The following is a 144179-nucleotide window of genomic DNA, read 5'->3' on the forward strand; positions in this document are numbered from 1 at the left end:
AAATTCTGTAGTCTTATTTTCTGATCCCTACTACTCTCTAATCTTATCAAATATACATTCACATATTCTGAGACAGCCTGATAAAGTAGCCTGATACAAACAAGTTGAATTAGATTTTGTAAAGTACATTTTCCTAGTAAATCTGATTTCACAATTTTGTTCTGGTGACATATTAGCCATTTCTGAGTATATAAAAAGGTATTAGAATATTTTAACTGTAGAAGACAGAACTGTGCTCTACAGCAAAATGTAGTATAATGTAACCACACAGAATATTATCTGTCGCCAGAAAACATTCATTCTTTCATGTTACGGTGTGCACCTGGTCCACTCTCTCAGGGCCCAGGTAACTAGTCTTCACCAGCAAACAACTTACTTACTACTACCTGTCCTCATGCTGCTTATCCTCTCTGTTTCTGATATCATTGTTTGTATCTGAATAGAAGTGCCTCAAGATTCATAAATCTGTATGCAGTTGTATGGTTCTCAAACAGCAATTCATTTTAATTATGTGTGACATAAAAAGACCACCTACAGATGAGACAATACAGCTGTAAGATTCTCAAGGTTACTATAGGGAATACTTCATAACTGAAGTATGTTTTCCCAAAGGAGTTATACTACCATTTGATTTAATTTTTAATTTTTACATTTTAATCAAAATAGATCAAATGGTGGTGGTATCTCCTGGGAAACATATCTCAGATATGAAGCAGTCCATGTTCCCTTTAAATATGTAAAGCTGCCATTTATGTATAACTCATGAATGACACCCTGTGTTGCAAGCAAATATCATGCAGTGATTTCTATATTGTTTTAGTAACAACACCATAATCACACACACATATCAAGACATGGCAATAATAGTATCAACACCAGAAGCTTATTCAATATATTGTTGGTCCAAAAAAGGGTCAATCATTTATATTGGCAGGCCCCATCGCCCACATTGTCCCCAAACATCAAACAAGTCTTTACCTGGGGCTTCTAGAAGGCAACAGCTATAACTTGAAACCTCAAAATTAGAAAGACTTTTTAATTAAGAAGAGGAAAGCACACAGCAACATTTTCAAACTTGGATGCCTAAATTTAGGCATCTTAATCCATATATAGGCACTGAATTATGATCTACCGACTTTAAATCCAGCTGCCACAGGCTCCCTCTCTCCCTCTCTGTTCTGTTCTATTCAGCTTCTTATATTGTGTTCATCACTATAGGATCTGAGCACCTTCCAGTAATACATTAACTAACATGACAAACATCTGCCATGCATTTGTTCTCTCTTCCTCTCCTGAAGGGGGAGAAGTGAATGCAGGCGAGTGTTTTTATTTATTTATTTATTTATTATAAATAACGCTAATACACATACTCTTATGTTAGAGGCCAGGTCAAAGAAATGCTCCTTGCACTTAAAGCAGAAGGTGGTGGTGACCATCCAGCTGCCTGCTTCAGCTCTGCCCAAGGAGACCTTTGAAAGAGATTTGAACTCAGGCAAATGTCTCTTTCCCCATTGGAAAAAAGCTTACAAATTCACTGTCATTTATCTGTGCACTGAGTCAGGACTGGACTAGATGATCTATCGAGGTCCCTTCCGTACTACATTTCTATGATTAACTTACACTGATGTCAGCATTTTACATCCCTATTATACAGGTGTAAATGGCTATACAAGATCAAAATCAGGCCCTATATCTCTATCTTGGTGCCAAATATTAACATTAAGTAAGCTTATTTGTTTTTCAAGAATGTGAGTTTTCAGGACTTTGTTCTGCATTTGTACAGCACCTAGCACCGTGGGATCCGGATCTAGGAATAGGGCTCATAGTTGCTTCAGTGATGCAAATAAATAATCTGATATACTTTAAAATGGTAAAAATCAGATAAGTGTAATTCATTGAATGTTCCCTTTCTTAGGGCTCTGTAGCAAAGAGGCCTGACCTCCCTTGGAGATTGACAGTGAGGGGGGGGCCAGACTCCCCCCAGTGAGCAGAACTAGGAAAGCCAGGCCTGCTATGCTGGAAGCAGAGGCCGGGGTGAGGGATCAAGACAGGAAGTACAAAAGGCGGGCCCTGCAGCTCAGTTAGAAAAAAAACTGCCAAGGAGGACAGAGGGATCCTATTGGCTCTGAGAGCCAGAGGAGCTGCTGGGGCTGGCACCTGAGGTCTGGCCTGGGCCACTAACCAACCGAGAGCCAGAGGAACTTCTGGGACTGCTACTTTCAGTGTACACCGGAGAGACAGAGGACAATCCTGAGCTGCAGGTACACTACTAAGGGAGTGTAGGAAGTAGCCCAGGAGTAGCCGACCACAGTCCAGCTGTGTTTGTGTCTGAGCACTGGTCGGTGCATTTTGGCTGGGGCCCCGCTGACCCACTCCACCACTGATAGGGCCTTGGGCTGGGCTGCAGTGGACTGAGGAGGACGCTTGTCCTTCTACCCCCTTGCCACCACACCCCTGGGTTGGTAGCCTCGCTCCGGCCTGTGAAGCCTGCTGCCACTCACCCTATCTGAGAGCTCTGAGAGCATCCCTATCTGTTTGCCTGTCCCCTGCCCCGCCCTGCCCGAGGACCAGAGGTGTTTGCCTGTCCTGCTTGAGGGTTGGGCTATAGATTGCTTATGTGCCTCGCCCCGCTTGAGGCCATAGACTGTAGAGAGCTAATCCCTTGCCTAAAACTTACCCACACAGGTGCAGCCATGAGGGGCCTTGGCTTCTCTCTAAGACTGACAGGGAGGAACAGTCCCCGACCTCTACATGGTCCTTTTAAAAGAAATCCGCACCAGAACTGGCATGAGTGCAAGCCAATACATCAGTTTTTTAACATTTTCTCATTTCTCAGACATGAATTACAGTTCAATTTATAAGTCTGCCAAGGAGGGGTTCAAAGTCTAGCTGCCGCCTGTGTTTGGATGGAAATGAGGCATAGGGCATTCTGGGATTGGTTATTCCCCAAGGTCTTTAGGCCTTGTAGCAATGCATGATGGGGAAAGAGGCAGGGCTGCGTAGTGAGAGACCAGGAGCGAGCAGGAGATTTGTGGTCTTTCCTCTGAGCATACTGGAAGAAAATGGCATTTGGCGGTTATCTCCAGTAAGGAGAAGACCTGATGTAGGTCTCTAGGCACTACAGAACATCCTGAGGAATCAAGCTTGAGATGAAGACTAAAAGACTGGTCAGTCTAGAAAGAGTCCTGAAAGAAACCAAGAGTAAGGAGGTTAGGATGGGAGCAGGGCTGGATTTATACCTTGCACCCCTCCTGTCTACAGCTGACCTTCATCTTTTCCTTGCAGGGGGGAGAGGGGCTGGGATGAGTGACTCGGCCAGCTCCGGGCAGGGGAATATGCTCACCCTGGGCTTTGGCTTCTGACCTGGCCGGGGGTCGGGGCCTCAAGGGAAGAGGAGGAGCAGGGCCCGGGAGAGAGAAGGAGAAGGAGGAGCAGGGGGCGGGGCCAGTATTCCGGTGCTTGTTCAGAGCCCCCAAATTGTCTGAGGCCCCTGGGCACGGGCCCTGTTGGCCTGTGAGGTAATCTGTCATTGTTTAGGTGTCTCCAGAATGCCAGCACCCGTAGGCATGTGCCTATTGTGCCTAATTGGAAATGTGGCCCTGGATGGGAGGTTTCTTGTATATTTGCTGGAGATAGTTTCTTTTGCCATTGACCCAGACTGTAGGAGGATTGATGCTGTTTGGGACTTCATTAAACTAGACCCTGGGTGAAGTGAGTTTGTTTTGAAATGTTAGTAGTTTCATATGTGATTACACCAGACCTGGGAAGGATTGAACTGTCTGGCATGGGATGGGGAAATGGCACCTAGCTCTACAACAGTGTACACAATAGCGTACATTTATCTATACACGTTAACCATCTGAAGAGTGTAACTTGATTATGAATGGAAATGTGAAGGAAAAAGTCACTTTCACACTTGTAAGCCAACGTGGTGTTTAATGTTATTGCTTTTGTGAACAGCAATTTACAAAATACAAAGTTAAAAAGGTCAGATAAAAATATTAGATTGTATCAGCTATATCTGGATTAAAACCAGGAAACAAGTCTGTATCACTGTATACATTGAAATGTACTACTCATAGGTTATTTTGTGTACAAAAGCATAAACATTAGGAAATATAAGCCTATATAACATTATAAATAAAGTCAAAATACCACAGTGATATGGTGAGGGAAAACTCTCAAAACAATAATTTTGTGGTTCTAGTGCAGATCTAACACGTCTGCTCTGAAGAATGCTTACCATTCCAAATCTGTATTGTATTTGTGTGTATCCATTACAACAGTTTTATCATTCAGACTGATGGCAAGCCTAGAACTGGATGTCAAATACAATATATTTTTAAAATATTATTGTTATAAGTCTTCAATATATTAAAATATCTCATTATCAAAAGGTTTTCATACTGGCCTGTTTAGACACACATTCCATTAGGGGAAAAAAAATTCAAAACCATCTTAGCATGTAAACACACCATAAAGCAGCCCACAGTTTCCCTAAAGCTTCAGATATGGAAATGAGAAGTCACCCGCTCAATTTCTGCAATGGAATTTTACATATTTTCTAATTCAGTGGCTCTCAACCTTTACAGGCTACTATACCACTTTCAGGAGTCTGATTTGTCTTGTGTATCCCTCAAGTTTCACCTCACTTAAAAATTACTTGCTTACAAAAATCAGACAAAAAAATATAAAGTGTCACAGCACACTATTTCTGAAAAATTGCTCACTTTCTCATTTTTACCATAATATAAATCAATTGGAATATAAATATTGTACTTGCATTTTCAGTGCATAGTATATACAGCTGTATAAATAAGTCATTGTCTGTATGAAATTTTAGTTTGTACTGACTTCACTAGTGCTTTTTATGTAGCCTGTTGTAAAACTAGGCAAATATCTAGATGAATTGATGTATCCCCTGGAAGACCTCTGTGTACCCGCAGGGTACATGTAACCCTGGTTGAGAACCACTGTTCTAGTTCATGAAAATCAAGGGAAATTACATTATTTCCAGTGAGAAGCAGCCAAAGTTGGTATCTGATACTTAATAACAATGACTGTCCTGTGACAAGGCCAAAGGAAGAACATCAGGGACACCGAGGGGGCCATGTCATAGTCCCAATGAAACAATTGGGAATTTCTATTAAATTCAATGGGAATAGGATAGTGCCCCAGAAAGTAATGCCTAATTATACAAAGTGTTTCACAAATGGATATGGACACATATATAAAGTTGGCTTTGCATCTACACAGAAATAATTATTAAACAGCATCTAGTAACATCCCCCAAAACACCAATAGGCTGGCTAAATTAACTTTAGAGCTTCTGGCCATGTGCAACACAATAACTTTCCGAACAATGATTGGTAAGATGGCACTCCTAGGTTGCTGTGATTTTAAAAAATATGCTGCACACTTTTCTTCTATAATTTTACATTCCAAAAGCTTTTCATTATATTATTGTAAACTACATTAAGAAAAAAGTATTAAAAGGGTTGTTGTTAGATGCCTTTACAAAGTTCGGAAGAATGTCCTTTCACAATGTTAATTAATTTGAGAAGGAATTTTGATAATACTTTGAGCAGAGAGGGATCTACTTCATGTAAAGACACCAGTGTTAATCAAAAATGGCAAGGCTGTAGATTAGAATCATAGGAATGGTTGACAAATTTTTTCTGTTTGTTTTGCAGACTATGAAAAAAAAGTGGAAATATCAGTTAAAAGGTGACTAAAAATGCAGATCTGAAATGACCTATAATTTCAGTGCAAATTGTGATCTTAGGTTTCAAGATTTCATTTAAAAGAAGCAAGAGAATTGGGTGATATCCAGAACTAAAGCACAGTAATAATGTATGGTATTTAAAGGACTACAGAAAATTGGCTTGAAAAGCAAGAGGATGGGTATGCAAAAGTTAAAATGTTCTTCTTCATCCATGAAAAAGCAGCAGTGTGTGAGCAGAAATTCTCTTAATGGCTCTTTCTCTGAAGAACATAAAAAACACTATGGGCAGGTCTACACTGCCGGCAAAATTTGACAGCAGTCAATGGAAGTTACGCACGCTACACTGAGTACCTTGTGTAACTCCCGTCGACTTCATTACTTCCCTTTAGCGTGCTGGCTCCACTGAGCTGTGCCGACGGGAAATGTGGTCCCGTCAATGCAGCGCTACACTTTTTTTGGAGGTGGTTTTAATAGGTCAACTTCTGGATCGATTGAGCATGTCTTCACTGCTGCTCTATTGATCTGGAAAAATCGATCTGATGGTAGCGAATTTGCCACCGTCACTGTGTACATAGCCTATATTCTGCTTTATACAACTCTTGTGTATTTTACAACAACCACATGTATTATGTGAACTGGTAGAGGCAATAACTAGTTTACACAACACTATCTGCAAACTCACAGTGGTAGGTCAGGGTTGAAAGAGGCTGAAAAGAGTTCATGCTCTAATTTGTTAAAGCAGCCACCTGCCTCCAATAACTTTGATCTAATCTACTTTGAGAATAAACGGTTATTAATTGTCATCACTTAGCTAAGTGAGCTAAGATTTTTCTTCAACAGTTTTAATAGTATTGTTCCAAAATATAAGTCTCATAGTATACAGTGCAAAAGATAACTGTAAATTAACTATTTTTGTAATAACCTATTCTGAAATTGGTGTATAGGTTATTGGTATTGGTGTATAGGTGTATGATTTTATCCAACTTTCTGAACTGTAGGGTTTATCAGATGCTCAGTACACATAAGTCTATTCAGATGAATAACACTATCACTGAAACGTTAAAGGATGCGACAATGCAAAGAGATATAAAATGCTACCAGTTTCTGATTTGTTAGCATATTATACTTTCTTTGCATGGGTGTAAGTGACTACACAAGATACAGGGCAATGGTGAAACAGGCCCATGCTCGTATAACAAGAAAGAGTGGTAAGAACAGTCTAAAATTCTCATGTTGTTGGGCTCAACAGGTACAGTACACTCCAAGGATGAAGTCTTGGGAATCGTTGCGGAGATCATAATGAAACACCTGCCCACTGTGCAGGAGCAGTGATGAGACTGATTAAAAAAAACTCCATTATAATCAAACACTACTATAACTTAATCAACTCTCTGTAATACAGCCAAGGACTGGGACCAATCCTTGTGATTTATGAAAGATAAGATATTACAAAAACCAAGTATTTTATAGCCTGAAGGGAGAAGAGTTAGCGGGAACATGATATAAAAATTATGAAGTGCACATTGGTGAACACGACTTGGACCCTCTTTGTTTTTGCCACATCTCATAACAGAATTAATTAAAGAGCAGCACGTTTAGACCAAACAAGAAGAAATGTGCATGGACATTACCAGTATAATTCACTGAAAGAATTCACATCTTTGTTAACAAATTTGCATCTTTCCAAATTGCTAATACATAAAGACATATCTTCCCATGTTTTAAAACTGGTGACACACTATTGCTATAATACATACTGGCGCAAACTTATTCCTTCCTGAGCAGAGTCAAGTCTGCTTTTGCCCCATCTCTTCTTTGGTTACATGTTGTTTTTAGTCCTATCTTTTCTTTGGCTATACATTGTTATACTCATAATCACATTTAGGGCGTATATACACTATAGGTGCCGTAGCGGCAAAGCTACAGTGCGTCAGCTGTGCTGCTGTAGCGCAGAAGTGTAGACACCTGCTACAGTGACATAATGGGTTTTTCAATAGCTGTAGAGAGGTGGCCCCTTGAGATGCAGCAGCCAGGTTGATGGAAGAATTCTTTCATCGACCTAGTGGTGTCTATACTGGGGCATAAACTGGCTTAACTACATCTCTCAGGAGTGTGAATTTTTCACACCCCTGCAGTGATGGAGCTAGATTGACATCAGTTTTAGATGTAGACCAGGCCTTACTTAATAAAACACAAGAGGGTTTGAGTTATTGTGCAATAACTGAACTTTCAGATGCCTTGGGCTTTGTACCATCTACTTGTACTATTATTGCAGAAAAACTCATGCCCAGTCATGTTTATTGCCTGTCTGCCCTTGCTATTTAGATGGTGTCCATCAATGTGGTATCAATTTTATTTAAAAGATGAACATCAACTGCCTCCAAACAATGCAAGGGGCATTTGGGGAGGATGAGGGGGGGAGGAGGAGGGAGCGTGGCTTGAATATCTTGTGCCCTGTTAATCCCTAGCTCTATACTAGCCCCTAAAGGGCTATTAACAGCCTGGTGTATTTGCAGCTTCAGGGCTGCAGTTGTAAGTTGCTCTGGGAGGTGAACTGGTCCCTGGATATTCCCATAACTGTGGAGGCAGAATACTGTTCTAATGCCAACTCTGCCCTGCTGCCTTTTTGGGACCTGTGCTGATCATGGGTTAACTAGAACTAAGGATCTGGCCTATAAACTTTGTTTATTTGTTTGACTGGCTGCTTAAAGGAAGTCCTCCCCTGAGCAGCAGCTGGGCCCAGAGATTGCTTTCTTTGTGTACCTTCTGGGGTATGATGCAGCAAAAGAGAGGTGAAAGAGTTAGGGCCATGCCCATCAGCCTCTCATGCAGGAGCCCCATATAGCTGGCCAGACCTCCTGTGCACCAGAACCTCCAAGAGACATTATACCAGTGAGTTCCTCCCAGAGCTACTCCTGGGACAGTGCACCTGCTCCTCATCCTCACTCTAATGGCATTATTGAGCCCTGTGTTAGATAGCCTGAAAACGTTAATAAAATGTGTATGACAAAAATGAAATGTAAATAATTAATACTACCAAGAAATGAAGATTAAATTAATGTTCAAACAATTTCAGCAGTGAGAAGACATTTTATGGTATTTTAAAATAGGTTAATACTAATAAGGCAGTGCCAAGCCAACAACTGGAGAACAAGCGAGTCTTCCCTATAGGAGTCAAGCAGTGGCAAACTGGTTATGTCCTTGGCAACTTTAAGAAGAGAACTGCATGGCACAGATGCTACCATTCAGTTTCACATGCTGGAGTGTTGTGAAAACAATACTGCTTCTCCTATTAAACATTTGTCTTTCATAGCTACCTGTGTGTAAAAGGGTGTTTGTTTACAAACAAACGGAAAATTTTTAAAATGGGACACTGGGTGGGGGATATGGTTTCTGGTGAGTAATGAACAAGTGCAAGCTTAGGACCATATTGTTACTGGCCTCTGAGCAGGTGTACCAGGGCTGCGTGTGTAAAAAGAACCTCTGCTTTATGTCACTCTGTACAGGGCTGGGCCACAAATGCAGTGAGCACAAGGATGGTCACTACCAGTATCCCAAAAGGTATCCAAAAAGAACAGATGGTAGAACAAAAGGACTAAGGGTTTGCAGGACTGGGCCAACATTGGGCTAACTAAACTCTTATAAGCAAATCAGACCTATTTTCATGACTTTCTACTAACAACATACGTCTGAATGAAACACTAGACAGTGTGATGAGTCTTGGGGAGGAGATAGGGGAGGAAAAATCAAGATGGAAGTTACTCTGAAGTAATAACTTCTTAAACTATAAAACCAAAGGAATATGGACTTTTGTACTAAAAACACAACATAACGCACACCATCTGAAAATAATGTATAACAAACCTAGATCCACACTGTTAATCGAATGGGTGTATACAGAAATCCAGCTGTACGGCATTTACACATGAACATTCTTAGGTTTTAAAAACAGAAATTGAACACTGCTGCTTTGCAGTCTCTCTTCTTCTAGAAGCCCATAATATGGTTAAAGTGTCCCTGAAATGAAAAAGTTTCACACATCACTAAAAAAAGCAAAACAAAACAAAAAACAACTAATTTAAAACTGGTGTAGCATCTTTGTCATTGTGCACTGGTTTCACTGAAAGTATCATACTTTGATAATACAAATGACATAGTGGACAATGAATCAATCCGAATAATCAGGACATTTTTCAATGTGATTTTAAGGGGAACATGGATAACATATGTTTTGGATAAGTGTTCCGCATGTCAAGTTAAAATGCTATGCATGCAAAAAGTAAACAACGGAATTGCATACAATGTACTGACAATTTTAACATCACACTGGTAACTGTTAGAAGTCTTATTATTTTGATTAAATATAAAATATATTAGCATAGTCAGAGTGGGATGAGGCTTTATTTTCTTGTTGGGGAGTTCTTTTAAATTATCTTGTTCATTTTTACATATACATTTTACATGACAAACTATTTATGGGTACATATGTTACACAGAGATCAAACAAAAATGACCCTCACACACTGTGCAACTGAAAATAAAGGATTAAAAAAAAAGTAGTTCAAACAAGATTGGAAATTTTTCCAAACTCATTTTTCACTGGTGCATTTCCCCCCCGCTTCCTTCCCTCACAACCAAAAGCTGGCCCAGCGAATGCTTAAAAATTGTAACGGTTGAAATAAAAGCTTCTCCCTGCCCCTCTCCACCCCTGGTTTCATACAGCTGCATTTTTCACAGCACAATATTTAAATATAGTTTTTGCCCTGCCCCCTTCTTATATTAGTGAACTGGTTTAAGCTCAAACTCTAGCCTGACTACACTGGGCTTTTAAGTGCAGACCTAAAAGTGGAAGTGACCAGGAATTGCTGATGTCCATCAAGTTCTTTACATTCCTCACAAACTGCATAAAATTAGGATTTCGCAGTGCAAAACACAATGCTGATAAAAGACCCACCACAAACCACCACCACCAAAGGGTTGTCTCAGCCCATCAGGCTTTGTGTCTAGCTGCCATGTTTTACTTTAATTCACTTGAACTCCTCTGTAAACTGTAGAACGTGCAGCTTCTTATCGTGACTTTAACATTCTTATGCTATTCCTTGTAGAAGCAATGGAGAAATGCTTTATCTCTTCCCACATCTGGGCTCCTCTTCTTTGTTACAGCCAGGTACTGGAATGTTAGTTCCATGGTAATTATGTCTATAGGTGTCCAAATTGGATCTCAGTGAATGACAGTCCTTTAAATCTTTTAAGGTGAAATTTGAACTCTGCAGAAAGTTACTAGTTAGCTGAGCCAGTTACACCTTTGTGAGACATTACACTGTAGTGTGATAGAGCGCTAACAATTTTTAAAAATTATTTTGTGAATGAAAATAATGTACCAGTTTGGTTCCTGCTGAAATGATCAAAATATGTGTATTTTCTTCTCTTATGATATGGGCCAGAAGTAGCTGATTAGTCAAAGAGAACACAATGATTGAGTCTATATATACTGATCTTTAGTAATCCATGTCAACCCCATTACATTTTAATCCTTGACCTCTGCTTCCACTGACACTATGATCTCCTATATCAAGCATGGACAAATGCCTTTGTTCCTAATCGCCTCAAGGCACATTGTGGACATTAGAATTTCACTTGATCCAGACGTTTTAAAATTGCTCTGCTTTAACTAGGAAAAGTATTTATCCATTTCAAGACTACAAGCGGGGAGGCTGTGGGGTGGGAACCTATCTAGAAAAGTATAAAAGTGAAACCCCGTAAAGCTATAATTTGAAATTCTTATGTTTTGCAAGCAGAGGTATACGGTGGGGAATAAATCTTCAATTTTGGAATTGTGGTATTCCTATATAGGAAAATTTTTTTTGGCTCATCAATTTATTCTTACATTTACTGATGTAAAATTTAATGAAGAGAGGCACAAGACTATTGCATTTCTAATACCATTGCCAAAATAGAAATTGTGTTATTTGACATCAAGAGGTATACATGAATATTACCTAAAGCTGAGTATAATGTATTCCAGGACCAATTTGCAACTGTGTAATTCATCAAAAATTAGTTTCACACTAGTCATTAAAACTGAAGAACCTTATTAATGGTAATGCTGGCACTTGTAATTCTGAAAACCATTTAAAAAAGTTAGAGGTCGAAGACTGACTTCTCCAAAACGGGCAGAAAACTAACATCCCAAAACAATTTGGGTTTTGATCCAAAGATACACTTTAAAGTTTGCATGTGGAGAAAGAACAGGCAGCAAAAACTCACAAAACTTGATAATTCAAGTTTATTAATAGAACAGATTCTTCAACTTTCAGTAACTTCAGTGGGAGAGGAAGATAGTCAAGGCCAGATTTTTAAATGTATTTAGATGCCTACAGATATGCAGAGGTGCCTAGTGGGATTCTCAAAGGTGCCTATGTGCCTAACTTCCACTGAAATCAACAGAAGTTAGACGTCTGTGTGCTTTTGAAAATCCCAGTAGGAATTTGATGCAGCTTTAGGTGCTTACATACCTTTAAAAATCTGGCACGCAGTGCTTTACAGGAGAAGCTTGTTCCTCATGGTACTTTTTAAAAAAAAAATGGTTAAAACTCAATGCAATGTTGACAACTAATATCTTCTCAGTTACAACTTTTGATGCTAGGCATGGAATCCTTGTCCTCTTGAAGTCAACAGGAGTTTTGCCACCTATTTCACTGGGTCCAGGATTTCACCCAAGAACAGTGATACTCAGATCTCAATGGTTCAGGAGTCAAATTAGCAATCTACATTATCCAAAAGACCCACAGTAGTGTGAATTCATTGTTTCATTTACTATCTAACTATATATTCATATTTAAACAGTATGACAGGGAAATATTTGGTTATATATATAATTCTCACAGCAAAATGACTGACCAAATATTATCGTCTTATCAACTACAATTGGCTAATATAGTAAAAGTATCCTGATTGGTTAATAATTAAATCACACAGTGTTTTAATATCACATGCTTCAAAGAGCCACAGGAGATGCATTACAGAGCCATGCGTGAGCCTCAGTCTGAATATCACTGCCCTAGATATTCAGCCTTCTCCTCAAGACTTCCTAACTGAAACACCATTCATATACCTGTCCTGCTCTCCTACTGGGGCTGCTCTTGTGGAACCCTGCTTGGGTGGGTTGAACAACTGAGGAAACAAAATTTAACACTAACTCTCTGAGTAATAATTTTTTTGGAGGCTTCACTGTAAGGTTGGTATATGGACAATGCATGGTAAATCTCCTATGGGATCTGGGAGGAAATACATGGTAGAAATAGCCCTTCCTCTTTTGCTGGCCTTGGGGAGGGAATCCCCTTGAAGTTTTATCCTCTCCACCTCCAGAGGCAAAGTGAATGATTTGTACTAAAGATTCACATTTTTTGTTACTAAGAATATCTTACCTAGTGGGCTTTCTAGTGCCCATCTATGACCCTAAGACACCCCAATGCTAGATGGCAAGGGCTCCTCTTGTATGTAACAGTAAATCTCTCACACTGTTGTTGTGATATTTATGTAAAAGGTGTCTTGTAATATCACTTGAAAACTATTAACATGCTGGTCATATTATCACTGTGAAATGCATGTTATAATGCTGTATGTAAAATTATGATTACTCTCTGATATGTTTCGGAATCTCTAAACAGACAAATAAGGCAAATCAATCAAATAAGGCAAATCAATCAAAGATAAAGAAGAAAGGCAAACACCTCTTTGGCTCAACTGCAAATCAAGCCAGGTGTGACCAGGGACAGTGGGCTGTTCATTTGCATTGCAGATTGCAGGAAGATAATTTACATTGTAAATCACAGGGGACTGCAAAATTAAGAGGGCACAGACTCCCTGGTGGACACAGAAAGCTGAGTCCCTAGGAGGGCTTCCTGACCTTGAAGACAAAGTTAAACTTTGGTGATATAAGGAACTGCTGAAAGACTTTGGGGTGACCATCAGCTGAGAGAACAAAGAAGGCAGCGCTTTGTATTTATGAAAGATGGGTCCTGATAAACAGGCTGGAGAATACTGACAACTTGGGGTGAGTAAAAAAAACTGTTAGACAAAGCTATATGTTGCTAGAATTAAGTTTTAGACACTAGAAAGCATGTTGTTTTTGCTTGTAACCCTTTCATATCTCTTTCACTCTTGCTTGAAATCACTTAAACCTATATTCTTTTTTAAGAAACTTACTCTTGTCTTAGTTTTACTACAAAGCATCTGTGTTGGGTGTTATGGAGGAACGTATAACTCCAGATAGCCTTACAAGCTGTTGTGTGTGCTGGTTCTTTGGAGGCAGCGAACTTGGTGTTACCTCTGTGAATATCCAGTAAGAGGGACTTGACATTGCAGGGGAAATGGTTTTGGGGAGACTTGACAATGCAAGGGTTATTGGAGTCACTGTGCAAAGAGTAACTGGGCTGGTGGAAGCCAGGGGAGACCATGATGCTGTGAGCATGTTGCGGGTTTCAGGGCTCTGAGCCAAAGCTGCACAATACAAAGGGACCTAAGGTTACAGGGCAGGCAACTTACTGGCCTGGGTGAACTGTAAAACTCAGCATAATAGCTAAAAAATAGCAAGCAAGTACCTACTAAAAATCTGAATAAAATGTTCAGGAACTCTACTTGTCTTAATTATTTTAATGAAAAATACCAATGGAAAAAAAGAGATTATGTAGTATTATTTTTATTTAAAAAAGAATTCAGTAAACTCTGATTTTTAGAGTGAATTTGAAAAATGTGTTTGCAATCTCTATTTTCAGCCTGATGCTGGAAACATATTAGTTTGTACTCTGCTACAATACCTAGGAAAAGCTAAATCAATCTGCCTTTTTTATTTACATGCTTTATTCCTGAGAAATGTAATTGCGATTTTTATTAACTTTATGTTTTATGGGTCTAATATTTAAGAACAAGTCTATCTTTTATGTCACAGTAAGAAGGTTAATATACTTACAGATTCTCCTGCAGTACATCTTGGGCAAGGCTGGGCAGTACCTTTGCTTCCATGATTTTGAAAAATCTAATTAACAAAAAACATACACAAAACTCTCAAAAAAAGCAATTATTTGCAATTATATTATATAATGTATTTTAAACATGTTCTACTAATAAATAGTTATTGTTGATGATGTAAACATACCATTGAATTTTGCTTTTCCTTTGTAGTCTGAGGAATACATTGTTCTGTGGAGTCTTTCTGTTTAGAATCCAGCTCCATAGTCCAGTAATCCATTGCACATTCATTTAACTGGTGGCGAAAATCACTCTCATTTGGAACTGTCTCTAAATTCTTGCATACTCGTTTCTAAAAGAATAAAAAACAACACTTAGCTATCCTCATAATGCACAGTCCACTGCACTTATATATATCCTGAAAACATGTAACAGATAAAAATCTTGAGTTCAGTTCTTAGGTGTGCAAAAGGTCCAAAGCCCAATCATATTGAGAGGCTTTACAGAATAACATGAGGATGGGAAAAGCTCTAAGTCCCATTTTCAGAAGAGACCTATGCATTCTAGAGCCTAAGTCCCACTGACTTTCAATGAGACTTAAGCTCCAGAATCTCAACTCACCTTTGAAAATAGGACTTAGGTTTGAAAATTTTCCTTGATATCCTTTTGAACCAACTTTGTTTTTAGAAATAGTAACATTTTAATATGTGGTATCATGCTATAATATTCTATATTTTCCTCTTCGTACCCCAATGTTAATCAGTGTTACATATTGGCCACTAACATAGATTGTTTTGCAGAGCCCAATACTGTCCACTAACAGAGTCAATCTTCACAATGAATGTCAAGTGAAATATTCTCTCTCCCAGTAGCATTAGAGTTTCATAGGCAGGAGATGACTTGCCAGCAAACTAAGCAGGTTCCTGAAGCATGGAAACTAAATTTAAGATTTGAATATGTATAAAAAAATCCTGTTATGTAAAAACAAAATGGATCAATACACCAGGAACCTCAGTGGAGAACAGTTGAAACAAGAACACTACTGAGGAATAAAGCATATTTGTAAGGGAGGTAAATCAAAAAGCAAAATATGTATTGTACTAAGAAAGTGAATAATATAATAACAAAGTCTGAGAAGGTCCTCTCAAGACAGGCTGTCCTCCACTGGGAAAACATCCTCTTCCCTTTGTTGTTGTAGAATTTGTCCTTTATTAAAAGCTATGGCATACCACTACAGCAGCAGAACTAGCAAGATGTATGAGATGAAGGATAAAAGGAAAAAGTGATTTACTGCTATGCATCATAAGAAATTTGGCTTATCCAAAATAAATTCAAGGTATTGTTTTTGGGGTTTAAGATACTTAATATCAGTGAGAGAAATTTAGCATACAGAGTAGTTGGCTGACAAAATCTTATCACACTGATGCTAAGAGAACTTGAAGTTTCCACAGAGGTTAGCTGCAGAGAAGGCTAAATTATCCTGAAATGCTATGAAGCAGAGTATCATATCATGGAAGAGAAACAACAAACCAATACATCAATCCTGACTATGGACTGAACCCAGTTAATGAAGAATCTAGCAAGTTTGCCATTAATAAGGCCAACAGGATAGCTGTTCAAAAAGCCTAGTTTCCGCTAGGCAAGATTACATCAGAATGACACATCATTTACCAGGAACATGAGGTCATTCTAATGATCACTGTATCCAGTGTGGATCTAGGGCTCAAGATAAGAAACACAAGGTCACATTCTATCCTAGGCAAAGCAGAAAAAAACAGATCATTCTATAGAGAAGATACATACCAACCTATGCTTTTAGGAGCAAAGTATGTGAGAGTGTTTGGAGGGAAGATGGAAGGTTTCCAGATAAATCTCTCTTCCCCTTGAGTAATGGGGAAGTTGCCACAAGTTTATTTCCTGGCTTTGTACAACAAATGGATCATAAAAGGGTCATACAGGTGGTGCAAGAACTAATATGAAGAATTAACTGATCTAAATGCAATAGCAGATGCTTTTGAGAGGCTTTCTTATAATTTTAAATATACACCCATAAACACACACACACATACACAGAAAGATTTGTCATCTTTTTAGAAGCTTCAATATCAAGTGCTTAATCCTATTGTCTTTTGTTCTATATTTGCCAACTTTTTTCTCCTGTATATACTAAAAACCACACTGGCAGCTGCTTTGTTTTATCTTTTGTTTATAGTATATCTCAACCTGTGTCCCAGCTGGATGACAGCAAGTATGTACAAAACAGGATCCCAACGTATAGTCTTACAGAATGCTGAGCCCTTTGCTAGTCTTCAAGTCAAAGAACCTGGAAATTAATATAAAGTTAATAAGGAACTTCTCAAAAATTAGAGTGCTATCTTAAGACAAGCTCCTATAACATATAGGAAGAACTACCCAAATATGGAAAAAGGAACCATACAGACACATAATGTGCAAAAAGGTTTGAGGGAGGCTAATGAGAGACAAGAGAAAGAAGAGAGGACACAAGGAATCTTTCCCCTGCACAGGAATCTACCAACTAGCTTTTTGTACTCAAAGTACAAAGAATGAGGAAGGCTAGCACCCAAAGTGGTGCTAGCCTTTCCAGAGATGACAGGACTATTGCACCTTTACCCCTCTGCAGCAATTAGCACAGCTGAATGCCCACCATGTCCTCCGAAAGGATGTCAGTGTCCGAGTTTCTTCTGGGCACTGTGACTGCCGGAAGAATGATGCCTCCAGAAGGTCCTCCTAGAGCTATGTACCTCCACACTACACCCTTCGTTGGCAACAATTTAATAGCCAGTCAGGCCCAAAGATTCCATGTTAGAAAGAACTTAAAAGGGAAGGGTTTTGCTGTTTAAAAACTAAGTGTAGAGTTTTGGACAATGCTATGCAAATTATAAAATAAGACCAGTTTCCCAGCATTAATACTAGGGGCAATCTTAAGGCTTCTACTATTAGTTTAAGTCTAAAACAGAAACCAATTTCCACTTTTGTGGCTCCTAAAACACGTGGGCTACAATCATGAGCTGCTATTAATTTGTTCTTTTAGAGGAAAATTCTCCTTTCGGATCTGCATAATGGATTGTGATTAGTAATCTGCTCTCTGGATACAAATATCTCTCACAAGAAAGAAAGAGCAGAATATGCACGTTGGGATCTGGTATGTGGATCTGAGAGAATAATTTTATTCCATCTCTGTAAAGTGGTCTCACTAACTTATTTATTACTGTACATGGACAATGCCTGAGCCAGGACAAGGTCGTAATCTGGCTGTGTAACCTCAAAAAGGAACAAAGAAGTTCTTTCTTTTCTATGCATACTACTCTCTTGTAATCGGACAGGGCTTGAAAGCAAGAGTTCACCAACAGACTTTTTTTTTTTTCTTACCTGTAAATGGTAAGAACAAGGTTAGCCTCTAACTAGATGGATTTTTGCTCATGTCACACTCCAAATAGGCATGATCAACCAATGGAGTAAGAGTATATGAGCACCAACACAAGTTGTCTTGAGGCTCCTGTTAATTTCCCCAAAGTGAACGCCCTGGCACTCACTATAAAGAAAACTGCTTACAAGCTGGGAGGTGAGAGACACCTTCTTGGAATGAATTTGGTTAAAGAAATGAACTCATTCAAGATTAAAACTTTTATCCTGAGAATGCAATTAAGAGTCTAACAGACTCTTCTCATTAGACACATTTCAGTGAATACTGTTAGTACTGCCAACTGGTAATAAAGTAGTATACCAACTAAAGCGGGGGTATTTGCTTATGGGGTACCATTTAGAGAAGTAAAACTGTCTACAGGCTCACCTTCCCCACTCTGGGAATAAGTATACGAATACAACATTCTCTTTTAAAACAGATGGGATGTCACAAGATGCAAAGCTAGGACAAATACTGAGGAAATCTGTGTCAGCAGAAACGTATGTCTGCCATGTATGGTCTAATAATAGCATATATGTAGGACCACTTAATAGCACTGCATATCAGCTCCATGCTGACCATGGGCAACATGGCTGCTAGAAGTTTATCATCCTATGGACATTTTCAGAGAGCACATATCTAATGGGCTATGTGCCTGTTCAGTGTATATTCTAGTGACTGGAAGGTTTCATACATCCAAATATGTTAGTAATGTGGAAGCAGCTGTGTTAATGTACATCATAGTCATGTGTAGGTGCATACACTATGAATCTTTGCTTATGACATACATTAATCTGGGACTAGGAGCTGTGCAGCCAGACCACATCATGTCATTGGTTTCCCTCTCTGGGTTTAATGACTGCTTCTGTAGCACATATGAGATGGTTTGTGGGTGCAGCTCTGAATAAAGGTTGAGTCGTGGCCAATGAATTAATTGAATGAAGTCTGGCCAATACTTGTATCAATTGTTCTTCCCAGGGTCTTGATTTGTAAAGACAGCAAGACCTAACATGGTATATGCATTTATGTGGGGATGTGTATTAGTGAAGTAGCAGTTCTACAGCAGTGATACTCAGACTGAGGCTCTTGAGCCACAAGTGGCTCTTTGCAACACATGATATTAAAACACTATGATTTAATTAGTAACCTATCTAAGTTATTATCTATCAGGATGTTTTTACTGTGTTGTTAACCAACTGTAGTTGATAAAATAGTAATATTTGGTAATACTAAGGCAGGTGCTAAGGGCCACTATTTTGATTCAATTGGTACAGTTTTCCCCACTCAAGGCCCATGTCTTGGGTGGTGTACAATCAGTGTAAGTGGTGCAATGTGGTCTTGGCTCAGTCAGTATTGCAGAGGGAGGGATGGCCAGTTCTTAACCAACACCTAGGTATAGTGATTTACTGATAGCTTCTTTTTTTTGGCTTCACCACAGGATTATTAGCAATGTTCATGTACATGCATATCCCTTAGCAAAGTTGTGCGATACTGACTGCTGTGTGTGACTGCACACAGTGGGTGACTGTGCAGAGCTTCGGAACTCCTTCAATCAGCAAATATTAGTTTCTGTTAATCTGATTTCCTTAATGATGATTTTCTCACAGTTTGAGCCTATTATGTTGCTGTTGCATTTGGAGTCATAATGCCTTATATAATTTTTACCTCCAGCTTAATTTCATGTTTGCTTTTGCACTGAATAGGTTCCACTAACTTGAAGTGGTAGATGGGTACCCTATGTGTAATGGGAGAGGAATAGGGCAGAGGTCATGACCCATCTGATCAGTTTTCTTATTGAAAAGGCCAGCAAGATCTTACATCTGCAGAGGAAAACATACTTTCTAACTATGAAGATAGTTAAGCACTGGAACAGGCTTCCAAGGGAGTTTGTGGAATCCTCATCATTAGGTGTTTGTCCAACCAAAGCATCAACTTCTAACAATGACAGGGCTGCACTTGTGAAAGTAAACATACAATTCTATTTCAATTTTAACAACTTTAATTTTGCTCACAATAAATAAATAAATCCTTCAATTAGGGCTAAATCCTGCAAACACTTTTACAAGTATGTGAAAGCATTGGTATGGAAGGTTTTGCAGGGCTGGGCCTTTAGAGAGTTCAGCAATGTTTCTGTACTGACGCTAGGGGGCTAAAAGCCAAAACTCCAGCCAAATGATAAACTCACATTCCAGTAGTTAGCGACATACAGTTCAGAAAGTTCACAACGCATTATCCCTTTAACCTAAGACCCTACATATTGTTAGAAACTTCTTAGCCTAATCCAAAACCCATTAATTTGAGGCTTTCCTCCACATTTAACTTTAATGGACTTTGGATCACTCTCAAACCATATAGTACTTTTACTTAAACAATGAAACACAATTTACTATGAAATGAGACTTTCCCATTGTTCTTCCTGCAAATGTCTTAAGGGTAAAATGGCCATGACACTTTAATCTTTCTCATGTCAATATCTACTTAAAGTTAAGCAACGATTAGAACAGGACTATATTATAACACAAATATTCTTATTTAATTTCTAAAGAACACACCCATCACTGTAGAACAAAAACTTTTTATGTCATGCTTCTCTTGAGTTAAGGACTCAATCCTGCAGTTTTTATACAGACCAATCACCTCTTACTGATTTGGGCTGTAATCCTGGAAACATGCAGGTATAGAACCTTACTCACATGGCTTCATATGAAGTAAAATTACAAGCACCAGTATCTGTAGGACAAGAGCTGTAACTATGAAATTTGCTTCATTAAAGATTGCAAGGATGGGCCCAACATATAGTTAATATTGGATAAAGCAATTTATATTCACTGCAGCATCTTTAATAGGGTAAGACCTCTCCGGCTGGCAAGGGCTTGATGTGCGACAAAGAGCCAACACAAGGGATACAAAATTTACAGGAAACTTAGAAGTGCATGGTGGATTAAGCCCTTTAATGTAAGTAACTAATTTCCATAGCTAAAAGAGGGCAAGATCATTAGCCACATCGTACAGCCGGGGAAACTGAGTCACAGTATCGTGGGAAGTGATTTGCCCAAGATGAGGCCCAAGGCTTTCTGCCTGATGTCAATACCTTCCATCAATCAACGTGAGGGGCCTTTAAAACGGGGTGGACGCTGAGCGAGCTCCCTGGAAGGAGAGGCACTGCACAGCTAGGAGTTGTGTGAACGCAAGGGGGGAATGTGAGGTAACTGGACGCGGCGGCCGCCGCCGCCCGGGGAGGTGCAGAGGGCTCCTAGAGCGGGGGGAGGGGCGGGTCCTGGCATTGTGCCCAGGGAGCCTGCAGCGCTCCACACGCGCCGGGGCACTGAGCACCCGGGCCCGCCGGCCGGAAGACGCGGCGGAGCCCGCAGAGCGGAAGCGGCAACTACGTAAACGGCCCCGGCCCTCTCCCTCCGCGGGCGGGACTTACGCGCTCCGGTTCCCCCGGCTCCTGCGCGTGCAACGCCCCCCGCCGCCGCCGCGGGTGCAGCGCCAGAAACTCCATGATGCGGCCCAGCGCCGGCCGCGGTCTCTACCCCGGCGGTTCCTCCCGGCCGGGCACTCCGCCCGCCGCCCCGCGCAGCCAGTCACTGCCGAGAGAACCCAGCGGCGGGCGGCAGCGCGCGCGATCTGGGCCCGGCCCCGGCCCTGTAGCGAGCTCCCCTGCCTGTCCGGGGCGGGCGGCTAGGCGGAGACAGGGCGGGCCGGTGAGTTCGGCCCCGCCTCTCGGGCCGGGAGAAGGGCACCCTTACCGCGGGTGCTGTGAGGCGTGCAAGGCAGCCAACATACACAAACAGAGACGCAGCCCAGGATGGGACAGCTGTGCACGGACACACCAACAGAGCAGCTGCCCCTCCAGATAGCATAGGCCCTTGTTTCCGGGGCAGGCTGTGCACACAGGCAAAACCACTGTAAGTTTTTCTTTCAGCCCCTCTCCAAAACATTTTCTTCCCGAAGTGCATTGCCAGGGAACGAAGGTGCGTGTGCACCTGTGCCCCATTCCATGTCTAGCTCACACCCACCCGCATCACCTACATAAAAGATCCTATTAAAATAACCTGACAAATACTTCCCTGTTTTGGTTTTTCTGCACAGGTACCAAGCCACAAAAAAGGAGCTTGGAGGTTGAGTGACTGGTTTGTGAAGAGGTACTAAGCTATTAGCTCACAGTAGCAAGCATGAACTTCCTCATCCTTCACAGCAAATGTTGCCTTTGGTGGTGGTCATTTGATAGAGCTTGTGTATAATCATAGTTAGGCCTGAAATGTAGAACCAAAGTAAAGAAGATAAAGCAGGAGTGAACAGTAAGTAGGCAAATAACTGGGTTTTTTTTTTTGGTTTGCTGCAGCTCTGAAAAATGAATGAAAAATCAGTTCAAACTGAAAAATGTTTAAAATTTTTGGTGACAATACAGTTGACAAAAATTTTATTTTGAATTGAACAAAATGTTTGACACAATGTTTTGTTTCCAAGTGTTTTTTACTTAATCTTTTAAGAACAAAAGTCATGGAAATGAAGGGCTAGATTCACAGATGAGGAGGAGGTGGTGGGAATAGCTTTGGTTGACCTGAAACTGCATTTTTCAGAAAATAAACTAGTATTTATCTGAAAAATTTTGCTGAACTCTAGGGAAGAGTGCAGAATAGAGATGATTAGACAATCAATCTTTTTCTTTTAAGTGTTGTTTTGTTTAAACTGTTTATTTTTCATCTTCGCATCTGTTTGCATTCAAACAAAACACTTAGGCTTTGCCTACACTAGCCTTTCCTCTCTAAAATTTCCTATCATTGCTGCCCCTAGTATAGCTCCAGTTAGCAACAGATGTTGTGCCAGCAGCTACCAGCATTTTAACCATGTTGTTGCTTGGACATGGTTGGTCTACACTAGTGCCGCTGCTGCTGCTGCTATGGCTGGTGGAACTACAACATGATTGGGGACTCGCATTGTAATATTTTTTCTAGTTATTGCTCTATTTTCCCTCTCCAGTCTTAACCCACAACATGGAACCTCCCATTCCCTTCCCGCCTGCCATGTGCTTCTGACTATTCCCTCTGTGCAGGAAAGATACAAACAACATGAGGAGGTCCCTCCACACTTTGATGGATCAAGATGTATGATCTGGCCTATTAAAATTAATTTCCTCCTCCCTGAGATTTCTTAAAGAGGAATATTTAGGAATTTGCACTATGTAGTTAAGGCACAGCGTAAAACTTGTTGAACGACAGAAATAAAATGATAAACCTTGGAACTTGAGACAGAGAATGAAAGACTTTCTAGTTAGAAATCACTGCAAAAGCAACCTATACTATCTCCTAGGACTTTAACCTTCAGCTTATACCTTGTATTTTATAACACACAAAATTGTTACAGCAGGGTGTAACCGCTAAGCTAAGCTTATGTTACTGTGAAAGCAACTTCTTATTTTATCCTTAAAGGATTGAGATCTGCAGGTTTACTTTGCCAGGAGTTAAACTGCATACGTTTGACCAAAAATCATAGTTCTGATCTGGTGATGTTTCATCTCCTACTGTATGTTTGTTTGTTTTTCTTCCTGAAAGGAATTGATAGAGTGTTGTTTTGAATTTAAGCACTTCAGATTGAGCTGCTGAACACTGAAGTCTAATGGGAGTCTTGCCATTGACTTAAATGGAAGATGCATCAGGCCCATTGTTCTTTTACTTTCAAGGTCATTGGTGTTCCTATAACTCAAAATGCTTTTGTTTAAGTGAGCATTTTTTACTGTTGATGTAAGCCTGGCCTTTTAGACATTATTAAAATATAGACTGAGTAGAAGATACTACATTTTAAAAATAATATTTTAATGCACATATCGGTATTAATACACCTCTGTGCTCTCCAGCCCATATGATACAAAACAAGTTACCATGGCAAAATTCTAGGCAACATGTTCTTACATATAATTATGTATTTGCTTATAGTAATGAATACAATAGACCCAAATCTGCAATAATGATCTACTTTGTCACATCATATACATGAGGTTCAATATGCACCCATTGAAGTCAAAAGTTTTGACATCGTCTTCAAAGAGAGCAGGTTTGGGCACTGTCACAGGATGGCTGGCCCCTGTAATTGAAGCAGATCCAGCCTTCTGTGCCAGAACAGCTGGTCCCAGTTAGGCCAATTAGGGAGCAGGGCTGCACATAAGGCTATAAAAGGTCAGAGAGAGGAGACTGGTTGAGAGAGAATGAAAACTGCAGGCAATAGCAGGATTGCCAGAGTCCCCTGAGCAGGCAGAAGTGGGAGCCTAAAACGTAAAGGTTGAGCTGAGGAACTGGTTTGTTTCAGTTTAGACAATAAGCCTGCCTAAAAGAGACTGGGTATGGCAGCAAGTCCTTAAGAAGCTGGGGAGAAACTGCCTTGTGACTCATTTACCCTCCCAGGGGGCTCCAGCAGTCCTGCACTCCTGCTTTCAGCAGCTTACTACCTTGCTCTCTCTTTCAGCCAATTCCCTCTCATTGGCGCTATGTCTATGCTAGCAATGTTACAGTGGCGTAGCTGTAGCATAGACATTTACTACAATGATGGTAGGGGTTCTTCTGTTGCTGTAGTAAATCTACCTCTCCAAATGGTGGCAGCTAGAATTCTTCTGTCAACCTAGCACCGCCTACCCTGGGGCTTAGGTCAGCTTAACTGTGTGACATAGCCAAGTTTCAGGTATAGACCAGTTCTGGGTCTCTCTCTGACCCTTTATAGCCCCAGGTGAAGCCCTGCCCCCTTAACTAGATCAACTGGGAGCACTTGTTCTGGCACAGGGGGTTGGGCCGACTTCAGTTTCAGGGGCCAGCCACCTGTGGCAGGCCTACTGTGATCAGTTTTTATTTGTAACAAAAAGAGCTATGAGTATATGTGTGGTTTAGTTTAGTCAAACTTTAAGAACCTTCCTTAACCCAGTACAAGTAAGGGAATTAAAGGCTGAACCTGAAATTTCATTGCAGGATCTTCAAATACTGCGTGATCTTATATACTACACCATAAATTTTGCAGTAGCTTGGAACAATATGTTGAATTAAGGATGGAGTTTCAGGCTTCCCTTTGAATTCCTTGCTTTTGAAGGTGTTAAGTCAAACTGGAAATGTTATTTGAAAAGGTTTTGTGCGTGTGGTTTAATGTAAACTGTAGTCTAATTTCTGTGCCTTCAAGCTCTGGTAATGCTATAACATCAAAGAACAAAATCCATGTGGATGTATGGCTGATGCTGCATTAGTTTGTGAGTTGAAAATAAAAAGGATTATAAATGATACATTAGATGTAGAAAATAAGGTAAGAAGACTTATTAGGGAAAAAGTAAAAAGGTATGTTCTGCTTATGTGCCACCTAAAGAAGGCATCATAAAAGATATATTACCATCCACCTTGTTTTTATTTGTAAGGTGTATTTTATTCATTATTTTTACCACCAGCAGTAAATGTTTAGTCATCTAGGTACAATGAGACCAAGGTTGTTTCAATCATTAAACAGAACTAAGTCTATAATCACCTGTTTTCTAAAGCTGGGAGTAAACTCCAACTTCCACATAATGTTAACTGAAATATTATTGTAAAATTATGCATGTTAATAGTGATATAAAACAGCAAAGCAAGGGAGTCAAGTCCAGTTTTCTATTGTGCTTATGTATAGGTACTACAGAACACATCACTGAATAGGAAGGAAAATGTTTAATCTGCCTCCTGTTTTTTAGAATGTTTGTCCCTTTCCAGTAGGGACATATTTAAATGGTATGTGAGGATATCCCTGTCCTGACACACTGAAGGAGTCTGTTTTGTGGATTTTCCAGGTACAGAATTGGGCACTAAAAGAAATGGCTACAATTTTCAAACCTGGGGGCCTAAAGCCAGGCATCTAAATCCATATTTAGGCATCCAAATAAACAGTTTGGTGTTTAGAGATTTTAACAGTTTCCAGCAACATCACATCCCTTTGTTGTTGCATATTAACTTAAGTATGTGCTATCCCCCTCTTAGTAATAGAGGGCCCTCATCTTGATATGAGGTGCTACTTAGCTGCCCCAAAATTGTATCTGTAGCTTTAGGTTCTGATCAATAGGATTGTGTGGCTAAAGTCCTCATGTGGTTTTCAGCATGAGGGTTTCATTGACAACCTGAGGGCATGCTGCAGTAGTTATTCCTTTAACTGGTTTTTGAGCATTTTTGTGCATTTCAGCTCTTCCATCCTTTTTGATGCACAAGGGGCACATATGACCCACAGGCAGCTATATAATTTTTATTAAAAAATAAAAAGTCATCCAACTGTGCAACCAGTTTTAGATTTCTTTTTTAAATGCATCTGTGTGTGGAAACACCCAAGATCTCTCCTTAAAAGTCCCTGAATTTTGGTAACCTTCTCCTTATTCTGAAATGTTATGGTTGTGACCACTTTCAAAGGACATCAGTGTTAACGCTGGCCAAAGCAGATTGCTCAAATATAGTGTGAAACATCAGTTTCTCCAGTAAGTGAGTGTTGTTCCTTAGCAATGCTCCAAGATCCTGGCAGCTTTGAGAATAAAAGAAATAATAACAAATCTCAACGCATATAACTCTTACATAGCAGCACAATAGACTGCCAGGGCAGTTTATCTATAATAATGATTAGTAATTTATATAGTACTTTACAAACTTTGTTAATTATCAAAACAGTCCTATGAGTAGGTAAGCAACAATTATTATTCCCAATTTTAAGATGGGGGGGGAAAATGGGAAAAAGAAGTTAAGTTCAAGACCTAGAAGAAGCCATTATTGGAGCCAGGACTTTCTGACTCCCAGTCCTGTGTCTAAACTAGCAGGTCATATGTATCTAATCTTGGTAGAAAGATGTAATGCTCTTATGATTAAGGCACTGGACTGGGACTCGAGATCAGAGTTTGTTTTTACAATCTGTGATTTTCAGCAAGTCTTTTAATCTCTCTGTGCCTCAGTTTCCTCATCTGTAAAATGGGGATAATATTTCAATGGATTTGTGAGATTAAGCTCGTACACATTCTCATATTATGGAACAGAAAAGTCTTTAAATGAAATCTCAGATGAACAATTTCAAACTTGGGTACCTAAAATAGGCTCCTAAATAAGTGTTCTGATGTTCAAAGGTGCTGAACATTCACAACTCTAAGGAAGGCTATGGGAACTCGCCACCTATGAAAAAATGAGCCCAGTTATTTAGGTACCTATCTTTAGGCAATCACTTTAGAAAGTGTTGGTCTAATTTCCCATTAATGAGGGCTCATAATCTTATGGGACAAAATACCGACTTTACTCAGACAAAACTGGTGTTAGTCAATGGGAGTTTTGGCTGCGTAAAAAAGTTAAGTCAAAAATTCAAAGTGTGATCTCTGTTGCTGTAAAGTCAACAGCTATTAAATAATGACTAAAAATGTGGTTGCTGAAAGTATAAATTTTAAAATAATATTGTCTCCTTCAAGTATTGACAGTATACAGATCCCTACTCTGGGGCACGCCAAAGGTCTTAGCACTTATATTAGAACCTTCTGGAAATCATGGACTGAACATTTGGTTTGAAATTCTATGAGGAGACATGCCTGCCCCCCAGTTCTTCTCAGACTCCAGGCTCTTTCTTTTTTTTTCTTGCAGCCACTTCTGTTGTTCAGTGAGGCAGCCACCACATCCCTTTAGATCAGCGGTTCTCAACCTTTTTTTCCCCAAGTACCACTCGGGCCAGGTACAGTCAGGTCAAGTACTGTCAAGTACCACTTGACCTGACTGTACCCATCCCGAGTACCACTCAGGGAAAAAAAGGGAGGGGACGTGCGGCAGCGGCGGGGTTTCGCGGTGGCGGCGGGAGGGATTTGCGGCGGCGTTTCGCGGCGGTGGGGAGAGACATGGGGGAAACAATACCCGCCGCCGAAACCCTTCCGCCGTTTGCCCATTGCAAAATTTCGCAAGGGTGGGTGGGAGGGCACTTCCGGCGGCAGATTCAGCGGCGCGGTATGGCTCGCGTACCACCCAGCCTTCTCGTAAGTACCACCGGTGGTCCGCGTACCACCGGTTGAGAACCGCTGCTTTAGATGATGTCTTTCATGGCCGGATTGGCTCACCTGGGCTCCTCCCCCGCAGTAAGTCATGTGAAGTGAGCTTTCCTCTGAAAGCCACGAAGAGAATGTTTTCATACTTCTGAAGCCATCTGCTGCCTCAGTCAGGATATCATCCCCTCTGGTCCATTTATACACAACAGAATTGTCTGCTGGGGATGCAGATTATCCAGTGGATGGAGAACAACAATAGCTAGAATTTCATCCATCATCATTTTCTTCTACTCATGCTAATAGGAGCTCTTCTGTGACCTCTCCACTCAAAGACTTCAGAAGCTTTCAAGACCTTCTAAGAAGGGTGGTGGAAAATCTGAATAGTCAATTTTTGGTAGTTCAGGAAAAGACCCATTGATTGATAGCCTATTGACCATTGAAACAATTTACCAAGGGTCATGATGAATTCTTCATCACTGGCCATTTTCAAATCAAGATTGGATGTTCCTTATGGCTTTAGAATTTGACTCTATATCCTAGAGCTACATATGTAAGGCAGTAAGTCAGTGGTTCCCAACCTTTTTGGCTTGAGGGCCACAAATATCATTTTTTCAACCCTGAAAGGCCACCAGTCTGTCAATTCATAAAAAATGTAATGATGTATACACCATTAACGACTACAAAGCATTACATATTTAAAGTAAACAGTTTGATGCTATTGTGTTCATTTTTACGTTCACTATTTTACACCTACAAATTACTCGCAGTATGTCACAGACAAAACACTAGTGTAGATGAGTGACTGTCACTATACATTGAAGCCCATGGCCTGGCAGCTAAGTCACGGTGGGTGACTTGCTAATTGCAGGCCAAACCGGAAGGCACTGATTTTTTAGTGTCTTGCCCCGCCTCAAGCATGGTGGGCCCTGGCTGCTCCACCAGCAGCGCTCTCCCCTTCCTCCCCCCCCCCCTCCCCCCCCGCAGTGCAGTCAGACAGAAGGAGTTCAGCAAGGAGCCTGCCTCCACACTGATCTCCTGTCCCCTTGGTGCAGCAGGGAAACCACATGCATCCAATAGCTCCGTTCACACCACCTGGGTCCCTAGGTAGTGGGTCCCTTCTGCAGCTAGGGGGACGGGAGATCAGTGCTCCCCTCCTGGCTCCAGGAGGGACCCCAACACCTGTGGACCCAGGCAGAGCACTTTGCTGTACTCCCTGCTACAGCCAGGGGGAGCCAGCACTGATCTCCTGTCCCCTTGGCTGCAGGAAGGAGCCTGCACCTGTCTTGTAGTCCTTTTCCCAGGAATCCAGAGGGTCTGTATTAACAGCTTCTTAAGAAACATCCTTTCTCCAAACAGAATAGGAATTATGGAAAAGTCAAAGCCCTCATCTTCAGTTTTATCCAGAGCATCTTCTAATGAGCAGTAAATTTGATGTGATATCAGTGAGCCTACCTGTAAATCTACAGGAAGTCCACTTCTTCCCTTCATCGTATGGAAATAGTCTCTCTCTCCTCATGACATGGAATGGAGCAACTTGTTGACAAGTAAGACCTAGAAATTATTCAGACAGGATATGTTCTTCAATTCCATTCCTTGATGCCATTTCCCTTCTCCTTCTCAGGGATTCCTCTCATGAGGAATTGCTAATGGATGAAGTAGTTTCTTTCTTCTACTTACACACTGTCACCCTCCATAAGTCCCTCAGCAACACAAAGGCTTTATTTTTCTTATCTGTCATTCCAAAGAAATAAGCCAGACTTCATTCCACAATAGAGTTAAGAAAACAGAAGTGGTACATCAAAAGATTCAAGTTCTATATGGTAATTTTGGTTTGTTCTATCCCGTCCCTAAATCCACAAGATTGGTTTGGTGGTCTCAGTTTAAAGAGTGTTTATTTCCACATTTCTTTCAAACCAAGCCATTGAAAACTACTGAAGAAATCAATCCCGATTCTCAGCTGAGATCTGGACTCTTTGAACTACTTAGGCAGTGCAAAATGGTCTGATTCTGGCTCAAGTGGTGTAAAACTCCTCACTGCCTTAAAGCTGGCAGAGGTGGTTCCTGCATTAACTACCCCTATCCTCACCATATGGAGTGTGTTGGGAAGGAAAGGGACATTATAGGGACAGAAAGGGGGAGTGGCAGATTAGAGCTCAGCTATCATCTGCTGACTCCATTAGTGACTCTCTGTGTAAGTTAGAGCAGCCCATTGGCTTTTTTTCCCCTCTTGCTGGGACCAATACACACTGACTCTCTGAATCAGGGAGCTGTAATTAGCTCCCTGTCTCCTCTGCTCCGCTCAGTGAAACTCTGTTAGGAGAAAATTTGGCCTGTTGAGTTATCCATGTGTACCCTACTTTGGCAATTACCTTTTAAGAGCTTACTCTCCACAAGTGATCTAGTTGGGTCTATAGACAGTCTATGTTCTATTCTGTTCTTTGACCTGAGGATAAACCACAAAAATATTCAAGGACTTTGTTTTTTTTAATTTTCATTTGACATGCATTACAGGAAAATAATCCCAAATCTGGGCAATTCAGTTTGCAGAACATCTGAACATAGTTACTTTCAGGGTATGAATCAAACCCAAATGCATTCAGCTCAATTCAGACTTATTTATTTATTTTGAAACCACTCTCCAGTACTGCCCTCAGAACCTCACTTACATTTCCCCTATTTATATTTAGATGTTTATAACAATAGGAGATGCAATGAGAATCATATATTTGTGATACATCCTACCCGTCTAAATGTCTCAACACGTAGCAAAGGATCCCTTTTTAGAGGGTGCAAGATTTGGTTAATGTCATGTGCATTAAAAAGGAGTTACATTAGAAAAAGCCTGGTCTGGCTTACAAATTATAAAGATAGGTTTATACAATAACTATTGGAAAGTATTCAATCAATAGTAATTTCTTTTCATGCGTGGATATTATACTAGACAAAAAGAATGTTTGTTTATTTTGCAAAGGGATTGTGATAAGAATTGTATCTTTTTGAAGCACAACAGAAAGTTTCAGTCACTACCTGCAGTTTTTATGCATCAACCACAGAGGATATCAGTTCTGTAAAATGAGTAACACAACATTAATTGCCTATTATTGAGAGGATTGTTTGCCTTAAGTATAAATGGAAACACTACAGTTGTAAGATTTTAAAGTGTTCAGTACCAAACATAGAGGCTATATAACTTATAACAATTTAAATATTGATAGATGTGAACATGGTACAGTACATCATAGGAACAAAGAAGTTAGAGATGGAAGAGATACATTAAATCATTAAGTCCAGATCCCTGCAAGTATAGTATACTGTCCTTTCAAGAGAGGACATGTTGGGTATTAACCAAAACAAGTACCCTCCCACCAATCAGGCGTTAAAGCTTATGCTGCACAATGACAGAAATAACAAGAACACGTGATGATGGGTATTAGCCAGCCACACGTGCCATTAGGGAATAATGCACCAGTAAAGCTCAGTTACAATATCCATGTATAATAGTTTTATTTTAGTGACCTTGCTAGTATGGATGACAGTTTCATATTTGTGCTATAGACTTCTTCTATTTTTTTTTATATTAAACAGATGTTAATTTCCTTTGGTAGGAAAAAAAAAAAAAAGAACAAGGCAGATATTTTGGTCAGTCTCAGGCAGGCACTAATTCTAAATTTTGCTTCTCCGGGAGATCTAATAATGCAGTATTCCAGCAAAGGGATATGGATTTACTTGTCTTCAGAGGCTGATGATGCCACCTACAGACTATCAGCTATTTCTACACTTCTGAACTCTTATAAAGACCTTTTTTCTGAGGACTAGTTTGACACTGACTCAGGACTGTGCTCTTTTTGCCATTTAAAAAAAATTATGCTGTATCCAAAAAGCATTTTCTTTTCTCAGATTGGGATATGTTGTGCCCTTCTGAGGAACTGAAGGATTTACAACATTTTGGATTTAAAGAAATGGCCTGATGAATTTGTCACGAGGTATGTTTTAATGCAAGTTTAACCTCTGTCTTCACTAATCACTGCTCCGTCTCTCATTTTTGCATCACCATGTTCCCTGTCTCTGGCAACACACATCATTTTCTTCATTATTGCACACTTGTTTCCTGGTCCACATCCCTCCACCTAACCCTTCCAGGATCACCAATCCATCAATATCCATGCCTTCCCCAATCTATTCTCCCTCAACTCCATTGGTTCAGTCATTGAACTCCTGTTCTTTGATCTCTCCACTACCCTTAACTCCTTCCACCACAAAATCTGTTGCAATAACTCACAACATCTGCTTCCTCTAATGCATGGCGGAGTGCTTGTGGAGAAACTCCTATGATCATGTGGACTTCCTCGATTTACAAATTTGTTCTCTCTTCTTTTAGAGCCTGATCCAAAGCCCATTGACAGCAGTGGGCTTTTGATCAGGACCTTAGTTCTGTCAATTTCTTGGTCAAGCAGCACTTTTGAAAACCTCATGAACTTTATACTCACAATCTCAGGACCTATTTGCCACCTTCGACTTCCCCCTCTTATGTTTCATAGAACCATATAAATGTAGGGCTGGAAGGGACTTTGAGAGGTCATCTACTCCATCCCTCTGTGCTGAGGCAGGAGTCAAAACACCCAGACCAGTGGTTCTCAATCAGGAGTACACGTACAGGGAGGCGATGCTGGGAAGAAGGGCCTTGCCACCTATAGCCTGGGCACGTGTGGCCACTGCCAGAGCAAATGTCCGGCCCACGGCATCCCTGCTGCGCAGCCAGGCCTGGGTAGGAGGCCTGCGATGTGAGAAACAGACTGTGAGCGTCCCTTATATCCTAGAGATGCTGTGTGTGATGTCCCTGGGCCAAGGGTCAATGTTAGGTGATTTCCTTTAACATTTCATATCTTTTTCCTTACAATTTATTAAACAGTAATCAATAAAAAAAATTTTGCTGTGAACTATATGCATCGATCAGTGGGTCAGAGAAGTGTCCAGTGTGGAGAGAGTATCCCAGAGTGGGGACACCCTAGCCCCTCTTTTAAGTGACCATGACAAGATTGGGGGTTGAGCCCCCTAGGGATCCTGGGCCCAGCCTTGTTGTGGTACGGGGACTCCACCACACAGGAGATTGGAAGGGGAGTCCTCGAGGTCAGGCAGGCTTCTGGGTAAAGGGAGTGGGTGCAAAGACTCAGATCCTTTCACTAGCCAATTCCACCAGGGTAGTCTATAAGCTAGGAAAGTTCCCTTCAATAGCAGGACCATTCCCCTGCTTACATTAGTAGATATTGTGAGGCAGATGACCCGGTGGAGGAGCATGGAGCTAATGAGATATTCTAGGTTCCAAACACAGAGTCGGGACTGGAGTGAGCAAACAGAAGGAGTCTCTGTGGGTCTCTGGAGAGAAAAACAAAAAGGTAGATGCTGCTTAGGAGAAGGGCTTGAGTGCCTTATCTGATATTTCTGCAAAAGAGGGCTGCCTGTGCACAGTTTGTTCCTAATGCTGCTCAAGGAAACAGGACTGCTGTACATTTGTAAATAAATTGCACTAAGAAAATACCTTGAGTACATCTCATTGTTATCTCATACCATCCTGCAAAGCTTTGCATTTTGGCTACCTCTCACCTGCTCTTCTCTGATCTGTCAGCCTGTCTCAGTTATTCTATTGCCTGTTGTCTCATGATCTCCCTTGCACCTACTCTCTCTCTCCTTCAACTTTTCCTTAACCTTTCCCTCTCTCCTGGCTCTTTGCCCTCACAATACAAGCATGCTCTGTTCTCTCCCAACCTCAAAAAAACCACCTATGACCCATCTTGCCTTTTCAGCCACCTCAGTTCTTTACTTCCCTCACCCCTAAACTCATGAAATGCCTCATCTACAACTGTTTCTTTGAGTTTTTTTTCCATTCACATTTCTGATCCCCTCCAATCTGGCTTCAACTCTCTCCATTTCACTCAAACTGCTGTCATCAAGATTGCTAACACTCACACCATGGCGAAACTTCAGAGTCTCTATTCTAATCTCATCCTTTTTGATTTCTCCACTGCTTTTTGACACTGTCAGTCATATTTTCCTCCTTTGTGCGTTCCCTTTCTTGTTCTTGTCTTTGACTCTGTCCTTTCTTATTGTTTCTCATACTTCTCTGATCATTCCTTCAGCAACTTCTTCGGTGGGTTCTCCTACTCTGCTCTCCCAGTTTCCCTGGTGGTCTCATAGGGATCCATCCTTAGCCCACTCCACTTATTTCTCTCCACATCCTTTCCCACTTATCCACTCATCCACTTAATCCACCCATGATTTTAGTTGCCAGTTTTATGCCATTGACTCACCAAACTACCTCTCTGCTTCTGATTTATCTCCTTCCACCCAATCCTGCATCTTCACTCATCTCTCTGACATCTCATCCTGTACGTTTTGTCAGGAACTGCAACTTAATGGGTGAAATCCTGACCTCAGTGAAGTCAGTGGGAACAGACTCCCCATTCCCATTAACATTAATGGGGTCAGGATTTCACCCAGCATGTCTAAAGCTGAAATCCTGCCTTCCCTTCCAGAATCTTCTCACTCTTCTCTTTTTCTGTCACTGTGCACAGCAATATCTTGCCAGTCACTGAGGTCCATGTTCCCCCCCACAACCAAATATCCTCTTTGACATCTCCCTTTTTCTGACCTTGCACATCCAGGCCGGGTCTAGATATGGCCACCTTCCTCCATGGCATCTGTCAACAAAGATTTCTTCACTCTGCTGTCATCTCCATTTTGACTGTTGCCACTGTCTTCTCCCTGGCCCCTCTGACATCCACATAGACCCTACCCCAGTCCATTTATAATGTGCTTCCTGTGATTACCGTCCATCATCCCCATAGTGTCACGAACCTCTCCCACAAGCACCACCTCTCCTTTTCTTCCTTATCAAGTTCATTACCCAGCACACGGGGAATGCCCCCTGCTACCAACCCCTTTTATGTAGCTTGTGTGCCATTCTGTGTACTGTTCCTGATCCTTGAGTCACTGTGGAGAGGGCGCAGGATCATGGTCTCACCCCTTTCCCACCTGTCCCTGCCCCTTTTGGGGTGCCAGGTATCATTTGGGAAGTAATGAGGGAGCATCCTCCTGACTCCCCTGACAACAATTCCGTCTGGAGGACCTTATAAGAGGGGAAGGCTTCTTACATGCTCACCACTCACTCACTGTGTATCATGTAAGATCAAGACCCTAAGTAAAGGAAATAAAGTTCCTAATATGATAAAAGTCAGCATTGTTTTAAAAGAAGTGCTCATTTGTCTTTGAAAGTTTTTATAAGCATGATCCAGGTTTGTACAGTTAGGTAGTCTTCTAGTTCAGAAAGTCAAGATGTCGTTTGTGTGTGTGCATGCGTACGCGCACACAAACATTAACAATAATAGTGTTAATAGGTTTGTCTGAGCTTAATAAACAGTGTTTTGGAGTAAGACCGTGAATATTTTCCTAATAGTGCTTCATATAATTTACCAGAATTAGAAAAGGAAATAACACGATAGTTTTAAAAAAAAGAAAAGTGGGGGAAGGGGTTACTTAGGAGCACTTCTTACATCTATATAATTAAATTTTGTATATTTTATCATACAAGTACTGACAAATATTTCTGTGTACAATATAACATTGTATTTGTTTTGAGTTATTGTTAACCATAACATCATTAATTTCTCCCATGATTTTCATTTCTTCTCTGTGAACTGGAATTACATGTGCTTCTGTCCATTGTGATGTTTTTGTTTGAGATTGTGTCAGAGAAATAGTTTCAAGACTTAATAGCCAAAAGAAATACATCCTATTTGCCTGCCACACACACAAATGATTCCTAGGGGTGTATAAAACTAGGATTCTGTCTAATTATGCTCATTTTAATGGGGAATTCTTAGCCTGAATATAATAAAATAAAGCCTGTGTTTTAGGAATATGTTTCAGTACTTCAAAGGACGCTATAATATTATTATTAGTAAACGTCTGCAATATACAGTTCTTGTAGACTGACTGAGTTATTCATGCTCCAGAAAAAATCAGTAACACAGTTCAGAGCGATTACTCATTTTAAGATATTTTGCATCTTTAAATTTTTTTATCTCGAGTTTGATACTGATTCTGTAATTGGGTTCTGTGTGACTTGAGGGGAGTAGTAGATCAGCTGGGAACTATGGGAGGTTTGCCAGATTAATTTGGCCTGCTGCCTGTTGTTCAATCTGGAGCCATTGAAGTCCTGGGTTTCTCTGGGATCATGCTGCCAAACACTCCATATGGGATGCCCAGAAATATAGCCTAAGTTAGGGAGATTTAGTTCTCCCATGTCTCAATGGGCCTATACATTTTTAACAGCAATTCTTGTTTTTTGCCTACCAAATGAACCTTGAAAAGGTCTTGTGAAGCTTATTAAAGAATGAGGTTTTAAATTCTCTGAAACAGTTGTGGTTGACATAGGAGATTAGGGAGGATATTTATTTTGAGAAGCAACAGCCTTCCTATAACTGTTATGAGGAGATTCATTCCTAAAATGTAATAGCATGGGATTAATGTTCAGTTTTTGAATTAGTCTTAAGAGCACTTTAGGCTCAAATATTTATTCCATTTTGGGGGTTTTAAATTGGGCCACTATCTCAGATTGAAATCTTCCACAACTTTGTTTAAATTCAGTCTGTAAACTGAATAGTGGCCAAATGATAGTTGGATTGGGGAATGATGGACTTGTTTGTATAGTCCAATGAACTCTTGATGTATACTATAATGCCATTTTATAATCTCACTGCTAACTCATTCATTTCCAGTAATTTGAAACATGTCATAATTTCCACAAATGGTCCGATTGCTAGATAAAATAGGAGTGAGGACAGAGAGTATCTTTTTCAGATTCCATTAGACTGAAAGGGAAAGATATATTTTACTATTAATAAGCAGATGTGTTTGTTTGGACAATGTATTTTGATTTTATAAAGGCCTTGATTGTATACCAAGCCACTCTACACAGTCAAATGCCTTTTTCCCCCTTAAAAAAATCCATAAAACAGCTGAAGATGAAGGTTTTGTACATTTGGCACTGTGAATGAGATTAAATAAACTGTGTAGGTTTTCACGTGACTAAACTAAAATTAAATCTGCCTCATCTGAATGGATAATCATTAGAAGGAATGTATCTAGCAGAGAGGATAGGATTTTATCCAAGATATCTGCATTATTATTAATTATTATTTAATTGTATTACCATAATGCCTATGAGCCCTTGTCATGGATCATTGTTATAATTTAAATAAATTATTTTATGTGAAGCAAACTTTTGTTGGGTTTTCCTTTGCTTTGGAGGACAATTAGCCTGATTCCTCTTTGTGACTGGAAAAGGGATTTCATCTGAAAAGCTTCATAGTAAACTAATTTTAAAGATTTATTCGGTTTAATAATAAATCATAAAAAAAATTAGTGTATCCTGGAGATTTCCTCTTCCCACAACTGATTTCCTGCTAGGTTATTCCCTAAGATCTCAGAACTATGGGGTGTGCTTTGGATAACTTGCATAACTGGGGCCTCTAGAGACATGACTGACTAATGGGTATACAGACACACAATTTCCCCCCCACATCCTTCTTATTTGAGAGCCAAGGCTCCTGTCTGGATCTTTAATGGTTTATCTAGGAACCGAGGATATCTTATTCCTTATCATATTTACAAGCAGTCTATTTGAATTGTTGTTGTTTTAGCAACTAAAGATCCAAATACAGAATTGGGGCCTCACTGTGCTAGAGACTGTATACACATAATGAAAAGTTGATTCCTGCCCCAAAAAGGTTACAGTATAAAGCCCTGATCCTGTAACGACTTATGCACATTCTTAATTTTAAGTATAGGAGTAATCTCACTGAATCCCATGTAGCTCAATGGAATCACTCAGACGTCTAAAGTTAAGCATGTCAGTAATGCGTTGCAGGAACAGAGTTTAAATAAATTACAATTTTACAACTGTTCATTACAATTTTCATAAAATCTTAACCTTAAATGTAGTCATTGGAGATTTAACAGTTAGAATGAACGTAAGAGCAGATCTCTGGCTCTCACTAAAGCCTGGTCTATGCTACAAAGTTAGGTCACTGTAAGTTAAAATATGTCAACATCAAAATTTGTCTCCTCCCAACATAAACACCGCATTACAGTGACGCAATAACATTACCTCCCCAAGTGATGCAGAGCCCAAGATGACCTACTTGGGTCAAGGCAGTGTAAGTATAGACATTGCATTAGTTGTGTTGACCTAACAGTTCTCTTGTAGCTGTCCCAGAATGCCCATGTGTCCATGACAGTGACTGCTTCCAGGCCCACCATTGGGGGGTGGGGTACAAAGAGGGCAATTGCCCAGGGACCTGGCAATTTAAAAGGACCTGGGCCTCTTCTGCCCATGGTCCTGCCCATACTCCACACCCAGCCCTGCCTGGCCCCACCGCTTGCTGCATTGCTCCTTCCCTCCTCCCCCACCCCCGCTCGACCTCCCTGCTGTTGCTTGGCACTTGTGTCCCTCCTCTTCTCCCCACTCACCACCTCCCTCCCTGCCACTGAGAACACTGAATTTTCATTGCTTTGCAGGTCTAATTCTATAAACAAAATGTTAGGGAATAAATTAGAAAAGAGCAGTATGGCAGTCCAGTTACACAATCCACATCAGACCAGTGTCCTGTGCTTGGGTAGAGGTAGAACAAATAGCGGTAGAGTCAGAATCTGCTATTCATTCACTTGGCTTGGCAGGGGCATGTGGAATACCTTGTTTACCTGAAGAGAGAGGTACCTTTTATCTTTTTGAGATTTCTCGATGAAACTTTCATGGGAGTATACTGCAATCCTCTCCTGAAGATTTCTAGGGATGGCAGCCTTGTTTCTTCCACTGCAATAGCAGATTTTCCCATGCTACTCTTTGATGAGTTCAGCTGGCACCATGTCAGTAAACAGGTTAGCAGTATATGGGCATAGGTGGCTTTGGGATGCCAGTAGCAGCTGGGTCTTCTGTGACTTTATCATCCCCAGGAGTGAGATATCATCCAAAATCACTATTGTCTATGAAAATAGCACCAGTATTCATTTCACTTTTTCTATACCCATACTCAGAGGGGGCACCCAATGTTTATAGCTTTCATGCAACAGAACAACCCCATTCCTTCCAACTAAGCTGTACTCACCATGGTTTGAGCTGCAGAGTGGTGCTGTAGTGAGGCGTTTAAAAGCTAAAGTGTCAATAAGCATTTCCTATTAAAGGTATTTATGGGAATTATTTATGGGCGTTTTGAGATTTAATTTTTCCCTGATCATTGTGACTGTTAATCTAATGGTGCATCTGTCTATTTTAATCAGCAGCTTCTGGTGTGATGGCCTTGTGGAGTGCTCTCTCTGTTGCTGCTGAATGTCTGACCCTGGTCAGGAAGAGAAATAATAGGATCAGGGAGGATATGTTCTGCAAGATCCTCCAATCCTTTACTGCTTCAGACTGAACTTGACCATGAAGGACCAAGAATGGAGAGAGTGGTTGCTGCAGGAGAGGCAAAAGGACCGAAACACATCAAGAAATACACCAGTACATAATGGGTTTGTTTAGGCAAGAATTTGAAATGTTTCAGAATATTATTGACCTATGTGCCCAAAGATCTCAAATTCAGCAAACTTTGCAGTCCTTGGAGAACTCCATGGTTGCAGCTCCCTATATTCTCCAACATATCACATAGCACCATGGCATACCTCCTTATCCTACCACTCCATACCGGACAACGAGGAGAACAATAGTTATACATACACCTAGCTGAAAAAAACACAAGTTGGTGTATATACAATCTACTATATTGTAATAGGTTTTATGTACATGGATATAAATGTTCCTTCTTTTTTTCCATTTTCAGATAGGATTTTAAAGTATGGTTCACCCTGTTATAGTGTTGGTAAATTTTTTTAACCTTATATATGTTTGTTTGCATTTTAATTTTGTTTCCTCTCTCTTTGCACACAATAAACTGCTATTTTGGATACTCTAAGCATTTTTATTTGTTTGCAACAAGCATTACAGAATTCATAGCTGGAAGCAAAGATCCATGCATACTTAATAGATAATAGTACTGTGACTGACTGTTAAAATGGTCATTTAAGGCCTATCTCAGCAGCAAAGTTCCACAGCCCTTGTGTATGGCTGCTAAATAGCCCTTGCGTGTAGCTGTTCAAATTCATCAGACAGCCGGTCCACCACACCCCACTGTCCTGACAGCAGCTTTTCCTCTCTGCTTCATGTATAGAATGCAGTACACAACAAGCAGCTATAACCATTGGGATGTTTTTCTCACTGAAATCCAATCTAGTGAATAAACACTGGCAGCATCCCTTCAGTCTACCAAAAGCACATTCAGTAGTCATTCTGCATCTGCTAAGCAAGTTGTTGAATCTTTCCTTGGTGTTGCTGAGGTGACCACCATACAGCTTCATGAGCCAGGGGAACTAGAAGTAGGTTGTATCCCCAAAAAATCACCTGTTTGCATTTCAACATCACCAACGGTAATCTGATGGTTGTGGAAGAACGTTCCTGCTTGCAGCTTTTTGAAAAGTCCTGTGTTCGTAAAGATGCAAGCATCACACACCTTCCCTGACTGGCCCACATTTATATCAGTGAAGAGTTCCAGTGATCAACTAGCACTTGCATAACCTTGGAAAAGTATCCCTTTCTGCTGATGTACGTAATGGCAAGGAGGGCTGGTGCCAGAATAGAGATATGTGTGTCATTTATTGTTCCACTGCAGTCTGGGAACCTCTTGCGGCAAATCTATCTGCTATTTCTTGCATTTTGCCAAGAATCACAGTCCTGCTTAGCAAGAGACGCTTAATGGCCTTACACACTTGGATTATAATGGCCTCTACCTATGGACTTTCCAACTCCAAACTGAGTCCAGTGACTCAATCTGCCATTGCAAGCTTCCAAAGCATGATTGCCATTCACTTCTCCACTGTCCATACAGCTTTCACCATACAATTGGTGTCCCTGCACTGCAGGTCTGCACACAGCTCCAGAAATGTGGCTTTTTCCATCCAAAAATTTTGCAGCCACTGTTTGTCATCCTAAATATGAATTACAATGAAATCCCACCAATCCATGCACATTTCTTGGGGGCAAAAGTGGAGATCCATGCTATGGAGCTACTCAGTGGATGCCAGCAACAACCTGCCATTTTTTTTTTTTTGCTATTCCATCAGCATCCAGTTATTGAGCTCAAACATCTCTGAATCTTCCTCATTGGAATCCCAGTTGGAGAATACTCCTTCAAGCTCTGCAAATGCAGGAGAATCATATTGCTAATGAGAATTGTGCTGAGCTTGATAAGCTCCATGCATTTGTCATACAGATTGCGGGTATTGAAAAGCACAGGACTGTAGGAGTTCTAAAAACAGTGTGAAATTATGGGATATGGAAGTATTAGGGGATAGCGAAAGGAGCATGGTGGGAATTTGATCCCGAGCTCCCAAAAATCCCCAGGGGAATTGCTTGTATCTCAGAAAATATTGTGAAAATGTCCCACTAGGCACCAAGCCAGATGGTGGTACAGGGCATAATGGGATACCAACTCATGGTGTACTGCATTTTCTATTGATGCAAGCTCTCCTGGTGAGTTGAGAGCCTGCTGACACAAGCACCCAATTGTGCGATATACAAACATAACTTTGATGTTGCAGCTTGGGTTGAAGCTCAGCCTTTCAAGCTGGGGAGAGGAGGCTTGACAGCCTGAGCTGCAATGTCAAAGTAACATCTATACAGCAATTTCTAGTGCGCTAGCACAAGACTCACTAGCACAAGTCTGTCCACCTGGGCTCGGAAGCTTGCTCTCAGTTGCAGTATAGACATACCCTAAGTAATCTGGCTGGAGGGCTGAGTTCCAAGAAGAAGCAGACCATTGCAGGATCAGAATGGCTGTTAGCAGTGGGTGCTAAAGGGGGCAGCAACCCTGGATCTTCCTGTAGCCAGAGGAGGCTTCTGGAGGTGGAGGTGGGTCCAATCTCCCTGGTGATGCTGGGAAGGCCCCCGCTGGGGACTCCTAACTGCTAGTCCTGGTGGAGCTGAGGAGGGACAGGACTTGCTTTTTCCTTGCATGGCTGCTCTCGGGGAGATCAGACCCACAGCCCTGGAACTTCCTGCAGCCAGAGGAGGTATCTGGCTGGGAGTCGGACTCAGGGCTTCCGCCCAGGAGCTTGGGGCACCCCAGCCCCAGGATTCCGCCCCCTTGGCTCCTGCTGGGGTTTGGGGCTTCCACCCCCTTGATTCCTGTCAGGGCTTGGGGTGCCTGGGTTCAGAGCTTCCGCCCATGTGGCTCCTGCTAAGGCTCGGGGCACCCATTTTTCTGGTGGGCCCTCAAATTGCCTGGGGCAGCCCGTGCATTAATCTCCCACTGGCCGGGACAAGCAGATAGGAGCCTCCGGGTGGGGCGCTCCCAGCAGCACAGGGGACATCGGATCCACCTCTGGGAGCTTCCACTGGCTGCAGGAAGCTCTGTGGTCACAGATGAGAGAGTGGCAATCCCATAACTCCCTACAACAACTTTGCAACACCCCCCACAACCTCCTTTTGCGTAGGGACCCTCACAGTTACAACACTGAAACTTCAGATATAAACATCTGAAAATGTGAAATTGACTAATTTTCAAATCTTATGGCTGTGAAATTGACCAGAATGGACAATGAATTTAGTAGGGCCCTAGCCATGAGTATTAAGGAACAGGTATATATTTCACTACTCAGATCCCTGTTGGTCAATGACTTTACCTTATTTTCAATTTTACAATAAGGCTTTCCACATTTCAGGTAGCCTTTATAATATGGACCAGGCACTACAAGTCTTTATAACAAACTCATATGATAAAATTAACATATAGCACTCTGGGATCTTTGTATATTAAGTAACACAGCTGTTGCTAATGTTGCATACTGATATGGCACAAACTGCTGAGCTAAGCAAACTTTTGTTAACACCTAACTCAAAACCCCACGTTCATTCTGGGGGAGTTACATCGGTTTAATTACACTGGTATAATTATTCTAGTACGACTAGTAAAACTTTCCCTGTAGCCAAGCCCTCAATTAATATGGGACAAAGTTGCTGACATCTCAGAAAATAACTAAGGTAGAACTAGTTTCTAAATACATCATTACTAATATGTTAATCGGCAACTTTAACTGGGTTTGAACATAGATATAAAAGTTACCCATTGTCTGTGAAACCTGAGCCATTAAAATAATGTCATTATTGGAAATAGCTACACAACTTCATGTAGGGCCACTGGATCAATTCTTTCTTAGTATATACTTGAGAGATCTTATTATCTCAAGCAGGACAAGCTGGAATCATTCCCCAACATCTGGAATCTGGGAGGTGAATATTTCATTAAGTAGAAGGATTCAGTATGCACCCTACATGACAGAGTCTCATTCTTTGGATGAAGTATTGAGATGTATGTTTTGGAGAGAGCTGGACAGGAGATGATTACAATGAGGGGAGGGGGACTGTGCTGGATCATAGAAGTGTAGGACTGGAAGGGACCTCAATAGGTCATCTAGTCCAGTCCCTGGCACTCAAGATAGGACTAAGTAATAACTAGACCATTCCTGACAGGTGTTTGACTAACCTGTTCTTAAAAACCTCCAATGATGGAGATTTCACAACCTTCCTTGGCAATTTGTTCCAATGCTTAACTATCCTGAGAGTTAAATTTTTCCACTGTGCAACCTAAACCTCCCTTGCTGCAATTTAAGCCCATTGCGTCTTGGCCTATCCTCACAGGTTAAGGAGACCCATTTTCACCATCTTTGTAACACTTTTTATGTACTTGAAAACTGTTATCATGATCCCCCCCTCAGTCTTCTCTTCTCCACACTAAACAAACCCAATTTTTTTCTATCCTCACAGATCATGTTTTTTAAACCTTTCATCATTTTGGTTGCCTTCCTCCTGACCTTCTCCAACTTGTCCACATCTTTCCTGAAACCAAGCCCCCAGAACTGGACACCGCACTTCACTCAGGGTGACCAGATGGCCCGATTTTATAGGGACAGTCCTGATATTTGGGGCATTTTCTTATATAGGCTCCTTCTTCTCCCCGGTCCTGATTTGTCACACTTGCTAGGCGGTCACCCTCACGCCAGCTCTCCTAGCCCGCTCTGACCGTGGGCCTGGTGTTTGCAGGCACTGTAGGGGCTGGGCAGGGAACCCCTGCGCGCGCTCGGGGGAAGGTTTTATTTCTCTTTCTTTGTTGCGTACAATTCAACGGCTTCAGCTCCTCAGCCGCAACGCTACTAACCTGCCCCTCCCCCCACAGCCTCCATCTGCTCCGTGCCGCCCCCACCCTTTCCAGCCCCGCTCCCGCCTCCCCCCTCCCGCCTGAGACTGCAGCACCCCGCCCCCCGAACACGTAGGGCAAGCGGCGCGGGGCGGGCTGCTCCCAGAGCCAGAGTCGCAGTGAGCATGCGCGGAGGAGAGGGTTCGCTCGCCACTCGAGTCGGTCGATCGGCGCGCGGGCGGTTCGGCGGTCGGTTTGCTCCCCGGTCGCACGTGCCCCGCTTTCTGGCCGCAGTCTCAGGCTAGCTCCAGCAATGGCGGCCCTGACCGAGGTGGGCTCCGCCGGGCACTTCCGGGAGCTGCTGCAGCAGAAGGGCAAGTACGTGCGGCAAGTGCCTGGCTCCGCTGCGGGCCTGGCCCGGCGAGGGGCAGCGCCGGGCCCCAGGGGCTCGCCCGGCGCTGGGAAGGCAGCGGCTTTATCAGCGGGCCGGGGCGGGTGTCGTGCCCTGGGGGAGGCTCGCTGAGTCTGCAGGTGAGGCCTGCTAGGCTTCCCCAGGGTCACTGACCCCCGCCCCCCCGGGGTAAGGGGGGCGGGGGTTCTCTAACCGCCCCCTTATGCTGCCTTCCCTCTTTCGGCGGGGGCGTCACTAATTCCTTCTCCCCCCCTGTAGTCGTGCCCGGCCTACGTTGGTTGCAAACCCCCCTCCCCTTACCCCATTTCCTCACCCTGCCCCAGTGGGGCGTCCAAGGCAATCTAATGCATTAGCCTGGGCATTGGGTTACTTGGTTTGCCCTTCCTAGCTCTGGCTCTGACTGTCTGTGAAATTAGACAGATCACTGAATCCCATTCTGCTTTTGAGGTCTGTCTAGCTGAGGAATTTACATTTCTCAGGGGTGTGGGAAAAAATACATAGCCCTGAGAGACGTAGCTATACTGTCCTAACCCGTGGTGTGGACACCGCTAGGTCGATGGAATTATTCTGCCGCTGACCTAGCTACTGCCTCTCAGGGAGGCGGATTACCTATGCTGATCTGAGTTTTTTAAGTGTAGACATATCATTAGGCTTGGTCTACACTAAGAAATTAGGTTGGTATAACTGTGTCTGTCAGGGGTATGAAAAATCCACACCCCTGAGTGATGCAGTTAAATTTACCTAACCCTCAACGAAGACCACTCTTGGTGAGCTGGATTACCTGTGCCAGCAGGAGAATCCATCCCAACGGACCCAGAATTGGACACCATACTCCAGCCCGGGTGACCAGATGTCCAGACCTGGCCAGCTCTGACAGTGGCTGGGTGTTTGCACTTTACAGGCTGGGCAGGCAATTCCCGTGCTCGTACAGGTTAAGGTTTTATTTCTGTCTCTTTGTAGCATCTTCACTGAAGTACCACAGTGGCACAGCTGCAGTGGTGTAAGTGTAGACAAGCCCTTAGTTTGCACATCTGTAAAAAGGCCTCATGCTTGCATTCATTTAAAAGGCATTGTTAACTCCAGTCATATTTTAACTTTCTTTCCTTATGTTAATAATACCTTTTGATTACTGACACTAAAATTTAGAAATCCAGTTTACGCTATTTTATTTTATTTTGTAACTTTCTCACATTGGACAAAGGAAATCAGTGAAGTCAGTTTCACTTTTAAGTTCTCAGTGCTAAAGTGTTTGGATTGCAGACATTGCAGGGGGGTGTCCTTATGTTTAAAAACAACTGATTTCATGTTTGTTCTATTTTTAAGTGGAAACAATTCTATCTCTTTGTTTCCATAAAGGTTTTTGTTTTAAAGAATCTAAATTTTGGGGCAAATTTAATTTTCTAGTGCTGTTCTAATCTTTGTACAGTTGTATGAGATTTTTAGATTGAGGGCACAAGAGAAATATGAAAGTACTGTACTTTGTTATGTTAATGGATCTTCAAAATAAATCTTAAAATGGGGATGTACCCACCCACACAGTGAACAGGAGTGGTACAACTGCGTTGGTTTCCCACAGTTCCAAATAACTTTTCTTCATCTCCATGCTGTGTGAAAACTTTAGTGGAAGCCTTTTTAAAACGAACATTTTCATTTTAAATCTGGCAGCATATTTACTTCTATATTAACAGATTTTTTTCAAGAGCCCAAACCTGGACAATGACTTTCATGCATCTTTGTGGAGTAAAAGTCAGCCCATGTGAATAAGCTTGCAGGATTGATGCCCAGCGGTGTTTTTGGAATTGTACAAAATAGAAGAAAACGTGGGACTAGATCCACAAAAGGATTTATGTGTTTAACTGACACATTGTTTCTAAGTCCGTAATTTAGATCCTCAGACTCCTGTGCAGTGTTGCCTAGCCAAGTAGGTGCCTAAATTCCCTAGACATCTACATTTTTGATGGTGTGAACATGCAAATCTGTCTAAATCCTTAAGCCATCTAACTTTTGCCGAAGCCTTGGTATGATTCAAAATAGGTGTTCCCCCATCTGTTTCATCCATGGAACCCAATCTGAGAGGCATGCTCAGAGCATGCTTGATTTGTATACAAGAAAGCCAAGGAGGAAACTGTGCACTCAGATGGGAGATCCAAGTTCAAATGTCTGCTCCGTATTAGGCAGTGTGGGGGAATTCAACTTGAGTTTCCCACATTTTGGTCTGTGTTCTAAGCACTGTGGTATTGGATGTAAAGGGGGTACCAATGCCACTTCCTCCCCTTTTGGCATTAGGCATAGCAACATTGAGCTTAAATCTCCTTTGGGTTTAGCCCATGATGCCCTCTCTATGGAGTTTACAACCTCAATGAATAGACAATTTGCTACAGAAATTTTATAAGGCAGAATTCTGAAAAAACTTAAGGATAGATAGAAATATTTCCCTAAACTAAAAAAATAAAAAAACAAACCAAAAATCAACCAAATACCGGTTCAGTGCTTATAGTGCAAACATAAGAAAATAAATGTGAAATTAACTAGAAACTGACTATAAACAAAAGTGAATAATCTATGATTGGGCAAGGTGAAATATATAAAGAATAAAGAAGGTTTTAAACTGTTTAATTTTTTAATAATCTAAAGTGTTAGGCCTGCAGTCTACATTGAGAACCACTGGTGTACACCCCAGAACCTGGACAGGCCATTGACTAATAAATCTCAATCCAAGATTGGCATTGATCCTTACCCTGCAAAGATTTATATACATATTAACTTTTGCATGTGAGCAATCCTTTTGAGTTCGATGGGACTAAGCATGTGCTTAGTCAATCGTGCTGTGTTGAATCATGGCTGTAATAATTGTATTACACTGTTATTGCCTTACTCAGCCTATTAGTTGCCATGCATATTTAACTGGTGCATTGCAAGACTCAATAAAATAAGATGTTGTTTCATGAATTTATCCTGGTAAGCAAAATGTCTAAATAAAAACCAAATTGCTTGAGTAACTTTTTCCTTTTTTGCAATAAACCATCAAGCAGATAGTTTTAAAAACAGTGGTTTTAAAAAGGTGGCTGGACTCACCCATATCCGTCTTCTGGGAAGTAATGACAAATCTTGATTATTGGTGAGGATGCAATTTGTCTGAGTGTTAGTCTTTGAGATCCATCTTTTTCTTCTTGGAATATTTTCCTCCTGCTATGTTGTTCTGTGTTTAGAGAAGCTTCTGAGAAGAAAAGTATTTGTGTGTGTTGGTAAGAGGGTTTATATGGGAACAAATGTTTACAAGAACAAAGATTTGTTGTTTATTTCCAATAATCTTCACTTTTTCAGAGAAGACAAGGTCAGCACAAAATTATTTGAATTTTTCTTTAAAGGATTTATCTCACTGAATCTCACTCATAGATAAACAGAACTGGCTTTAGTCTCTTCCCCAGTTCACATTTGCTAGCTTCAATTATCTTTTCTGTTGGTCAGATTTTCAACGTTAATTTGAAAATGATGTACATTAAAAAGTAGTTGGCAAATTTTAATCCACCCTCCAGCCTCCAAATATCTCCTATTTCCTTATTTAAGTGAGTCTTTTTATCAAAGGAGTTAAAACTAAAACTCACAGCCTCTTTTGTATCTTTTATTTTCTTCTGAAGGTTAGATAAAACCTCTCTTACTTGTACTGCTGATTCAGTTGCTTTTTGGACAGTTATTGGTTGAACAAAACACATTTTGGGAAATGTTGATTTCACAAAAGGTTGAAAAGATAAATATTCTAATGAAATTGATTAGGTGGTAATTTTATTATACATATTTATATTTACTGGCAAGTTATATTATGGAATAACTACAAAGTTAACGTTTTTGGAAAAGTTTTAATTGTTTTCAGAGTGGCAAAAATTGTGGTGGATTAGTATGATAGCTATAAAGCAGGCATATAAATCTCCATTTTAATTCTAGTTCTGACTAAATTAAAAGTTAAAATGGTGACACCCTACACTGAAAAAAAAATTGTGCAATGTTAGAAAGTGACTTTTAAAAAAATATTTGTAATTTAAAGATAGTTTACATTGTAGCACAGTACAATGACAAATACAAATGTAAATAGCATCATAACGAAGGATGGAACTATCTTCTTTTGAACTGCCTATTTGGAGAACATTGTGTCGTCACTTTCTGTACTGATTCTGGAATCAATGGAACAAAATCCCTATAAGTTCTAAATTATGCAGTTTTTTTTCTCAAGCACATCCCCCTCCTTTACTTAAGAGGGAGCTTGAACTGCACAAGCAGGATTGCAGTATTTGGCCTTAAGTGAATACCTGGAAAGTTTGTAGACAATACATGGTGTATGTATCTACATTTTTTTTTGGAATCAATTAAACTAACAGCTGTGATATCAAATAGACTAACATAACCAAGATCAATATTAAAACAATATTGGAGCTCATCTCCATAAGGTATCCCTTGTTTCAGGCTTTTCATTCAATAGGAAAGAAAAGAAGCTATGAAGGATACGTTATAAAAACGGTTCCCCTGTTATCTCTGGATGACAGTAGAGTCAAAATATGCACTGCCTTGAGTCCACTGTGCACTTTGTATTTAGAGTCTTTGGTGCACTTTCAGCAAATTGAGCCTCTTGATTTCCCCATTGTTTTGATTCCAGAGGGGTAGCCATGTTAGTCTGTATACAGCAAAAATGAGAACCCTGTAGCACCTTAAAGACTAACAGATTTCTGCGGGCAGCCCACGAAAGCTTATGCCCGCAGAAATTTGTTAGTCTTTAAGGTGCTACAGGGCTCTTGTTTTTTCCAATGTTTTGAGTTACTCTACCTTGCCATTCTCTCATGCTGTTCAAAAAGTTCAGTAACTGAAAGGCAGATTAATTTCAACTGTTTAAAACAAAAATCATTCACAGAAAAACAAAATATGAGGGGAGCATTCTGTTTTCGCAATATTTTCATTAAGTCCATATTAAATTAAAACAAATTGCAATATTAATAATATGCATAATAAGGATAATCTTGTCAAATAAGTACTGTTCCATTCAAAGGGGCTGGAATTACTCAGCCATGGGGTTCTTATGCCTGTACTGTTCACAAGATGACACTCATCTGATAAGATGTACCCCTACGATACTGATTAATTTAAATTGTACACATGGGAAATTGTGCTTGACAGCTTGGGAAGGAATCAATTCTCTGCTGTGCTTCACTATTGGGAAAGAAAGTGTATACAATTATTAAATAGAATTTTGGGCTTAATACATTGTTTAGTATCTAGCTATATTGCTTTATGCATCTTTTTCCTTTGATTTGATTTTTTTTACACCCTGAGTTGAAGGACTTCATTTTTCCCTTACAATTTAGCAGATCAAGATCCATTGCATGTGTTTCAGGGATTTCTTATGGTGTCCAAGCAAGCATAGTACTGTTGTTGCAAATACAGACTGGTACAACTGCTTAAGTTAATTTCTAGAAAACAAATTCTAGAAATTTAATGGATCAGAACACTTTGTTCTATATGCTGTTCCATAACTAATTTAGTGGTATCACAGAAACTTGAAGTTAAGCTACTCCTTTTTTTTATATTTGGAAATGCTTCTGCTTTTGGTGTGAAGTCATGAAAGTAGTTACTGTGGCTTTCTCATCTTCTCAGTGTTTGCATACACCGAAGAGTAGCAGTGTTGGAAAGGAAACATACCTTTACTTGACTTTAAGCATTTGTACTTATACTCATTATTTGGACCCTGATCCTGTGCTGAGAACTGCACGAGTTGCATTGACTCCAGTAGGGTCCATTGTGGGCTCAGGGGTCATTCCACATCTTTTTATGTCTTTTTGAGTTTGTACAGCATCTAACTCAGTAAAGTCCTGGTCTATGAATAGGGCTTATAGGTGCTATGATAATATAAATAATAATTGTCAGTAGAGGATTGGGATATAGAACAGCTTGGAGTGTTTTGTCTTTTACAGAATAAAACTGTAAATTGTTGTACAGCTTTCAGTGGTATAATGTTTGGTATGTCTTGTCATATTAAACATTCAGAGTATTGTTAAGAACTTATTGTCATTTATAAGACTCTGACTTTCAGATATATCACAGAAATCTTAATGTTTTTCAGCTTTGATATCCGTAGTGTTTCTCACAAATACATACTATGGGAGAGGTCCTTTATCTTGGGTAGTATTACACAGGCTTCACTAAAGAATTTGGAATTTATATTTATGATTAGTTGTCCTGTCCAGCTATAGTAATCCTCCTGAACTCTTCATTTATGCTGCTGAAAATAGTTTAGGAAAGCTAACAGTAAAGCATAGGAATACTGGAGCAGGTCTCTGACTGATTTGTTCTGGATGCTTTTGAGAAAGGTGTAAAAAAACTGTATTGTGGACAGCTGTTAAATAACTGGCCCACTGAGAAAATTTCTTCCTAGCTCTCATTAGTTAAAATTTAGCTAATGACCAGAAACATGAGGGTTTATGCTCCTATTTTTCTTAACTTCCTGGTTGATGTGACTCTGGATGTTCTCATTATCCATGTAAATGCCCACTTTTTAAAAACTTTCTTGAGCTTGATGTCTGATGGCTTTAAGTCCACAGGGTAACTTTGTGTTGGGGGGGAGGGATTTTTCAGTTTCCTATGTTTCCATTTAATTGTTCTCTTGTACTTCTATTAAGAGGACAAGTAAACATTAAAATAATGAATGATGTAGAGAAAGTGTAAACTCATGTCCCCTGCTATTTGTTGCCCTCTCCCCAGCTTAATTATTTTACCTGGGGTTATTTCACCTGGGGAGAGTTGGAGGGGGGCAGGAAAAAGCTACGCTGGGAAAAGCACAGCCAAGAAAAGATGCATTTGCACTAGGCGCTCTTTACTGGTGTCGTATGCCTATACTGATAAAGGGCTTTCAGAGTACTCCTGGCTCCCCAGACAGAAAAGAGAAATATTAATGAGGGAAGTGGGGTCACACAGAACATTTGGCGTATGGAGAATTGGGGACCCTGGCGTCGGGAAGGGAGCACATAGAGCCCCTTCTGTGGGGGCATTCAGAGACCATAGAATTGGTGAGACACAGCAGGAGAATAGGGGACTCTGGTATCGGAGCATACACAGCTTCTGGTGGGTGGGTGGGGGGGGTTGGGTCAGTTGGGGAGAAATAGGTGTCTCTACAAAGTGCCTGGCATGTGTGGGAGAATGGGGATCTGGTGTGGGGGAGGAGGAAAAGGGGATCTCTGTGGCCCCCAGGCAGGGTGAGAGGGATGAAATGGGGGTACACACAGAGCCCCTGGCATGTGTGGGAAGAATGTGAGACCCTGTTATGGTGGGAGGAGGGAATGGAGAGCACACAGGCGCCCTTGCATGGGGGAAGTTACGGACAGGGAAGGGGGTGCACATAGTCCCTGGAATGATGGAAACCTGGGGGCGGGGGGCATTGCAGTAAGTCCCTGAAATTGAGTGGATTGGGAGGGTGGCACACAGGGAGTTTGTGGAGGAGAATGAAGGGATGCAAGGAACTCCTGGTGTTTGCAATGAACTCAGCCTACAGAAGCAACAAAGTTTGTGTGTGTTTTTTTCCAGATTATTTGTTAAACCCAAATGTTTTGTCACGGCAATCATTAGTGCCTTCAGTGCCTTTTTGCCTGAGCTTGCGAGGCATGACACCCAACTTGATGGCATTTTCTCTCTTTTGGATGTAACTCAATAACTTTTAATTCCATGTATAGACATTCTAATTCTGGAATAAGGATCCATCTATAGACAAGCTCTTACTTCTGCCTAGCCTCCTAATACAGTTTTAAAAATTTGACATCCTGAAAGGAGAATAAGAATGGTAAGGAAGAACGCTGAGATATGGGAGAATGTGAGGGTGCACATAGCCCCTGGCATGGGAAAGTCTTGGGGTGGGGGGAGGTTGCAATGAGTCCCTGAAATAGAGAGGGATCGGCAGGTGGCACATAAAGCTTGTAGGGGGTAATGAAGGGATGCAAGGACCGCCTAGTGTGTGCAATAAGCTCAGCCAACAGAAGCAACAAAGTGTGTGACCCCCTAGTGAGTAATTGAGGTCTTTCTGCCTGCTTCAGTTGTTGCTCATTCTTTGTATGTGATGTTGCATTCTGCTAGAATCAGGTTTGGTAGCAAATGTCAAGCTCCTTGTAACTCTGTTGTGATTTTATTTTTTCTCCCTTTTATGTTGCATACCTTACCAGTGGTGTTTGTTTTCCAGCAAACATTTCTAATCACCAGTCTTCTATAAACATTAATAATTAGGCAAGGCTTTGCAACTTTTCCCTTTTTAATGCTATTTTTTCATTGCCATGGTTTATCTGTTCTTAGTGTGCTTTTTTCCTTGTGAGTTGTAATAACCTTAGAGTGGATAACTTAGTTATTTATTATAAGAGTTCATCTTACCCCAGTTATATTCCTTTTTCCTCTATCCAAAGATTTACTACTTTGTCTTTTTTGTATTCATCAATGTATATTAATTCATATAATAATTCATTGTTCTGTTACAAGTAACCATGCATTTGTAGTTACTGGGATTTATCAGTAATTCTTCATCAAAATACCATTATTTTAAAAAATCATCTATTAACATACTTGTGCATTTTTGTTTTGTCATAGGTCTCTTGTGGTTGTCCATTTTTGGGCACCATGGGCTCCTCAGTGTGTTCAAATGAATGATGTCATGGCTGAGTTAGCTAAGGAACACTCTCAAGTTACATTTGTGAAGGTAAGTCTTCAAGTCCAGATAGAAAAGGCCATTTTAAAGGTAGTAATGCAAACTAAGCTCAAACATTAGGGGACCATTTCTACATAAAATGGAACTTCAGAAACAGGGTTGTGTTTTTTTTTTTTCTCCAATGACTTTTGTGATGTTGAAACCAGAAGTATTCATGCTGATTTGAATCTTTGAATTCAACTTCAGCAAGGGTCAGAAATTTTTTAAGTTGAACTATGGGTAACGTTCATGGTGTAGGTCAGTCTTTCCAAGCTTGATATTGCTGGTTTAAATAACAAGTTTGTTGTATCTTATTGCATTAAAAATGCAGTAGATTGGCACTTCTATATTTTACTTCATCTAGGTTTTTAAGTTTGTCTTGCAATGACTTACCAAGCAAGTACTGTAATTAATTTTGTTATAACAGCCTGATCTTTCTATCCCAGAGATCTGAGAGTGAGATAAACAATACTGTACTTTTAAAATTTGCTAGAGCTTTGATTTGTTTTAGTGATGCTGCTGCAAGTAGGTTTTCCTTTGGATTCATCTAGATACTATAGTTGCTTTCCCAACCTTACTGAGGGTGAACGATAATCTTCATAGAGTTTGCAGAAAGATAAATATAAGTATATGTGATGTTGTTGTTCTGTGTATGGTATGTTGAACAGCAGTAAGCAAATGAGATGCAATATTTTTGTGAGATCATCTGCATATTCCAGGAATAGAATCACTGTGGAAAAAAAATTAATGCACTGGATCTGCATGCCATTCATTTTAAAACAACTTTCTCTTGTTAATGAGACATTTTTGTGATTATGAGGGCAGGGAGTAATGGAACAACCAGCTGTGTGTGTGTTTTAATTTGATTTCTTACAGCCTTTATTTTTTGTGGGTTTTTAATGATTCATCTCACAGTTTGTCATTTCCTTTTGTAAAGCAGAAAGATAGATCTGTTTTTAATTGTATTAATTTACAAAGCTATTTTAATTAGAGTATTCTAAAACCTTCAATTTTCAAAATATTGAATGTTTTTGTTGCTTTTCTAGTGCTGCTGTAGTTTATGGGAGGCCAACATTTTTTGAAGTCTCAGCTGTCACATTATTGTGCACCTTTAATGAATATTTCTTTTAATGGCATGATTCATTGGACAGTACATTTCAAAAATAAGATTACAACACCTGTTTTGTAAATACATCCCAACCACAGTACGTTAGATGAATCTGTTAAGGGAAATAAGCTATAAACAGATATGAATAAATCTATTGACTCAGTAGTTTGGACTCCCAACTGGTACTAATTTAATATTTTGGGTTCATAATTAGAAGCATAGAACTTTGACCCATGTTCTGGAATAGCCAAGCAACCTAACTTCAGATCATTCAGTAACAATTTAGTTAACCTACCAAGCTAGTTTTTAAGTAGCTAATCAGAAATGTGGGTTCATAATTTGTCAGATGATCACTTTTAAAATCCATTGTTTATAACTATTGTAACTTCTTCAAAACTTAATTAACATCTTGAGCAACCTTTTAAAATGTGATTTAACATTATGGCTGCAGCATTTAACACAGGTTTGTTACCTTTTTTTAAGGTGATCACAGAATAAATCTTAATTTTAACCAAGCCAAGAAGTTTAAAATGACTGGTGTTCTCTGTATCTTTAAACAGTCTGAAACTTGGTGGATGGACCAATAGCAAATTCAGTTTTATAAAATAAGTTGTGTGTGAAATAATTTCACTAAAGTGCAACAAAAGCATCAAGGTAACTAGGAAATGAGCCCTCAGAAGAAAAAGGAATAAAAGTTCAGTATCTTGTACCAATGATCGAGTCATTTGCAGGAGATCAGAAAATAGAAATATATTGACAGATTTTATTTCTCAGTTAATTTTTGTGGAGATTTGACTATGTGGCTAGAGTAGGGATAGAGAAGACTCAAAATTAAAGGTTATAGTCTGGTACTGCTTGGCCAAATACATGATAAACCAAGTGAGGGAGATACTGTAAAGATCTGTTGCGTGCATCAAACAATCTTATGATTCAGTCAAAAGCTTCAGGTAGAATCAAAAGGAGCTTATTTAAAAACCCATCTCAAAAATCTCTGTGAGATAGCCTGGCAGAATTCCAGTCATGGCTTATTCTTCAGGCTGTGGTTCATAAAGTTACAGTGTAATACCATTGCCTTAACATATTTTTCCAAAATCTTTAGAAGTATGTTTGAGAGAGGGAAACTTTGAATGTCTACTTGATAATGATGCTTGCATCACTGAGTGCATAATGCTTGTTTCGCGGAAGCATCAAATGACAAAAATTAACTTGAGAGCAAGAGAAATTTATGGAGCCTGAGCCGAAGTCCCCTGAACACTCTCATTGATTTCAGTGGGCTTTGAGAGAGAGAATTCTTCATCCTTCTTTGGAACCTTCATTTCTTTGATTGCTTTACAGGATGTTGAGCACAGGTGTAAAATTATTTCCTTGCATCCAAAATTGTAACAAGATTAAAAGCCTTATGGGTGGAACAAACCAAAACCTACTTTTAGAAACAACACTAACATGTTCAAAGCACTATATAGAGAGAGCTGGAAATAGTGTGAATAGCCCAGGGTGACCTTTTAAAAAAATGTTAATATTCTGACCAAGAAATCAACAACCCTGAATGGTCTTCAGTTGCTGTTGATAAAGCCCCACTGTACAGTTTGCAGAAACAGGTCTTGGAAAGGCTTTGTACCTCTGTAAATGGAATCATAGGTTTCTGTTTACTAGACCTTGAAAGATATTTAAATCCACAATTTTACCACCTTGGTTTTACCTTGATTTTTCCACGTAAGGTCTGCCGAGCAAATAGTAAAGCAACATTTATTACCAAAAAAACCCCCAAAATAACTTTTGTCACTGAAGTCAGTACCTGAGACTGAATACACACAGCAAGTATGGTTGTTAAAAAGGTTTATATTTGTCAGGTAAAACATTTTCTTCTAGAATTTCAAAATATGTATTTTAATGATGACCTGGCATCTATACCAATAGTCTGACAAGCTTTCTACTTAATATCTGGCAGCATCACAAGAGTTAAAAGTAAAATTTAACAGACATCAATAGTTTATTGAAGAAATACTCCTTTTTTGCTTCATAATTTGCAGAAGGCTGCAAATGTCAGTCATGATGTACTGCCTCTTGAAATTAGTCAATAGAGCAAACAGCAAGAATTGCTGTGGGCAGAAAATAAGCACTGTAATCATGACATAACTGGGGTCAATGATTTATGGATTTCAATATAGTAGTAGCTGCATATGATTGAAAATTTACTAGGTCACTAGTGCACCAAAAATTTTATTCACAGCCTCTAGGCATCTTTTGAAATGTGCAACAAAATAAAAACCCCTGAACCTGTTTTGACACTGTGTAAGCTCAGTGGATGACATGCCAGCCCAGTGAGTCTCATTTAAATGCAAATGTGTCTCAAACTTTTGAATCAAACTCTTTTTTAAACATATAAAATGCTGAGAAGAATATTATAGAAAGGATTGACATGCACAATTAAAACTTTAAAGACAATTATGAAAATAAAACCGTTTTCTCTGACTTTAAGCTGGAAGCTGAAGCTGTGCCTGAAGTATCTGAAAAATATGAAATTAGTTCTGTTCCAACATTCTTGTTTTTTAAGGTAAGAAAAAATGGATTGCATATCATGCTCATGAACGTCTATGGCAAGTTCAGGAGTTCAATAATAATAAATGTTCATTCTACTCTTTTCAGTACTAAAAAGAGAACAGAACACCCTTTTCTTAATGCTGACTTAAGTTAGAAGCTGCTAATAGTCCATGTCTCCATACATTTTTTTTTTTTTTTACTGAGGGCACCTGAATACAGGAATGATTATTGAATTCAATTTTAATATTTCAGAATCTCCTTAAAATGTCTTGGGATTCATAGATGGCTTTACAATACCTGAGAAACCTAAGACTCTTCTCTTGTATTGGGTCAGGCATGGTTCTAGTGAGGTTTCATGATTCTTCCACTGTTCTGTTTGAATTATTCAGTGTAATGCTTGTGAAGAATTAACAGGTGATTATCCAGAGGAAATAGCATGTTTCTTCTGTTTGTTTATAAAAAAAAATTCTTTTGTTATAACAATTTTTAACTGGAATTCTGTTTGGTACAGACAATGCTCTAGCCAACAGACTAATTTCAATTTTAGAATTTTGCTGGGATTAAAGTAGTAAAGGTCAATATGCTAATCCATTCTGCCTGTTTATCTGAAACCTGTAATATGCAGTGAAGGAACACATTAAATAATGTCTAATATTCAGTAGTTCAAAAGACCCCTTTTAGTTAATGCTTCTTAACTGAACTATTCTCTTGGTTGATTTAGAATTCTCAGAAAATTGACAGATTAGATGGTGCACATGCCCCAGAGCTGACCAAAAAAGTCCAGCGCCATGCATCTAGCAGTACTATTTTAGCTGGCCCTAATGATAATGCAAAAGAGGACCTTAACGTGCGTCTAAAGAAACTGACCAATGCTGCACCCTGCATGGTGTTTATAAAAGGATCTCCCCAGGAGCCTCGTTGTGGTAAGGACTTCCTAAAATTTTATTTAATGTAACGGGGCTTGTTTATATAGGGACTGGTTAGAAGGTTTACTTATTAGCTTGTTTGTGGCATGTATCATTAAAGTATCTGAGTGCCTCAAAACACTAATTTATTTTCACAGTTCCCTATGAGGTTGGACGGTATTATTATTCTATTGCTACAGATAGAGAACAGAGGGTTAGAAAGACTAAGCAACATTATCTCTTGTATCCAAACTCCACATCTCAAATTGTAAGGCGTTCCCCAATACAAGGGGAAAAATTTGAAGGTTTAAAAAAAAAAAAAAAAAAAAGTGCTGATGTCCTCATTTCTGGGATATCAAAAATGTTGGGTAACAAACTTATTGGGCTACTGACATTTATAGTTGACAAATTGTGGTCAGCTAGGGGACGTAACAGGCTCAAGTAAAGCAACATAGTGCCAGTTTTCAACAAAGGAGTGAGCCTGAAAATTAATGTCCCATATGTCTATCTTTTGTCTGTAGTACAACAATAGAATAAATATTAAGAATGAAACATCAGTAAGCATCTAGAAGATAACTTTTTGAGCAATAGCCTGAATTTATAAAGAATTAATCTTGCTAGACAAATATTTTTGCTCTTTTTTGATAGAATTCCAAAATTAATGAGGGAATGGAGAGGCTGCAAGAGATGAACTTCAATAGGAGATGGGTACCTAAGTCTTGTAGACTTCTTAGTAAATACCAGCCACAATATCTGGATATTAGTAAAACACTTTGATTAGAGGGGATTCATTTAAATCAAATGATTTAAATAATTGATTTCATTTAGAATTTAAATCAGCAAGCAGGAAATTCTGATTGAAATAATTGATTTTAATTTTGACTTGCATTTGTATTTTTTAGTTATTTTCATAAAGCAAGTTTGATTGTCGTTGGTTGGTAACCATTTAAAACGTTGATTTACTTCTAAATATAGCCTTAATGCTAAATTTGTGCTGCTTTTTGCTGATCAGGAGGATACATTAATTTATACATATTTATTTAAACAGTTATATAGCTTAACTTACATTTATTCAGATTCTTAATTTTTACATTTTTAGTATGTTAAAAAATGGTGAATGACGCATTTATTTATTAGAAAATGAAGTTTTTACTTGTGATTTCACTCGCTTTGTTTGGATAGACATTCAGATTCAAACAGCATTTTCAAGTTTTTAGTTAAAAACAATTATTTTGTGTGCTGATACTTAAGATAAAACAATAAGAAAGTTTACCCGAACAAGTTTTGCATTTAAAACTAACCGATTTGTTAAACAAAAGTATCTGTATATTGAACTGATTGTTTCTTATCACTAAGCTTTTCAAGATTTTACAACTATTAGGTTTTGTCCTCTCCGACCTCATTTTTAGCTGTAGATCAGAGGACGAAAACAAGCTTTCCTGCTTTTTGAACTCCCAGTTGATTTCTTAACTTTGAGTGAACTGGTCATTGGACTGAATTAGTCGAATAAACTGAAATGAAGATATTCTCTCTATGCCTGCAGAATAGGCTGCTGCTGGCAAAATCAGGCTTTGCACTTCAACACACTCCGGTTCTAAGTGCTTAGGCAGTGGCTTCCATCAGTTGGGTGGTTTGACTTTCTTCAAAACATGGCAGCAAACATGTTCTGTTAATATTACTCTTTTAATTTAATTAAAATGATTTTAATAGATGATAGTAAATTCAGGCCTTAGTGTAGGTTATCATGAATTTTAAATTTAATTTTAAAGTTTTTTAAAATTTAAACTGTCTCTAAGTTAAATAAAAATAATATATATTTATATATTATGTATTTTAAAATATCAGTTTTTATTCAACCTGACTGATACAATTTCTCAAAATTATAATTTGAAAAATTTAATTGGTTTGGATAAGCATACATGGTTTGAAAACTGGGTCATTGACTATAAACAAAGGGCAATACATAACAAAGCAGTAGGTAATGGGTCAGGGTTTGAGAGAGGTATCTAATGAGGTACCAAAGTGATGACCATATTTATTTGCTATTTTCCTTAGTGATCGGGAGAAGAGCGTATTCATGAAATTCACCAAAGAAGTAAAATTCAGAACAGATGAGTAAATAGTAAAAATAGAGGAGCAAGTAGAAAGGGACCTAGAGAAAATGAAAACATGGCAATAACATAAAAATAAGAATTAAATAGAAACAGTGCAAGCTGCAGTACTACGCTGGGGTAGAAGAGAGGGAGAGGAAGGTGAAAGCTATTCACAACATTCAAGTTCAGTGGGAGGAAGTAGGAGTGCAAATGAAGTAGTGGTACTGATTTGAGATTGCAATATGTATGATTACAAAAAATTAAAAAGATATTTTGGGCTTCAACACAGGCATCATGACCCGGGATAGGGAGGTATTAGGAGATCTCTCTACACTTGTGGTATAATAACTTGAATAGTATTTTGATTTCTAGTCGTCATGGGTGTGATCCAAAGCCTGTGGGAAACTTTCCATTAACTTCAGTGGACTTTGGATCAGGCCTCATGTTGACAGATTGGAGGGAGTTAAGAAAAGAGCAACAAAACTAATTAAGAGCCTTTTTGAAGAAGGATTTTTAAAGAGCTAAATATGTATATCTTTCCTAAGCAATCACTTAGGGATGGGGGAAGAAGAAAATCTGCATATATTCTGAAGATTAACTAGAGTAGTTTAGTGCAGTAAATGGGAGTGATGTGATGGAATTAAAAGAAAATGTAATCTGAATAAGAGGAAGAAATTTCTGTCAGAGAAATGTATTGGGCTGTGAAACAATCTTAAAAGGAAAGTAGTGGTGGAAAGCACCCCTGTTTGGGATTTTAAAAAGACAAGACAAAACATTTAGTACATTTAGATAATGTACTAAAGGAATAATCCAGCATTGGCAGGTTGATACTCTGTGATTTAATAAAGCTGTTCTCAAATTGTGGTCTGTGGATCACTTGATTGTATATGGAGAGCTGGTTGGTTACATGGTATTGGCTCCACCTTGAACTGCCAATTGTATTACAAGGATCTAAAAATACATTCTTACTTTTACATATAAACAACTATAGTGGGTGCTATGGGAATGTTGCAGTATTATGAATGGGAGATGAGGTGGTCTGTAGGATCCTATAAATGGGGGGAGAGATGGTTCACACAATGTGAACATCTGATGTCTTTTTCCTTATTAACTCCTATAATGCTGCTCCATTTTAATTAGATTAATAAGTCCCACAAGATGGTTATGGTAGAAATAGTTTACCAAGTAACACACTAAAACTAAACATTCAAACGCCCCCACATACATTAATTGTAAAACTATATGTACACCGTACAATTCTATTGAAAACAAAACAAGCCCATACATAAATATTTGCACGCATCTTTCACACATTTCATATGCAATAAAGAATTGAAGATTAAGCACCTGTGGTCTGTATCACAAACTTTTTAGTTTTTTATTAATTTGCATATCCTCAATATGACAGTGAAATATCTTAGTGTTCATAATTATAGTGTCAGAGACAGTTACCACTATAATGTAAAAGTAAAAGGTTTCACTTTGCAACCTTTATAAGAACACCTATTGTATCTAAACAGCTTGAAGGTAGGCATGAGATTTTGCAAATCACACCCCGAGCTTGTAAAGACTACAGCTGTACATGTGAGGCTAATTTTAGCAGCATAATGAAGTGTACTGAAGTTGTGTATGGGCTGAGGCAGAGGCTCACTGGACCTCCATGATTTCATAGAGGGGTCTGAACCATGTTTAAAGATAAGACATTAAGAGAGCATTGAGATTTCATGGTTAAGTGTGCAAAAAAGCAGAAAAAGCCTAAACAAGGTTATGCACACAGTTTTGGCTCTTTCTTCTATGCAAATGCACCGATCTCTAATTACATAACCATGCACTATAATATCATACAGTGTTTTTCAAACTTGCACAGATATTGTACTCTACACTACTGTCTCACACTATGAAAAATATACAGTGAGCTCTGTTTACTTATATAGAACAGATTTATATATAAAAACCTAGATCAGCTGTGAAAATTTGCAGTTGTATATAGGGCTGCCTGAGTTTGTAGCTAAGATTGAAGATTACTTAACTTAGTAAAATACCTTATCTGCTGAATTGGACTAAAACAGAATGTAGTGTTGATTAGAGAGAAAAAACTGTAGTTTGCTGGTGTTGGCAGAGTTATTAAAATATGCATGCATTTTAGTCAGAAGAGAGCTTACCATATCAAAGGTAACAGCTCAGTTTTATGACAATGGCATTAGATAAGTAAAAAGAATGTAAAATAATTACAGGATGCTCCATGTGGTTATCTAAGAAGGAATATAGTTGTGAACAAATTCTGTTTTGATACACACACAAATTTGCAATGTTACGTGAGTGAGGGCATTTGGTGTGAAATCCTCTCCTGTGATGGGATATGGATTAATTTTTTTGGGTAGTTATTCATTTCTTCTTTGAGAAAGTCAATTAAGGATAGTGTTAAGTGAAGTCTGTTCCCTTGACCATGGGTTCACTGGCTGTTGTCTCTTGCTGCTACATATGTAATCTTGTTTCAAGAGATTTTTAGGCTGTGACTGTATTTGTTTGCTTCCTTCATTGGTATGACAATTTTATTTAGTCTCATTAGCAGTATAAAGTCTAGAGTTGCATTTGTGGCTGTCTGGATATACACTTACATTGTGTTCACACTTTAATTCTTTGTATTACTTGTATGGCAATTTTTCAAAAATTCAACCTAAATCTTTTGTTATGAAAGTAAAGCTGTATTGGTTATTTATCCCTAAGCATAACATTTTTATTCTGCTACTTTAACCCTTAAAAATAAAACACAACCAATCAATCTTTCTAGTGTGCATGTAATTGCCTACAGCTAAAATAAAGCTTTTTCTCAGCCTTATTCAGTAGAAATGAGTTAATATATTGGCAACAGAATAACCATCAGCAATCACCCTTTAGCTGTTTACTAATGAACTCCCAGATGAATGAGAAATTTTAGAATCCATGTTTTTACTTCAGGCTGTACATGAACTTAACACTTAGATGTCATACATATACATATCAGTACCTCATCTCAGCAAATTACAGATCATGCAAACTGCACAAAACTAGTGCAAAACCATATTTTAAAAATTAATAGATGATCTTGCAAATTGAAATCAAACAATAGTTATGTGGCAGTTTGTGATTATTTTTATTTAAGAATCCCTTTATTAAAGAAATGTTAAATAGTCTAAATAGTGAAAATGTTGAAAATCTACTTTTCAGTTTTAATAATGTAGAATGATGGTGGTTATGACAGAAGATTTAAAAAAAAGATTTTTAGCTTGTCCCATTTTATTGTAAAGAATGGTTTATTCTGCATAAAGAATGTTAAGTTCTATGAACTCTCTTGTAAAAAGTTAATGTATATGAAAAGTGGGATACATTCATTATTGTATATTTTCTTAGAACAAAGAATTAGTTTATGAAAAGATAAATATTTTTTGTAAACCAGACTACATAATAGATTTATAAAAAATGGATTTTACACCCTAATATCCAGTACTTACTATGTAATGAGAAAGTATCAGCAGAAAAATACATGACTTCATAGTACTTATTAAAAAATGTCAAGTACAATAAAATATTTACTCTTGTGAATGTAAATACTTTAAAAAAACGGTGGGGGGGACAGTGTCAAAGCAGTGGAAGTTGAAACTCAGCCAGAAAAAGGCCATTTTTAAATTCAAACTACTGCCACCGCAATAGCCTAGAATAGTAGTTCCCATGCTTTTTAGTCAGTCAATTTCAACTATTTTTTTGGTGTTTGGGAAGACTGGCAGTAGCTGGAGAGAGAAAACAAAAGAGCTTCAGGAGCATAAGGTGGTGAGAAAAGAGGCGGGGAGCAGAAGATGTGGAGGAGGGCAGAGAGTATCTTTCCTTTTATATGGATGTAGGAGGAAGGAGGAGGACTAGACAAGTCACAAACTAGGGAAATAGATTTCTTTGAGGTTTAACTCTATAAAATGTTCCACCAGAACATAGTACCCTAAGGTTACTGAATGCAGTTGTTTATGCAGGCAGGCTTCAGATATACGAACTGTCTAGATACTGCGATTATTAAACCTCAGTAAGTAATAAAACCATTTTTATTCATTGCCTTTTTGTTTCATCATGTTAATACTCCCAAGTAATACAAAGAAATACACCAGGACCTTGTAGTGAGCAGTTATTGTCTGGAAGATCTGTAGTGCACTTTTTAACTGAATACATTATCATAGGGCCATGAGAGCATTTTATTTAAAAATAGATAGATATAATTTAAAATAATCACCTCCTAATTGATGTCCTCTTTATATCCAGGTTTCAGCAGACAAATGGTGGAGATTCTCAACAAACATAACATTCTGTTTAGCAGTTTTGATATTTTTTCTGATGAAGAAGTACGTCAAGGACTAAAAACATACTCTAATTGGCCTACTTATCCACAGTTATATGTAGCTGGAGAGCTTATAGGTGGACTGGATATTGTTAAGGTTAGAAACTGAGAAATCTGCATTTTTCTTATATTTTGCATGTTTTTAAAAGTGTGTCTATATAACCATCTCTTTCTAAATCTGAACACCTGTTTTTCAGGAACTGGAGGCTTCTGGAGAACTGGACACAATTTGTCCCAAGGCACACAAATTAGAGGACAAGTATAATGCATTATATCTTTATTTTAGCAATGTGTTATTGTTTAGAGGCAGCATCCATATTCTGACTCACATGAAATATATCAACACTTAAAAGGGTAAATTACTGTAATGCTGTAGTCTTTCATTTGAAGTAATTGAATCTTTTAATTACCTCTTCAATTGTAAGTGACATGGGTGATCATATATACAAGTAAACATTTGGTATAGTGTTTTGATAGGCTTTACTTAGGGCTTGTCTACTCGCGCGCTTATGCCGGCAAAACTTTTGTAGCTCAAAAGGTGTGAAAAAAACACCCCACTGAGCGACATAAATTTTGCCGGCATAAGCGCTAGCATAGACAAGCCTTTAGACTACAAGTTTATTACATTTAAAATAGCACACATAGATTTCTTCCTGTCCCCATTCTTGAATAATAACAAAAAAGGAAACATGGGTAAATCCTTTTGTAGAAAATGTTGTAACTCTGCAAGTGACTTTAAAAAGTTTGAGTCTGATTAGCTATAGATTTGATTACTATGGTTCAATACAGAATAATTATGTAGGCTCGCTCCCCACTCTTCAGTTCCAACTGCTGTCTCCTTTGTTGACATTATGTGCTTTTTAGTGATGCAGTGTGGGTATTTAATCTCCCAAGGCAGACCTAGTCTGGCCTCTTTAGTCTTCCCATTTGAGCATATGCTCTGTTTAAATTTAGCTGCTCTACTGAGCCAAGCTGGGTAACCAAACAAATCATAAACTCTAAATATGTGAAGCATCTTCCTATTATAAAGCAGGAGGTAGCAAGTAGTGGTAATTTTTTTCTTATCTTGTATGGGTCATGCAATTAAGACAACAAAAGAGGAGGCTGAATTATCAAATTACACCTATTCTCTGAAGGCAAATATTGAAGCATAGATACCTGCTTGTAGTCTGAGACTGGTGACACTGGGAATCTGTAAAGCTCTAAAGTGTCTGGTCCCAACTGCCAAAGAACCACTGGTAAACTACACTTGGGAAATAACATATAATTCAGACTACTATAATAAAGAAACTTTAGGCTGCACAGTTAAATAAAAGTCAGAAAATGCAAAAGTTAAATGAGTGCATACCTTTTAATTTGCTCTTTGCGCTTAATGCTCAGACTGTTCAAATAATATGATGATGCAATAAGTTTTTTTGCGAGTTTTAGTTACTCATTTTGGCCTCTTCTGCAGTTAAATATATCAGAGCTATATTTTGTACTACTGTGTGTATGTAACAAGGGAAAATATTGGTAGGAAAATACACAGTAACATAAACTTCAGTAGACTACAGAAACTATAATAAAATAATATGATAATGAACAGTATTATGTTTTGTCATGCAGAAGGTTAATAAACACTGAAATATTTCAGGGATACAAGGACAAGCCCTTGCTTATAGGTTCTTAAACATCTTCACAGAGCAAAAGACATTTCATTTTTAATCTTTTAAAAACAAAACAAAACAAAAAAAACTCCCAAACGCCTATACAGCAAACTACCTGGAACTCAAACTATCTTGGGGATGAAGGGCTTAACCTGCTTTGTTGAGATTTGAACCATTAGTTCGAAGAAGACTAAATATTTGAAACCTAATGTTTATACTACTGAGTTAGGCATCCCCACTAGCAGAGCTAACTGATTGCGTTGGATAATGAGGTACATCTTTTGAGTCATTTTCTTTTTAAATTGAATTATTTTTGCAAAAGGTGCTTTTGCTGGACTTCTTCCACCCCCATGCCAACTTGCAAGCTTAGAAATTAATTTCTAATTTGTACCATCCAGTTCATGCTTTTTCTGCTTTGCTTAGTCTTCGAAGGAAGAAAAACAAAACAAGTTTCTTTACTCCATTGGGCATAATATGAGATGTCACTTCTACCATCCCTGAAAATAATGCTTATACGGGATCTAAATATGTTTTAATGAAGTCACTTAAGGTTGGTTCGAGTGGATGCCTCACTAAAGAAATAATGAGAGCTGTAAGACAAGGATTTGAAATCTTCACCCATTCTGATGATACTTTAACGTTGGCACAATGTCAATTGTCTATTCATTATACAGGACAATCATAGAACTCCTGTTCATAGAGCTAGGCTAGAACTTCCAGGCCACTCAAATCTGTGTCTGCTTGCATTATGGCACTCACCTTGAAACAGTTGGGCTTGTTGCCCTACTTAATTTTCATCTTTCCACTGCTGTCTTCCAGCTTCCCAGTTTTCTCTTGAAAGCCAAAGCATTTTTTACAGCACTGTAGTTAAACTTGTTTCACATTTTGCTCTCATGACTCTCTGGCCAATTGACTTCTGTGTTCAACCCAGAAGCGAAAGTCACTCAACAGAACAGTGGCAACCTAGTTGTTTGACCATGCTACTCTTTCTCTTTGCTAAATCTGTCTGAAGTTAAATTCTATCCCTTTAGAGGGTCAGGGAGCTGCAGCTGGCTCTGCACAGCCCCTACTGTCCACTCATTCAAACAAAGAATTAAGCCTAATGGGAAATTTAAAAAAAATAAAATGGAGCATATTTTCCAGCAACCTGGCAGCTCTCCTGGAAGTTCATAAAACTTGATGCCCTATTTCATCAGATGTTGTGGGACTTTAATGTTCTGTATATGATCCGTCAAAATTCCTGATGGAGAATTTGGGAAAAGAGGTTGTTATGAACCTGGAAAAGTGTTATGAAACAATAAATACTTAGTAGCAAGCAACCAAAAATATTAAAATACCATCTCAACTGAAATGAGTTTGACTAATGGATGTCAATCAACTTTTCATAGAATACTAATAAAGACTTTATCTAAAGATGTATGAGAAGATCTTGAACCACTAATAGCTTGTTTCTGCATTTGAAATATGTATAGATTACATATCTGTGACTGCAGTGAGTTATATCTTTGGACCAACACGGCTACTATAGAGAGAAGGTGGGGACGGTAATATCTGTTATTGGGCCAACTTCTGTTGATGAGAGAGACAAGCTTTCAAGCTTACACAGAGCTCTTTTTCAGGTCTCTCAAAGAGAGAGCATTATTGTGTAAACTCGAAAGCTTGTGTCTCATCAACAGAAGTTGCCTCACCAACGTTGTCTCTCTATATCTATGATTAGATACAGATATCTGGATATTGTATTAAAACATCTCCCAATTTAGTAAGGAATTTTTCCCTTAAGTTTGGTGCATCTAGGTATTTGCAACTCAATCTGGAAAAATAAATCATTTATTTAAAAGCAATCTCATCATTTACAGTGTCTTAGGGAGAGAATTAAATTGAATGGAATATAAATAAATTTAGTTATTTATAATACTGCTTTAAATGTATGTGCTAAACCTGAGTACTAGCTTCCTATCTTTCTTATATGTTTGTTACTGCAGATGTAGTTCAAAAATACTGATTAATAATTGAACTAAGATGTTTTGTATTATTTTTCCCCATTTTAGACTTAAAGTTCTGACAAACAAAGCTTCTGTGATGCTGTTTATGAAAGGAAACAAACAGGTAAAGATCTCAAAAATGGTTTCAGTGTAATTTATTTTGATACTCATATCTTCAGCAAGGGAGACCGTTAAACCTCTTATCTTTTTGGCTACTGAAATTGTTGTGGTATCAGGAAGTTCTGTTGTACTTGTTACTTTTATAGACCATACAAAGCAATCCATAATTTACCTGACAGTTATCAGTAGTTCAGTGGAGCACAGTGGTGTGATGATGCAATCTTAACACTAAAGCTTTAGTTACATTCATCAGAATAATTCTACTGTTTTGTATTTGATTTGTCTCCCCCTTTTGGTTTAAGTTCAGAAATCCCTGTGCTGATAATCTGGGGTTTAGCAGATAACCCAAGACTCTCTTGCTGTTTATGTAATCATACTCTCACAGTTGAGGCCTGCCCTTCAATTATTACCTGTCATGTTGATCCTAGACATTTTTTTTGGCATTCCCCTTCATGACCAATTGAGTTGGTGTCCTATCCTATCCATTTTAGTTTCTTTGCTTTGGTTATCTAAATTTTCAGCATATCTGAAAAAAGATGCTGGATGACTTTAAGGCTAACCTATTGCACCACATACCATAAACTATCTCTTGTTTCGTTTTTACATGTGTGGGATAGTGTCTCTCTGAACTGCCATTTTTTATCCCACAGACTAAAATAAATGTGATGACTAAAGACAGACAAGTGCTAATAATTAGGATTGAAATGGTAATAAATGACTAAATCAAAAGGTCAGCTTGTTTCTCAGTGTGTCACATACATAAATTGGCCAAGGGATAAATTGTTTTCTGTGTGAACAAGGCAGGTGCAGCAGTATGGGTGAAAATAAATGTAAACTTTCGTTTGGAATGATGGATACTCCCGCCTCTCCCGCTTAGTCATCAGATTTCATGAAATGTTTATACAGTAGCTTTGAGGACATATATGTGCAGCAGGAGTTCTCTCTCAGGTGGGGAGCTAGACTCTTCTATGTATGATTCCCTCTTTCCATTTAATTTCTTCTTTGTTCCCTGAGCTCTATTTCCATATTACTTGTTACAGGGTGCAGGGCACTTCTGCTGATTCATGTTAGCAAATTTTGGATTCTGAATGGGGATGCTAACTCATTGTAGTCTTAAAAACAGCCAATTTTAAAGAGGGTCCATAGCCTAAAGTTTAATTTTGGGGGGGGGCGGGCGCGAAAGGAGAGGGAGGGGGATTGGTATGTGAACTGCCAAAAAGTCAGATCTGCAAGTGGAGGCAGGTAGTCTGGACTAAATACTGTGTGTAGATTCTGGTCAGAGCAGAATAGATACTCCACCTTCTCACACTACCCATATGGTGAAAAGCTAAAATAGATAATTATGGCCACGCTTTCAGAATGAGACTGAGTCTCTGTGCAGATGCAGAATTTACCAGGTCAGCACAGGAAGCTGCTACCTGTCTTGCAAAATGGACAGGTGATGGGTAAAGGGAAAAATTAATGGGAATAATAAGCTTCTTTTTTTATATTTGGTTAGAAATAAGATTTTTTGAAATGAGTGGATTCAGAAATAGTGTGCTTCTTGGGCTACTTCTTAGCTTTGGCTCTCTTTGAATACTCCTAAGAAATAACCTGTATTCTAGCTGTAACCAGTTTTCAAGACCAATATGGATGAATGTGGAAAATCGCTTCTCTATGGAAACCTGTCCTAATACCTGCTCTCAGAACAGAAGAAATGGGGAAGATGATTCTCAGTGTTTTCCATTCACTTCACAAGATAGAGACAAATTGCTCTGCAAAGTTAAACTTAGCAGTGAAAATGTAAAGTAGCTGTTAAAAGATGGATGTCGAAGGAGAACAGCAGAGTGTGTACATCAAGGAGGATTATTTATTAGCAATAAAATATTTATTAATTAATTGTCTTGTGATTATGAAAATCTGGAAGCTGGAATTTTCTTGGGTTAAGAATTTTAAAACTTCACCCAACTAGAAAAAATAGTGTTGTAGTCTAATAAGCCTTTCTCTCATTTTAGATGGCAAAATGTGGATTCAGCAAGCAAATTATAGAAATCCTAAACAGCACTGGGTATGTAGGTTTTATTTAAAACAACAGCTTTGTAATTAATAAAAGTGCAGTGTTTATAAGTAAACTTACAGGGTGGAAAAACACCAGGTAGCGATAGTAAATTGAATCATTCTAATGGGAGACTGGCTTTTTTCCCCTCGCCTAAAAATGTATTTATAAACTTTTACAGGAAACATCTTATTATAGCCCTAAAAATAGAAGGCATTAGTGGAAAGAGAAAAGGGCAGGAGGGAAATGCCTGGTGTGGTGATTGAGTTCACTGCACATTTAGTATAAGATTAACATCTGCCAGGGATGATTGCTGGAACATGGGAGGCAGGTTAAGTACAAAACAACTCAAAGGTCTGTTAAACTGTCTAGTTCACTGTCTAATCATATTAGTGAATTACTCCTGATTATTGCTAGAGATGTAACTCTCTTGTTCTGCGTGAGACACTGTGTAGTGCAAACAACTGCTAGTTAATTCAAATCCGTAATTATTGCTGGCTGTTTAGCTCAATAATCACTGTAGAGGTGGAAAAACAGCCAGCACTTAATAACTATAATAAAATGGATCTTCTGTTCTTACTTATATTTACTTGACTACTAAATGAAATGCAGTAAGTATATGTTATATTATTTTCAAATTAAACAATGAAAAGTAACTACGTAACATGGTGGTAGCTAGGCTAACTAACACCAAGCACTGTGAATACCCTTCTCATCCTCTCCTCTTTTCACTCTGGTTGTTGACTACAAAAATCCTTTCACTGTGATTAGTTATTTCTTCTAGAATTCCCTTTTGCGCACTATAAATATGGCTGCCTCAAATTCTGAGTGTCTTGCCACACTTACTGCCTGATTTCCCATGTACCTCTACAGCTCCTTCTTGTACCTTGAGAATTACATAGCAGCTTCTCCCCTTGAATAATCCCATTTTAAAAAAATTAAATTGTCTTATTTCTCTGGTTAAATGTGTGACTGAGCAGAAGTAATCAAGACAACTATATTTATGGACCTGTAAATCAACTGTGAAAGCAGTAGCCAGTCAGAGAATGGAGATTTGTACAGGTCAGAAACATCTCATAATGATGCAAATCCCTGCCTGTGTCAATACCCTCAGCCAGTCAGAGCACAAGAATTTGCCTACTGTCTGGTGTTTATGAAATAACTCTAATCAGAGTGCAAGAAATTATTAACAAAATAAGTATACCATAATGGATCAGTAACTTTGACTTTCATGTCTATAATACAATTTATTTTGGTGTCTAAAACTTCCTCTGTTCTTAAGCACTGTACTGAGGAACTGAATGATCTTGAATATCACAGTTGTTTTACACACTTAATGCAGATACTCAGTTTTTCTTGTGTAACATGTCACTCTACATGGTCAACGCAAGTAGTCTTTTAATGAAATTGGATATTTTTTGGTCTATACTAACTTATGATTTTGATGTATATGCTAAAAAAGATGTTATCCCTAACGTAAGTAGTGTTTCACTTGGAGTACTTAATGGCTAATTACCAGTTGTCATTTATCTCTTGCTTAAGTAGCTGACTTCCTTCTTGGAGTGTTTGCTCATGTCCATTCCGTGTTAGATGTGCGCGTGCTATGTACGCTATTGCCAGAGAATTTTCCCTTAGTGGTATCTGTTGGGCCGGTTCTAGCACCCTCTTATGTGCCTGTGACGCTTGCTGGAATGACCCTTCTTGCTCTGGCAAGGCTTCTTCTCAGTGGCTTCGGACTCTTTCTTCATTCATAGTGTTAATAACTTGGTGTATATAGGTTTTGCAAGTTGTGTTAGTGTATAGTTCCTATTGTCAAGGGACTTTTCGCCCCATGGCCGGGCATGCCCTGGTTCCCAAGCTGAAAGCCTTGTGCCTCCTGTGGCAAACCTATGCCCATGAGAGACCTGCACACCAGTTGCTTAAAGTGCTTGGGGGAAACTCATATAAAGGACAAGTGCAAAATTTGCAGGGACTTCAGACCCCAAACTGAATAGGATCAGGACATCAGGCTAAAGGTTCTCCTCCTGGAGGCCCCCCTCAGACCTCTGAGTCGAGCTGCTCCGATTTGGTGCTGAGTATTTCAGTGTCAGTGCGAAGCACGCCCCCAGCACTGAGCTTTTCCCAGCACCATTCTCCATCCCCGATGCTCAGGAAGAAGCAGCGCACTGACAGAGGGAGCTTACTGCTACAGAAGAGAGACAAGCGAGGGGAAGGAGTAAGATCCGTGCCGGGCCGCTCTTCTACCCCTGGACCCGCGTCGGCAGTATCGATTCTGCCAAGCGTGTTGAGTTTGGTGAGGGACCCTCTGCCAATAGCTGGAAGCCACCATGATACCAGAGGATGGACTGGTGTCATCAACCCCGGAGGCTTTTCAGGTAGCGAGGGACCTTCTCTGTCTTCTGGTCCCACCAATTTCAATAGGACACATACTAGCTCTGGTGTCTGGAAGCAGCATCAAGTAGGGTACGTCAGGGGACCTAGTGCTGGGAAGGTGCCCTGCACAATCCAGGGGCAAGCCTCATATGATCCTAGTATTTCTGTCCCTGGCACATCACTGGTCCCTGGAACTCTGGTACCATATGGAGGTGGGAGTGGGTATTGCTCTGCGTGGTCACCAAGAGAGGAATCCTTTTTTGGAGTCTGAAGGGGAAGTCTATGTATCACCAAAAGCCCACCATCGGCACCTAGTCTGTGCTCCACCGAACTTCAGTGCCCGTCCTCTGGTGAGGACTTAGCCAGCAAGTCACTGGCTGATGCAGTTGCCCTATTGGAACTCCTGGGGGTTTCCCGCTGTACCTAGTCCTTCTCCCACTCCTACTCGGTGGTCTCCAAGAGATGGGATACCACTCCTTCCTGCTCAGCATCAGACCCCAACTCCTGGTACCGATCCTGGTATCAAAGTCCGGGAGACACCTCCAATGGACAGAGTTGAGGCAGAAGAAGGAGCTTCTCCTCTGGTCCAAGCCACTGCCTCGTCCTCCCCAGATGAGGCCGTTGTGGGTCCCAGCAGCCTACAGGATGATTTCAGTGCCCATCAGGACCTTCTGAAGTGGGTCACTTCAAACCTAGCCCGGGGATTGGGGAGCTCAAAGAGACATTGCACAGCCTTATTGATATCCTGGGTGCAGCAGCTCCATTTAAGGTGGTCCCTGCTCATCAATGAGGCAGTGATGGGACCAGTCAAGGCCCTGTGGTGAAGACGGCAGAGAAGTATTATGTGCTGGCAAGTGGGTTTGATTACCTGTACTTGAAACTCCCCCTCCTTCGGGGTCCCCCCAGGTGGTGTCTGCAGTGAACGAAAGAGACAGGCAGGGCCAGTTGAATGCTACCCTGAAACAAAAAGATGCTAATAAATGACCTTTTTGGAAGAAAGGTTTATTCCAACGGTAGTCTTTAACTGTGTATCTCCAATCAGCAAGCTTTGCTGAGGAGATACAGTTTTAATCTTTGGGACTCCCTGAATAAATTCAAAGATTCCCTGACCCAAGAGTCAAGACAGGAGTTCATGGCTCTCTTAGAAGAGGGTAAGAACGTGGCCAGGACCTCTCTGTCCAGGCAGCTTTGGATGCTGCTGACTCAGCAGCCAGGACAATGGTCTCCCCGGACCCGTGAGGCACTGTTCCTGGCTCCAGCCCTTTGGCCTTTCCCACAAGGTCAACCTCCCATTTGAAGGCTCCTCCCTTTTCTTGGAGCAGATGGATACAAGACTTCATGAGCTCAAGGGCCACTCTGCAATCCTTAAACCTATATGATCTGTCTGCTTCCAGAAAGCACTTGAAGCCCCAGGCGCCTCCAAGACAGAAAACCTACAAAAGAAAAGCCAGAGGTTATAAACAGCATTAACCACTCCTGTCCACCTCAGCCTCCCAGTTGGTGTCTCAGAAATATTCTGATGGGCCCAAGCAGGCCTTTTGAAGATGCACCTGAAAGCACTGCACCAGTCACCATATTCCCCTCTCTTTCATTTCTGGACCATCTGTTGCTCCTCAGCCTAGCTTGGGCATCCATAACATCGGACAGTTGGGTCCTGAGTACAGTGACAGTTGGATATACCCTTCATTTTTTATCCACACCTCCTTCTGACCCCCGTCCCTCTTCAAGGACCCTTCTCACGAGCAATTCCTTGTCCAAGAGGTGCAATCCTTCCTATGTATGGGAGCTGTGGAGAAAGTGCCTCAAGACTTGTGGGGGTAGGGGGAGAGGGGTTTTATTCCTGTTATTTCCTAATCCCAAAGGGGGGGCTCCAGCCCATCTTGGACCTGTGTCGCCTCAACAGATATCTCAAGAAGCTGAAGGTTCCGCATGGTCTCTCTGGCCTCTATCATTCCCTCCCTGGACCCAGGTGACTAGTACGCCACCCTTGACTTAAAAGATGCATACTTTTACATTTCTATCTTCCATGACCACAGAAGATTTCTCAGGTTTATAGTGGCTCATCGCCACTTCCAATTCACTGCCCTCCTCTTCGGCCTATCGGCAGCCCTGCAAGTTTTCATGAAGTATATGGCGGTACCTCCTTGGCCAAGTGGAAACGTTTCCCTTGATGGGCCTCCGAACATGCTCTCTCTCCATCTCTGTATTTTCTCTTCAGTCTATCTTGGACTGTTTGTTCCATCTAAAACAACAGAGTCTGGCATTCTTTTCTGTTAAGGTATATTTGGCAGCCCTCTCTGCCTTTCTAATGGGACACTGTCCACTTAAAAATAATCAAATCAACATGTAATGAGCTGTGTTCTTAACACCCAGCACCTCAAGGAGAAGTGGGTTTTCAAATCAGATCTGACCTCCTTCCGGTTCTCAGCTTGCTTCCTGTTGCTAACTCTTGTGCCAACTGAGAGTCTGTGTTCAGGTTGTGGGACTTGCTGTTTGTGTACAGAGGCCAGATTAGAGGGAAAAAAATCAGCAGTGCTGCTCTCCCAAGCCCCTGCAACTTGGCATCAACACCCCATAGAGCGCATTACACCTAAGTTATGCACCAGGGTCCCCCCATTTATGTAACAGGGTCCTTGGATTTATGCAGCACTGCTTCCCTCTTCAACAACACCCTCCCTTTCTCCCCCTCCCCCCACAGTGAATGGCAGATCAGTGTTCTCCTACAAAATGACAGAACAATTTCTCATGGGGGTTGAAAAGACTCTAGCCTCAGGTTTGCGAACCGACCCCTCTCCTCTCCCCCCCAGGGGACTTAAACCTGATCCTGTCAAAGCTTACGGGCTCCCCCTTCGACATGTTAGCAACAGGATCCCTGCTACTTCTCTCCTGGAAGGTTGCCTTCCTGGTGGTGATCACCTCAGCCAGAAGGGTCTCTGAGATCAAGGACCTTTTATGTTAGAACAGCCTTATATGGTATTCTTCAAAGACAAGGTCCAACTGCGCCCCCATCTGACCTTCCTGCCAAAGGTGGTATCACATTTTCATAACAAGGTCATTTTCCTACCTGTCTTCTTCCCAAAACCTCACAAGAGCTCCGAGGAACGACAGCTTTATATGTTGGACGTTAGGTGAGCCCTCACCTTTTATGGTGAGAGAACAAAGCCCTTCCACAAATCCATGCAACTCTTTATAGCAATAGTGCAAAGGATGAGTGGGCTACCTTTGTCAACTCAAAGAATATCATCCTGGATAAGTGCCTGTATTTGGGCTTGCTAGAAGCAGGCCAACATCTCACCTTCAGCCATCATGACCACTTGTTCCACAAGACCCCAGGGTTTGTCAGTGGCATTTCTTGTGCAGGTAGTCAGTGCATACCTTCGTGTCCCACTACGTCATCACACAACAGGCCTGAGACGATACCAGTTTCAGAAGAGCAGTGTTGCAGTCAGCATGACCATGAACTCTGAGCTCACCTCCTCGGCTACTGCTTGTGAGTCACCTAGCGTGAAATGGACATGAGCAAGCACTCGAAGAAGAAAAAACAGTAACTAACGTTTCATAACTGATGTTCTTTGATGTGTGTTGCTCATGTCCATTCCATGACCCACCTTCCTACCCCTCTGTTGGAGTTACTAGCAAGAAGGATCTGAGAGGGTGTGGGGCCGGTGACTACCCTTATACTGGTGCATAAGCCTGTGACTCCATAGGGGGTTGGAGCTAGCCCAACGGATACCACTAAGGGACAAATCTCCTGCAACAGTGCATGTAGCATGAACACAACTAACATGGAATAGACATGAGTAACACATCTTGAAGAACAACAGTTATGAAAGGTTAATAACTTTTTTCTGCAGTCTCTTGCTTAGAGACTATAAATAAAGAACTTATGTGAACCTCATATATTCTGGCTGGTGGCTAGTTGGTAGTGTGAAAACAAATAAATTAGTTGTTTTTGTGAGTATTATGTTGCAAAAAATGCATAAGTCATTTTGATCTTTCTTTATAGTGTTGATTATGAGACATTTGACATATTAGAGGACGAAGAGGTAAGTCCGAGTCTTATTCTCGTCCCCTCCCCCCATAGATTTCACTGTTCTGTCTACTATGCTACTAAAGCTTCTGTGAAGAGCCTTAAAGTTAAGATTATTTTCCTTAGGTGTGGCAAGGATTAAAAACATATTCAAACTGGCCAACGTACCCTCAGTTATACGTGAAAGGTGAACTTATTGGAGGATTGGATATTGTTAAGGTAAGGCAGGGGAGGACTCCTGTTTAAAATATAAATTGACTGTTCTAGTATGGACTTCTAAAAATATTTTCTAACTGCACAATATATCAGATCCTGTGTAATGGCCTTAGATTTTGAAATGGAATGACTTAGTCACAGTAAAACCAACCATCATTATTTCAACATATGGTTAAAAGGAGCTTTTAAATCTCCAGCATGCGCTCATACTCTAATATAGCAATGAAATGTATTTTCTTGACAGCAGTCAGCTACCTTTACTGTAAAGATCATTTTTACCCTGTGGGTGCATTTTTACAGGTTTCATTTGCTTTTAGTTTTACTTTTCACAGTGCTGTTCTCAAATAAGGTGGTGAGACATTTTTCCTAGCAAACTCTCATTCCTGAAAAAAATGTAAGGTTTATTGTAGTATTTTGAACAGACCCTGAAGCAACAAAAATAGATCTGCATTTGTTACAGTGGTTCTTGATTTTTGTAACAGAGCAGGCACAGTCTTCTAAACCCCTAATGCTCCTGAGTTTATTCTTGTCTGAATGTTTTATAGCTAATTCCATACGCATTGTAGCTCCTGGGAAGATATAATCAATACATCTCATTTAGCTGTTAAAAGAAGCTGATGTTACTTAAATTATATAGATGATTTTTTAAATTTTATTTATTTAACCCAAAATTGTGATACACCTGATAACTCATATATTTATGAATAAGTATATTTTTGGGCATTGAAGAAATGGGATTGTGTTCTACTCTCCAGTAATTTTTGAAAAATAAAAAAAAAAAGTCAGCTGTATTGGACTATACGTTACTGAGAGCTCACATTAGTGATGCATTCTATTGACATTCTATTGACACATGAATACAGTAATTTGAAGACGTTCTAAAATGACTGAATATTCAAGAATATTCTGCTTGTAGATTTTTTTCTGTATACATCCTAAGAAAAACAGAACATTTTACATTTGCTGAACCGAACTTAATGATTTACAATTTGAACTAAATTTAACTAACCAGAGTAGGGAATAAATGTACTCCTAAATTATAATTTATACCAATCTCACTGTCTCACATTTTAACAGATTCTACTGATGGATGCTGATAGTTTTACTTTCTTTTGTGGAGCATGTAGGGTGTCTTGTATCCTCTAAAACTTGGTTTAAACACAGAATTACAAAAATTAATTACTTGTGGTTAAGAAGGACCTCTAGTGGGTTGTCTAGTCCATCTCCTCCTGAGTAGTGGACAGGTTTATTTTCTTGTCTGTAAATCATCCCTATTGAATTGATGTCAGAGATAATTGCAAAATATATATGCACAGAGTTACTATTCTATAATTTCTTTACAGGAACTAAAGGAAAATGGTGAATTGTTACCTATTCTGAAGGGAGAAAATTAATGCAAATGGAGACGAATGCTAAGGCTGGGAACTGAAATACTTCAAGAAATGATTGATTTATTGATTACATTGGAGCAATCAGCCCTGGTGAATAGAGTGGGAGTAATTAAAAGTGTCTGACTTACTCTTTATACTTCAAAGTCATGCTAGATCTATCTATACGTTAAAGTAATGTTTCAACAAAAATACAAAACTCTGTCAACGTATTCAATTAAAATGGAAAGTTAAAAATTTCGTTTTCTTTTCACTCTTTGTAAATAAGTATGTTCATTGTACCTAAATATTTCAGTAAAGTGAATTTCTGAGGGGGCAGTTTACACTAATCTAAGTACTGTAAAGGACTACAATGTATCAGTTGTGGGCATACACCTCTCAGTAGAAGAACATATGCTGTGACAGACAGGATACTTATTTTCAGTGTCTGTAATTGTTTGTTTTTTAATGTCCAGTGAGCAAGAAAAATGTTACTGAAACCTTTATCCAGAGTACCACTATTAAGTCGCCATTAATGAGCTTCAGCTGTACATTAATTATCTCCATTGTCTAAGCAGTTACAATAATTGTTTGCTAACTTCAGGTATTCTTCAGCCTGTTTAAACCTGTTTTTTTTTTTTTCTTTGAACATATTTAAATTAAGATGGAGATTCAAGCCAGAAAATTAGAAGTAAAGACAATTCTGGTGTACTCTCAAAGCTGCTGCCGTTAGAAAGAAATAAAGTAGCTATTTACTTCCTAGGAGTTAATTCTCAACCGTTCATATAGTTCTTCACCCTTAAGTCCTCTCTGTACCTAGAGGACTCTTTTTATTTTTTTGTTTTAGTCCTTCTTTGGAGACCCCTGGTTTCAGTCCTTCCACTCAAGGGCAAAAGGACATACCTTACTCAATCATAATTGAATAGATGGAACAAAAGTCCAGGAAACTAACCGATTGACCTCAGGACAGGTTGACCATTAAACTAGCAGTACTGCATGTAATGCTCACAGATCATGCCAGATAGATAGTCTTGGAAAACGAGGTCCTCTGCCACTGGAAAAAATACAGGAAAGGCAATGCAAGAGTCCTTACATCTGCCTCAATGTGTCTCAGTGCTGACCTGGAAGGATTCCTTCCTCAAGTAAAAAAGTATTCAGTATCCAGGTCAGTTCAATCCTTGAACTCTGCTTAAACTAACAATGTTTGTTGTGGTAATGTGTATTTTGTGATGGCTTCTAGGAATTGAAGTGAGACCAGCAGCAACTCATTTCACATAGGCCACTTAACTCAGGTGGTATCTGGTAGCAACTTTCAGTCACTATCAATCCTGGTGGGATTTGAATTGTCATTTTAGAAGGTGGGGCAAATTTAATCACTTAGCAGCATTTATAGGTTTACATTTTTATTGCAGCATCTAAGTAGTATTTATTTACATTATTAAATCCTTTAAATGATTGCTATTTAATTCTATCCAAATATAAAAGTATGGGAATTATTTTAGCAATTATTTGAAAATAGTGTATTTTTATGATTGAAAAATCAGTTTTAATCTCATTACAGGAAACCATGTCCCTGTCATGAAAGCAAGCTTTAATTAATCTCTCAGGCACTTGTCGCTAGTAATCATTGCCTACCTCATTAAAGAAAATTATATCAAACTGTACTATCCCTGTGGTCAAATTAGGATTTAGAAGCTTTAACTAAACCAAGATTAAATACAAAATTCAATTTATTCTGTAGTGCTTTTAAAAATTAGTGTTTCCTTCAAAATTCAATACAGCAGCGCTTAACTAAACTGTGTACTTTATAATCTGCACAAACTATTGGTGGTCTTTTCCCACTTTCCTGCACAGACTTAACAGATGCATTTAATTTTCATATCAAGATTTCATCATTTTACAAATTAGTTTTACTGGTAGAGGGTGAATTATTATTGAACTAAAACTAAATGATAGTTGACAGAATACATGAACAAAGCACGCTTTGATTCATTCTCTTTGCTTATTGATTGTTGACTCAGTTGCTAATGAACAAAATTCTGTGGGTCTCCCAGACACTAGAGCAAATTAACAAAGCTTTACTGTTTCTGGTATTTATTGCTTAGAAATAAAATGGCTTGCATTGAATTTTGGTAAAGTCCAAAGAGCAGGCTTTTGCAGACAAAATAGATTTTGATGGGTAAACATCTCAAAAATAGTATGAGGCGTAACTCTTCTGAACAGTCTACTTCTAACCACATAATTAGTATATGGCTCAATCCAAATCCTCTTGAAATCAGTGGAATTGGGCTCAGTATAGCTATATGCCTATAGTGTGATTTTTATTTATAGTGAAAGCATTGAAAAGTGTTGATTGGCTATAGGGTGGTTTCCACAGTGAGGATTTTGTAATTGGGAGGATGCAGAATGAAGGACTTCAGGCGTCATCATAGATTTGCACATTTAGTGTTTTGAATAATTAAAATGAAGGTATCGCTATATAAATTATGAAATAAGTATTTTCCCTTTTAGATGTTGATACAACTTTGGGGGATCTAACATACATGGAAAGGTGAAGGATTTTTTTTTAATGGGTATAATCTTCAACAAACATAGTTAACAAGCCTGACTCATCCTTGTGCCTCTTATGGTATCGGGATACCCTGGGATGCAGCCTGAGACTGGATTGCCACTGAGCCTTCGGGCTCCCTCTCGCCCTGTGATGCAGATATCAAGCCACAAACCTGTAGGTACTGTGCTTACACAGACATTTACAGGCAGGGAGTCATACCCAACTAGGTTACAGGAATGCTCTAGCCACTCCCAACCCAACCATGGATCTAGGCTTCAGCCAGTTTGCACCAGCTCTCCAGCTTTACCCTCCAGGAGTATGCTGACTTGCACTGAACAAAGCTCTGTACAGTACAAGCTTATTAATTAGTCCGTTCCTCCCTTGATGTGGGAAAGGCATACACCAGCTTTTATTAACAGAGCTAAGATTCCTCAAACACTTCAACAAAGAAACACTTTTAGGTAAAATTTATAAAACAGATTTATTAAATACAGGAAAAATAGATGTAGGTGATAAGTTATAAGGGTAAAGAGACCAGAAATAATTACCACAGAAATAAAAATAAGGCTGCAGTCTAAATTCAAAGATACTGAACAGGATTTGTATTAGCAGTATCTCACCCTGTCTGATGAGCAGGCTTACAGCTCCTTGTTACATAGGCTACCTCTGCCTTGCAGTCTGGGTCCTCCCCTCCCCCATTCAAAAGTACTTTGTCTTCCAGAGGTGTTTCTTCAGGTGTTGAGCTGTGAGAGAGAAGACTAGTGATGTCACTCCCCTTCTATTATGGTTTCTTCCAGCTTGGGAAAGATTTAGGCATATGATGTGGGGGGGTCATTCCCAATTGGTCAAGCAAGGTTCATTGTGTACGTGCTTTCTCTGTGAAGTCTCCAGAGACGTTTGGGAGAGTGGATTTCCCTTGATAGGCCATTAGCATGTCTGACCATTTAATTGTTGTACCTGAAAATATGGTTTGTGAGTGTTTTCCACCTTACAACGTGTTTTAGTAGCACAGACAACATTATTTTACAACCTCACATGCTATGGTAGCACATGCAATCCAGCAAGATATTATTTAGCTGATCAAAGCTTTTAAAATGATACACAAAGTATACTTTGTACAGAACATATTATATGACTGGTGAATGTGGGGTTCTGAGGTGTTGCTTTCAGAGAGTGTTACAGTATCTGTGCAGTTATGCAGTTTAAGAGTTTTAATTGAATTCTGGTAGCATTTATTGCCCTCTTCCAACTGTTCTTTAGTGTAGTGTTTTGGTGTGGATGGAAAAAGCAAAATTGACAGTACTCACTTTATCTGTGAGTCACTGCTTGAACCATCATGGAGTTTAATGTGTTCTACAGTGTCAGTGGCACCAGAAGATATAGAAGTAGCTGTTTCTTTGGCATCAGATGTATCAGAAAGGATGTGAACTGTGTTGATCAAGTTTGACACTCATTCCCCATAAATGAAATAGTGCCATCTCTGTGTAGTAGAAAACTATGTTGTGCACGTGTAGTTGACCTGTAATCCCATGTGGGTAAAAAGGTGAAATCCACATAGCTGTTTGAAATGTGCAACTTCATCCAAATGGCTAAAATCTCTTCTGGATTCCTTTCAACAGAAGGGTGCGGTGCACACACTGACATTTTAAACTAGAGCCTTTCATGTGGGAATAAAATATTCTGCTGTGGGAATAGTGCTTTTACTGCAAGTTTAGGCTTTACACGGAATGAAAAGGACAAACAATACTTGTGTTTAAAAGTATTTCAACATAGCAGACTGGCTGAGGAGATGAAGTAGCAAGAAATAGGTAGGAAATACTGAAAAAACTGCCATTCGTTTCCCTAGTCAGTCATAGGTTCTTATCTGATATTCTCCAACCATCCCTACATATCTAAATATTTGTAGAAGTCAGCAGCCAACTATATATATTTCCTTCGTCATGTTTTTTTCATAGATGCTTAAATTAGCCTTTCAGTGCAAATGATGGATGAAGTTGTTTTGACTTTCTGCAGGACATTCATTTGCTGGAAAAGACTGGTAGTATCAACTTTGTGCTGTAATCAGATCTGTAAAGCTAATCATTTTGTCAGCACTGAGGTGAGAGACTCTCAGCGTACTTCTACATTAGAATAAAAGACCTGTGGTGGGAGTGGGTCAGCTGACTTTGGCTTGCAGAACTCTGGCCAGGGCTAAAAGTTGCTGTGTAAATGTTTGGGATCCTCCCTCACAGGGTCTCAGAGCTTGGGCTTCAGCCCAAGCCCAAATGTCTACACAGCAATTTTACAGCCTCACAACCCAAGCCCTGTGAGCCTGAGTCTGCTGATCTTGGCCAGCCGTGGATGTTTAATTGCTGTGTAGACATATCTCAGTGCCTCTTTTTCCTTTGTGCAGCACCAAGCTGCTGAAGGTGCAGTCTTGATGAAATGTAAAGTGGGGTCTTGAACATTTTATACCCAGCTAAAGTTGCCGCAGTGTTTTTTTACAAGAAGCAAGGAGTATGACCATGGTATTTGGATAGAATCAAACTTAGGTAATTGTATTCCATTAACCTGGAATTTCTCCATGTTCTCTGAACAGTTCAGTTAGATCCTTCACTTCCTGCACTCAATATTGTAAAGTGATGGTGTACTCTTTTAAACATAACTGTGTAAATCAATCCGAGAGGGCAGTGAAAATGTCTGAACCTTCTCTGCTCTCAGCCTCCACCTTTGCTACCACTGTTGATCCTGCTACAGCAGTGGTGAATTACTGATAGAAAAAGTAATCAGTTATTAGTGCCACAACCGTATAGTGCAGACTCGATAAAGCGTTTGAATTCATTGTTTTATAAATCTCCAATACAAATTTCTGTTGAAGTGCATGTCTGTTAGCAGTTTTCAACTGTTGAGAAATCTGTTGATGCAGTTAGTCTTTTTGGTGTTAACCAACTACATGCAGAACACATTTATTTGCAAGATATTGTCTTCCATTTCAATAGAGAGTCATTTTGCTGACAGAAATAACAATTGGTGAAGGCTGCCCTTCAACCTACCTAGCTCAGTGTCTCATACAGGAGGGCTGGTTTGCACTGAAAAGACACATTGGCATTAACATAATTTTCAGCCTCTATAACAATTTTACTCACAAGGATTTTTAGAGGGAACTAAAAAATGAAAGTGGTTGGTGTTAAACTGTTCAAATGCTATTGTTCCAATGAAAATTGATCCAAATTGTTCAGAAACAAGAATTGGTTAACGTATTGTTATAACCAAGTATGTATGGGCAGTATGCGACTTTATTAAGCTCAGATACCTGCACATGGAGAAAACTAAGATTACAGTAAATTCATGTTACAATTTCCTAAATCCATTTGATTTTAGAAACTTCTATATTTGTTTAATATTAATGCTAAAATGGGCTTTTATAACTAATCATAATAGTATAAGAGCAAATGTTGTAAATGACACCCAGCATAAGAAAACATCAAATAGCATTAAATGTAGAACAGGACACTTACATCTATAAATTCAGTGAAGTGTTGGTATTAATCCTAAACAAATTAGTTATGTTGCATGCTAAAGCCAATAAATGTACAAAGATCATTTGTATTGTTTCAGAATATGTCACCTAACTAGAATTGTTTGTTTAGGGTTCTGAATAACTCGTTAAGTCCAAAAGAATATAAAATCTATGTACTTGACTGATTTTTTTCACATCTTTTTGCACACATTGATGTTAATCTTCTAACTTCCAAATACATTTTTCTTTGTTTAAATTATCTCAATTTGTCACCCAGATTGAATTAGCAAGAGCCCCATTGATAACATTCACTTATTCTGTCTTTGTGTGGGTTCTGGACTATATTTTGCCATCTTTTCACCTTTATCCGGGCAGGAGGGAGATGTGTAGCAAAGGGGACACTTTCTTAATCCAAGAAGCACTTTTGACCGCACGCATGGGGGGGGGTGTAGAAAATATGACATTTCCAATGTGCCCTTTTCTGCAGAATTCTGGCAGAGGTCCATTCTAAGAATTCTCTCATATGAACAGTAGCCATGGACTCCAATATCACAGCTTTGCACAAACTATGATGCACGCTTAAGCTTCTACTATACATACGTAGCTTGGAGTACACTAATGGATTAAAAGAGCAGATATAAAATAAAATAAATGATGAATTCAAAGGAATTTCTTGCTTTTCTTTGCTTGACTCTTCCTTTCCCTCTCTTTTCCTGTGTCTATCTGGCAGGAGCATTTGCAGGCCTGTTCCTATGTTAAGAAATGAGAGCTTCCCTTCTTCATGCCCTGATATGATCAGTATCAGCTGGAGATTGCTTGTTTCAAAAAATAAAATCATGGTTCTCATGATCAGAGTTGGAAGTTTCTTGAGGCAGAGAGTTAAGGAAAACAGACCATTGCAATTATAAGATGGTTTCCAGGTCTATTTGAAAGAGCCTTTCAGTCCTGTCCCGCTTCACTTTTCAAGTTTGAATAAACTTTGCTCACTAGCACCATTAGCAAACACACAACAGTCTAATCACTTCTGTTGAGGTTCGTTCACTGGAACCCCTTGTCTTCATTACCCTGCTAATCAAAATCTCAAATGTACTGCCATTATAGTCAGTAATTCTGGAAACAAAGCTTTGACAGGCAAAGCAGACTCAGTAAAACACCATTAGGGTGGAGAGGGAGGCTGAGATAGGCAAAGCTCTTATCTCTTTCTCCTCCAACATTTTTTTTCTACAAATGTTTTAAATTTGGAGCAATTTCACACACCCCCTTTAAAAAAAAAAAAAAACTCCACTTTTTATTATGCTATCTCTAAGTTTTTTTCTGGATATGCCACATTTTAGAGAGGGAGAAACCTGTTTCACTGAGATCTACAACATGACAATCTAAGTTTTTGATGTCACTAAGGGTGGAATAGGAATTCTCATGCTCTGATCAGTTTATAAGAAAAATAAGATTTAGATTGGCTATTTCTAACAAGCACTTAGAAGGTGCTTGTTGTGGTGCTTGTCACCATGAGAGTATCTTGATGCACTTTGCATGGCTTAGACTAAAGGGGAAAATGCTTCCTCTGTACAATGTATCCAGCGGTGGTGTAGCCATGTCAGTCCCAGGATATTAGAGTGACGAGGTGGGTCAGGTAATGTTTTATTGGACCAATTTCTGTTGGTGAAAGAGAGTCTTTTGAGCTTTAACACAGCTCTTCTTCAGCTCTGGGAAATACATTTCCTAGACCTGAAGAAGAGCTCTGTGTAAATTTGAAAGCTTGTCTTTCACCAACAGAAATTGGTCCAATAAAAGATTACTTCACTCACCTTGTTCAACTGTATAAGGCCAGTTGGTGGTGATGTGTATTTTGTGTCCTGCCTAGCTTGCTGTAGCTAACAGAGCTAGACTATTATGGGATAGATTAGCCAGTTCTGTCTGGTCTTAGAGTAGGAGAATAAACTCAGCCTGTGTTTATTTACATCTCTCTGTTCCTGTCTGTTGGTTTCTCTCTGAGTGCAAGTAACTTCCAAGTATCCAAATATAACAGGTGACTCCTTAATTATACTAGTGAACAGTTCATCATACAAGTAGTCTTACTAACGTCAGTGAGGAAACCCTTATCACTAGACTGAATGCTACAATATAACAGAGCTGCTGCTTAAAGAAAATCCTTGGCAAAGAGGTGCATCTTCTACTGCCTAGTGACTGCAGCTTTATTCTGACAGCGAGTTACCAGCTCTCCACTTACACTGTTAAATGGCTGGGCCCATTACGCATATACCGGTGATGACTGCAGCTAGATTCTGACTCAGATCTATTTCTGATCAGAAGAAATGCCAGAGGTAAGGGATCACTGCCAAAAATGCTGTGCTCCCTTGAGCTTCACCATTTGGAACAGTTAGCCTATGTGTTCTGGATATATACACCAGGCCAGAAAAAGTGGTAGCTGGTTCCTTGACCATTAGGGTCCCTGCACCCAACTTTAATTAGGGAATTCACTAACAGCCACTTCAGGGGCAGAGAACAAGTATAATATACTTTTGTTGGACCATCTTGCTCAGAAGATGGACAGCTGCAGTCTGAACTGGATGAGTCTTCTGACCTTAAACGGTTAGTTGCAGGTAGAGTCTACTTTCAGTAGCTGTTGGCATCAGGCCCAGGTCTTGGAGTTAAATGAGGAAAGGCATTTCTGGACACTGTTATGTAAAAACCCATGAGTGGCAAAGGAGTCTAGTAGGATCTGTGCTTGTGATCCTTGACAGTGGGTAGACAGATGCCCTTGCTTCAGGGAATTATTAAAAAACTTCTCCACTTCCTCAAAATGCTTCTCCAAGTCATTGAACAGCACCTCCATCTTATTTCAGACCTTAAACCAACTGGTTTTTATCTAGGTCCTAATCTCTTCTAGAGATTGGGATTGGATGAAACTGCCTAAATCTTGGCATGTTGAAGAGAAGAGACAGAGCTGAGCATCAGCAACATATCACCTTGGCATCTCCTCCAGAAGCTTCATGTAAACATTAAGCCCACCACTACCATCTGCATAGTACCCTTCCAAGGCCAGAAGGTGACCACTGTTGATCGTCTAGTCTGACCACTGCAAACTTTCCCAAAATAATTCTAAGACCGTATATTTTAGGAAAACACCTATTCTTAATTTAAAAGTGGTTAGTGATGGAGAACCTTCCATCACACAGTTGGTGGATCCTTTTATCCCTTCCTCTGCTAGATTGAAAACCCCATAATTAAATACCTGTTCCCTGTACAGATACTTATAGACTGTAATCAAGTTATCCCTTAACCTTTTCTTTGTTAAATTAAATAGATTGAGCTCTTTGAATCTATCACTATGACATATTTTCTAATCCTTTAATCATTCTCGTGGCTCTTCTTTGAACCCTCTCCAATTTACCAATATCCTTCTTGAATTGTGGGCACAGATCTGGATGTTCCTTCAGGAAGGAACTGAACTATTTAAAACAGAATTTGTCACTCCTGCCATGTATGTTAGTACCTGAGAGCTTGTCTGCACTTAAAAGTGATGCAGCTGCAGCAGTACAGCTGTGTCACTGTAGCGCTTAGTGAAGACATTATCTATATCGATGGGAGAGTTTCCATTGGCTTAGATAGTGGAGGTAGGTATTCCACTTCCCTGAGAGGCAGTAGCTATGTCAACGGGAGAAGCCCTCCTGTCTACGCGGGGTTAGATTGGTATAACTATGTCACTCAGGGGTTGTAGGTTTTTCATACACCTAAGGGATGTAGTTATACTGACGTAAGTTGGTAGTGTAGACCAAGCCTCAGACTTCAGAAAGATCTAACTGCTCTAGAAGAATAAATAGGATATCTGACCTTCCGTCCACTGAAGAGAGACTACCAGGACTAATGCCTTCTCCTTGCATTGCCAGTCTGGAACCTCATTAGTTGGTGTCTAATGAAATAGAGAATATAAAATGTTGGTGGCATTGGCTCACTAATACTTTCACAATGATCTTTTCCAGGAAAAGGGAGACTCGAAAATAGGTAATTTGCAAGGAAACTAGATGGTTTCTTGAGATTATCGTTGTTTCAGCCTCTGCTTTCTCTTTTTAAGAATGTGGCATCTTTCTGAACTATAGCCAGTAGTGGCTTTTCATTATTATTTCTAGTTGAGGATGAACTAAATTTAGTATTTTTAGCAACACTTCAGACTTGACAACAAACCTCATGGTGTTCTTTTTTTCAGTGTTTCATTGCATGGTTCCAAAAAGTAGTTTGACAGGTGTCTAATTGCTGGGAGTCATTACAAATTTATGACAATAGTGTAAATGTAGCGATAATGACCACACAAAGGAAACATTAAATCTTTCAAAGTAACTATTGGTTCCATTATCTGATGGGTGTATGTACTGCTAACTCGTGTGTGTGTGTCTTTTCTAATGTGAGGCTGATTTTTCAAGATTAATATTTAAGACAATGGCGCAATATTGGAAGGTAAAGAACCTGCTTCAGGTTTATCAATGTTTTAATTTCACTGGTCTGAAAGAAACATTAGTTGTGTATATATAAGACATATAAAAGAATATATGTATATATGTAGAAATGTAAGATTATTGGTGTCTATTCTCCCACTGTGCCCATTAAACCTAATGGAAATTGTGCGTGCACATCAAGTGGTAAATAACCTTCTTGGTGGCTTGTAAAACATGAGCATATGAGATAAAGAAAGTTCTAACATCTATTGTTTCCTCTATTTGTAAAGCCAGGATATTTGTTCATCAGTGTACAGTGCTGCAGGATTTCCACAAGAGGGTACTGCATACCACAGTAACGGAGCCAAGCACAGAACTAAACACTTACATGTAAAAATGTTCTTTGACACTAGATGTCAGAACAGGAACATTTATATCTCCAAAAGACTATATTTACAAATACAGTTCTGCACTAAATAAGATAGATAAATGATTTTTCAGCTTGATCACTCGAGTTACTATCAATAGTATTGCTTTGCCAAGGTAACAGCTACAAGAAATACAAGAATATTGCTTATTGTAACTAATGGATGCAAGGGTGTTAATTGAGGAAATATACGTATTTTTTCTTCAGCTGCATTTTACCACTATCTGATTATCTAATACAAAAACTTTTATCTTTTTCTTGTATTTGCAGATAGCCCAGTATTTGCGGGGGGAGCATTTATCTTACTGAGCCACAGATATAAAGCCAGCAGCAATCATTCAGTAGGAAAGCACTTTGGAGACTGTATGTTTTCTTTTTCCAGGCAATTAAATTCCTATTGTATCTGTTACATAGATAAATGCAAGACCAGACAGAGGTAGTCTGGGACCCTAAGCATATTGTGAAATGGTGGTGGCCGGGGCAGCAGAATGGGGCTCCTTTTGACCATCCCAAAAGTGGCAGCAGTGGGCTGTCTCCACTCAAGAGAAGAAGGAATCCCCTCTCCTTCTTCTCATAAAGGCAGGGGTGGCAGCAGAGGGTATCCTCAGTACTAACTCTAGTAGGTGGAAGGTAACAGCTTGTTTGTGTGGATGGGCTACCCCCATTGTATTCCTTTCACAAAGTCCTTTGTGGGGATGGTGTTGGCAGTGGGTCAGGGAGTTAACATCCCCTTTAGATGAATGGAGCTGTTCATACCTTTCAGGCAGTCTCCAGACTCAGGCAGACATCACTGCACTGGTCACATTCAAGGCTGGTTTTCAAGTTTTTCCTTAAAACCGTGATCGCTAGAAATGTAGGGATATCCCCCCCACTCCTTTCTTTTCAAATGCAATCAAGTGACTGCAGTAGCCAGGGCCCTAGAGCGCCTATGCTTTAATTCAGCCTTGGAAAATGAGGAAAAGCTCTTGTAACACTGAAGGACGTTAGATTTCTCCTTAAACTGCCCAAACCAGCCTACCTGAAAGAGATCCTCAGTGTTCCCTCTCCCTTTCTTAATATTTTGGTGATCAGTGAACAACTATTTGTGTTTAAAATTAATTTCCACAGCTGTCTTTATTCTTTTGTCAGCTTTGTGTATGGGAGCTGCAAATGTTTCAGAAACTTTGATAGAGTAGTTCCGCAGGGAAGAAGGTTGGAAGGATAAATAATAAAATGCATAGGAACAGTCAGGTTGTTTAAATATAACTTGAGGGGGCTTTTTTTTTGAGGTAATAACTAGACTTTGCCAAAGCCAGAGGAATTAACTATTCCAGGATGTGGTTATCAGGTTAATGGAGAGCAGCCTCAAATTTATTGTTATGCTAAAAGGAAACAGAATAGCACTATAAGAAAAGGAGCTGTTAGACTGTTTGAAAGGTAAATTAAAAAAACAAAGTTAAAGGCCAAGAAATTAAAATATCGGTGCCTTCAGGCTCTTAAATTAATAGTTAGGCACCGGACATAAAAGGCCTAACCTTCAACAACTCATAGCTATTGTTGACTCCAGAGGGAACTGCTAGGTGCTCAGCATTTTTGAAAAGGAGAGGATTAAAAGAGCAGAGGCTGGTGGAGGATAAACCTGGTTTGGGATGGTATTCCAAGGGATTAAGAGAGGAAAACAGAGGTAGGAGTGAGAGATGAAAATCAGTTGGGCATGTGCAGAGTGAAATAGTATATATATTCCTGTTTTTCTGCTTCTGTTGGAGTCTGAGGAACTGAGGCAGTATATGTGGTGGCAAACATTCCCAGTACAGGAACCTATCAGAATAGAAGGATTACAGAAGCCAATTAGCATGGAGAAATTTACATATCACAATATGGTTTTTTGAGAAATAACCATACAGAGAATAGACACTGTGGCTGGTTAATGTTGACTGTCAGCCAGTCAAAGTACACTGATTTGCATACAGTGGCTGGGATTTTCAAAAGGGCCTAATGTGTTTAAGCCCCCAAATCTCATTGAACTTCAATAGGATTTTTTCACTCCTTGTGAGGTTCTTTTGAACATCTTGCCCCCTATGCTTAGAGAAACAATCATAATGATTATGCAAATTGGACAGCCACAGAGTACAGAATTGAGAAGGAAGTGAGTAGCTGTGTGTAACAGCACCCTGCACTCTGACTGGGAAAGCACAGCTGACAACCTGCAAAGAAAGATGTGTTGGACCTATCCAAAAGAAGCTTAGGGAGTGCAAACCAGAGGCCGTTACAAAATCTTTGGGTGGGTTTTCCAAAACTCCGCACAGCTGGTTTAACTCTCTGCTGTCATTGAAGTCAGTAGTAGAACTGCCGTTGGCTCAAGTAGGAGCAGTGTTAGGTCAATTCTGAGGCCCTCTGAAAAACCCACCTACTATGTGCTGCATGGCAGCTGGTGTACCTCCTGTGCTGTGAACAGACTGGAATTAAATAGGCCACCACAAGGTGCACCTCGGTGAGCCAATAGTTCTTATTTCCAGGGTTTGTAGTACTGTGTCATCGGTCACTCAATAAGGGAACCAATACCCTACTAATCCATTAACTAGTTTTGTTTATTGCTGTTAGAGTGTTTTGTGGTGGTATGTGAATGTGAAATTACCAAGACCTACCAGCTAGTCAAAACATAGCTTTGGACAATCAGGCCAAGATTTTAAAAAATAAGAGCCTTAAATTAGGTTTGTAAATCTATCCTGTTTTAGGCTCCTAAATCACTGGGCTGATTTTTCAGAATTGCTAAGCATCCAAAAGCTCTCAGGGAAGCCAATTGGGACCTTCTACTACTCAGCACTTTGAAAATCAGCCCACTGAGTTAGCCTTTCTTTTGGCACCTGTTTTTGAAAATCTTGGCATCTGGAGTCCAAAAGTATGCTCTAATAGAACTTGTTTTTTATAGCATCTTCCATATTCAAAAAGCCTTATGTAACCCTTCTGCCAGACAGAGTTGGCAGCAGCAAGGGCCGGGTTCTATATCTAGGGGTCCCTGTCAATGATACAACACCAAACCGGCTCGAGCCCCCTCCCAGTCACCTGGCAAATCACACACTATCCCCAGGTGCCCCAAAGGGTGATACTTTCCCTCTCGCAAGCACAGAGTCTGAGAGTAGAAAGTAAACCTTTTAATAACAGGAAGGAAGTAACATAGCACTGGTTTGGGAAACAGTGCAAACAGAATTCATGAATTCAATGAGCCAAATCCACCGCAGAGTACGGGGACCTGTCCTTCACCTCTCCCTTCTTGCTTTCCTCTGTACTGACTGTCATAGTTGCAATGTCCACCTCTTGGTTGGGGCTCAGCCAGTCTTCTTCTGCAGGCTTCTGCGGGATGCAGGTTTGACCAAGCCTCCTCCGCTGCTGTCTACTACCACCTCCAGGCCTTGCCGAGTCCCCACTGCTGGCTCCTGCCGTTTGCAGGTGCCGGCATCTGCTGGCTCCCACTGCCTGCTGGTGCCAACCTCTGCTGGTTCCCGCCGTCTGCAGGCTCCTGCCATCTGCAGGTGCTGACCGTTCCTGGCTCCCGCCATCTGCAGGTGGTGACCGCTGTTGACTCCTGCCGTCTGCAGATGCCGACTGATCCTGCCATCTGCAGGTGCTGCCCACTGCTGACTCCTCTCTGCTGGTTGTCAATCAAGATTTGCCAGTTCCTCTAGTAATTCAGCTCTTAATGAATTTCAGCTTTCAGCTCATGGGAAAACCTTCTGCTGACACAGGAGCCATGTCCCTGCTTTTAACAAACAAAAGACTCCAAGAGGAATAATTAATTCTACCTTTTAACAGTGGGAGGAGATAGTCAATCCATGCCTTTACCAGGGCTCATGCAATCTCAACAGGAGACTTCTCACCCCCTCTCTGCTGCTCTTACAATGCTGGGGCATCCGTCCGCCACCCTTGTTGGCCTCTGTTTAGTTGAGAGTGAATTTTTTATCAGAACAGGCTAAGCACAGTTCTGCTGCCATCTGTTCAGACAATCGAAAGATAACATTTCATCCCCAGCAGTTAACACAAAAGTGGTTTGTAGCCCAAAACCAGCCATACTAACCATTTCCCATCATGCTCAGCACCTAGGTGTGCTTATCCATATACAGTGAAATAATGCTAAGTACTTAATTGTACTCATGCAACTACAAAGCCCCTTCAAATAAAGTGCCCCCCCTTTCAGCTGACTGAGCAGGGGGGAGTGCCACTCAGATATTCAGACCTTGCTTACACTTAAATTGCCTTAGTGTTCAATCGAACCTAATCCTGTAATGCCAAGTATTCATGCAAGTACTACCACCTAAATTAATGGCCCTACATGTTAGTAAGGATTGCAGAATCAGGCACATAATTTAGAAACCACACTGCTTGTGCTTCAGTGACTGTCTATGTAAGTGTGGCATGTAGTATGAGTAGTCACTGAGTGGCAGGCATAGTCTTTTTTTTTTTTTCCTTTTCTTGAAGAAAGAAAATATTGTCCATGGTACTACTTCCCCATCTTCACAGATAGTACTGTGATCTTCAACCTCTATGTAGCCAGACATAAGAGACAGGTCAGTGTGAACCTGTAACGTGTGATCTAAAGAGTTGCATGCTTACCACTCACTACAGTATCAGCACTTGGTACGTGAGCCAAAACCCTGCTGAAGTATCCTCCTCGACTACTTTTCTTACCCAGTTTCAGGAAGTCATAGGAGTCGGTGGTTTTTGCATTATAGAAGGTGATAGCTCCCATTTGGGGGAAAATCCATAATAGTAGCTTTTTTTAATTTAAAAAAAGGTGCAGCACTTTTTTTTTATTATTTGCTTTCATTTCTTTTGATTTTGAACACTGTGTCACCAGGGGTTTGGTTGAAAACTGTCATATGAGAAATTATGGGTAGAAAATCTGATTATTGTACCAGAATTACTTTAAAATATAACTGACGTTTTTAGCAATTATTCTTGTTTATTTGACTATATTGTTTTTTCTTACATAAGTGTATTAGTAACACCAGATGGAGCTTTCTATGCTATGGAAGGATATGAGATTGTTGCTTTGAACTGTTGGAGTGAATATTTTTTTCATTCGATAGCAGAACTGTAGACTTCTTTTTATAATGTTGTCCTTGACATAAGAGATGTCTCTAGTGATAGAAGGATAATGATATAACTGTTTCTTCCACAAACAATTATATAAGGGAAGAAGTATGTTGTAGTACTTCCTATGCATAAGAACTATCTATAATTCTAAATACAAAGATTAAAATTATTATTACTCTTACATTCTCAAATATTATTTTAAGTCCTCAAATACAGCAAAATATTTAAAAAAAAATACTATTTACATAGTACATCTGCACGTAGTATCTTGTCTGTTTTTTGGTAACAGAAATCCAATTTTAGAAAAAGATTGAGTTAGTTTAGAGGTCTTCATGCTAGACAATCATTATGATAGCTGTATTTAGAGCACTGTATAAAATGCTCTAAAATATTCCAAATATTGTCCAAAAGTGGAAATACTTTTAAAACACAGCATGTTTTCTAGTCTTTTTGGAATTTGTGTACTCGCATCTGGAGGTGGGTGGAATTGTTTCTGCCCCACAAATGTTTGTGGTTGGGCCCTAAACCAAGAAACAATGGAAAGGTAGTTTAATATAGCAATTGTAAATATTCTTCTTAGCAAATCTATTCAACATATTTTTTTGCCTGGCACTTCTTTTAATAGGCTATCTGAAGTGTGTAAAGTTTATGAACTGTGTGTCTTCCAAATAGTACAATAACGTGTTTAGCGCATTGAGAACCTTTCTTTAAAAATATTAACATTAAGAATCAGACCTGCTTCAATGTTTCTTGCACATGCATACCTTCTACAAACCATATTCAAAAGCACTAGATTATAACTTCATTATGAAATCAACCATTTCTCTTTAATTATTTTAATGAATTCTAGATTGTATATGAACAATGGATGTATGGTGCTGACAGACTGAATATGGAATACTGACAATGCAAATATAAAATACATCTCAGGCAAACTACATACATTACAAGAAACTGTTCTCTCTTTTTGAGCAAAACTGCACAAAATATAAAGCTTCTGGAGCAAGTGATTGTAAACCCCTGACAAACCTCACCAAGAAACTATCCATGACAAACTAAAGGCCAATCCTGCAAAGACTTATTATGCATGTGCTTATCTTCATGCAATATGAATGGTCCCAATGACTTCAGTGGAATCACTCTTATTACATGAAATTAAGCACATGCAAGTCTTTGTAGGATTGCAGCCTAAGGGATTAATCTCTATTTCTTTTGCTTTCCGACTATAAAGAAAAAAAGCAGCAATCTACATACTAGTATGTGCATGTACACACACACACACACATGAACCATATTACAAGAAAGTTAGCATTGCAAAATCAAGCACTAAAAATGTATGAAATGCCAAAATTAAGATTTTCTGTGCATATATCCATTTTATTAACAAACTATTGCTCATCACCAGGTTCTCATAATATGGGGTCGCAGGGTAATATTATTATGTAGCTTTCAATAAATGCAAAGATCAGCATGATTTCAATATGCTGGTCAGAGCTTGTCAATGAATATTACAACATTTTAACTGGCTCAGTCAATCAATCAATAATTGATAAGAAGGGAGTAAAGCTAAGCTCCCACTCTATCTCATAGTAGGAGTACGTTGGCACAACTCCTATAGAGTGCTATTGCAATACTGTACTATTGTTTTTTGCATTGGTTTTTTTGCTTTTTTTGGAGTGGGGGAGGTAAATCACGAGTAGTGTAATTTCAGAACATTTACTTTACCTTCATATTAAAACCACAATTACCCATGATTCTGTTAGTAATGATCTGAAATGTATTTTCTTTTACTAGTAATGTAAAATATAGCCCTGTACATTGCAATATTAGAAACTCCTACAGGGTAGGTGGTAGTTTTATAAAGAAAATAAGCATAAAGCTAATATCTGAAAATTCTTACTTCTGATTAAACTAAAGCTGATTGTAAGGCATATACAGACTATATATTGTAAGTATCTTAATGCATCTTGATTTATTGTTTCTAGAATCTTGGCTGAAACCCCTCTTTATCTGAGAGTTTGGGTTATCCTTTAGGCTACCCGTTAGTCTGGTCATTTAGTGATTAGAGTGCTAGCCTGGGACTTGGGAGATCTAGGTTCAAGTCTCTCCACCATAGACTTCCTGATTAGGCACGTCACTTAATTTCTTTGTACCTCAGTTTCCCATCTGTCAAATGGGATAATAGCACTTCTTTACTTCACAGGGGTGTTGTGACAATAAATAGATTAAAGATTGTGAAGTGCTCAGATATTACAGTAATGGGGGCTGTATAAGTACCTTATAGACAGATTAGTCACCTTATACAATGATTATTCATTATTTTTATGATATAGTGTATATTACCTAGGGAGGTGATGGAATCTCCATCTTTAGAGGTTTTTAAGATGCGGCTTGACAAAACCCTCGCTGGGATTATTTAGCTGAGGTTAGTCCTGCTTTGAGCAGGGGGTTGGACTAGATGACCTCCTGAGGTCCCTTCCAACTCTATGATTCTATGTATATGAATGTTGCCAGCACATTCTTAGAATATGCTCTTCATGACTAGAACTTCATTTATGGAGGGCTAGCTGAACTCTCACTAGCATTAAACAGATTCTTACCACAAATTATCCCAGTGAGTGTGTACCCATTCAGTTGTACTAACTGTCCTGTTACTCTGTGGAGCTGTTTTCTTTGAATGTTTCAGTCTGACAGTGAGTCAGCTTATCAACTCAATAGGACTCAGTAGGAATAGTGAGAAATCTCTTGTTGAACCACAGTCCTCCTTTTATCATCAGACATTCCTTGAACTTCCTTCATCTCTGCAGAATGCGCTGCCTTTATTTAGCCTTAGTAATATAGCTAAATAGAGGCAAGCGATAAAGGAGAAAGTACTATGAGTGCTAGTTACCAGAAGCAAATGAGGCATGGTGGTGCTTTATGATCTTGAAGCCTGTGGCAGAGAAGAGCATTATGTTAAGTAGACAAGGAGGGTCAACTTTTTAAAAACGTGCAACAAATGAACTGCTCTAAGCATATCACTGTCCTCCTCTGTAACATTCTTGTTTCTGATGTCTTTTTTGAGACGAGGTGACAAAAAACTAAATGGAATTATGAAAGATGAGGATGTAAAATTGCTTTATATTATAGTATTTGTATTTCCCATATTATTCACTCTCTCTCTCCCTTAAGGCGGTCTATTTTGACCATTGCTGAACCTTGAGCAGCAGTATTGCATTAATTGAATTGCCTGCAATCATTCTTAAATATTTTTTCTTATTTGGTTTCAAGAAATTCAGAATCCATCAGTGTTTTCAGGTAGTTTTATATTGTTCCTTCCAACATGTGCTAGCTTGGATTTACCTAAGATGAATTCCTCTGCTAGCATTAGTTTCTTCTGAGTTTCCACACAGCCTTCCCTAGTCTTGATTGACCTAAATAATTTTGTCAGGATGTGTTGCCACCTTACTATTCACCACCTCTTTCAGGTTGTTAATGAATATATTGAAAAACACCAGACCTAAGACTTATCCCTGGGGCACTCCACTATTAACCTTTTTTCATACTGAGAATTGGCCATTTATTTCTACTGTGTTTCCTATCTCTTAACCTGTTTTTAATCCATGACAGGACTTTACCTTTCACCCTGTGGTTACCAAGTTTCCTTAACAGCTTCTAGAGAGAAGCTTTATCAAAAGTCTTTTGAGAGTCTGAATGAATCATAGCCACTGGTTCTTTTTGATCTACTATTTTGTTAACTCTTTGTAAGAATTCTAACACGTTAGAGAGGGCCAGTTTACCATTACTATGGTTCATGGGTGGTATTTGATGCTTTTGTACTGTAGAAGGGCTTGGAAGTTACTACATATTAGGATGCTTTCAAAGGGCTTCTATGAGGTATTTTGCCAAAAAGTTAGCTCCTTGTTCATCCTGAATTTATATATTCTGGAAATCCTTAAATATAATCAAAATTATCCTACATTTTAATTCTTATTTGTATTGTGGTAACAACCAGGAGCTCCAGTCATAGAACAGGATCCCACTGTGCTAGGTGTTGTACAAACATAGAACAAAAAGTCCCCACCCCAAAGAACGACATAAATTATGCTACTTCACTAGACTAACAAATAAGAGTCTAATATTAGGACTCATGGGTTAAAAGTAAAACTTAAAATTCCACCCAGCAGCCCATTGGTAACAAGTATATATCCCAAAGGCCCAATGTTGAGTGCTCATGGCACAAAACCCCACTTATTCACTCACTTCAGTTTCCAAATGATTTCCATATGTAGCTTCATTGTAGAATGCACTGTTGTAATCCAATCGTGAGGTGACAAAAGCATTGCAAGAAAATTTTTGCTTCTGAGCCCTTAGCTTCCACCTCTTCGATAGTTTCCATTGGATAATTTTTTTATGGATTAGTTTAAATCAAATGGGTCAGTGCATATCCATATTTTTTTTAATTTGACTTTTTCACTTATAATTATAGAATTTCAGTTAATCCAGTCTATAGGTTCTCATGTTTCCTTTTATTTCCAGCTTTTTCATATTAAAAATTTGGTTTTTTTATTTGGTCTGTTAGGACAGGTTAAGGTCATCTCATTTAGGTTTGTGTGTCATACAAAACCACTTTCTTTTATAAAGGAGACATGTAGTTTCCCAAATTCATAATTCTGAACTTTGTCAATCACATATATCAACTGGTTCACATTTGCCCTAATTACAATAAAACGAAATGAGATTACTATATGGAGGTGAAGATGACAACAGCAGATGGGAATGAGCCTGGCAGCATAATTCTTCCCGTAGTGTGAGCCCAGGTGAGTTGGGATGAAATGCAGAAGCTAAGAGTATCCATACCAATGACCATTGCTAGTAGGATCCCACAGGGTATGGAAAGACAATGTCTGGCAGTTCTATAAGAACTGGAGGAGAAGGCAGGGAGGACTGCACATGGGAATTTAAACATGGGAAACAAAATTATATGCAGGGGGATAATGAAAGTCCTGAAGTTACTCTAATTACAGTGGGGTTGACCAAGCACCTGCTAAAATCTTTACAAATTACAAATCAGTGTGTCAGTGCTTCCAATTGTACATTTCAAATATCCAGTATCTTCAACTGTAGTGAAAAATTCCAGAGGAGTAGCCATGTTAGTCTGTATACAGCAAAAACAACGAGAGTCCTGCAGTCCTTTAAAAGACTAACAAATTTCTGCAGGCATAAGCTGTCGTGGGCTGCAACCCACTTCATGCATCTGACGAAGTGGGTTACAGCCCACGAAAGCTTATGCCTGCAGAAATTTGTTAGTCTTTAAAGTGCTACAGGACTCTCGTTGTTTCAAGTGTAGTATTATTTTATTATTAAAATTTCTTTAAGATGTTGTCCTTGAGAAACTTGAAACAGTTGTCACATGTCTGAAAAGGTGATTTTATGCGTAATGAAAGATTGTCAAAAAGTCTGTTGATTCTATAAAAACGTGGTCATTAGCACAGACTAGGTCATGTTTTAAGGGACCAGTTGTCTTGGAAGTTTCTCTGCTATTCAGCAAGGAATATAGTTTAGAAAATGACAACACTTTTTGAATGTTTCCCTAGAGACTTCTGACAGACAGAAAAAATGGCAACGGGGTAAGGTGGAGGTAAAGCGTATTGGTCTGAGATGCATACAAAGCACAATTGTTATCTCTGGAAGAGTAATCTTAAAGAATGAAAGACTGCAGAGACTTATTGTATGTTCAGTGACAACAGAGTGGAAATATCTGCATCCTGAAGTACTCATCTAAAAATAAAAGCCTAAATATTAATGCTTCAGTTCAACAGTGCCGTTTTCCAAGTCAGACCTTTTTAGACAGATTATGGTGTGAGAATGAACCACGTGATGTACTTTCATTGGTCCCCATTTAGCATAATGTTTCCAAGGTAGCAGTACCAAGGAAACCTTTAACATTTATGCACATATAAGGGTTTTTTTTTTAAATTTTATTTTCAGTTTGAAAGGGAAAATGGACTAAGAGACTATTTTAGGCCTGTAAAGGTTGGTTAATAAGTCTAAGAAAAGGCATTTCAAAGATTTCATATCTGCTTTATTTTCAACTGCTTACAATTATTATGAACCATTGAATGGAGGTTTGCAAAAATGTGTGAACTTTTAAAATATCTCTTAATCAGTAAACTCCAGTCTCCTCTTGGCTGTAAATACATTTTTGTGAGCTGTGCAGCATGCACAGTCAGAAAAGCATATTGGGAAAATAAAATAACCACAGAGAAGCAATATGGAGAAATACCTTTGCATTTCTCATTATTAAGCCACTTTATCTTGTAATACAGAAATAAAACACTATAGCTCTTAAAATGTGAGGGAAGAAAATCAAAGAGTAACATACTGTGTAAACATATGAGAATCACTGCTGCTTACTGCCTTTATTCCCTTTCTATTTTTTCTGAAGCTCTCCTGAAGCGTCTGTCTGCATCATGTTATTCTCAGCCCAATGTGTATTTATTTAATGAGACAATCTGGTTAGCACAGAGTCCAGTGATTATGGTGAGCTTATTTTTATTTCCAGCCTAACAATAGTCTTGGAGTCATATATGTCCCGCTTTTCACACAGTGCAATGGGGAATTGAAAAAACCCCAAATTTAGGCATGATATTCTGGAGGGCAGCTCTGAACAGCTATGTAGTGTTTTACTATGTAACCAACTTTATGCTCACCTTAGTCAGTGGGTGGCCTCAGTGATCACTGTGAGAAAGTAGAAAGGAGAGTTTCAGGAGGATAGGCGGCAGAGAAAGTGAAGAGATTGTGGGAGCAATAGGATTCTGTGCTGGTTCTATCCCATCCAGTGATTCACTATGCACAGGGGGAATTGACAGGTAATCAGTTATGCCAGCTGTTTGGCTGCCAGAGAGATTGGCAGAACCTGGTCCCAGGTGTTTTTCCTGAACGGCTACAGTTAAATTAGTAAAAATTAATGGAGGAATATTGCTCAGTAACAGGCTGACAAAAACCATGAGTTTTATGAAAATCCATATAGCTCATTATTTATGCTATAGAAGTCATTTCCATGACACACATACAGCCTTGATGGCTGCACATGCAATACTCAGCTATGCTCCCATTACTAAATTCCTTGCATCAACAAAAATAGGAAATTATTAGCAGCAAACAGAGCAAAAACTAGCTTACTGACAATAGGAATACTAGACAGACCCTTTGCTATATTGCTTGTGTTAATCTTGTATCCATTTTCATTAGGGATTTCATATACTGAATTGATGCATTAAAGCTGGCACTTAAGTTCCTTCACCCAAAGTTGCCTAATAACATCTGTTTGCACTGAAAAAGTATAGGTTCTGATATTGCATTTGGACTCATGTGGGTGGAATCCCTTAACCTTGTCGGACCTTGCTGAAGTTTGGCTCATCTTTGTGGATCCAACAACAGGATTGGGGCCATATGGAGAAATTTTCAAGATAAAGCACAGAAACAGATTTGTATCTTAAAATATTTTTTAACATTTTTAATTGTACAGCAAATCAAAACATCTTTGTATAACACTGTAACTATTTAGCCAGTAAATACACATATGGTCCAATCTCAATCCACTAAACTCTCTTTGCAAAGAACTTCCATTTAAAACAATAGGAGTTCTGTGCATAAAGTGTTTACTTTACAAGACCATGCCCATAAGAGCTGAGATCGTGTCTATTTGGATAGAGGCTGTAATTGCTTTGGTAGTGTGCACACATGTACAAACAAGCAGACAAGCAAAAATAACCTCCAGTACATTGTATTATAAGAATTCCATCCACCTCCAGTTAGGCATTATCTTAATTAAAGAAATTTGATTTTAGTCTGCAGTTGTCTCTTTAGGCAGTATGCATATTCTGTAAATAGGAAGTCATTCTTGCTAGTGGCAGAAGTTTTGGCTTTTTTCCCCTGTTGGTGAAAGCTTATTAAAATCTGAAGTTGAACAAATAATGCTCCTAGAGACAAATTATGTTACATATATTGGAGCTTTCCTCTTCCAGAGGAAAGTACAGTACTTCAGAAAATAAGGTATACAGTAAATGCTGCGCTGACAGAATGTTAAGTGATACTGATTTAGGGCCTCAGTATTTTCTACTGTGTCAGAATCTCTATGCTCATCCACCATCTGGTTGCTGATGAATGATCTCAGCAAACATAGGATTTCTCAACGTAAGCACCTCTGAGTTTTGATGGATGAGGAGTGGAGGATTTGGCTCCTTTATCCACAAAGCATTTTTAAAAAAAAATATTATTTATAATTTCTACATTTGGGAAACCCAAGGATTCCAATGTTTGGTTTGAAAAGAATTTGTGAAACCTTAATCTTCCCATCGCTCAGTGCGTTATTCTTGAGAACCTCTTCCCAATGACTTTTTTACTCAATATTTGATTTTCCTGTGCTTTTTAAAGGTTATGTTCTATTTCTAACTGTTTCCTCTAGGTTAGTGACTTCTGGCTCCATTCTCCACATGGTTCAGCAGAGACCACTTTTCTGGCCCTCCTTGTGATACTGGGGATGTAAGTTGGAACAGCTTCAGGGCTGCTATGATTTGTGCCAACTTGTAATGGACCCCTTGGGAGTGTTAATGCTTGCAAGGATCACCAGAGCCATTTCACTCCAACATACCCTTTGGGCTAGAGGGGATCAAGAGTGAGTCTCACAGAGCTGGCTATGTCTGGTTTTTTACTAGCTTGGGATTCCTTTTTGGAAAGGAAATTCCAAGCTGTCCCTTTACAGCAATTTTATAGTCTCTTTGCAATGCCACAGTAATGTAAAGGGAACTTGTTGAGCATAGGATTTGGCTCTTTATTTGTAACCAAACTTTAATAGTGGATCAAACCAATTATATATTTTACTGAAAGAGTAAGTTGTCGATTAAAAAAATTCAGTGGAACGTAATGCGAAAAGGAACCATTATGTTCATCTAGTCTGACCCCCTGTGTAACATAGGCAATAGAATTTCACTCAGTGATTCCTGCATCAAGCATGTAATCTTCTGATTGGGCTACAAGAACTTCAAAAAGCAGTTCATTATGATGACAGGTTAGATATGAATTTGCTCCAAGATTTTATTGTGCTAAAGACATGCAACAGTTCTGATACAGGAATGTAAGAATATGTGATTTCCCAGATTGGATCAGATCCATGGTCTATCTAGTCCAGTATCCTGCCCATAGGACCCTTATGAGCGCTTCCATATTTCTCTGGTTTTCTATGCATAGTCTTTTGTAAAAGTACATCCATTCATGTATTTTTAGAAAGAAATGCTCATCAAACTTTTAAAGAAAGATGTCAGAATTATTTTCAGCTTTTTCTCTGCAAAACTATCCGATTTATGTGTATTTTCAGTTTTCCTTCCTGATGCATGAATTGATGACTTTGGGCTGCAGTTGGATGCTCTTAGTGTTAAAACTCTTTAGAATGTGATAAAACGCTCCTTTCACTTGGGGGATATCCCATGGATTTAGTAAACAATGCTTTTCAGAGTATCAAGCATTGCCATTGTCTTTTCCTCTTATTTACATTGGCTCAAAATGAGTCAAATTCTGACATAATGTTATGTGGCAATGGCAAAGAGCTACCGAAAGAGTTACTTTCTTCCAACACTGAGCAAGGAACTTCTAGTACAAAACAGTATTATTTCTAAAGGGGGCCTACTTCTCACCGCTGCACTGTACACCTTCTCCATATAAGCTGCTCTGCTTGTGCCTGGCTTCCTGTTAGTCTTAAAGAAACAGTGCACGTATTTTCACATTCAAGTTCCTCTTCAAGAATATAAAGCACCAGTTCCTAAGCTGAATAACTTTAAAAATGGGCCTGAATTGAATACTATCATTCTAGGTCTCAGGACCAGGATTCTATGTTTAGGGAAAAGAAAGAAGTATGTTTGTAGCAAGTGGTTTAAAAAAAAAAAAAAAGAGTCAAGTTTGGAAGCCACTGAAAGGTTTTTATTGTTAGAAGTAGTTCCAGCAGAGATGAATTACTGGGTGGAGTTCAAGTGAGAGTTAAAGGCTCAAGATAAACTGCATAATAAGTGATACATTTCATTTATCATATGGGTATAATCACTGCATATGTAATACCAAGAGGTAGTGTCCACATTATTTAACAATCATCATAAAGTAAATTTTTTCCAGATTAATAAGTAAGTTATAAAAAGATACAAAAGCATCTGAATAACATTCTGGACTTTTTTGTTTCATTTTTATGTTGGCAACTTTAAACACTGAAATAATTTGATTTAAGAAAAAAAGAATATGAACAATAATCATTTCTAGCTTAAGACTTTATGTGTCAGAGTTTGGTCCACTGAGAATCTTTATGGATAAATTACAAACCTCTCAAAACTGTGTTTATAGTAGCACTGAAAGAACCTGGACTGTAAGAACTCCAGAGTGCCAAAATCTCTTTCTCTGCTGCAGCAGACAAAAATTTCACATTCTTTGTTCAAATTTTCAGGTGTTATATTCTGAAGCCAATTACTTTTGAGACAGTGGAGTGCTGCAAACTGAGACATGGTGCTCATTAATAATTTAAACCAGGGACAAACTACAAGACTATCAATTAAAACTGAATCCTACTAAACTCTGGCACAAAATCAATAGAGTCAACAAAAATAAAAAGCAGTCTGGGAAATGGTGCCTTTGATGTTGCCTTTGAGGGAATTGTGTGTAAGCACAGACCTGCTCTTGAATGCGACACAGATCAGCATGCTGCATGTGAACAGTGACAGACAGTTCTGAATGTGTAAACAAGCTCAATATTTTATCAGTGAGCAGATAGCACATTATACAGTGATGGCATTCTAGGTAGTCACTACATAATGCTGGTTACCAAAATCTATATAATTATTGTATGTGTTATTTTATAGGGCTGTGTGCTTATCACAGGTTTTCCCATTCTTCAAAGGACTCAAAAATAGCTAGATTTCTTGCAGAATATTTTTCCTGACTTTAAAGAGTGCTACTCCCCATCACACAATTTCCTCCATTTCACTGTTAAAAATCAATTCCGTATGGTCTGTAAAGATCTCCCTTTCTCACAATTTCAGCATGAATAGTACTTAGCCAGGGTGTTCCACTGAGACAATGCGAACGACTGTCTTTCAGTAAATGGAGGATGAAGAGGGATGGGTTGGTTGCTTTGAACATCGGAATAAAGGAAGATAATGGGTTTGCTAGAAAGTGCTCATTTATTGCAAATGGGCCAGGTCAGCATGCATTATCTCCAGCTCTTGCAAGAGGCCAATGTCTGGCATATGGTGTTCAAATTACACATGAGAACATGAAGAAAGAGAGAAGAACCTGAAGGTTAATCATATCCCCTGTTAAATGCTGAAACCAACAAGAGTATGTCTATGCTGCATCTGGAGGTAAACCTCCTTAACCATGTCCACAGACTTGTGCTAGTACACTAAAAATAGCAGTGTAGATGGTGCTTTGATGCCTGGCTTCAGAGCCCAACCTGCAATGTCTACACAGCTACTTTTAGCATGCTAGCATAAGGTATATGGTCCCAGCTAAGAGGCTCACTCCCAGATGTAATGTAGACTTACCTCAAAACAATTGTAAAGAATTAGAAGAGTAAAATAAAATAATTTTAAATACAAGCGCAGTGTGGTACTATTCCATGTCCTGGCAATGCTATAGCATAATTCTGCTCTGACTGACTGGCCATTTTGCAATGTTAAATATAAAAACTGATATTCAGTTAATCTTAGCACTGCAGCCTGCGCAGTCAGTTTAGTAAAAAGTCTTTGGTTTTTATCCAGAAACTCATACATTTAATCCCTTCTATTGGTTAGTGTGTCTTCACAGATGCAAGTCTGGACATTTGAGATAGCATGTGTGTGAATCACTGTGATCTTCTTAAGTCTGTGATGCTCCTTAAGGGCCAAGTCCTGTAGCAATGAAGTCTATGAGATAGGGGGACCGTTGACTTCACTGGAAGCAGGAACATTCTGGAAAATATTCCAGAAGACTTAATTGTAAAAACCCAAGGACTCCATTTTCAGTTTATAGGAGAGTAATTTCCTAATTCAGTGATTCTTTTGTGTGATCCATGGTTCTTTATCACCTCCCAGTCCTTATGGAGAAATCTGGGGCTTCAAATTCCTTAACCCACATATCCCTCAGGATGCAGGAGGATGCCTCTTGCTCCAATCTGCAGCTCAGCCCCTTGTCCAGGTGCTTGGTCTACTACAGTTCCTGAATAAGCCTCCTATAGAAGAGCGGCAGAGAACAGACGAGAAAGTGGCACCAGTTAATACAGCCAACTTTTTGAAGGAAGAATTCAGAGGAGCTCAGCCAGCTCTCTGGATTGCCCCCAGACCACACAGAGCCCCAGTGGAGGGTATTCACTGGAGTTTGAGAACACACTATGGAGGCAGAACTCCCTTTCACGAGTATATTTGAATGAGAACACAGGACCCCTCCATCTTGAGCAGTGTGGAGGGGAAATCCTCCTACCTACAAGAAGCATATTGAATTGAGGTCATCGCCTTTCCATTTCAGGTATTGTGGAGGGGAACGTGCAACAGATCCCATATGTGATGCTCAGAGCATGGATATGTATCCTCTGTGCTCTTTGAAAATTTTATTAAAGAACTATAATTCCAGGGTTTTTGTTTCTCCCATTATTTTGAACCATGAACATTTGCACAGGCAATCTTCAGATCATCAAAAAAACAAATAATTGTAGCAATTAGCTCATTATTTGCAAAATATCTTAAACTGTTGTAAACACATTAATAATTAAACAGCATCTGCATCATATAGTGTACTCTCCTTTAATGTGGAAAAGGCTATTAAAATACACTCGTGAGAGCTTGCAAAATTCCATACAAGCTTTGAAAATACTTTTCTAAGGCCTGTTAAGCAATAATATTTTGTTTTATTACTACTATATGATGTTCTACAAATGAAAACATAAAGATAATTCATCTGTAAACTGTCTGCATTTTTAATATGACACTTGTCATATCTGTGCATTATTTCTTTTATTTATATGGACTGCAAGCCTGCAAATAGTTATGCATGCTTTATCGTATGAACAACCCTACAGAAGTTACTGGGACTTCTCACATGCATAATTGTTGCAGCGTATTAGTGCCTGAAAGTGTGATAGGTGCTTTACAACTACATAGTCAGATGGGTATCTACCTCAAAGAGCTTATTATCTACAGCCTTGATCCTACAAACACTTATGCACGTATGTAACTTAAAATACATGAATATTCCCATTTTAGTCAATGGAACTGTTTGATATGAGTAAGGTTACTCATACTTAAATGTTTGCAGAGTCAGGGTTTAAGTAGACAAAATACAGAAAAAAGATAGAAAAAGGAATGAAATATATAAATTGAGACCCCAGTTCTGTCAACAGTTATTCACACATGTATCTTTGTGCACTTGAGTAATCTGATTGACATCACTGACTTCAGTTGGATTCTACTCATTCTTACAGATAAGCATGTAGATAAATGTTTGCAAGATTGGGGCCTAAAAGAACCAAACCAAACCCATGGTACTTGTTCGGGGATGGAGTGTGTCTTATTACTTCTATGATTTAGTTGTAATTTAGCATAGATTTTATTCTCTTCTTGCTTTGTTTCACATTTATTCAGGTACAGTTTGTATTAATTTACAATGTAAATTGTGCACTTACTGCTCTATTGTTTAAATGAAAACCCCATGTCTTATCCCTTGGGTGTAGGAGCTCTGCTTATGATTGGTTGGAGTGTTAACTGTTAGCTCTGTGCATTTTGTTGTCATTTAACATAGTTTTCTTTCTTGTGGGCTTTGGCTTTTTTAACATTGATTTATGTGCAAACTCTGCTGTTTAACTCTGTCTTGTCTATTGATAGACCCTTCTGGAGGTGTTGTGAAAAGCGTTGCCTTGCCAAACGTCAGGTACCCTGAGACACAGTGGTGTCCATACACGAAAAGGAAGGACGTATGTACCCTCTTGTATCCACAGAACTGGCAGCACAGAACTAATGCTGCCCTGCCAAAGTGCCTCAAGCATGGCATGGAGGGATCGCCTATGTGGGGGAGACAGTTTTTCAAGGTAACTCAGTTGCCATGCAAATTTAGTCTCTTCTGATACAGTGACGTAGGATGTTGTAACAGGCATGCATATATCCATTACTAGTCAGCTACTTTCCTGGTTAAAGGCATGAATGAGTGATCCAGTATTTCTGAAAGTTCCAGTGGTATCAAGCTTAATAACTTTTGGGGCTACTTCTCTTAAATATCTGGACTTGCTCCAACAGACCATGGGAGATAATGCTTGCCGCAGCACTGTCTGCTACTTCTCCAGTGCAGATTTGTTTGTGGGACATGCTAGCTGGACCGCAGTGTTTCTGAGTAGGCTTAATTCTAGGAAGAAGGGTGCTACATTGCATCTTGTTTGATACAGTCAGGAGTTGGTTACATGGGGGGATTTAAATGATTAGGCATGTACAAAGGAAGCAACTTACTTTTAAAAAAAATATTGCTAGCTTTATTATTTGATATCAAGTTTTCTATTGGCTTGACCTAAACCTTGAACTTTGAAATTGGTCTCAGTAGTAGCTTGGGGAATTAAAACCCAGCTTTCCTTTAACACACTTTGTTTATAGAGATACATTTGTGTATGAGATACATTCAAACCACATAATTCTGATTACTGTGTTGCTAATCCCCTCACCCAAGTCAATTCTGACCTAATTTTAGTGTGCTTTTTTTTTTTTTTTTTTTTTTTTTTTTTAATTTTTAGAGCTAAAAAAAAATGCTGGAAAGTAGGTGACACTACCAACCACCTAATTTAATTAAATGTCCAATCTTTTGACATTTTATGGTCTAATGTTTATTAACTTTAGAAGGAAATGAAATACTTTGGCTGACCAGAACCAATGTTTTCAAGCCTAATAAGTAAGATCCAATATCACTAGTTAATAACAATCAGCTGACTAATGTAGAACATTTCATTCAAGCCCAAAGGAAAACAGACTGATGTGACTGGCCTGGATGCAAATATACAGAAATGCGCAAGGCAGAATTTATAAAACTTAAGTACATAAAAGACTATTTATCTGTGCACCAAAACATAATGCTACTTAAATGAGAAACAATGTTGTTAGGCAACTTGTAGAAAAACTCATCAGAAGACATAATGCTTCTGTGCATGTATTTTTTAGCATATATGTAAAAGTAGTATTCAGCTAATATTGATAATATAAATAAACACTCAATGACATATTGAAATAATGCTAAACAGTAGATTTAAACCCATCTCCTTTTGACATCAACAGAAGAATCAAACCTTTATTATTCACCAAATAACAAACCCAGCCTCTGGGACTGGGTTTTTTTTTTCCTGCCAAAATATTCTGTCTCCAAGTTTTAAGGAACTACATGAATGTGGCTTTTTGTGGTTATCGACCTGCTACAGTGCTAAATTAATTTTCATACAAGAATGCAAAATTTTGGCCCCAAAGGTGAATGGAAAGTTGTGAATGTGTGAAAACGGCTTATAATCTGAATTGTGTTGTCATGGAAATGTGGTAGCCCAAGCATAAAACTACACACCAGAGCTGGTAGGAGGATGACAACTGTGTTTCATGGCAACTTTCATAATTTTGAAATTTGTTTTTGTTCTACTTCGGAATGAAAGCAAAATCTAATGTTTTCACAAAATGGAATTGTGTCAGACCATCTGTCTCCAGATTTAAAAATTCAGGTTTTCAGTTTGTGTCTCTCTTTTTAAGTGACCCAACAATCCCCCCTGGAACTCAGAAACCTTTCTGTCAAAAACTTATTGCTAGATATCTGTGAAGTGTTTTGTCTTTGACAAAACAGCATTTTCAAAGAAAAAATGTTTAACAGAAAATGTTCTGAAGCTCTACTACTTATCCATCCTTTTCTATAATGATGATGAATAAAACTGATGGTGTTTTACCTGCCTGTTCAAAAAAATTACTCATGTCAGGTGACAGGGTTATTAGAGTTCTTCAAGGTGGATACAGTGGATATACCTGCTTGATCATTAGAATATGTTTTAATTATGTTGTTAATAGTTAGAGGAGCTTATTTTCTTTCAATGCTGCAGAATACTTGTCTGGAGTAACTCAGTAATAATCCTTGACAAAACATGCCTATTGACAATATTACATATATGTCTCTCTGTAATTCATTCATTAGACCCAAAATGCTCCAAGGAATGTCAAAAAAACATTTATAGCTTGACTGCTCAGGCAGAACTTCCATGAGTCTTGTTTGAATGTGGACTGAGTATGGACTATAGGATTGGGTCTATATTGTTTCTGGGTGCAACAAATTGCATACGATTTGGTGCACCAGTATGAAAAAATCACATATGAGTTTTGAACTTCCTAGAGATAGTGAAAAGCAAAACTTATTCAATGAAAATGAAGCATAAATATCCAGGTACCATCTTTTTACTGCTCAATCTTTCTGATGGTAAACTTCAGTTTTAGTGTGATACTGCGATTATTTCATCCACTGTGCCACGCCTCACTCCAGGGCTCTCCTAACAGATATGGATCAACATAAAGAAGGATCTGGAGATCTCTTTGACTGTTTCTATGATGCCATCCTGCAAATCTAGTCAAAACTCATTGCAGAGTTAATTGTCTGGCCCATAATTCAATAAATAATGATGGATTTTGGAAATCTGCAGTACTGATATGAGATTATGTATCATTGAGTCATAGAGGTTAAACTCAGAAGGACCACTAGATCATCTCCTTTCACTTCCTATATATTGTAGGCCACTAACACCACCAGCACTGGCACACTAAACCCAACAACCACAATGAAACCAAAGTATTACACCCCACAGAAGACTAGATTATTATGTGCCACAGGTAGAGAATAGGAGGGACAGAGGCGTAGCAGTGCCTGAGGCCTTTGCAATGTCAGGGAAATGATTAAGTGAGATATATCCAGATAATCCTGGCATTTGACCCTCACCCACATGCTGCAGAGGAAGGTGAAACCTCCCCGCACAAGGTCTTTGCCAATCTGACCTGGGGGAAAATTCCTTTCTGACCCTGTTGTATCAATCAATTTTATGTATCAGCATTTTAGTTTAAGAAAAAACAGCAGCAAATAAAAAGAGAGAAATAAAGTCTTATTAGATACAAAAGATCATTTACAGTTCTCATCATATTTAGCTTTACAAGAAGAGCATAAACAGCCTAAATAATGTCCGCTGTAATATTGATTGACCAAATGATGTGAAATGTGTCTGATTAAGTCCTATTAAAAATAATAAAATACACTGGTGAGGGGTACAGTATAAAGGATGGAGACCAAGTATGTGTACAGAATATAAATACTGTGCCTGGAAGTAAACAGGAAGCTAACATGCCATGTAGATGACTGCAACTATATAAAAATAAACTTAACTTCAATATGTAAAGGAAAGTGATAAGCGTGTCCTCTGGAAAAAAAATCTGTTAAGAATACAATCCTAACTAGGACAAAAATGAGAGCGAGATAAGGTAAATATTTGCCTGAAGTGTAAAATCGGAATGTGACTGGAATGTAAAGTTAATACTGAGATTTCAACAGGGGCTGCCTGGGTTGCTTGTGGATTTTATCTGTAGGTTTTTATTTTGAAAGCTGTTAAAGACCATCCATATTGTTTTTAGCAAGACTTGGCAGCTGTGTGTTTTTTCTAATATGGTATCCAAAGCGGATTGATGTGATCTACTTGACAGACAATTATTTTTTTAAAAATTATTGGTTTTTTTTTTTTAATTTTGCCTTTACTATTTCTCTTTAATCAATAAGTCTCTGGTCCTGCCAGTTTCTCTGTGTGGTTGGACCTATGCCCAAATGGACCCCCACTGAAATCTCTGGGTCCATATGGACCTGGGGGTCTGCCCGTGCTTTGTACCTTGCAGGATCAGAAGCCTTCATTTTTACTGATGATCAGAAATGAAAATGATAAGATGAAAAATGAACTAAAAAGCCAGCTTTAATTTGTTGCACTCACCTGGCCTTGCTATCTTTTAGTTTCTGCCATTTTGGTGCCTACCTTGCCCTTAGCCTGTGGCAAGACAATGTTTTTTTCAGCCATTCTGAAATTGAAATTGAAGCCTGACTTTTTTTTTTTTTTTTTTTTTAAACAAAAGCACAATTTAGGTTGATGTTAGAAATTTTGGACTTTACTGAAGTCCATGGCAAATCTGCCATTTATTTCAGTAGGGCTGGGATTTCACCCTTACTTTGACTGTTTCCATATTTTGACATGTAGTTTTTCTAACTACTGCTCAATTGTTCTAGTTTTCTAGCTTTTATATGATTATTTTGTAATGTTAGCTCCATGTTTCCTTACTTTCATACGATTACAGTGCTCCAGTTCACTTATATCCCTACCACTGTCTATAGAGATTTTTGCCTTGGAACTAGATGTACCAAGAAACATACTGGTAAGTAAATGACAGACAAAAATGATGTAGTGGCAAGACAATAACAGGTTGTTTAGGTTTTTTACATCCTAGAAGTGCCCCCATTTGTTATCACTGCTTTGTGTGCCTTGGCAGGACAAAAAGACACAGTGGAATACTGACAAAAGGGGTCAGCACACTTTTAAAGATCTTTTATTTTAGCGAAGGGGTGGATATGCTTATGCATACATTTCATTGTCATTTGGATCCACTTATTAGCTTTTTAAGAAAAGATGAAAATTCTCATAAGTGACTGAGAACTGAAGGTCTGAGCCAAAGTCATGGAAATCAGCAGAGCTCTGTTAAAATTCCAGTGTTTTCCTCACATAAAACTCCTTGGTTGCTCTGTTGGGCGCCAGTGAATGATTCACAGATAAATCAAGGATCTGGCAATAAAATGAAAGCAGAGAGCATTTTCAAGGTAGGAAAATGTTCTATGGTGTCTCAAATAAATTTTCAGAGAAGAAATCCAACATACCAATATGTTAAAAAGATATCCCTGGATTTCAGTGTTCAGTGGCTTTCAGGCCTGCTCTCATGCTAACATTAAGGCTGGAGGGAAGCCCTGGGACGATTCTTCTTTATTGAAAAATGATCTGATTTTTATGAATATATGTGCTGTTGAAGAAGCAGCATGGTCCCTGTGGGAAGGGCACTGGACTAAAACTCAATTCCTAGCTCTGCCACTGCCCTGCTGTGGGACCAGGGGAAAGCCCTCTTTGTGCTTCTATTTCCCATTCTACCCATTTTTTATCCTGTCTATTTAGATTGTAAGTTCTTTGGGGCAAGGACTCTCTTACTTCGCTTGTACATGCCCCAGGGAGCTGGGTCCTTTTCTCAGTAGGCACTATTCTAATACAAATAATATACATCATTTTGCCTGGTGCTGTAAGTATTAATTGTGGCAATAATTGTTTCATCTGTACAGATAGTATGTGTGTGTATGTAGTGTGTGTGCGTGTGTGCGCGCGCACGCACGCGTGCATGCCTGGTAGTGTTTTAATTACATAGAGAGAATATTCTGGCAACATGAACTTTACCTGTTTACAGTATTTTTTTCCCCACCCAACCAGTTGTTTCCAAGGGGGAACATTACTAGAGGGTCATTTCATTTTACCTGGTTCTTCTGCAACCATATAGAAGACGGGGAGATTGAAGCTGTGGGAATCTGTTTTTAAAATAACAGCAAATAAAGATCTATGCAGAACATTTCGGTCTGTGAGGAAATTAGGAAAAGAAGATGAGAAAGCCTCTCATTTAATTAATACAGTAAACAATGGTATTTTAGTATTTTTACTTCAAATTTTAGTACTCTTTTGAAATGACTATTAAAATGTAGCACTGCAAACAAAGAATGTATGTACAAGCAGCTGTTTTTTTTGTAAAATGGATTATACAACAGTGAATATACAGTACTTGAAAATGACCTTGATATATAACCAACTAACTTATGACATAGAACTAATTATCAGTGATACATGGAAAGAATAGAGACTCTGGTCCTGCCCTTCACTGGTGTAAATCAGTACAGCTCTATTGGAGTCAATAAGGAGGTTTACACCCATGGAGTCTCTGCCCCTCTATCTTTTTGGTTTTTTGTTCTATGCACTATGGAATTTTTTTATACCCAATATAAGAAACCATTAACTTTATTTTACAAAGTACAGATTCTGTTTTGCTGCTGGAGTATAGTACAGCATCAGCTCCAACAGGGTACAGCTCCTGGAAGGAATCATCTTCAATGGAGAGCTACTATGACTGAACGAAAAGCTGGCCACCCACAGGAGAGTGGAAGGAGGAGGTAAGCCTGGGATTGAGGGGATCCTTTTCTTTTCAAAGTGGAAAAACTTCATCATCTCTTTTGGACTCCGTAGTGACCATGCTTTCCAGCTCATGAGAGATGAATCCAGAGGAAGTGCCAAGCTCAATTCAAAGATGTGCAAATTTATGGTTAGAATAGACTTAAAAAAACAAATTAAAAGGGGCAATATTAAAGATGCACAAGCCCTAAATGGGTAAGGGCCTAATAATTCTCACCAAATTTACATGTGGATCTCTCTACCCACCTAGTGTCTTCCTGGGAATGCTCTCCTTGGCATCTACATGCAGGCAGGGTTGCAAACCTTGGGGCTGTATTACCTTTTGCCCACAATTACATTGCCTTTTAAGGGTGGGATCCTGGCATCAGTCAACTCTACAAGATTCCTTTGTAGTGTAACTCCACTGGGAGCCAGAGGGTGGGCAGGGGGACTCTAGAGCCAGTGCAGACACACTAGCCGGTGTGGATGGCTCAGTGAATTCCCAAGATCCATAGGTTTAGAGACAAGACCACCTTCTTACTTCAGTGAGGGGGCAATAGACTTTCTTTCCCTGGCTCGCTACCTGCAGCCTCCTAATGAGACAAGTTCAGAAGAAACTCTGCAAGGAGAACCTTGCTGTTGCTTTTCTGCATGACCAAACTGGAGGGGCTTGGTGAATTGCCAGCAGTCAAACCCTTTTGCATGTATTTAACACAGTCCGATGCACTCAATCAGCATCAAAGAGCAAGGCAAAGCTTATCTACAGGGCCATATTCACTGAAGTGTGTGAGTGCTGACTGTAGTTCTAGACCAGCCAGATTTTAGCCTCTCTTTAATATTATGACATGTTAGATTCATAGTGGAAGTTCTGAGCTCTGGGATAGAGAGAACATTTTACTTTTAGCTTTTGATTTGGGGCTCTTCTATGGCACATTGTTATTCTGCGTATGGAAGATGGAGAGTAGTAAAGAATTAGAAAAAGTGATGAAGTTCAGAAATAGGGCAGGGAGGAAAACAAAGAGGCAAAAAAAAGTTCCTAGGAGAAATAAAATCTAGAGCTCTGTCTCGTAAGGAGATGAGGTGGGATACATGTAAGTCAGAATTTAAATAAAATAGGGACTGTATGGTAATTAGCAGTTATGTATTAAAAGGAGCTGACACTATGGTGATGTGAGCACACTCGTTTTCACAAGTACATTTTATGGTCTCTGTTGGAGTAAAATATTACTGTAGAAACAGGAAAACAGCAGCCAAAGTGTAGTAGTTTGCTTTAGATGTGTTTCAAGGCATGGTGAGAAGTCACTTCAGATGTACTTAATAAAACATATACAGGTAACGCTTTCTGTAAGAAATGTCACACACAACAAAGAGTTTCAGTGCCAGATGAATGTGAGTGGAAACGGAGAAATTTCCTTTTAACAAACTGTGATCAGCTTCTCTATAGAACCATACTCAGGGTGTATGTCTCTAATAATGTGACTTTTTCTGTCGTCTTTCTAGTAAGAGTTAAGTCTAGCCAGAGGTACGGATGTATACAGTATTAGTTCCTGCTAACATAAGCACTTCAGAGGAAATGTTACTAATCATTAGGAAACCCCCCACAAGTCATTTTTTCTCCAGGTTCAATGTATTTCCTCCTGTTGTTTCTCTGTTGGGCCGGGGATCGATTCCTGTACCCACAGCTGGGCACCCAATAACCATACCAGTGAAGACTAGGATTCAATCTCTTCAATGCAGAGCTATTTATTGAAAAGCATGTATCACAGACAAATAGAAAGGACTATACAACGTGTCTCCTTAGTAAGCCTCAATTTTACAAGCATTAACTCGCAGTAACTATGCTGGCCCCCCATAGTATCCTGATTAGTAAGCAAAACAAGGCTAGTTACCACTCCTAGGTGAAGACTGTCTCTTCCTTCTTTAGGTTCTCTCAGGCACTTGGTTTATTTTCCGAGTCCCTTGTAACGGGGTCTTGACTACCCCAAAGCCCTCTGATCTATGGTCTCTCATAGTAGGGTCTAGGTTACCTGAGGCCCTCTGGTCTCAAGTCCCTCTTCTGTCTCACAGTATCACCAGCCTTCTTGGATATATGCGTGTATATAGAGATGTGATTTTCTTAGTACTTTTACCCTCTTCCCAAATGAGTCACATGTTCCCAAAATATGCAAAATATACTTTGCTATCATGTCATCTAGCATATCATAATTAATTCATAATTTGGGAGAGGGCTACAGGGATTGGCTGATATTCACTTTTCATTAATTACACATCCCAGGCACCTGACGTCATGTTGTTCTACAGGATCAGGTGACCCAGATCAGCTAGTCCCAGATTCACCATTACACACCTCTGCATGTACACAACAGGCGAACTGGCCATTGGCTGACTGTGACCATTGGTCTTCCACATCAGCACAGCTGCTTACACAGGGCCGGGACAAACATTCATGGCTCATGTCAATATCAACTGCGAGTTTGGTCTTTTCAGGGATTTTCCACTGTCTAGTGCTAAGAGGTTCTGCTCTCAGAATCCTCTAGCACTCAGGCTCACCAAACTTGTCCATTGTAATACTATACAGTGATTCAGCACCGTCCCAATATTCTTCCTCATCATAGGCGTGTGCAGCACATTTCATTAAGGTGTGCACCCAGGGAATTTTATTTTATTTAATTTTTTAAAGGCGAACATTTATTGAATACTCAATCATAAAGGACATTATTTTTATTCATCAAACAAACTAAAGATACTAAAACTTAACTAAACTTAATTTTTTAACTTAACTAAACTTTACTTAAAAATTACAAACTTAAAAAATGAGACACAAAATACCAAATTTTTGCTGTAGTGATAACCAGGTGTATACAAAGATACAGTCAATTTTCATGATCTTTATCTTTAATCAGATAATGAGCTAACCAAATTGACCAAAACAGATTAAGGTTTCTTCATCTTCCTGTCCTAGAGAATGAGACGTTGCTTACCAGGTGTTATGGACTTAAATTCCTCAATCACATCATTGTAACTAACTGACAAAGCCAATTCTTGTTCAATCTACAAAATCGTGAGTGAGTCCAGGCGCTGTTGGGTCGTTGTACTTCTTAGTTTCTTTTTTATATGTGCTAGTTTCAAAAAGGCTCTTTCACATGAACAGCTTGTCACAGGTAAGACTGCAAAGCATTGAATAGATTTGTAAGAGGCCTGGAACATGGAAGACCGATCCGATTCCTTTAGCCACTTAAGCTACTCTCTGGTGGTGTTCGTAGTGCTACCTGTAGGAACAAATCTGTCATAACCTCGAAGCAATCCGACTTCAGCTTCCAACTCATCCAAGGACACTTTAAATTTGTTGGCAATGATTTTCATATTGTCCCTGCCAATGTCTAAGCTCAGCAGTTTTCCCATTGCAGTCACCATTTTACAAGTCTCCTGTTCAAATCGCTGGTCAATGCTGGTAATCATTGAGTCTAGGAGTGGGTAAAATGAAGTTATTCTCTCCTGCTCCTCTTTTGTATCAAAGTAATGCTGGGACTCAAACAACGTCATCAGTATGAGTAGACTTTTTTCTCTTCTTAACTGGGGAAATCGATATATCATTCTCTACACACATTTTCACACTGTCATTGAAAATAGATTGAAAATATTCTGAGCCACTTCTCATCGCAGCCAAAGAGTTACGCAAGCTTTTCACCCCTGTCATTGCAGTAAGTAAGTTGAGATCTGGAGCTTGAAAGCCTTACTCACTTTTACTACCATCTGGAGAATAGGGTGCATCATGTGAAGGGCAAAGATGAACTTGAATGAATTAAGTTCATGGATAAGGCCCCTGGCTTTCATTTTAGCGTCAGCAAGGTGAGTTGTTTCAATAATCTCTTGTAAAGCTTGTAAAATGATGGAGTAGTTTTGTTTTACAGCAGCCACTGCTTCTGCTCTGCATGCCCATTTTGTGTTTGACTGTGACTTCAAAGTCTTCAACTGGGATCCTACTTCTTGTGAAATCTTCTCCATTACTGCATGTTGCACAGGAATCCCCTCCATGAAGGCATAAAGAATCTGAATAACACCAAAAAAATCAAAGACAGTTCTGTTTTGTTTACTTGAAGTGCATGCATCTACTAGGACGAGGTTCAAACAATGCACATAGCAGTGTACATAGAGTTTTTCACTGTTTCTTTCTTTACATTTCATTTGAACTCCCACAGTACATCCAGACATAGTAGATGCGCCATCAAAACAGACAGACATCACTGATGACCAATCAATTTTAAGAATGCCAAGGATGTCATTTAACTGGTCAAAAATAGATTGAGCATCAACTGTTAATAGTATCTGAACAGACACAAAATGTTCAACAGGACTATGTTTTTCATTGTCAAAATACCGCACCACAATGGACATTTTTTTTTCCATTTTTCCATTTAGTGAAGACATAATCTTTTGTTGCACAATGTTGTGCAAGGCCACAATTAAATCATTTTGGGTGCGATTACTCAGTTAGGTAGCGTTTCGAGGAGATTGTTGTACATGCTTTGCCATTACGGGATCATATTTTTGGAGCATATTGACAAGATTTAGAAATAAACCTTTCTCAAAACTGTCAGCTTTTTCATTGTAACCCCTGAATGGTCTCCCATCTTTCGCCAAACACAGAACAATGTCAATCAGTCGCTCCATTACACTTCGGTTATGGCACCGTTCTTCTTCTTGTTTAGACAGATAAGCCTGCTTGCCCTCATCCAACAATACATCAATAGGTTTCCCTTCATTAAAACTTGACCATGACGAACAGCTCAACTCGAGATTTTGACAGTTGCTGGTTTTTAAAACATTCGTTAGCCTTATGCCAGTTTCTGAATCCCTTATCAATAAGTGCTGGATCAGTGTGACCTTTGTTTGCTGCATCTTTAGAGGAGAAGAAACGGCAGTAAAAGCTAAATGCTGCATCCTTCGATGGGCTATATTCTAACCACCTATACTTTTCATACCAATCGGACTGAAAACTTCTTTGTTTATTCTCTATTTTACTTCTAGGAAACATGCTCAATCTAGGCTGATAAGGACCTCTAGATAATCGAGACTGGTGTTCTAATCTTTTTTTGGAATATCATAGACCGGGTCATCAGATGGAATGTTTGATGGCTTTGAATAGGAACTACAGTGATCTGAACTAAGAGACAAAGTCTGTTTCTGTTGGTGATTACTCAGCTTATTGCACGCACTGGAACTGGTGGCGGCATTATCTTCATGTAAGTTCTTAACCGAGAAGTCCGAGGTATTTGCACTACTATCAGCACATTCATTATAATTCAGTTTGTCTGCTCCTTTTCTTATCTTAACAACGAACCGATCCATATTTTAAAATTAAAAGGGGGTATCATACGATTGAATTAAAATGTAAAGCCACGGGCTTGGTATGCTATTTCAGTAGAGTACAGGCGACAAATATTACAAACACTGTAGACACTGCGCTGGGTACGCCTGATGCGGCAGCTTATATAGGTCAAAGAATTTTCTAGAATAGTAGTCGGAGTGGGAGGGGAGGACCAATGATAATGCTGCACCACAGTAGTGGGGATGCATGCTGCGAGCAAACGTGGGCTTTCTATGCATTTCTACAACATCTAAGGAGAATGAACCACAGCTAATGAGTTAGTAAGCGAAGTCTGCGGTTAAGCTAACATCTTCCTTTGATTGGAAGCTGACTAGAACACCTCTGAGGACCTGCTTGTTTCACTGCAAACTTTCTGACATGCCTGCGGAAGGGTGGAGGTGTTGAGATCGCGGGCTTAGAGAATTAGTTGCATTCAGAGTTTCCCTCCCCTCCCGCTTTTACTGTCAGTGAGCAACGTGAGCAAGGCAGAGAGCTCTGCCAATGCCTGAGAACACAAAGCCCGGCAGGCGCAGCTTGAGCCCGATGGATGAATGAGGCGGCTGGATGGCCGGCCCCGACTAGAGGGAGCACGAAGTTGGCCAGAGAGGCGCTCCTGTGCGCTATGGGCGGGAGAGACGCTAGGAGCCATCTGGGGAGACGAAGCCAGGGCTTTCCCCACCAAACAAACAAACAAACAAGCGCTCGGCGGTGTTTCGATCAGCCTTAAGGGCCGCCCGCTTGACTGTCCAGCCTTGCAGGGCAGGGCGTGGAGGGAGCTGCTCTGAGAAGCGCTCTGGGGAAGCGCGGGGCCCAAAGGACTGAGGAGTGCGGGGGGAGGGGAGTTGCCTCTGATTGTGTAACGCTAAACCGGAGCCGCCGCTCGCGCCGTCCTAGCGAACAAGCTGCAGTGCAGGGACCTTGCCAGTCAGTCCCAGGCTGAGCAGGTACGAGCCCCGCCTGCCCAAGCACAGAGCGCTCAGTGGCTGCCTGCGAAGACCCACTCAGCCCTCCGTGCCTCCGCTGCAACAAGGTTCCCTCACCTTTTTTTTTTTTGAGACATTAGGGTGTGCTTGGGCACACCCCGTACGCATGCCTATGTCCCTCATACATTCTTTCTGTTCCTTCTTCTACTCATCTCTTTGCTGCTTCCCCTAGTCTATTGCCCCCCCTTCCATTTTGTTCTTGTGCAAATGCTTGATGACATTCATTAACATTTGTTACCCAGTCACCAGCACAGACAAAGTTTAAAAAGAGCAAGGCAAGGGGAGGAGACAGAAATCCCATTGCTTCCGGGTTTTAGTTCACTTTTTGGCTTGCTCTGCATTCCTTGATGTCTGAAGTGGTCTCAGAATTATGGCAAACCAGGAGACCCTATGCAGTATCATATGTCGTGGCATCTATATTGTATACTAACATGCAGTAAGCTTATGTCACTATTATAGAGATTTGCAAATAAAATGCTAATTTAGCCATAGGTGTCTAATATTCAGCTTTTTGCTGTCTTAATACATATTACACTTCTGAAAAATGATTTAATTGTATAGTACTTTCAGAGCATTCTGGTACAGTGTTAGACGTACAGCCAGTGTATAATAGGGTTTGCCACATCCTGATTAGCAGTTGCCTTAAAAATTCCTACCTCCCTTAGCATTGTGACATCCTAGACTCTGAAGCACATTAAAGCAAGATTTAAAAAGCCACATAGACAAAAAGCCAATATTTTTGTATCAATTATTCAATTCTGTAAGGACCTAGAATACTTCCCTTCATACAGATGTTAAATTGCTTGTGTAGTTTACTACTTGTCATTCCACCAAGATCAATCTGTACTGATAGTCAACACAATGGAGCACAAAGCAAATGTGATTCTTCCAAAGTCACATTCCATAGATGTTGAAGGCTGTGGGAAAATGGGGTAAAAGATCCCCTTCCTTTTTTATAATTAAAATGAGTTAGTTTTTCATTCACGGAGTTACAGGTAGAGTGTCAAAAAATCAGATCAGCTAAATGCTTTGGGAGGTGTGTAATGTTTTGGGAGATTATCTGTGAAAATCCATTTCTGCGGTGCTTTCTAAACCAGGGCTGGATGGCTTCTTTAGAAGAGTTTCAAAAGGTTTATTTTTAATTTTTTCCCAGCAAATGCAGTTCTTCATACACTTGGATGAGTTTCCTACTTGCTTGCTGGCAAATGCCCAAGGTTAGTGTTCTCAAAATATAAATAGAGAATATTAGGCAGCTAAGCGTGAGATCAGCGCATTTTCACATATGCTGTCATTCTAATCTATCAATCACTAGTCACGTCTTTCTCATGAGCAGCCTAAGTAGCACTGAATTTATATCTGCAGAAAAAGAATCCAGTCTGTTAAAATGCTTCTGTCAGTGCTACTCAATAGAATGATTTTTAGGTCAGGATTAGGGCATCATCCATATCTCTCTATAGGTATTGCCCTGATTCTTTTCTCCCTTATGCTATACTTTACTGAACTATTTCAGAGCACCGTCTCTTAGTTTTTCTGATGCTTTATCACAGAGAGATGTGTAATACATAACCACCTTCAGAACGTATTGTGGTATGCCTCAAGCATGTAAAATGACTTAAAGATGTTAGAACCCTCCAAATTGCTTTAGGCTCTTCAGACCCTGGCAGACTGTCAGCGACTATTGAGTTGTCTTTTAACATCTTCTCTTTCCCATTTCTTAAACTGCGTAAAAATGGGAATGGCTGATAATACCTGGAGTCTTCAGATTCCTTGACTGTAATCGGTCAGATTATAGCTATGGGTCTGGGACAGAAATTGCACCACTGGCATAGGCTGCTGATCTCCTCCTACCAATAGTCAGGGAAAGATGATGTGTCCATGCTGACATTTAGCTGCCTTTAGCATCATTGCTCAGGAGGGGGGTGCTGGTATGTTTGTAGTTTGTAGCTGGGTTACATGGAGTCACCTTTCAGTGGCTGCTTATTTTTGTATTAAAGGACCTGAAAATTAATTATGTGCAGAGTATCTCAGTGTTCTCTTCTATCTGTCTTCTTATGGAATGTGTTTAAGAGGCAAGTAGGACAGCTTTAATTGTCATTTATTACAGTTGTACCTATAGGTCCCAGTGAAAATCACAGCCTTGTTGAACAAACAGAGATAGATGCAATCCTTTTTGTGAAGGTCTTACCATTTAAGTGTTAGTAAGGTGCTTTCAGTGTGCTGTTGTTGCATAGCTCAATGTCTCAATAATATTGAGCCTACCAATGCAGTGGTAGGAATAACTGAGGTTTGGAGTCAGTCCCTATGGCCTGTTCTAATGGGGGAAAGGATGATTTGGGGGAATCTCCATGAAGGATTCCTTGTGGATATTTTCTCCCCCCAGATTCTTCCCTTGGCTTTTAATGCAGGAGTGGATGCCTTCTTAACCCAAAGTTAAAGCCTGATCTTTGCAGTTCTTACTCAGGCTATGTCTAGATTTAAACTGTAATAGTGGTGCAGCTATAGCGGTTTAGGTGTAGACACTCACTACAATGACGGGAGGGGGTCCCCCATCACTGTAGTTAATCCACCTCCCCAAAGGGTGGTTGAATTCTTCTGTTGACCTATTTTAGTGCTGCCTATATCAGGGATTACAGTGGTTTAACTACTTTTCTCAGAGGTATGGATATTTGAGTGTCAGAGCTGGGTTGACTTAACTTTTTATTGTAGACCTGGTCTAAGATTAGTGAAATTTAGTCACATGAGTTGGCCTACTAAAATAAGAATTGTAGGACTGGGTGTTTGCAAACCTGAAATCTGTAGATCTTTTTATTCCAAACATTATGCACTCTCTACATTTTTAGTGTAAATTTTTGGCCAAGTATTCAATTTACTTCAAGTATTTAATCTGATCAAACAGATTTATTGAAAGTGCATTTTTAATAGTGTTATTTTTTTCTTTGTTCCATAGTTTATATTAGTAGAAACAGAACAAAAAACCCAACCCCAATCTTTTTATAAAAAAATGGAATGCATTAGTGTCAGGATTTAATTGAGCTGTGGTAATATTATGGGTAATATGCTAAAGCAAGAGAAAAACAAATACAAAAGAAAGATACAGAGCAGAAAGAGAGATAGCATCAGCACACTGAGGATAAAGGCGTTAGAAGGTATTTTGGTTCATTGAAAGTTACATCAACTGAATAGTATATTAATTAAATTAGATCGATTTGTCATTGCACAACCAGTAACTTCCCAACAGTGCTCACTCTCTCATAACATCTCTTAAAAGTTTATAGTTATTCAGAATGAGCAATCATTTCTGTACACAGTTTAAGTAACTTTTCATCATTTCATACAATCATCTCTTTTGAACAATTTATTTAAAAACATACTTTTCCTTGACACAGTGGCCTTTTATTCCCTATAGTTCCTTTCTTACCTCTTGGGCTTCTCATTTATCTTATTGCCTGCAGTACACCAAGGCTTGACTGCTACTGTTAGCATCTTTGCAATGCAGTCTAGATAATGCCACCTTGCTTTCAGCATTGTGTGCTTCATTACCTTCAGATGCTTCTCACTTTTAATATATGTCTCTTTGTTTTCTTTCTTATGCTAAAATGCATTTTAAAAAACAAATATTTATCAAATATTATGATTTTGAATGGCACTGGATTAACAGCCTCAAAGAATATATATTTTTCCACAGAACAGTTTACAACACATATCCCACGTTAACCCAACAATGTCCTGAAAGGACCACCTTTAGTGGTAAGAGGGTCCTTCAGTCTTCATGCAGTGCAACAGAAGTTCAAATGGCCACCTTCTTAGAATTTTACAGACAGAACCATGTTCTTTTGGAACTTTGTTTTTGCAGAAGTTATATCCTAAAGGGCACGTACACCTCTGCTCTGCCAGAGAACCGTAGGCACTAAAGGCTGGAAAACATATTAAATCATCCAGTCCATGGGGCAGATCCTCAGTTGATGCATACTTCACTGACTTCAATGGATCTGTGAGAATTTGCACCTCTTAAAGATCTGCCCCCATTTCTTTTCCAGGAGAGGATGGATTATACATGGATTGCTGCAGTAAACCATAGTTTATACCAGGCAGGATTCAATGGTAGATGATGCTATGTTGTTAAACTCTTCTTCTCCTTCTGGTCCCTGTGAGAGTGGTCAGTATTGCTTCAGGTCTAGTCAGGCATGTTCTCTCTGCTTCCTTCTTGGGTACAGTCACTCCCTCCCCCCCCTGCCTTTTAAGGTGTCATTATTTCAAAACCTTCAGAGTCAGCGATGGCTACCTAGACACAGTTAATCTATTCATTAGCTCTCTCCCTAAATTGAAATAGTCACAGAATGAACCACATGAGACAAATGTAAACTACATCGCTTAGTGCATTACTGGAAGGCACTCAGGTGCTATAGCGATAAGAACCTGGATAGAACAGAATAATAAATTATTGACTTCAAAGACATAGCTAACTGAATATTCAGAGAAAAGGCAGTGAGAAAGTATCTACATTGCCACTCTTTCTTTTCTTATGCTATGTCTACACTACAAACTAAAGGTGTAATTCGTGTATGCGTACTCACCAAACTAGTATGAGTATAAATAGCAGTGTAGCTGTGGTAGTGCACATATTAGTATTAGTACGAAGGCGCCAAGTACATACCCACTGGTTTCACCATGTCTCCGCTGCTATCCATCTTATCATGGCTACACTGTTATTTATAGTTGTGCTAGCTTGATGAGAGCTAGTACAAACTTGTGTACATGAGCAGGGCAATCCTGCCCTAAGCTTGCAGTGTGGACCTTATGGTAGCTTACTTTATTAACATTAACATTAGCAATGGCTAACTTACTTTGTTCTGTACTATTCCAACTTTGACTTTCACACTTACAATAATTTTAAATGACCAAAGATATCAATAATGGCTCTCTCACTTCTTAGGCTATTTTTATGAAGCACTGTTTAATATTAGCAAGTCTTAGAACAGTGAATAATAAGACAATTAGTATTAAGCACTTTTTTCTTTTGTTACTGCTCCTAGAAGAGTGCTTACATAAGCTAAGTAAAGCTATAAGAATAATAGAAAATACAGTAAATAGGAACACAATATCTTGCTGCTCATGCTCTGAAATCTGATTATTAGCCTTTCTTTCAGTTATTTATGTTGTGGAAGTATATTTTTAAGACATTCAGCAAACCACTCGGTATTAGTTAATTGCTTCATGTAAGAGAGTCATCTACCCTTCCCATATTGGATACATCATGGTGCCTCTTATACACCACAAATAATAGCTCCAAGTGAAAATCTCCCCTTCTGGGGGCAGCTTTTATTAGCATACAACAAAATCTGTTCAACCTTTCAACCCTGTATCAGGATTCCCCAGGTCCATCTGGCCCTTTCCCAGTGCTTCACAACAGTCTTCCAGATGCACACTGGACCATTGGCTCTGCTTTACTGGAGACAGCTGTTCTTCTTCAACACTCTATGGACCACCCCTTCCTAGTCCCTGGTTTCCACCAGACTGAGCCTAAAGTACCGCTTTACAGTGTCCCCTCATATAGTCAGGTGCCCCTTAATCATATGACCTTTCTTTAGGTCTTGTGTATTGATTGCTCATGGCTGTGGTTCCTTCTTGGGGCAAAAGGCTTAACTCCTTCCCCTCTATCCTAGGGAAACATGGAAGCTATGCTATGGCAATAGTGATTACTCTGGGATAAGAAAGCTTTCTGGTTCTTTAGATAATTGATTTTAAGATGTATATGATACCCTTCTCAAAAACTCTATGTTTTAAAAACCATAATGTGCATAGGGTAAGAGCTAAAACTTAATAAATATCTGTAAAGACTAGAATTTTCAGTATGAACATACTAATTATGGTCCTGATCCAAGGTCCACAGAAGACAATGGCAAAGCCTCCCTTTTACTTCAGTGGGCTTTTGATGTGGCCCTACCTGGTGTTTACAGGATTCATATCCACAGCTGTAAGTATGTGGTTCACATGCCACCCTTTCCTCATACCCGAGCTATAAATCTACATAAGAAAATGTCACTTTTGTGAAGATATATTGAAGCTCTGGTATTTATCTCATGTAGCGACATTAATAATTAATTGGATGTTTACCAATGTGTTGTGAGCTATTCTACCATTCTAATATGTACCATGGAAAACATAGCTTGATTCTAGTACCTGCATATTTTAAATACAACATTCTCGTATCTGATTATGCATTTTGAAATTCTCCAGCTGGCACCAGAAAACCACGCAACAACCCAAAAAACAAAAAAATCCAAAATACTCAAAACAAACCACCACCAACAAAACACAGCATCAAAATATGTTCAACACTTCAAAGAACTAAAGAGAGGTGACATCAAATGTTAAAAAAATCTAGGTGTCTGTATTTTAAAAATGATGCTTAAAATACATACATGTGCTAAGTAATGTTGATCAAAGGGATCTTTGTAGCTCTGGATTCTTTAGATCTATTTTACCTTGCATATATTCAATACTGAAATCAAGCATATAAAAATATCCAATCAAGCATCCTGAGTGTTCAGTCAAGCATTCTAAATATTCAGTCAGCATGTGGCTTTCTTTAGATTGAAAACTAAAAATGTTGCTATTGATTTTCTGTTTCTAATTAACATGTTGAAGTACAATTCATTTTAACCATACATATATATTATCACAGTGTGCCCTTTGAGATATTTTTGTAGATAATTTTGAAATGCTTTCCTTATCATTAAATATTGTATTTTATATGAATATTTCTGTTATTTACCTAGACTGAAATGGAACAGTTGCTGAGAACGAAAGCATCAGTTTCAAGATGGCTAGGAGTTTTCTGCTTATTAATGCTGCACCAGTCTTGCTCTGTTAAAAATGTAATTTCATTCTTTCTGTTTTGGAAGGTTTTGATGTAGATTAACAAAATAAATTACTGTCTGATATTTCTTTCTTTGAAGGCTACAATAACAACTACTGAGATTAGCTGCTAAAGAACTCCAGTGTACAGTAACAGTACCTGTGCTTCTGCAGTGTTGTAAGAATTGTTACAGTAGAAATAATGGAGTATTAAAGCTGAGAATATTAAAGCAACCTATCCTAGTACAGGTAAAATCTATCCACTGATTATGTACCCGGGTATTATGTGGGTCATTTGACCTATCAATTTGAATAAAATTGAGTGAAAAACTTGTCTAGATTGTTATAATAGAGTGACTTTGGAAAAATATCTAAGTGAACATGTTTAATGAATGTTATTATTTATTTATTATTTATTGTTTTATATAACAAAATGTTAAAAAGACCTAGCCCTGAGTGTTAGGCACCTGAGACATAATTAAAAGTACTTTTTGACTTCTCATTATGTTGCTTCTATTAGATAAAAGGGCAGAGTTTGTGCTGCATCTCTTGTGACTCATAGAACAGAAGGTACAAAACCCTGGGGAAGTATGGATGGGTGGGTGAGATGCTTTTGAGCCACCTTTGCACTGTTCAGATTCTGGGCTCTGCAGGGGACTTCCAGTGTAAGTTAGAGCAGATCCATCCCAGTTTGCTTAGTGTAGACACTCATGGCTTCATTGGACTATAGCCTAGAGTTAAGATTGGTAAAATGCTTGGTGGGTGGGGAGCCACTATTTCTGTAATGGAGTAAGCAGGAGAACTATGGGAGGGAGTGAGATCAGACATAACTGTAGCCTTTCATCCTTCTCTATTTCTCCTTGGTAGTCTGTATTAGCTTTCAGGGAAGAACAAGCTACCTGAAGAGATTAGACTGAACGAGAGTCTGATGTTAGAGCACAGTGCAAAACCCATCTATTTAATGAAGCTTTCCCATCATAGCCAAAGTATCAAAGAAACACAAAGCCCCCAAGAAGCAGAGCTTCCTAGAACTTTGGAAGAATCCTCTACAGCCTCCACTTGGACACTCTTTCCCTTGGTGTGTGCCATAGCTAGGCAAATAAAATAGGGAGGCTGTGGAGAAGTGAGATACATTTTTGACCATAGAGGGTCCTTCTTTGGCAGACTTTGAAAAGGTGAATGTAATTTCCTGCATTTCGGAATATTTGTGGACAAAACATTCAGAATTAAACTATCAAAATAATATAAGAGGAAGCCTTCCAGTTATGTATTTAGAATTGTAAAATAAACATTAAATGGCAAATTATGCTCTGTTAAAAACACTGCCAACCTGCACATAAAATCCTGGGCAGAAAATGCTCTCATGTGTTTACCATTCGAGCCAAAACAAAACAAACCTACATCTTGTGCCAAGAAAACTCTTATATGCCATTTATAAGATGTGCTCTAGTTCAGCCATAAGTTATTGGGCTCAATGCAGGAATTGCTTGGTGAGGATCTATGGCCTATGTAATGCAGGAGTTCAATTTAGATCGTTTTAATATTCTACGAACCTATAAAAGAACATTTAATAAAAGCTCAAAACAGACTCTCTCTCCCTCACTTTGTTTTCTTTCCTTAACCCTACCCTCAAAACCTTCTTGTCTCAACTTTTTTATTTTCTTTCCCCCCGTCCTTTTCCAACAGATAACATTCTTTCCTTCCCTTCTATCTCCTCCAATTTTTTTCCTTCTCAGTTGCTGCCCCTCCATCTAGCTCACTCATTCCTGCCCTCGCCTTCTCCCAGCTGTCTTACCTCACCTCTTCTATGTTTTAACATCTATTTCCACGGGTCTTCTCTTCCTGTTTACTCCTCTCTGTTCTCTTCACTGCATGTGCCTTTCTATTCTTTAGGTCCTGTCTTCCTGGTTCCTTCCACTCTACATATTCTCTTCCCTCTCCCAAGGCTTTTCTAGTCTTTCTCTCTTTTGCATCTATGCTTTTGAGGATATCTTATCTCTCAATGCTGTCAAAGACTGGGGGAGGGTCAGGGTAGATGGCTGCAAGAAAGAATGGAAGAGGAGGAACCTGGAATGGCAACCAGAAAACATCAGGGAGCATGATGAAATTGCACAGAATTATGTTTTGCCTCTTTAAAAATAAAAATGCCACCAGAGTTCTTTGTAAAAGAAAAGGTTTTTTTTTTTAAAAGAAAGAGAGTTGATGGGGAACTAGAGTAATCAATGTAGCATGGTGAGTAGGATTCCTGCAAGTGAGAAAGGCTCATGGTCAGCCGGTAGCATAGCCATTTATGTAGCAAGGCTGCAGGGAGAAAGGAGGTGAAGGTGGGAAATGGAGGAGAGGGCCAGAACTGTGGACTGTAGTTTGGTCAAATGTGGCACTCGTGGCAGTGGGATTGAAGGAATAAGAGGTGTGGTCACTTGCCCAGCAAATATTGTGCTCTCCTGAGATGGTCCAAATTCACAACCTCTGCATTGACCCAGGGAATATTGCAGATGCAGATAGTGGAAGACGAAACTGAAAGGTGATGCTTTCACTGCTGCTGCTTGTGGCCTCCTACCCTAGCCCCACCAAAGAGAAACTGGTATTTAACAATTTGTTGTCAATGCAAGTAGCAGCCCTCCTAATAAGGGCTGCCTTTAATTAGCAGGCATTGTATCTCCATCTGAGGATGGTACTTAACCCCATCCCAGCAATCCAGATTCTAAGGCCAGCACAGTTTATGAATCCCCTCTGTCTACACATCTCAGTAAATTCCAGAAGTCACTATGTCTTTGAGAAGCTAATGTATAAATAAAATGTTAGGTCTGTTCTTCATTAGGTATTCTTGTTATCCATGAAACCTATCCAGGTTGCATGACACTTTGTTGTGGGAGGAGCTGGAAAAGTCAGTAAGGACAATGAATGTATGAATGAAGTTGCTTTTCTCTGGTTTGCATGCCGCAGTGACACCATCCTGTCCTTTCTACAGCCATTTCCCCCAAATTCTCCATGTAGAATTTTATTGTGATGCCAGGCTTTTGACTTGTGTTTCTTGGCTCCCATGTTGGAAGCAGTTTGAATTTTCTGATGCCTCGATGTTGGCAGATTTTAAAGTTTTCTTTTCCTAGTGGGCCAAAAATAAAACAGTAGTGAGCCCATGAGCCAATGTTCAGATCTCTGTCAAACAGATTGCTTGCATTACAACTGCAGCAAATTTTGGCTGGGATCACTTATTCTCTTTTCATTTAGCAGAATCCTTCCTTGCATTTTATCCTTCAATACCATACTAATCTTTATGAATTAAATATTGCTGTTTTGACAGTTTGTCATTTTTAATTTGAGTAGCAAATACAGTATTTATATTCATTAAATTTACTCTTTCTAATTAAAGGTTGAAACTGCTTTGCAATTTTAGTCCCAGTGTTTGTGAACCATGGAGCATGTAAATTTACTTTTCTTTATGTATGCTACACGATTACTGTACACAGAGATGTTGACATAAATTATTATTTGGAGACTACACATATCAGTAGAATAGCAAATTCAGGAATTACCATGTTGTTAGGGTAAATTGTTTGATTTGTTTTCTATGCAGAAGTCCAGTGACTAATACTTATCAATATGTGCCATACAGTTATTGGCATAAGTCACACAAATGCTGATAGGACAATGCCCAGCATCTTCCAACGCAATTAATTAAAAAAAAATAGCTTGGCATTCACAGATGTTAAAATGGGTAACAGCTACTATACTCTCTGGTTGTACTGTGCGAATATTATTTCTCCTTGTTTGTCCCTCAGAAATTATCTTCCATTATTTATGCTGGTTGTTGTATTCCCAAATATGTTTTTTCCAACTTTTTTTTGGGTGGAGTTGGAAAGTGGGAAAAAACCACGTAGCACATGCTCAGGGGTACTAGCTGCCATGACTGATTGTGATGTAGAGCTGACAAAAATATTAGCTTAAAAAAAAAGGAGGCATTGATATCTGTCAGTAGTGCAGTAGATAGCATGACCTAAACTGACCTGGCAGCTGACTGGCAAACCTGAGGATTTGGAAAATAAATCACAGAAAATTGCTTTATCAAGTCACTTATCCAGATGAAACTCCTGAGTCTGCATAGTTGGGCTTGGATACTTCTTGAGAAAAAGCTTTTTCATGAGATTTCTGGCTTTTGTACATTAGGTGTTTTCTGGAAGACTGTGAGAACTTTCTCACACTATTTTACCACTTCCATTTCCCATCCTCTCTAAAAACTGGAAGTGAACAACAACGTGTATGAGCATTTCAGAATCTTAAAGAGAAAAAAATTATTCTAGACACACCTGAGGGCCATTCCTGATGGCTTGTAGTCCATCTTTGTGTGGAATGTTGGTGTAGAGAGCTTCTACATCCACAGTGACTAGGATGGTGTTTTCTGGGAGATCACCGATGGATTGTAGTTTTCTAGCCACTATTGATGTAGAAGCTCTATACACCAACATTCCACACAAAGACGGACTACAAGCCATCAGGAACATTTTCCCTGATGACGATGTGGAACACCTGGTAGCTGAACTTTGTGACTTTGTCCTCACCCACAACTACTTCAAATTTGGAGCCAATTTATACCTTCAAGTCAGTGGTACAGCTATGGGCACCCGCATGGCCCCACAATATGCCAACATTTTTATGGCTGACCTAGAACACCGCTTCCTCAAAACTCATCCCAAGCACCTCTCCTTTACCTATGCTACATTGATGGCATTTTCATCATCTGGACCCACGGGAAAGAGTCCCTCAAAGAATTCCACTGGGATTTCAATAATTTCCACCCCACCATCAACCTCAGCCTCGACCAGTCCACACAAGAAATCCACTTCCTGGACACTACAATACAAATAAAGGATGGTCACATTAATACCACCCTATACCGAAAACCAACTGACCGCAATACATATCTTCATGCCTCCAGCTTCCACCCTGGACACATTACACGATCCATTGTCTACAGCCAAGCCTTAAGATACAACTGGATTTGCTCAGATCCCTCAGACAGAGACAAACACCTACAGGATCTCCATTAAACATTCTTAAAACTACAATACCCACCTGGAGAGGTGAAGAAACAAATTGACAGAGCCAGACAGGTAACCAGAAGTCACCTACTACAGGACAGACCCAACAAAGAAAACAACAGAACACCACTGGCCATCACCTACAGCCCCCAGCTAAAATATCTCCAACACATCATTAAGGATCTACAACCTATCCTAGCAGATGATCCCTCACTTGTTCAAGCTGTGGGAGGCAGACCTATCTTTCCTAACAGACAGCCCCCCAACCTGAAGCAAATACTCACCAGCAATCGTACACCATACAACAAGAACACTAGCCCAGGAACCTCTCCCTGCAACAACCCCGTTGCCAGCTCTGCCCACACATCGACTCTAGTGACACCATCACAGGTCCTAACCACATCAGCCACATCATAAGGAGCTCATTCATCTGCACATCTACTAATGTAATATATGCCATCATGTGCCAGCAATGCCCCTCTGCCATGTACATTGGCTAAACCGGACTGTCACTACACAAAAGAATAAATAGACGCAAATCAGACATAAAAAATGGTAACATCCATAAACCAGTCGGAGAGCACTTCAATCTCCCAGGACACTCTGTAGCTGACTTGAAAGTTGCCATACTTCTACAAAAAAACTTCAAAAACAGACTTCAGCAAGAAACTGTAGAGCTGGAACTCAGATGCAAACTTGACACAATCAAACTGGGTGTGAATAGGGACCTAGGATGGTTATCTCATTACAAGAAATAATTGTCACTGTTCACACATTCTCACCTCCTAATCAATGGTTGTGAATAGGCCTCAACTACTCTAACTGAATGGACTTTACTAACACCTACCCTCCCCATTGTTGTTCCTTACCTTGGATATGTATATATATACCTCCTATGTGATTTCTATTCCTTACATCTGACAAAGTGGGTTACAGCCCACGAAAGCTTATGCCTGCAGAAATTAAATTTGTTAGTCTTTAAAGTGCTACAGGACTCTTGTTGTTTTTTCTCATTTCTATGGGACATGTACCTCATGAGTAGTGGCTGCATAGTCTTCCCGCACATTGAGGACTCTGCATGCTCTGGTGCATGCAGATGTATGCACCGGCTACATGGCTCCTCATATCCAGAAACTGCTTTGCAATGAAATTGCACTGGTTCCCCAGTGTCTAGAGACTTGTGGTCTCGTGGAATGGGAAGTAGAATTTTCCCCTAGCATCACTGTGAAGATGTTATTCAAGAAGCAGTTTCCTAATTTATGCTGAGAGTTTCAAAGGTGTTTAAGGGAGTCAGGGACCCAATTTCTATTGAATTTCAGCAGAACTTGGGTCCCTTTCTTAGGTTATTTTGAAAATCACAGTCTAGTAGTTCAGTTTTTTATGTATTTTCTGGATAAGTATTACTTCCTTTTTGTTGAGGTTTACAACATAATATCATTAATCCAGAAGTAATTTATTATTTAAAAAAAATCAGCTGAAATATAAAATAATAATCATCCTTCTCAAACCATCAGCTTCACAATTTAGCAAACCACCCCTAGTGATCCAAAGTCATGAAGACTCCAAGCCAAAATGTTTGCATCCAGATTTGAATTTCCAGAAAATCCACGGATGTTTTGTTTTTGCTTAATCTCTAATCTGCAATCCTGTGTGTGCTTGCAGTTATGAGGGGTAAATACCGATAGGCCCGATTTGTAAAGATATTTAAGCACTAAATGCTCAGATAGGCACCTACTGGAATTTCCAAAAGTGTGCAGGCATCTAAATCCCCATGGGCGCTTTTGAAAATCCCACTAGGTGTCTCTCTGCCTCTTTAGGCAGCTAAATACCTTTAAAAATCTGGTCCATAGTCCTTACTCAGGCAAATGTCAAAGAGAAGTTAGTGTGAGTTTGGGTTGAGTTAAGAGACCAAGTAAGGGTTTTAGGATTTGGCCCTTTGAGAATACATATATGGGCCCACAATCCTGCGAATATGTGATTAGTCCTACTGAATTTTGGCTTATAACAGTTTTAGTAAGTGCAGGCACCTTGCCTCTATGCCTGTAAAGTGCCATGTTTAGTAATTTGTATGTAAAGAGAATCATAGTTATTCTGTTGAATTAGTATATTAGGAAATATAAGGCCCCCACAAAGAATGAAGGCACTATATTGTGTTATATAACCTACAGATTACTATGATTGACTAAATCACCATCATAATGAGGCCAATGACAGAGCATCCAGTGATTTTCAAAGGGAATAGGACTAGGCACAATATTTTTATGAAATCCAAGCAGTGTAAACTAGCGTATTTGCAGTTGTTAACAGATACATTTTAAATTCCAAGTTGGTACTGTTGAATTTTTATGTAAATAATCTCCACATAACACAGCAACATACTTAATATTTAATGTGTAGAACCTCATTTGGCACAAAAATAAAGCAGAGTAATTCTAAATGTAATAAATGTGGAACATATGATCAATATGATTGTTAGCCAGATCAGCAAGATAGAGTATACTATGCAGTCACTAAAGTCAGATTTACTGAGCTAGACTGTAGTTGCCAGACACTTTGCCTTAAAATGGCACCTGGAGATATATGTACACTGAAAGGAAGGGAATTTAAAGGGATGAACAATGGTGACCCATTCAAGCTGACTTATGGAGAGTACAATCTTAACCAGAACCACTGGAGAATAAATTGTAATTGAGCTGACCCAAAGTAAAGTTTAAAATCCAGGCAAAGTGTTATTATTCTTGGAGTTTGAGAGCAGCACAGTGGCTCCATGTCCCTGAGGGATTCATGTTGCTAAAGAAACCTGAACCTAAAATGTGTAATATAATTTTGATGAGAAGAAAGGGAGCCCAGAAGGAACGCTCTGGAAAGGGTAATGTTTTTAGTTAGTGATGCTGATTTTGCTGCTAAATAATAGTGGTATAAGCTGTAAAATAAATGTGAAGTTGACACTGAAATGCAATAGAAGGGTTATTTTCTATGTGAAAAGATCATCTGATGTGTGCATGGCACACTAGAGTAACTTACTTGTAAAGACAAGGGGAGAGGTGCTAAACATCTGCTGAACACCTGCCATTGAAGACAATTGGTTCCTCAGAGTCTTTCAGGATTGGCACAAAGTTTTTGGGAGAAAAATAACTCAATTTTAGTTGCAGCAATGTATAAATGCCCTGTAAATAGAGTTATCAGTTTTTCCATTCATGTTTTTGAATTTAATTACCTTGATTTTTTTTCTTAGGAAGATTATACCTTTTTTTTTTTTTTTTTTTTTTTTTTTTTTTTTTGCCAACTGCCCATTCTGCAGAGGAATCCTGAGCAGCAATGAGGTGGAAAATCTGCCTGTGAAGAAAGGGTGTCAGCTTTTGTACAGGACAGCACAGCTCTTCAGAGTCCCCATCTTGCAATGAGCCGGTAGAATACCTGTGTCTGTGCAAAGATGAACTGAGGCTTTGTAGAAGTGTAGGGCGCTGCCAGTACATGGCTCACTTCAGGATTGGGGCCTGAATTCTTCATGTTTTCTATAGTATATTATGCTGTTGTGTGTTGGGCGAAATGTCATTGAAGCTCTTGGATGGAACATCACCCTTTACTTAATATAGCTCTAAGAAACAGGTAAACTCCTTTACAGCAATCCCCATCTAATCTAAAGGCATATGCGAGTTTGCCCAGGAATTAGAACTATGTGGGAAAGGGCTTCACTGGGTATTCTTTGGATGTATGTGGTGTGTTTTTCCCTGGGAATTGGTGTGTGTGTGTGTGTGTGTGTGTGTGTGTGTGTGTGTGTGTGTGTGTAAAAGAAAGGGAGAGGGAGGCAGAAGCATACAGAACAGTGACAGAAGTATAGATAGGAAAAGACTTACAAGGGAAGAAGACACACACACAGCCTGGACAAACTCGGCAAAAGAAGCTTAGGGCTGTAAGCAAAGAAACTATCTCCTGTGTTTTGATTCCTTTGTACATTCCTTGTACATAAACAAGATTGCATTGAAGGTACCTGACCCAATCATCCATTTCTCCTCCTAACAGACCTGAAAGACCCTAATTTTTTGGCTAGATGCACAGTATTATGATGTTCTATTATGTTATACTGTAGCATATAATTAAAGAAAAAATGTTCTAAACCCTATTGTTTGTCTCCATCTCCATCTATTCTCTCATTTCTCAATGTCATACATTAGAGAAAAATCCTGCTTTCTCAGGGAGATAGTCTTGGTGACTTAATAGATCTTTTCTATGATTTCCCCATCACTTGCTTTCCCACCCTAAATTCCTCTGCTCCCATTGTCAGTTGCTTTGTTTCATCTGCCATGAGGGCACCAGATGAGCAAGAGGCTGGGCAGAAACTGCTGATATCATACTGATCCGTATCTATCTGTGTAGATATCAGGTTATGGCAAATTAATCTGAACATCTATTTTGATCACCCCAATGTGTCTTATTTGGGCAGAAGGGAGCTAAAAAGTAGAGGTAAGTGAATATAAGGGGTAACAAATAATGCCATTATTATGACTCACCAGCTAGTAATGGTACTATGTCCAATGGATTTGATCATTTAGGACCTGTCTTTTGTACCAATGGTATCACATCTCTTAATATTTTAGAATTTGGATGAGCCAACTTAAAGTATCTGGAGTGTGGATTTGCTGGTTAAGCATTCAGAAGACTAGGTGCTTCTCTGAATTATTCAAGCTTCCCAAGTCTGCAAAATTGGTCTAGAAATCTCAAGTGATTGGGCTTTTGGGGATCTTTCTGGTACTTTTGTGTCCAGTTTTGATGAAAGGTGGAAAGTTTGTTTCTAAAAAATGGACAAAAGTTTAGTGTACATGTGGAAGGGGGTTCTGATTTTTGTCCTAGTTGATTTGCTACCCATCCTCATTAGGGACTGAATTTAAACTTGCTAGTGTAATATTATTGAATGTAATAAGGTGAATTCATCCATAGTGTACTGTCAGTGTATCCAACCTCCCAGGATCATCCAATCCTGTTAGAAATGTCACTCATTCTACTGAAGATAATGGAGTTAGTTAGGATTAGAGATAATTTGAGCCCAGTGTGTATGTGTGTTGTCAGCTCTCAAGATTGTTTTTGTGCGAGTCATGTTCTATTTGATGTATTTATAAAGCCCCAGCTCATAAAGTTATCTAAGAGACTTTGAGAATATCAACTTTTAATTTAAAAAGAAAGTAAATTTCTATCCCTCATGGTTACAGAAAAAAGCTTGAAAACATGACCCAAATATTCCAGAAAGGTTAAAAAAACAGAAGTCAGATAAAAGGAACCCAACATTTATTATTTCTTTTAAAATCTTATAATTTTAAAGTCAATCTCATGATTGTTGGGTGATTAACTCATGATTTTTGCATGCTTGAGGTTGGCAATACTAAATATGCCTATATTGTCAATTAAAAAATCACTTAGGGCTTGAGTACATGGAGCAGCGATGTTATTTCCAAAGTGCACTGATGCACTATGGATTAATTGGTCTGTGTAGATCCTGCTAGTGTGAACTAAAGTTTCCCTAATGTAGGCCTGGCTTGACATAAGTAACTTGCTTCATTTCTTAGTGGGCATGATTGGCAGGTTAATGGAAGGTTAAGTTGTAAATAGGGGCTTACAAGCAGTATGCTAGAGCCAGGATGTCTGAGGTAGCTAAGAGGGAGAACACCCATAGAACTATTAACTACAAACAAAATAACAACGGACAAGATAAGTTAGGAATGTAGAGATGCGGTAAAGAGTAGGTTGATTGTGGATGTAGCATGGACATAGCATGCTGCACAGGGATTGGTTCCTGCAAAGTAACCAAGCCAATCCAAAATGTGTGGTGCAATATAAATAAAGGAAGTGTAAGAATCTGCAGGGCTAGAAGTTGGGACTGTGGGGGTTCTGGGCTACTGACACCACAACATCACCACCGGCAGTTTAGATTAGGGCTCTCCTGGGAGGACCCTGTGAGACTGGGCTCAGCAGGAAGCACCGCCCAGCAGGACCTCTTCTTATTCTGCCAGTTTCCTGATGCCTGACTCTTGGTTTGCCCTCTGGTCTGTCTCAGACTCTGGCCTTCTGGCACCCGAGTGGCCTGACTCCTGAGTCTCGTTCTGACCACTCATTCTGACCACAAGAGCTGACTGCCCACATCGTGATCATGGTAGGCAGAGGTTTTCTGTGTAATTTTGGATGTGTGGTATGCCTTATACCTACCTCCTATGTTTGAATCTGAATTTGCTTTGATGTATGCCAAATAAAGACACATGAGTGTTGGAATCTGGAGTTGAACTGAGATTTTTAGATCCCAGTGAAATAGATGAAGTTTCCTCCCAGAACTGGACAAGATGTTCTGGATAAGCTGAGTGGAAAAGGTCTTGGACGGAATCCCGACACCTGGTGTTTAAACATAGTACTGTTTTAAACAGCACTACATAAAAATGCACTGGGGAACTTTTAGTTCACACCAGCAGGGTCTATGTGGACCAGTTAATGTGTAGTATGCTAGTGAGCTTTAGAAATCACACCCTGGTAAGTGTGCATTGCTACTCGGTGAAGACAAGTCCTTAAATGGAGTTGTAACCAATATACCAAATTGCTTCCCATGCAACTTAGTCACCCTAGATTCCAATCAAATGCACATGAAGTCAGTGGAAAGACTCCATGAGTTTTGGGTTGAGTCCATAATAAGGATATTGGAAAAAACATGTCAAGTTTATCCATGAAAAGCAATTGTGTGGAATTATATATGTTTCACTATTCCTTGGTGCTTAGTCATTTTAGTAGAGTCATTTTCATGACTATGACTAATTTAACCCAGATCTTGCCCCAAAAGCTTACAATCCAAGTATAAGACAAGAGATACGAGGTGGATGCAACAGACAGACAGAGAGAGAAAGTGATAGTCACAAATAGGGTTTGGAGCTACCCATAAGATTTGTAGGGAAATTTTACACATACAGTATGTTGGTATTACTGTTTCAATCAGTCTGATTGCAGACTTCAGGCATCAGTTCATATTTGCACCATGCAAATCAATATTATCTGTGCCAATTCCTCCCTTCCCCTCCACCCCCCAAACTAGTTATCAGTTTCTACCTGGAATTTGTGTGGATTGTTGTACCCTGAAGTCTAAAGCTATTATTTTCCTGCACTTCACAAGCCAAATTCTGGATCAATAAATAAATTAAGGAGGTATAAGCTTAATTTTGATAAATGGAGAACTCTTAGTATTCAAAATAGAACTATAGAATGTAGCCTCTGGCATGTGCTATGTAGGAAAGAAATATTGTATAATTTTTCTCTACATGGTAAATTATAATTAAGATTATGTATAATCTAAGACACTGAGGAAAAGAATCTGCAGAGAAGTGAGAACTAGAGGTTTTACAAACAAGGTTTTAATTTTTATCATTCATCTGGCTGAGGACAGCAGGCTGTTTTGCTTATAGATTTCCTAAACAGGAAAAACATCTTATATTGGCTAGTTGGATTTCTTTTTTTAGTATTATAGTTTTAGCTTTCAGTGTGAATCAATGGCTTACAAAGAACAGGTGAAGAACTCACTGAAAGAATAGGAATAAATTCTAGAGCAATATATTTTAAACTGCTCTGAATTGAAAATCAGCTTGTGTGAAAGATCAAAGAGACTGTCCTTGTCTTAATTTAAAGACCATTTCCTGAACTTTTGTGTTTTTTGCTCTGCTTGCACTTTGATAGTTGATGGTTACCTAATATAATCTGGAAAACGGAATGTTTTCATCAGAATTCTCAGTAAGGAATCCAGGCGCTTACTATAGCTTACTACTTGTAGTTTTAGGGTTTGTGGAGTATTTATTCATGTGCATATTAAGGTTATCTGATAAGACAGCAGGTACTATTTTTCTGACAAAAGACTTTTCACTGAGAGGGAATTTAAAATGAATACCCACATTAAGTGATTTAATTGTAATTTATTTGATCAGTAAAAATTAGATGAGCTTTCCCTGCTATCAAGAATGATTTGTGCTGAGTCAATAATAGCAGCTATTCTTCCGGAAGTAAAAAAATAATTCTAAAAGCATCTATTTAAATTATAAAGTCTTTGGGCCATGTTATGCCATCTGCTTTTAAGCATGAAGCAGGGGCACCCAGTCCTACCCTGGCCATAGACACTACTGCACATTCACAGTCCCAAGCAAATGGTGGTGGGAAGAAGTCCTAGTCAGTCTCTCTTGGGGCCAGTCCTTGGAGATGATGGAAACGGTCAGTGACCAGCATGACCTGGAGTTAATGGCTCCTCCTCAGGCTCCAGCCCCTGGGATCTCCCCTTGACCTAGTCCCCTGGTCCATCTCCTCATGCTGCCTCTTCCATTTTGCTTTCAGGCCCATTCTGGAATGAGAGATGGCAGTTTGCGGAGGACACACGTGCCACACAGCAATGCAAAGGGGGGGAATGCCATACACCTTTTATAGGGACCATTGCTACTCAGCAGGTAACCTGGGCCCCCTCCTTAGGGAAATATATAAACATCAGAAAAACCTGCTGAAATGCCTCAGATATTTTTAGAGGAGAGGAAGTTATTCCAATGTGGCACCATCCCTCCCACTAACCTACTGCACATTTGTGGCTCCATGGTTTGTGTCGGGGAGGAGAGATTGTGGCTGAGTGTGGATAGTGACTCTCCACTGAGTCTTCTTCAAACCCTGCATAAGATAATGTTGGAGTCAATGTGAGTTGCAGGTGCTCAGATCACTGAGAACCAGGCCACCTATTTAGGTGTCTCAATATGGACTTACTTTAGGCATCCTAATTTGAAAATGTTGGGCAGTGAATATACTGAAAACCCATTAAAATGTTTTTAAAAGTCAGTTCCTTTTGTCATATAACTTGCTCTTGGTTTAGGTGTACTGTTCAGAGTCATATTATTAAGAAAGTAGCTAAGAAGCTCATTAGTCATAAGAACTTATGTGTGTGCTTGTATAGTAGTTGTCATCTGTAGATGTTAAAGTACTTTTTATAAGTGGGCAAAGATTATTATCAACCCCAATTGAAAGATTGAGAAACTGAGGCATGGAGAGGTTCTGTGATTTGTCCAAAGGTGCCCAGTAAGTCACTGGCAGAACTGACCCTGGAACTCAGGCATCCTGTAAGCTTGATGTGATCTTGGTTACACTGGTATAAAATGGAGTAACTCTATTTATTTCAGTGGAGTTACTCTGGACTTATACTGTTGTAAGCTTGATCGGAGTCTAGGCCTAGAAAACACTGGTGTAACTTTTTATTATTTTTTAAAGATATAATGTGTGTGTAATTATAAATACATAATTAATAACTAATACGCTTATTTTATATATGAACATATTAGTTATTTACAGTAAACATTCATAAATTCTAAGGTATGAATGCAATTTATATTTTTAGAAATTATTTTCTTAGAAATCTCAGTGCAAAACCAAAGGGCCAGTAAAGAGTAAACTATTTCCATATATAGTCTACTTATTCTCAGGTTTTTAAAAAGTTTCACAGTTGTATCAGCAGCTACAAACTTTTATTTGGGTTTTAGAACTAGAGAAGCAAGTGCTGCTCATTAAATAAAGATACAAACACAGACCCTAATCCTGGATTGTAAATCATATGAACAGATCCCTACATTCATGTAGGACCTAGTGACTTCATTGAGACTCAGTGCAGCAGGCACAAGGGCCATCTGTATGGATCTGATAACAGGACTGGAGGCACACACACAACGTCTGGTGCAGACATTGACATTTTTTGGTTGGCATGGGAGAGGCAAAATTCAACAATTTCAATTTTTGCATCTATTACTTATTGCCAAAGATAATTATTAAGGCTGTAGTGATGAAAATCTAATAATTTACACTAGTAGTGTATTTCTCTGAGCATGTTTATCCTACAGATTTGTTGGAAGTAAGCCAGGATGTGTCATATTCTTACTATTCATAAACAGAAAACAGTGTGCTTCTGTATGGTAAATTTTAATGGAACTGTAATACCCAACACTTTAGAGATACAAGATGGAGGGATATTCTCCTTGAACATATTATATGCTTACTGGTAGTTTCATATATGGAAATATAGGCGATACTCCTTCTAACACCATCACTTAGGAATGGAGAATCTATAATAGATTCCTGGCAAGACTGAAGTGCAACAAATCTATACAACTACTAATTATATACAAATCCTGTCCTCTTTTCCACAAGTACCAAGGGCCCTAAGCACTAGGGCTGTTCTGTACTTAAATTATCATGAGTCCATGTATGTATCAATACCTGCAGAGCCAGGCTCTAGTGGGGCTTCTTTCATGCTGCCAGAGTAGAGGGTGGGGTGAGAGTAGGGGTGTCTGTGACTACCCAGGATCCTACTTATCGATTACTATAGATTTAACCTGGACCATGCATGTTGACATACTAGGACTTAGCATGATGAACAGGATTTGTCCACTTTATCTCTTTTTTGAGGAAAATAAACATATTTACACAAAGCCTAGTTCTGTGTGCCAGTTTGAGTGTACATATTTGAAAAGCTGCTTTCTCTCACTTTCACGGTAATTGTAGGTGAACAAAACTGGTTATATGGAAAGTGGAGAGATACAGGGGGAAATAAAAGATGAGAAAACAGCTTTTATGTTCCCTAACAATGCAGCTTATGCAATAGATGAGATCCTTGGTGTCTTCCATAGTGAAGGCATTCATAGCCTCCTAACCAATGTTGTTATCTCCTCCCACAAGCTAATTCTGTATGAATACCTGCCTTATGTGACACTTCTATCCTTTGACTCCTTGCTCAAGAGGAACTTGTAATAAAGAGCATTTGAGAGTGGGATGTATATTGTAGAGTATAGAGAGAGCAGGGGACTCTATTCAGTGACTCACACAGGCAGAAGCTAACAATCACAGCAAAAGGCATTGGCAGAGATCAGTTGAAGGACTTTGTCTCTGGGCCTTTTCCAAAGGAGATGAGCACTGCTTTAGTGCCTTCAGAATTTGTGGTCCAATTTGACTTAGTTCCTTCCAACTTTTCTCTGAACTTTGAGCTGTGCTCTCTCCCACACCTCAAGATTTGACACTTCCAGTCTAAAGACAGGGTGGCACAGTCTGAGGTTGCTTAACCTGCTCAAATTGGATTTTAGAGGCATAGCTCGAAACTTGCAGCTCAGGGAGTACAAGGGGCTATAAGAGGCTTTAAGCCACCTTTGTGCCTTCCAATCCAGGGCTGCTGGTGTAATTTATACATCCCTGGGGGCCTGTCTAAATTATGACAGCCTCCTTGGGTTGCCCTATGGGCTATAGAGAGACAAGGTGGGTGAGGTAATACCTTTTCTTGGACCACCTTCTGTTGGTGAGAGAGACAAGTTTTTGAGCTTACACAGAGCTCTTCTAGCATTGCCAGGGATCTCTGCAGTGCTGCAGGCC

General features: G+C 39.3%; 2 protein-coding genes and 2 long non-coding RNA genes across 5 annotated transcripts; 3 read left to right on the plus strand and 1 right to left on the minus strand.

Annotated features, from left to right (window-relative positions):
* Window positions 1-3926: 3926 nt before the first annotated feature.
* Window positions 3927-21810, minus strand: CUNH10orf143 (chromosome unknown C10orf143 homolog). Its single transcript, XM_067533384.1, has 4 exons — window positions 21550-21810; window positions 14883-15047; window positions 14697-14762; window positions 3927-9742 (listed from the first exon to the last, which is right to left on the minus strand). The coding sequence occupies exons 1-4, from the start codon at window positions 21622-21624 to the stop codon at window positions 9713-9715; spliced, it is 336 nt and encodes a 111-aa protein (XP_067389485.1). The 5' UTR covers window positions 21625-21810; the 3' UTR covers window positions 3927-9712.
* An 81-nt stretch (window positions 21811-21891) lies between these two features.
* LOC137143558 (uncharacterized) lies at window positions 21892-40106 on the plus strand. Its single transcript, XR_010917199.1, has 3 exons — window positions 21892-22096; window positions 22215-22423; window positions 39451-40106. It is a non-coding gene; the product is annotated as an uncharacterized lncRNA (long non-coding RNA).
* A 4463-nt stretch (window positions 40107-44569) lies between these two features.
* GLRX3 (glutaredoxin 3) lies at window positions 44570-78546 on the plus strand. Of its 2 annotated transcripts, none has more exons than XM_067533364.1 (11): window positions 44570-44774; window positions 53416-53524; window positions 57100-57174; window positions 57883-58084; window positions 64444-64616; window positions 64717-64778; window positions 68214-68271; window positions 70262-70314; window positions 76682-76721; window positions 76832-76924; window positions 78265-78546. In XM_067533364.1, the coding sequence occupies exons 1-11, from the start codon at window positions 44710-44712 to the stop codon at window positions 78313-78315; spliced, it is 981 nt and encodes a 326-aa protein (XP_067389465.1). In that variant the 5' UTR covers window positions 44570-44709; the 3' UTR covers window positions 78316-78546. The 2 variants fall into 2 exon arrangements, with proteins under 2 accessions (XP_067389465.1, XP_067389466.1); XM_067533365.1 differs by having other exon boundaries at window positions 44627-44770.
* Window positions 78547-112672: 34126 nt separating this feature from the next.
* On the plus strand, window positions 112673-128204 carry LOC137143584 (uncharacterized). The gene is made up of 3 exons (XR_010917207.1): window positions 112673-112714; window positions 114395-114533; window positions 127662-128204. It is a non-coding gene; the product is annotated as an uncharacterized lncRNA (long non-coding RNA).
* The last annotated feature ends 15975 nt before the right edge of the window (window positions 128205-144179 follow it).

The sequence above is a fragment of the Emydura macquarii genome, unplaced genomic scaffold, assembly GCF_026122565.2.
Source record: "Emydura macquarii macquarii isolate MOO-44397 ecotype Brisbane River unplaced genomic scaffold, CSIRO-AGI_Emac_v2 contig_3343, whole genome shotgun sequence".
Taxonomy (NCBI): domain Eukaryota; kingdom Metazoa; phylum Chordata; order Testudines; family Chelidae; genus Emydura; species Emydura macquarii.

Bases quoted from the DNA above. Each gene is read 5' to 3' on its own strand.
- CUNH10orf143 (XM_067533384.1), bottom strand. From the start codon at position 21,624: ATGGAGTTTCTGGCGCTGCACCCGCGGCGGCGGCGGGGGGCGTTGCAC. The intron at 14,763-14,882 runs GTATGTTTACAT...TTTGTTAATTAG, and splicing joins AGGAAAAGCAAAATTCAATG to ATTTTTCAAAATCATGGAAG. The intron at 9,743-14,696 runs GTAAGTATATTA...TTTTCATTTCAG, and splicing joins GATGTACTGCAGGAGAATCT to GGACACTTTAACCATATTAT.
- GLRX3 (XM_067533364.1), top strand. From the start codon at position 44,710: ATGGCGGCCCTGACCGAGGTGGGCTCCGCCGGGCACTTCCGGGAGCTG. The intron at 57,175-57,882 runs GTAAGAAAAAAT...TGGTTGATTTAG, and splicing joins CAACATTCTTGTTTTTTAAG to AATTCTCAGAAAATTGACAG. The intron at 76,722-76,831 runs GTAAGTCCGAGT...TATTTTCCTTAG, and splicing joins ACATATTAGAGGACGAAGAG to GTGTGGCAAGGATTAAAAAC.